General features: G+C 40.2%; 6 protein-coding genes across 19 annotated transcripts in view; 4 read left to right on the forward strand and 2 right to left on the reverse strand.

The window, feature by feature from the left end:
* Positions 1 to 24,997: 24,997 nt before the first annotated feature.
* Positions 24,998 to 28,739, reverse strand: kazald2 (Kazal-type serine peptidase inhibitor domain 2). Its single transcript, XM_030765487.1, has 4 exons — positions 28,256 to 28,739; positions 27,252 to 27,409; positions 26,618 to 26,765; positions 24,998 to 25,119 (listed from the first exon to the last, which is right to left on the reverse strand). Exons 1-4 carry the CDS (start codon positions 28,737 to 28,739, stop codon positions 24,998 to 25,000), a joined length of 912 nt encoding a protein of 303 aa, XP_030621347.1.
* Positions 28,740 to 34,991: 6,252 nt separating this feature from the next.
* Positions 34,992 to 41,935, forward strand: aup1 (AUP1 lipid droplet regulating VLDL assembly factor). Its single transcript, XM_030764985.1, has 12 exons — positions 34,992 to 35,165; positions 35,989 to 36,126; positions 36,461 to 36,611; positions 37,140 to 37,330; positions 38,696 to 38,768; positions 39,147 to 39,220; positions 39,550 to 39,616; positions 39,890 to 39,995; positions 40,304 to 40,447; positions 40,649 to 40,806; positions 41,124 to 41,212; positions 41,479 to 41,935. Exons 1-12 carry the CDS (start codon positions 35,125 to 35,127, stop codon positions 41,519 to 41,521), a joined length of 1,275 nt encoding a protein of 424 aa, XP_030620845.1. The 5' UTR covers positions 34,992 to 35,124; the 3' UTR covers positions 41,522 to 41,935.
* A 1,926-nt stretch (positions 41,936 to 43,861) lies between these two features.
* Positions 43,862 to 46,574, forward strand: tubb4b (tubulin, beta 4B class IVb). 10 transcript variants are annotated; one of them, XM_030792259.1, is made up of 5 exons: positions 43,862 to 43,973; positions 44,886 to 44,994; positions 45,141 to 45,251; positions 45,470 to 45,818; positions 46,293 to 46,574. In XM_030792259.1, the coding sequence occupies exons 1-5, from the start codon at positions 43,917 to 43,919 to the stop codon at positions 46,528 to 46,530; spliced, it is 864 nt and encodes a 287-aa protein (XP_030648119.1). In that variant the 5' UTR covers positions 43,862 to 43,916; the 3' UTR covers positions 46,531 to 46,574. The 10 variants fall into 10 exon arrangements, with proteins under 10 accessions (XP_030648119.1, XP_030648126.1, XP_030648142.1 ...); XM_030792266.1 differs by having other exon boundaries at positions 45,470 to 45,786; positions 46,288 to 46,574; XM_030792282.1 differs by having other exon boundaries at positions 45,470 to 45,610; positions 46,310 to 46,574.
* Positions 46,575 to 47,872: 1,298 nt separating this feature from the next.
* loxl3a (lysyl oxidase-like 3a) lies at positions 47,873 to 60,685 on the reverse strand. The gene is made up of 14 exons (XM_030765061.1): positions 60,394 to 60,685; positions 59,905 to 60,068; positions 57,335 to 57,552; positions 54,174 to 54,363; positions 53,636 to 53,816; positions 53,092 to 53,246; positions 52,220 to 52,390; positions 51,541 to 51,696; positions 51,206 to 51,365; positions 50,725 to 50,968; positions 49,271 to 49,386; positions 48,657 to 48,793; positions 48,035 to 48,146; positions 47,873 to 47,946 (listed from the first exon to the last, which is right to left on the reverse strand). The coding sequence occupies exons 1-14, from the start codon at positions 60,683 to 60,685 to the stop codon at positions 47,873 to 47,875; spliced, it is 2,370 nt and encodes a 789-aa protein (XP_030620921.1).
* A 7,174-nt stretch (positions 60,686 to 67,859) lies between these two features.
* On the forward strand, positions 67,860 to 79,836 carry kctd8 (potassium channel tetramerization domain containing 8). 4 transcript variants are annotated; one of them, XM_030766265.1, is made up of 4 exons: positions 67,860 to 68,680; positions 68,724 to 68,758; positions 71,190 to 71,197; positions 79,372 to 79,836. In XM_030766265.1, the coding sequence occupies exons 1-4, from the start codon at positions 67,860 to 67,862 to the stop codon at positions 79,834 to 79,836; spliced, it is 1,329 nt and encodes a 442-aa protein (XP_030622125.1). The 4 variants fall into 4 exon arrangements, with proteins under 4 accessions (XP_030622125.1, XP_030622127.1, XP_030622126.1 ...); XM_030766267.1 differs by lacking the exons at positions 68,724 to 68,758; positions 71,190 to 71,197 and having other exon boundaries at positions 67,860 to 68,679; positions 79,322 to 79,494; positions 79,534 to 79,836; XM_030766266.1 differs by lacking the exons at positions 68,724 to 68,758; positions 71,190 to 71,197 and having other exon boundaries at positions 67,860 to 68,679; positions 79,322 to 79,474; positions 79,514 to 79,836.
* A 27,350-nt stretch (positions 79,837 to 107,186) lies between these two features.
* The window catches only part of pigg (phosphatidylinositol glycan anchor biosynthesis class G (EMM blood group)), a 55,900-nt gene continuing 18,907 nt past the window's right edge, over positions 107,187 to 144,179 (forward strand). The window contains exons 1-9 of one of the 2 annotated variants that reach the window (XM_030766393.1): positions 107,187 to 107,340; positions 107,516 to 107,721; positions 115,203 to 115,412; positions 116,133 to 116,321; positions 125,700 to 125,838; positions 127,609 to 127,821; positions 135,112 to 135,329; positions 140,347 to 140,631; positions 144,168 to 144,179. The exon at positions 144,168 to 144,179 is cut by the window's right edge and continues 422 nt beyond it. In XM_030766393.1, the coding sequence (XP_030622253.1) occupies positions 107,187 to 107,340; positions 107,516 to 107,721; positions 115,203 to 115,412; positions 116,133 to 116,321; positions 125,700 to 125,838; positions 127,609 to 127,821; positions 135,112 to 135,329; positions 140,347 to 140,631; positions 144,168 to 144,179 (1,626 nt within the window). The remainder of the gene's footprint in view (positions 107,341 to 107,515; positions 107,722 to 115,202; positions 115,413 to 116,132; positions 116,322 to 125,699; positions 125,839 to 127,608; positions 127,822 to 135,111; positions 135,330 to 140,346; positions 140,632 to 144,167) is intronic. The other variant, XM_030766394.1, reaches the window with a different exon arrangement.

Consider the following 144,179-nt stretch of genomic DNA (forward strand, 5'->3'; position numbering starts at 1 on the left):
GGATGTGAGAAGCCCACATCCACCATGCTTGGGTAAATGATAGATGAGGTCGTCTCCTTTGGCTCAGTAAGGAACAACAGGCGGGCGATGCTGAGGGTGTGTGGAGTAACATAAAGAGTACCATCATGGGTTCCTTTTCACCGTGCTGGTTTTTTAAGTCATATGTGTGTAGGCTTATCTACGTGCCATCCTCAGCTGTTTGATAAGGTTGAGTTAGATTTCCTTTTTTGCTGTTTGATGTTATTAAAGATATCATGTTTAAACTGGCTCGTTCCACATGATCCATTATGATCCTCTTTCCTGTTCATTAATCCCCTGTAACATTCTGGATGAATAAGTGTGGATTCGCAGTTTTTCACATTTACGGATTCATTTTTCATAGTCGGCAAAGGGAAGGGTGCTGTGTCAAATAACAAGGGACTGTGAAGGATAACAAAAATATCTTAGTTTAACTTATCAGTTGAGAATGTGAACACAATGCACAGTAAATCAGAAGGCAGGAGAGACTATTTTAGATCTCTAATATAATGTTAAAAACGTGACCAAGAATGAAGAAAGATATGCTTTATATATATATTCTTCTCTCTATAGTATAGTGCTTATTCATATGTAAGAGCACAGTAAGGATATGTATTGTGTTATTCTGCCCTTTGATGTGGGGAAAGAAGAGACCAAATGAGGCAAAAATGACAATGATCCAGCACTGTAGTTATTGTGAGTAAATTTGCTCTGATTTGTCTGCAACCTGATATGCTTGCAGCTGCAGCACCATGTCCCTCCACCACCAACAGCAAATGAGCACACACACACACACACACACACACACACACTCAAGCACAAGCACACGCACACGCACATACACACACACATGCACACACACACACACATGTGCATGCACATTTGGCACGCGCACACACACATACACACACACCCAAACATACACACACTGAACTAAAGGTTTCACTAAGCGGAGAATGAGTTTCACAAAGCCTTTTTTGTCTGAAACATGAAAATACAGAAGGAGCAGAGACGCAGGGCAAAGAAAGCTTTCCCAGTCCTTTGTGATTACATGTGAATCGCTCCTCCTCTGTGAGCAGTGACAGTGTGCAGGCCTCATGTCTCCACAGAGCCTCAGGCAGCGCTGTGATCATGACCCAGTCTTGCATCAACCTTCAAGCCCCATTTAGACCAATTACTGTAAGTGTGTAATCCAGTGTCTTCTGTAATACTGCACTCAGTGAGGTTTGGTTCTTTACAGAGCGTCCTCTCCTCTTCTCCCCTTCTCCTCTTCTCTCCCCCTCTCTTTGCTCCTCTGCTGTTTTCATGTCTCCTCTGCCTCTGTTCATTAAAACCTGTCCATCTTGTTTCTCACGCTGGGCTTTTGATTGTGGTTTCGCAGTCAGAAATGAAATACTCTGGCCGAGGTATTAAATGGTTCATCTAATAGGATAGTGAAAGTGACAGTGCTGCCATAGCATCACATTGTTTTTCCAAGCACAGACCTACTTACAAAGGGAGGTTTAGTTGTTTTAGTTGTGTCGGTAATTGCAAAAGATGTTTTTTCTTTTCTTCTCGCTCACTTGATATTCGGTCACCGCATGCAGGCATACGAATTCAGCTTCTGAACGCATAAAAGAATGTTGTAATAGATGTTGCTGAAGACAAACAGATAACCTGAGCTGTTCTTTTCAAGTAGACCGATCGCTTTAATTAACTCTTCGAAACGTCACCAAGCACACTCAAAGGCATTCATAACGAGCTTGACTGTAAGTCAGCAGAAAATAAATGTTAGACAATAACTTATGGATCCTAATCGACTACAGGTATGGTGACGCCCTGCTGTTTCTCTGTGCATGCTCGCTGTAGGTTTAAATATAACAGTAATTTATGTATGCAGCCACAGGATTGAGATCTGACGGTAGCAGGAGGGGATGAGCTAATGAGGCAGCAGGTATGTGCTGCATGAGCTAACATGATTTGCCCTCCTCGTCCAACGGATCCTATGGCTCGTAAGTGGCTGTGATGGATGAGAGGGCCCTGCGCAAACCTCCCAGAACCCCGATCCAGGCCCGCCCGAGCGGTGCCGACTTCCGTGACATCATCCCAGCACCAAGTTGTGTTTCTGTTTCCTCTAAGTGATATCCGTGTCTTTCTTGCATCAATAATGCAACGGCCCAGTTGTCGGGGCCGGGGATCTCAGCAAGCAAGAGTGCAGCAATTAAAGCAGCAATGGCATCGAGTTGTCTGGAGCAGTCAGTCTCCACCCCAAGGCGATAAAGTCCGTCCTCTCAAGGGCAGAACAGTGTGGTTTTTTACCCACACCAGAGACCATCTGGCAGGGGGCCTGCTGTGGTAACTTGACTAAACATTGGTAAAGTGGAGATGTGCTTGTGCATACTGTTGTCCATTAAAAACAGGGATGTTTTCTGAAAGCAAGACAGCTTATCCCATTGAAGGATCTTACCCAGGGTTGTGACACTCTAGTGTAGCAAAATACCCGTTTGAACCTAGCCAGACAGCTACGCTTTATTTATTTATCTTTTTTTCTCTTTTATAAGCCATTGCTTTAAAAAAAAAAACACCTTAGGTCATGATTGCTTTTTATTTTTCAGGCTTTTTTTTTTTCCATTGCAGCATACTTCATTTAAAATAGAATGACCCGATCAGCCCGATCACTGTTAAAATGATCTTATCGCCAAATTTCAGACCGCAGACATCCACAGAAACCTTCAAGTCTTGTCAAACAAGTTGCTGCACACCCTTCTTATGTCATAAGGTTCGAAGACATTTTGTTTGAAACGTAACTGTCTTTCTTTTTTTTTCTTTGGAAAGTATCAGCAGTCTCACCTGGCACTGATATGTACCTTACAACTCTTTTTGACGTGGCCAATGTGTGGGACACATCAGTCACTATTTACATTAAAACAGGATGTTCAACCATTCCTTCAACAGAGCTGTCACACTCAAATGGCAGGTTTGTGTTTTAGTCACCAGAAAAGACCTGAGGCATCAACGGAGAATTTGACTGTAATTTTTTTTTTTTTTAAATCAATACTGATTTATGATTGTATTTCAAGTGTAGTAAAAGGTGCTCAAATGATTAAGAACCTTGCTGGAATCCCATTATATTTACTCATCGGGAAAGTAATAATAATAATAAAAAAAAGAGAGGAATCATTTGAGAAAGATATTTACTGGATGTTTGAAGAAATGGCCAGACATTCTAGAGAGGACTTTTTTGAAAAACATCAAAACAGCTTCCTCTTTAGATAATCACATTTATTCAGTGGATTTTTAAAGACCGATGACAAGAGACTCAGCGCAGAAAAACCTTATGGCTCACTCTCTCGCCGATTGAAATGTAGCTGAGAAGGAGAGTGTCACATCGATAATTCTTTCTGAGTGACAGGTGGAATTTGGTCACCATCTGTTAAAAGTCTACCTAAACTTGACCTCAGTTGGCTGAGGGCTTGACCTGCGGAACTGCACCGTGACCTGTGGAATATGGAGCTGCTCCGTCGAGGAAAAGTCAGTGTATGAATCACTTTGACATCTGTGGGACTTGTTTTGGACCTGGAGGATTGTTACAACGCTGTTATGGTTTCGGATTAGACCGTGTCTTGAAAACAACAACAAAAAAAGTCATCCACCTCCAAAAGAAACGAAGACTTGCAGCTGAATTAACTGCAAGTAAATTGGGATGGAGTCAGTATGGTTCTTGTCTTTGGCGGTGGTTAACTTGATGAGCACAAAGTTTAGTCTACACCCACTATGCATTCCAGAGCCACTTTCTTTGAGCCATGCCTTTGGTCTCACCAAAAAAGTTATTTCCACTCAGCCCCCTTCTCAGTGTTTCTCACTGCGTGAGATGGTGCTTAGTGAGACCCTCAGAGGTAGCACTCAGACATTTAATTACACAGAGAGGCAGAGTGAGGGGTTTTCATCAAAAGTCGTAATTGCATTTCAAATGGTCTTTTTCTTTTTGTTTTGGTTTCCTGTTATTGTGGGGGATGTGTACAATGTAGAAATATCAAGCACATTTGCTTTTATTTATAAACAAGCCTCTGGGACACCCCAAAGGTTCACCAAATTAATATGAATACGGAAATATTGCTGTTTTTCACCATGGAGTGGATGTGAATATTATTTGAATGCTTTTGTCTTGTATACCTCCAGATATGAATACATATTTCTAATGGAATGAACATCCATTTGCACTATGTCTCTGTGGGTTCATCATAACATTAGTGATATTCATAACCATAATGATACATAACCATACTCTGTGACACAGGAATATCTCTGTGCTGCAGTAATAGATAAATACTCTCTCCTACCAAGATTTATCCTATTGTGCATTAGGTATTATAAGTATAAGAGAAGGTGATTCAAATAAATACAGCAAATGGGAGAAGATATGTGCAATTCCGCATGTGATGTAAAATCTTTTTTTAAATTATGTCATTAGCATCCTTCTGGAGTAATAAACACCTTTTTCTTTACTGACAGTTCGTAATCGAATTTCTTCATTGACTAAAATGTCATTCATAACAATAATGAATGCGAATCAGTGATACACCTAATTTTTAAATGTCATGAGCAACATCATTATCTATCATTCAGTCAGGCGCCGGTAATTACATATGAAATTACAATATTGTCATGCCACTCCAATCAACTACAGTCTCTCACTGTTAATATGGGTAGTCCAGTGCATCACGTGCTGTTAGGCTCCAGGGACAATTTGTTTTTTGGTCTTCTTGGTCCGTACGAAGATTTAACTTTTCGTGTTCATTTTGTAGCTTGTTGCACAAATAACAAATCCTTGGAAGTCTTTAGTTGTCAGCTTAATGAAAAAAAAAAATTCTTGATTTTACTGTTTCTTAAATTTCTCTGTAGCGAGTGAACACTATCCAGCTTGTTTCCACTTTGCAGCACTAAGTCGCAAAACGTTCAAGAAGACACTGAAAGGCACCTAAGCGTCTATCAATGGTTTTGACCACTTGCCATTTCTTTTCAATCACACGCATTTATGATTAGCGTAATCGAACATTCTCATGTCTGTGAGACATAATTATGTTTAAACATTCATATCCTATTTGTTGGCTTTTGTGCTTGTAAATTAAATCTTTATGGAATACTTTAACAGTGGGCTATAGCACCATAATCTACCACAATGCTTATGTACTTCAAAGAAGATGAGAATTTAGATATTTAGTAAAGACTGATGAATATCACTCTTTATTTCAGTTAACAATATCAGAACAATATCAGAACTCATCCAATTTCATGGAAATTACAGCAATAACAACAGTCAAACATAAAAAAGTAGCTTTTGCTACCCCTACAGGCTTATTGTTCTGTAACAGAAAGAGATGATCCATGTCTCAATACTGTCCTGAAGAGTATAGAGGGGGTAAGCTCACTGTTGCACCAACTAATTACAACACCATAATAATAAGAGCTGCTGGAAGCAGTGCATCATGGGAAATGCATACTCTATTAACCTGTGGTTTGTCTTCATTTAGTGGCTCATTGGAGTCACTGGCTTGTTTGTGCAATCCTCTCACTGTGATCTGACTCCTTTGTTGATTCTTCATAATTTACAGGGAAAAGAATTCAAATCGTATATAACTGTTACATCACAACAGGGAAATAAAGCAGTGTGCTTCAAGGGGGTGCTCCAATTAAACCACTCATTAAAGGAATCAAATTGACATGATGTTCTTGTAATACTCACATATGAGTGCTGACAACAACCTGTGAAGATTTCAGAGTGTTAAGGACTTTTCAGACAGATGCGGTGAAACGAGGGTATACGCTTGGGAAATATTAGTTTGTAGCAAATAGCTCATCAAATTTATAATGTCTCTTTAAGCATTAAAATTTTTGGTCTCAGCGGCACATTTATCATAGCATTGTATTAATTGTAAAAGGTCTTCACTGAGGTGATGGCTCTATTATGATAGAGCTTTATTGCAACTGTGTGTATTATATTATTATTAAATGTCATTGGAAATATGAGCTGAACAAGTTAAAAACTTAGAACTTATTCTTTTAGTTTATTCATTTGTTGTTTTTTTTATTTGACCATATCTTTTGTCATATTTTCTGTGAGCTGTTGCTGTACTTGACAAATTCATTCAACATTCTTCCGTATATATTTCATCAGCAGAGATACATACACGTTTGCTTTATAAAGCTGTCAGTGCCCACTATTCCATTCAAAAGAAGCCTTTGATATGCTGCTGAAACAAATTCTTGCAGGAAAAGTAAATGACAAAAGGTTAGACACCCTCTATTTGTTTTGTGTCTTGTCTCCTCCTGGTGACGTGGCATGTCTATCTCTTCTAGCTCTGTCTGCTGCTGGTTTCAGCTTAATAAATCAATAGATCCACGCCTCTGCCTATTGATCCAGTCAGGTTATGTGAAGATTGGCCAGGGGTGCTCGTGTTTCCTCACGCAACTGTGGCCAATCTGCCATGCAGTCCAGTTTAAGGACCTTGGACATTAAAGTGAACAGTGAACAGGACTCTATGTGTGTGTGTATGTGTGTGTGTGTGTGTGTGTCTGTCTGTCTGTCTGTGTGGTGAGGTTGGGGGGATGATATTAGATATGAAGACAATCACACAGAGCAGCTTCTGAACAGTTTCTACCCTATATTTCACTGCCAGTCAACCCACACACACACACGCACACACAGACACACACACACACACACACACACACACAGACGCCCATTTCATTTCCTGTCTGTCAGTACTTTTAATTACATTAGATTAGGTGGTTATTGTTATACATAAGAAACAGTGATTTATGTTGGCACTGTTTACTGAATAATGGCACAATGTGCGGTGCACCCCAAAATTGATGTAAAATGTGTGCTTCAACATGCAACTGAGCAGCAAAGTCATAAAGAACTTACCTCTGGGTTGCAGCATCATTATTTACTTTTGGTGTAAATATACAAACACAACAGTTATGTGGTAATGACTCTTGTTTGCATTGTTCACTCAGAGGTACAAGAAAAATAAATCAAAAATTGACTGATATTTGAAAAACACATTAATTTTACTCCCAATGTGTACCCTGCAATTTAAGTGGGAACCACCAAAAGTCATTAAATGTGTGGGAAATAAGCTCCAGCCAACACTGACAGACATGCCTTAACTTGCTGCCTACATTACCCAGACTCCTCACATGCTGTGCAGTAGCAGAACGCTTAGATCCTTTAGGAAAAGGGTGCTCATTTGCAAGTCTGTCCATTGCTCCACCATAATAGTCAGCCAGATGTTAAAATCTGCCTCAATCATAATCAACCTCTCTCTGCTCACAATGAGCACATGTCTCTGTGTGAGTGTGTGTGTGTGTGTGTGTGCTGGAAGGAGAGAGAGAGACAGAGAGAGAAAGGGAGAGAGAGAGAGAGACAGAGAGAGGGAGAAAGAGAGAGGGAGAGGGAGAGAAAGAGATTAATTTGAAACTGGAGCCAGAGATTTGAAAAATGACCCTCCCTGTAGCAGCACGTCAGGCTGACAGGAAATATGTGAACAGTGAAATGTACTGACATTAACGAGACGTCCTACAGCTGTGTGCTCAGATGGCACTGGACATCTTTGAGCCTTGCTGAGTATTCTATCAAAGACCAACACACAAGACATGCCTCCATACAAGCCTCATCTGAAATATATATCAATAAACACATGCATGTACGCACATACCTTCTTGAACTCATGTCTCTCAGATTGAGACCAAAGATAAGATTAATAATGTCTGGCGGAGATTCTCAGTTCAGACATTTAAAGAGACAGCATTTTCAGCTGAACTGGCATCTGCTTAAACAGCTCACAGAATTCTGTCAGCTCTCAAGTTATTCTGTCTCCTACCAGAAGACAAACGTCCCGTATTTGAGAGTCGCTGGCCGTGAGTAGCTGCCATGTCCACCAGGAAAAAGAAATATAAATGACAACTGTTCTGATAGGCATATCATTATGCACTGTCTCATCTATTATTTTCGATGTGAAAAAAACAAAACAAAACAGGTAACGTAGATAAAAGCTTGGGATAAGCTTTGGTTAATATCACTTTTATTTATCTAAGGTCTGATCGTTAGATGAGATAACTTACAGACGGTAATGAACACAAACATGTTGAGACAAAAGTGATGAGTCTATGCCAGTATCAACCAAACAGATGTGAGAGCCTGCAAACAAGAAAGGGGAGCGGGAGGGTGGGTCAACAATTATGTCAGTGACTCATTTGAATTGGGGGGGAAAAAAACCCCCACCGGTAAGTAAATAACAATGAAAATGAGAACCTTTCCTGAGAAAAGAATGATTGATCATGTGGATGATTATTCCAAAACGGGGCATCGGGAGCGTCTGCTAAAGATGCCCCAGGAGAAACATCATCTCCACCTTTCTGCTTCGGCCCCTCTCAGTAACGCTATCCACATCAGAGACTCTGGCCCATTGATTTAGCACTTAGCTCTCACGTCCCATATGAGCGCTTATCATTTCTGGCCTTTCGCCAGGGTGGAGGCGTCAAAGTTACTAATCGATCCCCAGAACTTTGAAGATGTAGAAAGTGCCAGAAGGAGGGGTGGAGAGAGACTGGAGTAGGGGAGTGGGTCAGATTTGTTTGCTTAAGGGACAAGGAAAGGAAGACGGGGCGCACTTTTCTAGAGTTCGGTTTAACAGTTAACAGATGGTAACTTTCTTTATCTGAATCTACACCGGTCGGAGTAAACTTCCAGAGATGAAGTTTGGTGAGAACGTTAACACAAGTGCATTGACACAAAGTTATGCACAGTTTTAACGCAAAAAATTCCCTCATTAGCTGAACTCAGATGCATTTTTAACACATGCTGTGCGTTCAAATGCTATTGAACAATGAGTTCACTTAACACCAAGAAACCCACTCACTGTGAGATTTGCACACTTACACTGCTTTCATAGAGAGGAAGGAATATTACATATTTTCTTATACTATTTATCAAAACAGCATTCTGTACCAATTTATTAACTATGATTTTAAAACTATATTTATTACTTTAATCATTGTTATGTTTATCATTATGTTTATTATTGTATGTATTTGAGTGTGTGATTGGGCCGCTCAGATTCATTCTATAAACAGGCCAGCTGTTCTGAGTGACAGTGATCTAGTGTGCAGTGAAACACTGTACTGCTGTGTTCTGTGTTCTAATGTACTGTTGTGTTCTAAGGGTTCTAACGTACTGCTGCCTGTGTGCAGTTAAAGATTAGTTAAGAGGTATGAAAAACTGCTAATAAGCCATGAAAAACGCGACTGCTGTGCTGTGAAAGACTGTGCAGTGAAAAACTGTGGTAGTTTGCTATGACATTGCGTGCATTCAAAGACTATGCCAGCATGCTCTAAGTTTTCCTCCTCATATGTTCACTGAGTCCAGACAGACATAATTCAGATATGGTTACGCTGACTATTTATAACACTGCATTAACTTCCATCCATTATTCAGACCGATTTCTTCTAATAGCATTTTAGAACTAGACATTTGTAATAAAGTTTTATGTGGTATATCAGGTACACTGCATAATGGATTCATAGATCTGTTTGTCATATATTTTCACCTTCACATTTGGGGGGAGGGGGGCATTAAAAGCTTTTTGCCTATTATATGTCACCAACTTTGTCCTATATATTATTTCATAATATTCTACTAATTTTACTGTGTCAGTAAAACCTTTTTAACCTCAGCAAATTCTCTAAATTTCAGTCGAATGTACAGTGCTACAGAATATAATATTACTGAAGCTTACATTATTCATGCCTCAGAGATTTGATCACAGACGGTTACGGTTAAAAAGGACCAATGAAAGAGGCTCCTGAAATCACGTGACACTAACAACAGCGGAAATGAGCGACTCATTCGAATCTTGTCTTACACGAGTAACAAAGGACTACTCAGAAGATCCTTTATTTCGAAACTCCTCAAAAGATCTGAATCTAATCTGTAGCTACAATGAAGCTTTCCAGAACAGGTCATTGCTACGAATGTAAGGCAACTCCCAGCAAATGAGAGCCTGACCCCCCGTTCTCTTAGATGGCCCATGAATAAAAGTCAGTGGGAGAACATCTGATCCAGGCCTCCCATCCAGAACCACAGCCCTGTGTTCCCCTGTGTCAGCACAGGCCCATTAGTCTCTATAAAGGATGATGAATTAAGGGCAGAACCAGAGAGCTGCTTCTGCGGTGCTGTCTGAGTCAGGCTCATAAGAATGATAAAGTGTGCTATGTGAAAGCCCAAACCGTGCACGCCTATGGGGGAGGCAGTGGATGAAATCATGTTTTTTTTGCGGAAAAAGGGGGTTCCTGTGTTAGCTGGGTTTTTTTTTTTTTTTTTATCTCGGGATATGTTGAACAATTGCAGCCTGGAGTCACTTAGATTTACTTTTGGATAAGACTTAAATCTCCATGAAATATCTTGGCCCTGTTTCACATATTAGGTTTAAGATGTGCATACCTACTAAACAAAACAAAAAAAAAGACAAATTTCCCCAGAAAATTCATATTCTTACACGGTGCATGCCCAGTAATACAATGCAAATATGTCGACAATAAGTAAAACACTCTGCCTTTATATACGGGCGATACTTATACAGTTGTAACGAAATCACATTACCTGATTACGAAGTTACATTAACTGATCTAAAGCAGGACCCAGCATGCTCACATGTGATACTGCTTACCTGTTATCACAAAGATATCTGATTTTCTTTGTCGGTATGTTCGGTTTTGTGTCGTGTTTTCGCTAATATTAGCATTCTACAAGACACTTTTTGAACTGACTGTTCTGGCAGCCACCAGCAATTCATCAAGTGCCTTTTAGAACTCTGCCTCTGTCAAATGACTGTTTTGCTTTGTTATTTGTCACACAGGGGAGACAAATAGTCACTTAACTTGTTATTACCTTGCAAGCCACAGCAGCTCCTGTTGGCAAGCAGAACTGATGGGGGATCATGGCTGGGGGAAAACGCGGTTAGAAAGCAGAGACCGTTTCTTTAAGAATCCAGCTTCACATGTTGTAGGTTCAATTGTGTACGAGCCAGTAAATAGCATAGTTACGATGGTCCGACCGCAACGAAACTAAAACCTGCGTATGTCAGTGGACTCGCCTTCCCACACCATTAGCACGTCTTTGAAGCGACGCATCTGTCATAATCTAAGTCTTATTGCTCATTTGTCAGTGTCATGCGGCTTGATAGGTGTTTCGTAAGCCTCCGTCTGATCGCCTGAGTAGGTATTTTTTTGGAACTTGTTGCGCATTGGCTTTCATTGTCTGATCAAGCATGACAGAATAATTTATTCTGGAGATGTCCTGACAGGGACACGGAAGATGATGTTCTCAAGTGGAGACTGATGACCTTGCTGGGTTTAAGTCAACAGAAGGTAATCACGACTACCCTCATATTTATTTATTTTTCTTTGACTCAGGTTTGAGGCTTACGTGACGAGTTATAAATAGATGTGGTCATGAACCTCTCTTCTGCTGGCAGCTTCTGAAGTCAGAAAACACATTCCTTTCTCCTTCACTTAAAGTTAATAAGTTCCTTGTTCCAGCCATTGCAGCATTAATGGGGCAATGGATTGTGGCAATGGATAGACAGCCCTAGAGATGTAAGAGTGAGTGGAAGAGTACCCTAAATTAGGTTTCCTCTTTTCCACTGGCTTAAGTGAGGTTGGATAAGTTAACACTGCAAGAGGAAATCTGATCCCAATGGTAATAGTACATGTTTTCAGTTGGGTTCACTGCACTATATACACTTCAGAGGTTCAGAGGGGTAAAGAAAATTATACAACAGCAATGTCCATTATAGAAACATGTGTGTATTTTTGTGAATATGTATATGTGCGCATACACCCTGTTGTAACAACTGTAAAATCACAAATCACACACCCACACACACATATGCATACTGCAAAATCCACGTGTAGCTGTGCTTACATAGGAAAAGCATATATTAGGGGAAGTAGCTCATCTCTCAATAAACAGACTTCTTTCCTATGCAGAGGTTAACTGGCCAAGCACAATAAAACCCTCTAAAGTACAGAGTCTTCCGCCTCCCTGTCAGCACTTGCTGATAAAAAGCGGAGTGATGCGCTTCGGAACAGTACAAGAGGTAAGCGTGGAGTATTCTTGATGACATCATCATCCATCTCTCCGCTGCCCTTCCCTCTTTACTGTGACAAGTGACCCGGAGCATCACGGGAGAAAGCTGTCTGCGAAACGTTCCCTGCGACGAGTCTGGAGAGGAAGTTGTCCGGCTTATATCCAGCCCAGCAGCGGCGGCAGTGTCAGGATGTTCAGTGACAGGCCATCACACACACGGCTCTAATACCGGCAGTGAGCGCAATAACGACCCCATCACGTATGGATGAGACGCTGCATTCACTGTCAACAGGTCCAATGAGCTGACAGACGCTGCAGTCTGTATCAAGAGCAAGCCAGATGCAATAAAAAAAATAAGTGTAATTCTAAATCGAGGATACACGCGAGTCTGATTTGATATGGATAGCATCTTGGACATTTCATTTGCTATTTGGTGTGTATGAATGTATGTGTGTGTGTGTGTGTGTGTGTGTGTGTGTGTATGTGTGCGTGCGTGTGTGTGTGTGTGTGTGTGTGTGCGCGTGCGTGTGCATGCTTGTGAGTATGTGTTAGTGAGACTCTGCCACTGAAGGATGAGGTGTGATGCTTAGTGATTGGCTGTCTGTCTGTATCTGCGTTAGGGTTGCTGCTGTTTTCCTTCCTGTAGTCTTTCAGTGTCTGTGCTGTCACAACACAGCACATGTCTCTCCAATGAAGATGGATTACACTGCTTGTACTGAGGGGTGAGGGGAGAAAGAAACTGAGAGAAAGAGAGAGAGAGAGAGAGAGGCAGAGAGGGAGAGAGAGAGCGAGAGAGAGAGAGAGAGAGAGAGAGGAAATGATAGGACAGGAAGAGAGTGAGAGAGAAGTGAAGAGAAATCTCTTCCTTCACACATATTTCCAGTTTCTCCTGTTGTTTTTTGTAGAGAGAGCACAGGAACAGAAAGGTATTCTTATGTCCATTACCTGACTGTAGAGCAGTTGTTCTTAGCACAACGTTCATTACAGATGACCTTCAATCAAATCCCTCAGATCATGTGATAATGTTACAGCGATGTCACAGCACAGCTTGCAGCAACTGTGAAGGACTTGTGAGAGAGGAGACAGGATAGATCTTACCTTAACTATTACAGGAGATGGTATTATTGTCATATCCCGTCACCTGTCATTTTATTGTCATTCATGTTAGTAGATATGGGCATGAACACTGACATTAATATGGATAGTAAAATGCTTAGTATATGAAAGAAAGCTATTGTGTGCATGTTCAAAACACAAAAATATTAATGTACAAAAATCAGCTACCCCTGACATCTGTAGTGATACTTGTGAGTGTTACTTGTGATGGTATACGTACTGTATAATATTACTAAGAAAGACCAACGCTTTAAAAAAAGCCAATGCTGTAAAACCTTTTTATATCTTCATCTCTCTCTCTCTCTCTCTCTCTCTCTCTCTCTCTCTCTCTCTATATATATATATATATATATATATATATGTACATATGTTAAAGATATATCTTTATTTCTATCATTAATGACTTTACATGCCACATTATTTAATAACGTATGCAAATTGATTTTTTTTTAAATTTAATATGGGTGAAGTTAGTCATATTTACTTAATTCTGACAAAGCAATGTTTTGCATAATGATTTCAACTTAAGTTACCTTTTAAATTTCACTTTTCAGTACACAAAGGGGCCCATGCTTTTCCATGATTTTCAATATCTTTTTTATTATCTCCTCGAGTTCATTATTTGCTCTTTGTGCATTGCTCCAGATATCAATCTCTATAATTATCACACTTAATACTGAGAGAATAATGCCTGTAGTGATCCTGGAGGTCTAGCAAGAGTTTAATAATCGGCCGATCTGAGGTATCCCCCTGCTGAACAGCCCTCAGGGGTTGTTTGCTTTAACTGCATTATACTATGATTAAGCTGACATTTGCTCAGGTGTAGAGATTGAACCTGACTTCCAATGAACGCATTAAACAGATCACTGTCTCGACATGCCACCGCTCAGAGCAAAGGACTTAATCAGTGTTGTCACAGCAGTTTACAATTTAGTTACAAATGTTCCTTCCCGTGACAACATGGCAACACATTTTTATCTCACACAAACACTAAGAGCAAGACATGGATTTATTTCACGGTGACATTCTCTAATGTGATTCATTTCATTTCCTGACTCAGGTTTTGATGAAATGAAATGCATCTGCCCTGAAGGACATGATAGAGAAAAGTGAACTACGTTCTGTCTCTAGATTTGTCAAAAGGCTATTGAACTGCTGTAGCCATTTTGTTTTATGTTCCTGTGTTTTCGTAAAACATGTCACTTGAAGGAGGATAACTCAGAGATACGAACGATTTGGTGATGATCAGAAATACGAAACTGTGTGTTAAGCAGAGGGGTACTGTATTAAACAGAGTGCTGAGAGATTGAGACAGAACACTCTACGATGTGTGTCGTTTGCTCACATTTACTTGAAAAAAGTCCTATACTAGTGTAGCAGTGAATGTCAGTATTAAAACTCTGAGCAAAGCCAAAGTTACAATAGCTCATGTTGCACAACAGCAGAGTGCTTGAAAGAGTGGAATGTGTCAGCGGAAGAGAGATCTAAAGAAAGATGAAGAGTCAGAGAAGAGAGGATGGGAAAGAGAGAGAGAGAGAGAGAGAGAGAGAGAGAGAGAGAGAGTAGCTTTTAAAAGGATTTTGTCGGTTATTGACTGGTTGCACTCTTCTGCTAATAGCCATTTAAAGATTATAGGCCTGCTGGTGGAAATCAAGGCCTCCATTGTTCTCCTTATTGCATTCTGGCAGATGGGGGCTGACACAACAACACACACACTCCCTGCGGGCACACTAGCTCTGCGCCGGCCTCCATCAGCACAGCTCCTATTGAACTCACCCTAATAACTGCCCATGAATTATTAATTTGCATGCGATATTGAAGGCGAGGAGGACGCATGGGGGGGGGGGGGGGGGGGTTGAGTGAGATTGGCATGCAGGTGCCAGCCGGAGGAAGGTTCCGCCCAAAGACTCCCAGGGTGGCCCTTTCTCGGAACATGGCGGGCATTCCGATAACGTGCGTGCGGAGATAAAATATATATTCATTAAATGTCAGACTGCTGATGAAATGAGAGCGATCCATTAGTGGCTGGACGGACGGCTAGGCTAATGTTTCCCGGTTGTTCTGTGGATCGCGCAGCTTTTAGTGGGTCCGACGGTGCCAGAAGGAGCAAACCACTTGATCAGAAAAGTTTGCTTGGCAGTTAGTGTTGGTAAAAACACGGAGAAAGATCAAAAGGACCAGAGAAGAGTAGAGGATACTTTAATGCTGCTTCAGTCTATGAACAGAGTTATCGGTTTGTGAATGTTCTCAGAACGCGAGGCGTGAAAAGGTCTGTTTGACATTAGTCATCACATCGTTCCTGCTTTATTTCATCATTTGGTCTCTAGTCAATACTAATACTAGAGCTGTTTGGAAAGTTTACTCTTTTATCCGGTCGTTCTGTTTCCTCAGTACTTGCTTAACCACTGTTCCTGCCATGTTACGCTGTTATATTGCAAATTTGTTTTCGAATCCTACATTTATTCCCTGAAGGACATGTACACATTTTGCACAATCTCACAAAGTCAGTAGAGAATATTTGTCTGAATTACAAGGCCCGTGGCAAAATTATTTTCATATTACAGTGATTTAAAATTAAATATGTGCAGAGTTTGATAAATTTGATTTTCCTTCTATTCGCCGCTACAAATTTAGAGAAAATAATGAATAACGCCTGAAGAATATCCTTCAAATATTCATTATGAAAGAAAGGCTCTAATTACTGCAAAATTAAATTCACTTTTTATCCCTTTAATTCAGAATGTTTTTTGTACCTCTGCTACATTCACTGTTACTGTCACTGTCTTAGAGTCACTGTCTTATCTCTGTCTTTTTACTCAAATGAGAAATGAGATACTCAAATGAGGTTAATCATCTGAGTTTGTTTGGTGGAAAAGCTTGTTTTCACAAGCAGACACATTTGCGTGACATTGTTATTGAAATCAATGCATCCATAACCTGTAAAATATTTAAAATTCTCTCTCTGCACTCATACACTGCATTCCCTGTTAGGCTTGTTATCTTAATAGCTTGTTTTCAGCTGAATTTAAAATGGTTGCCAACCTTAGAGTTAGCAGGTCACAGATAGGTTCAGTCAGTCATCACTCTCTTGAATTCAGAGCCATGGTATGTACCTTGAAATGTCTCATCACTGGAAACCTCTGTTTGGGTAAATGCCCACATTTCAGCATGTCCAGAGTCAAGAGGGAAAGAGAAACTTTAATAACATACTGGAGACTTGCCAGAACGAAGACAAATCACTTTGGATCATATCCAGTGAAAACATGCCAACTGTTCACAACTGGCATCATTATTTCCTTTTTTATGCTCAAAAAAAAAAAAGAAAGATGATAAAATTTTACCATCATGCAAATAGCCAATGAGGAGGGGTGTTTTAGGATATGGAATTGATATGGCTGAGTGACAGAAAGCAGATCATTTAGACCGGGGGGGGGGCACATACAAGATCAGCCTGTTATGAGACAGAGTAGGAGAGAGAGTAGATCTAACTTCTTCATATCCTGATGCCTTTTCTAGTATTAACCCCATTGAATTAAAGAGAAAATGCACAGTTACAGCTCTGTTTCTCTGATGTCACGTTTCTCTCTTCACTGAAATCAGTCTTCAGAATGCCAGGAATCTGAATCATAATGCCTGATGCACTATAGTAACAGTTTAGATATATCATTTTAAGGTAAAGATGAACAAATTGCCACAACATTACAAAGTTTGCAATGCACACAGAAAAAAAAATCAGTGATATGCATGTATATTGACACAGTCATAAAGTGCATTAGATTCCTTGAAGGCCTTTAAGACTTCAGACTCCATTCAGTATTGAGGGGAGAGGGGAGAGGTAGAGAGAGAGGGGGGAGAGAGAGAAGGAGAGAGAGAGAGAGAGAGAGAGAGAGAAAGAGAGAGAGAAAGCCTGTCGGCAAAAGGGGAAAGAAAATAAAGGAACAAGGGAGGAGGACCCAGCAAGGTTCAAATGAACACCATCTGGGTACATGAAAGGGGGAGCAGAGACAACAAACAAAAGCAGGAGGGGTACCAGCGTGTGTCAGTCCCACCCCCTGGCCTCAGTCAGGTGGAGAGGGTCGAGCAGTCCCCCCTTAAGGGTCCCATCTTGCCCTGTGGGTACAGATCACTGCCAAAGGAGCCACAGGCCACTTGCTGGCTGACAGTCATCCAGGCTAATGGGTTAGGCTGTTTATTTTGTACTGCCTGGAACTGGATTAGCGGGGTAATTAAGGTTAATGATCTGCCTGCGTTGGTCGGGTGATCTGTAGTCAACTACCGCAGGCTAGCGGTGCCACTGACAGATTCGACACAATCTTATGCACGCAGGCCTTGAAAAAGGGAAAGTGCATTATGCAAAAAAAAAAAAAAAAAAGACAATTGAACATTTTATCTTATCTCCGGTTCTGCTCAGTGTCATAGCATTCTTTGTTATGGACAAAATTCACTGTAGAATATGTTTTCGCTCTAGTGAAGATATTTAATAATGGATATATATCTAACATACTTTGGCCATTACTGTATTGTGACTTTTCAAATTCATGGGAAAAGACAAATCCGAAATTCCATAGCCTAGCAATGGTGGTAGCAATAGCAATGCTTTGTTGTTCAAAAGGGAATATTAGTGATTGACCGTTTTACAAATATGTCAAAATAAATATGCGCTTTTTACAAATATCAAATGTAGGGAGACACAGGATCATGACAAATAATTAAATAATGAAGAGAAGATTTAAACACATTAGACAAAGCACAAGTAAATAAACTGTGTTTGCTGTTGTGGCATAGCTGCATAAACAACATTGTCACAACCATAATCTACCCTATCAATCCTCATTAAAAAGGCACAATGAGTAGCATCACCTCCAGCAATCCAGATATCACAAGAATCATCACTGGACAAAATTTCCAACAGAGCCTCATCATAATAATAAATATTAACCACTAATGGAAAATGAGAAACCCATGTGAAATACAACAAGGACATGGTATATATTTCATAGTGCGGTTTTTGTCTGAGTCACTGGGAATAAATTAGTTCAGTCTACGCTTGCTGACAGAAAATAAACATAGTTCTGATTAGATTAGTGCTAGGTCTAATGTATTTTCCCTGGACAGCTATTTTTTAATTTTTAAAGAAACGATTAAAGTATTTATAATGAAATTAACATTTGCCATATTTAGTTACAGCAGTTTTATTCAAAGTCTCTCCTTGTAAAACCTTTTATATTTCTGCAGACATGCAAAAAAGAGATGAAAATGAACCAGCTTCCTGAGTGTAATGTCTTACATAAATCATCTTTAATGTAGCCTCTTTTATCTAATTATGCTGTATTGCATATTGCATGTAACAAAAGGCCTGCTTCTTTGAACGAAACATGGTAGTTTTTCACCGTATAAACTGATCAATTGAAAGGGACCTAAAAAAATTACATTTTAAAACTTTTTTTTTTTTTTTTTTTTTTGCTTTTTTGCTTTTATCCTGCTTTTGAAAATCCACAGTAATAGCAACAAAGTGGTTTTTCCTCAAAAAAGTAGTTTTCGCTGATTGAATCAGGGGTCACGCCAGTGCATTTGAGTGTGTGAATGACAGGACACATCAGGGTTAAGTGAATTATTTGCTACTAAACAGGGTTTTAGTGCCCCTATCTCGCACACTTTTTCCTGCTTTTTTCCTGTAATTTTTGAAAGCCTTTTTGCTGTAATAAAATATCACTTTTTTGTGCATTTGTGCATTAAACGCTCATATTCTTCTCATGTTTTTCTTGCTTTTTTTTTTTTCCTAGTGATAATCGTATTGTCTCTCTCTCCCCCTTGTTTCCCCCATAAGATCACTTTTCTCTGTGTCTGTGAAGATGACACAGGGGCTTGTGAATGCTAGTAAATGGAGGGGGCCCTCTCTCCAGGCTCTCTTCCGGAGGCGCCGTGTCGTCATGTCATCGGGGCTGAGAGCGAGGAGTGGCTCTCTGGGACTCAGGCAAAGTGCTCTAATGCCTCTCCAGCAAGGTCGTTACCCACAATGCCCCGGGAACCCATTTCGAATCAAATAGGTGTTTCTCTCTGACTCGCTACTATGTTATGACTGGCTGCAAATCCACAGGACTCTCAAATTGTCCGTTAGTTCCCGCCAGCGTGTTGCCAGTAGCGATGTTTATGAGGAGCTGATGTCCCCGTAAGGCCCAGTTATTGTGGGCACAGAGCTCATTCACCTCCGTGTCTCATAAGCCAGAGAAGCCTATGAGGCCTTCTCTGATGGTACAAGAGGTTATTAAGATGTGGAAATATGACAGCCAGCATGATTGCGACGGGTGACTGAAACCCAACAGTGGATGGCAGCAATCAAGTCAGGCCTAATTGTTCGAAAATGATCATCTGGATCATAAAACAGGGTGGTGCAATCGTATTTTGATGTTGCTTGTTAGCCTCCATGTGCGCAACATCATCGGTTTGGTTTCCCTTTACTGATGCGTGCTTTGTTGTCTACATCAGCCTCCCTCTCAGACCGAGTGCAGACTCCACCAAACGCATCACAGGACTGAGACCTGAATCCAGGTGCTAGAGGCGGAATTGTTGTCTTTTTATAATCAGGAGCTTTTGTCTCCCGCAATAGCGTTGGGCTCTAATTCATCTTGTCAGTAAGGTGTAGCTTCCCCCAAACAAAATCCCAGCATGCCTTGCAAAACAGGCTTTAATTAGTTTGCATTTCCGATACAGGGTTGTGGAGGCCGAGCGACAGACAGGTGCGATGATAGTGAGCAATTAAAGGCGATAGGAGGTGGAAAATGGCTAATGGAGAGAGGGTTAGGTTTGTGAAGCTGGATGGTTATCTTGTAGTACCTATAGCTAAGGGAGTGACTGGTGTATGGCTGCCTCATTATGCATTTGACAGTAGCTAGAGAGAGAGAACAGAGAGTCAAGAGTGACAGGACCATATTGAGAAATGCACCACCACCTGACTCCAGTCACGACGACCTCCTACCTCCATCCTGCAGAGAGGACATGCCCGCCACTATTAAGAAGCGGAGGGACAATAAATGACAAAATGTCACGTCAACTTTATGAGGTCCCTCCCTTGGAATCAGTATCCCTGTCAATCAAGAATTGCTTCTCAAGCCTAAAACAAACACGTTATAAACACTGAAATAAGGATATGGAAATAACACAAAGTGTATGAAGATCAGAGACGCTGGATGGTCTCAACAGTCTTGATGGTCTCAGCATGTTTTAATATCGGTATATTTCACAAACAGTCTTCATATTCTCTAGAGTGAGGGATGAGATCAATAATACTCAAGATTTATATATTATACAAATGTACGGCCGGGCTTTGATTGTGAATTATAATTGTTTCATTTCATCTGTTATCTCATCAAAGCGCTGAATTCGTTTACCGTGACTGAATAAGTTTACAATGCAAATTCATTCAAATATCGACATTTTCTGAACAAATGTTGGAAAGTTTTATTCCATTTTACAGATATGTCACATCCACAGAGTAATTGCTTGATAACTACACATGTAATGTCTAATCCGTTCACTGTGCATAACTGTGTATCAGTTGGCAAGGAATTTAAAATATTATCACTCATCATTGTAGTCCTTCTGTGAGCACATAGGTACTTGTATAGAAAAAATTGATATGAATTACATAGACTTGTCTATTTGTTTGGATAAGGGAAAAGAAAACTATACATATTAGGTAGTATCCATATCCACTGCAGTGTGTGCTGTATAAATACTGGTGATATGTCTTAAAAAAAGAAGAAGAAAATTGCAGATAAAACCTTCAAGGCATGAGTTTGTTTCGGTGAAAGCTGACCTGTGTAGGCCAGCATCCCAAAGCAACGACCAAGAGTTTCAATCCTCCACCTCTGTGTGAAAGATTGGCTCAAAAGGGAGAAATACCAGCATGTTTACCACTCCCATTTGTAATCAAATACCACCTTTCTGAGGAAAAGCAAATTGAAAGATTAGCTCTCCAGAGAGGCCTACAGTAGTTTTCACGGTTAAATGATACTAGACCCAGAATGGAGATTAAGCATACCGCCTTTCCAATATGCTCGTTTTATTCTCCTCTTGCTAAAAATGCATGAATCTGTTTAATGAACGTGTAGTCTAGCGTCGATGTATTGGTCTGCGTTTAATATGATAGAAGTCTCTCCTAACAATCACTTCTGAATAGTTTTTAATTCCATAACGTCATTTGAGTCGTCTTTCCGTGATACCCTTTTATTCACGCTTATGATGAACAGTACTAACAACAGCGGTAGCGAAATTATGGATACTGATAATATGACAGATAATAATGATTAGTCCTATCATGGCCTATAACTCAAATAGCCTTCATACATTTCAACATTTGTAAATTTTTTGATAACGCGCAATTAAAGGAAATTAGTAATTCTTTATAGTAGCGGTTGTTAAACACATTATAAATAGACTAAGTAAAATCGTGTCACAAGGGTCCCCTGTCACATAAAAGGGAACATCACTTGACTAACACTATCAAGAATTTCTATAGATTCACCATCTCTTTAGCATTGGAAAGCCGCCCGTCATAGATAAAAATGCAAATGCTTGACGTTTAAAGGAAACTATCGGTCCGCTTTTACCCTTTCCCCCGATCAAACAACCAAGTTGGGCTTTAATGACATTTAATTTGTTGATGAGATAATTCGTCTGCGTGAATTTTAGGGCAACGTCTGTAGGCGGTTAAGTTGTGGGCTAATTTGTCTACAGTTGTACCCAGTTTCTCAAAAAAAAAAGTTTTCATTGAGCAGTTAGACATGCAAACTCGTGGTACAGTAATTCATCGGAACCACAGCTGTGCAGAACAGCATTAACCTCTCATCCTCTCTGTCGTCAATTAGAGCCAAAAATCGCCCAGCTGAGAGCGCGCAATAATATGCAGCTGTGTTGAAGAATTCGGGTTCTTTATTACTTTGTGACAGAGGGAGCCAGAAACATATCTCAGTCATTGGAACCTTAATGAGGAGCTTCTAAACCGATCATCTAAATGCCATCCAGCACAGGGCGTCTCGCCGGGTGCGCCTTCGAGGGAATTTTAGAGTAGCACACGCCACCTGATGGCGAACGAATACAGCTTCACCGTGAATTTAAGTTATTGCGGCAGTTATGTGTCCCATGCTTGCTGCCGTTCTGACAATTTAAAACTAAAATATTCTGGATTTTATACCTCATAAAATGTCAAAGTACATCAGACAGTTGCTTTGTAAACAAACCTACAGCTCCGTGAACTCATCCTTAACAAATCAAACCAGTAAATTGATGTCCTGATGTGAACCTGATTATGATATTGCTTATAAGCGCACATTGATCACAATTTTGCCACACACTGATTCATGGCCATTTAAGTGTCTTCCGAATGAATAAGTCACTCTAACTGTGGACTGTATGAAATACAACAAAAAAATTTTTTTTAGTAAATATCTGACTGTTTGAGAATGTACCTTCTCATGGTGTCCTTATCAAACATTAGCGCTCAATGTCTCGTCAGTCATATGTATATTCAATGAGTATACTCTTTTGCCTAGTGGATCTTAAAATGCTTTTTGCATGTGCTAAACTCTCCTTGAAGCAAATTTTAGTGACACTGTTATCCACCCAACTGAATCACATGACAGAACAGCAAATGCTGCGTCAAATAATAAAAAAAAGGTTAAAATTATAACTGAAAAATGGATAAGAGTTCAGATATGCTTGCAAAGGTTTTTCAGTGATGGCATTGTAATGTATTGCTTTATTATTAATGACTCCGTTGAGTTCATTCAGAGTTATAGACAATATTTTCCCATAAGATGAAGTCGTTCTTAAATTGTACTGAGTGAAGTGATGACAAATTTACTCTCTTTTCTCCCTCCTCCATCTCTTTGAATCCAATTAAACAGGAGAGAAGGACAGTTCAGCTCCTGTGCAATAACGGCACCGAGCCCACTCCTTGCTGGTAGCGGGTCAGGTTGGACAGCTGGTAATCTAAGCTTCCACTTTATTGAGACATCCATTAATCGTAGCCTTCTGCCCGTGACCTCTGACCCTGGCTGACCCATACACATCGTGTTACTGGCCAGGGGGACCCAGCGCTAGGACCGCTCCATATTGCGTCCCAAAACCAAAAGCACTCTCTCCTCAGATGGGCAATCATTAAGCAGGCTGTGGAAAAGAGGACCAGGGGAGAGTTTTATACAGTCAAACACAACCAATGAGAAGGGCTTTCCATTCTAATAGTCACAGATAGGATTACACTGGATTTAAGATGAATCTTTTCTCTGCTTCTACATTTGTTATCAAAAGTCTCCTGGAAAATGAAAGCACAAATCATTCTAAAGTGAAGTTAATTTTCAATGGAGCTTTTCCCAAGGTTGACTCACTCACTTATATAAAGATTTAAGATGTATCATTTACTGTCAGATAGCTATGAAAAAAAAAAACATACCTACTACCGCAGAGCTAAAAATAAAAGACGCTGAAACTTTATATAAGCTTTTGTGAGGTGCACAAGTGATGCTCTCTCTCTCTCTCTCTTTCTCTCTCTCTTCCTGCAGCACAGGCAGTGTTGAAAGAAAATACCTGATCCCATTAGTGTCTCTCCTTTAAGCTGTTGTCACCTATCTGACCGATTATGAACAATTACCTGCTCTGTCGGAATCCTAGCTGAATAGATTGAATTCTGATTGATTTCTGCCCAGGAAAGAAGAGAGAATTTAAAGGTCCTTTTTTTTTAATTGGGTATTTGGTGTGTGCTGATGTGAGGACCATGTCACTCCCAAGGGATCCTTTATGAGCCAATAATGGCGCTGGGCTACAGTCTCGTCTGCTGACTCCCTGGAAGGCCATAACCCCACATTTGCTCTGAGTGCTTTTCTATTATGCATTGATAGTTGAGCATCAATCAATATGGGGGGGAAACAGAAAACCCAGCGAAACCAACTTCTTAAGTGTAAAACGCCTCTTAATACCAGAGCTTTCAAACAACTTAACCTGGGGGCTTTTTTTTTCCTTCTCCTCCTCCACTTCTTTGAGAGAACCTGCACAGAGCTTAGAAATGTTTTATTTAGCAGGACAGGATAAGTGCACGACAATGCTGGGTTGTGTGCTCATAAATTTCATGTTTTAAAAGACATCTCTCTCTCTTCATCTCTCTCTCTCTCTCTCTCTGTCTCTGTCTCCTGCTTGTTCAATCACTCATTCATACAAACACACACACACATACACACACACACACACGCACGCACAATCCATACACACACAAACACAATACAGCCTAAACTCCTTATTGGGCATGACTCATCCTAGAGTAAGCTCAATTAGCCTGAAGTAAATCATTTTCAGTTAAACAGACTAACAACAGGTGTAATTACAGTGCCATAAGTGCTGTCATTATCTTGTCAAAACATCTGTGTCATACAGTCATTTAAGTGCAGTAGACATCTGATGATAAAAACTTGTTTTGAAAGTGGTATTCTGTAAAATGTAAGTTATGAAGTGCATGTATTTGTAATTTAAACAAACTAGAAGCAGTTATATTGCACATGTGAAAGAAAATACATCTAGAATTTTAGAAAGAAATAATTTTATTTATGCACAGTCCAAAACCATAAACCATTAAAATTGAAGAAAGAGAATCTTTGAATAATCCGTAAATTTATGTTTCAGATGTACTTGCCAATATAAGTTCTCAATCTAATTTTTCTTAATTTTTTACATTATTACAGTATCTTATAAATACATGTATCCACTTGGTTGTCCCTCGTAATCTTCATCATCCTCATCCACCTCATCAGTTGAGACATCGTAACCTGCATCTGTTGTCCGCTGTTGCTCACGGGTAAGCTGAGGATCTAGAAGTTACAAAAATAAACCAAACAAACAAAAAACCCACAAAAACAAAAACAAGAAGAGACAAACAAGAAAAGAATTGTTGCTACTGCTCAGGAAAGGCTGTCTAAAGTGAAAATGCGATCATTAAAAATTGCTAATCCAAAGTAGTCATCAGGGAAAGGTTACACAAACTTAAAGTTAATGTTTTCTCTTGGCTTTTAAGTGTTAAATCACAGTGGATCATGCAGAGAATACACACTGTACATTGCAGATGTAGACATTTCTCATGTTTGAAAAATCTAATTTGCTCTGTTTCTCAGTCTCAACAGAAAACTGTTGGACACGTTGCAGGCATTGCAAATATAATTATATCTATATCTATATCTATCTATCTATCTATCTATCTATCTATCTATCTATCTATCTATCTATCTATCTATCTATCTATCTATCTATCTGTGTGTGTGTGTGTGTGTGTGTGTAAAACATTTTCTTTAGTAAGGGGGGGGGGGCACTTAGAAGCATTCTGGCCTGACTCTATCAATTTAGATACACACATATCCTGAAATGCAAACCAGGATGTGATTATTTCCAGATTGAAGGAATTCATTTTATCTTATTTTTTCCCAGAAATAGGTCTCAAGACTCTTTCATTCAGCCAATAGGAATCAAGAGGTATTCCCTCTTTCTAGAGTCACCTTTCACTGCCACCAACCCTGGAGTTCACTAAGCAGGGAAAATTCTGGGAAGAGACAGTGCAGTGAAGCCAGTGGTGGTACAGATAAGGGAAAAAAGAGGAGCTGACCCCCCAGAGAAAGAGATAACAGGGAGACAGTCACAGCAATGGGATGCTACATAATACACAATCCCCCCGCCCCCTTCACCCAAATCTCCCCCCCCATCTCAAACCACCTCAACCTCCTGTCACCACTAATGTACTTTTTCCGTCAGGAGAATGCCCATGACTTGTAAGGTTATCTGCCGCTTTGTGAAATTTCTCGGAATGGCAGGTTCACCTTTACTTGCATTCAGATGAGAGGTACTGATAGTTGAGGGTAAAATCGATTGGCTTACATTGTTGATATGTATGTCTTTTTCTACCACAGCACAGACCACAGAGAGTGGGTGAATTGATTTAAAATTCCTATGTCAGTATTGTCAAAGAACATTCCGCTATTTCTACCAAAATATAAAGAAATCCAAAAAAAAAAAAAAAAAAATTCAGTTGCATTTATTTTGTGTAAGACACATTTTTATTTGTCATACTTACGATAATAACAATAACATTCCTGGATACTGTTTTTTTTTTTTTTTCTGAAGTACGCCAGTGTTTACATACCTCATGTTAGACTGAATCAAATACAGTATATGAACATCCATTTTAAAATACATTTCACACTGGAGGTAACTCTAGGAAGTGGATTTGTGTGTGCATGATGTGTATGTTCAGCCTGTTGACCTCTGACCTCACAGTGAATAAGTGGGTGTGAGGTCATGTTTGGCCTTGTCCAGACATACCTTTCAGCAGAACCTGTAATCTGGCGGAGGCAGACACTCCTCCGAGAGCGTTCCTGGCGGCACATGTATACACACCCTCGTCGTCAGGTCGAACTGCTTGGATCTGGAGCCAGCCGGTCAGTTCAAAACGCTGTGGGCTCTCGTGAGCCTGGTAATTATACAGACATACAAACTGTTCACACACACACACACACACACTCAGCCCTCAACACCTTCACACACACTGTGTACGCCTGTCTGTGTACATTTGTCTTTGAGCTAAATTTGGAAGGAATGTTACTGCTCACCTCACACAGACAACAGGTTTGACTATGAGCAGTGTGGTCTGAAAAAACTGTCACCCTCGGGACTTAAACTGCATGGACAGTACGCTGTACACATGTGTGTCATTTATAAACATCACTACTCCTTCCTAAATGGCTGGATTTAGAGCTTAAATCCATATTTTTATATTAATGAGAGAAACACATTCCAATCAATACTAAATGTATGCAGCACAGTTCTATGTTTGGACAGACTGCCCCTTGTGTGTGCGTGAGTATGTTTTTTTTTTTTTTCCTCCAGGAGAAATGATGTAATCTCAATTTGTTGATATATCGCGTGCCCAGTCTCCGGAGCTCCTGTATTTTTGTACCTGCACTGCCGTGTTGGATTCATCCGTGGGGAGCAGGTCTCTTCCCTCTTTCCTCCAGTGAATGGAAGCCAAGGGGTATGAAGACACTTCACATGAGAAAATTACATCACTTCCCTCTGCTGCAATGATGTCACGAGGGGCATGGGTAATAACTGGCTCTGAGGAGTCAAAAAAAGAAAATCCATAATATTGATAAATACGGCAATAAGAAAAGCTTCACTGGAGCTTTCGTTCTACACCTGGCAATGTGATAGAATGTTCAGAGTAATCAGAAAAACACACTGACTACAGCGGCTCCAAACAGAGCAAGCATGGGGAAGTATCCCCCTTTTTATGATAATATGAGGATGTTTGCTTCGTTTGCATAGTTCGAGGCAAAATTAAGGCACCTATTTGTCCTCACCCCTCCCTTTCCATAGACAATCAGCATTTCTATGTTTTGGCCTGAGATGCTCATAAAACTCATGCTGAGAATGGGAATACAAGTCTTTTGTTTGACCTAATGCTCCATTAGGATGCGGAGCCAAAGTAAACAGAAATAAACATATTCAAATAATGATTATCCCTCATTGTAGAGCTGGTGTTCATGGTCTCACCATAGAAAGACCGGTATGATACTTTTCTCACAAATTGTAGGGTCTGAACTTAAAACCAGAGGTGTAGATGATGATGTAGTTATAATCCATTATAAACCTTACCACATACAAATATAAGAACATACTGTATTAACCATATAGAGCCATTCTGTAGTAGTCATTTCATGAACCAATGTAGTGTATTACAAAGTAAATACGACATTACTAACAATGATGGGAGGTTGTGCATGTTTTCAAACATAATAATGTGTGGAGACTTCTGGATTTATGCAAAGCACCATTTCGATTGGGTTAGAAAGCCATAACAGAGCTTGACACAAGTGAGAAAAAAAAACATCTGTTTCCAGGTGTGGAACCCATCCCTCCTTATCCCACATATACTCACGGATGTAGTACAGACACACTCACTAGCTTTGCAGGATCCATGATGGGCTACGGTTGGCCTGCCAGCATCACCCAGCTTAAACTGAGCAGCACGAAGCTGGCAGACGTTCTCATACGTCTTCCCATCTGAACCGCACAGAACCTCCTGCCTGGCGCATACACACACTCGTTTAGGGTCATCATCGGGGTGGTGCCTATGGGAGACTCTACAACGGAGACCCTCAGCACAGCGGCCATAGAAACTGGATCCAACCTGATGATCCGGGTCGCAAAGCTGCCCTTCACCGTTTCCGCACTCCCAACAGCACCCGCAAGCATCCCGCACCCGTCCCGCCGGACACTGCAGCAGACGTCTCAGGTCGGGGCACTGCTCAGGATGGCACCTCTCTGGGCATCTGACCCCTGCGCTCATACTCCTCTGCCAGTCCAGGTATCTGAGATGCTTAACGGGCAATGAGTGAGTGAGTAAGGTCAGCTGCAGCACTAGCAGACCAGTGGCGCCAGACATCGTCTGTGGGTTGTAATTACACTTGTTGAAAGATGGTACTAAAAATATTCACTATCAAAACTTAATTTTTGAAGGTCCTGTTGCCCTAAACCAAAGTGAAAACTTTCATTTCAGCTGAGTGCAGTCTCACGGATGAGCTCTTGACACAGATGATCGATTTTCCCCCGGGCCTGAAAGTCCGTACAATACATGAAATGCCTGCTTCTCAGTCAATTGTCCTTTCTGAAGCAGTGTAGCACTGGCTTATCTTCCTTTACTCCTCAGTCTCTCTTAACAGACAGACCAAACTGCTGTCTGCCTCTTCCAGGAGTGCACTCAAACATAACAGTCCCAGACAGAGAAAGAGAAGACAGAGTTAGCAAAACACTATTTTGGAGACCCCTGCTCTGGTGACCTCACATTTAAATTGAAGGGTGGTCACCTGGACGGGGAAAAGGAGGTAAGTAAGGGGTCTACAACAACCAATCAGAACGTTCATCTTCTGAAAGGGAGGTAGCTATGAGCGGGGACCAGAGTCAGCTGGACTGATAAGCAGACAAGGTCATAAATTCAGTCTCACACACCTGGTCTGTGGCATTACCTTGAAAGCACACAGACCTGGGGGGGATTTGAAATCTTCTAAAGGTTTGGAAAACCATGTCTCCAACAAGAACAGGTAGAGCAGAGCTGTATTTTAGCATAGTCTTGCCATAACCTGTGTCTCATTTGCCTCTGACATGCTTTCATCTGAAACTTGTGAGGAAGAGAGTAATGTTCATGCAAGGATAAACATACATCAGCGGGAAAAAATTATTCATTCTAACTGAAAAGCAGGTGTCTTTTTACTCTACTGCTATCACAATCATGACATATTTATAAATGAGGGCCAACTGTAAGTCTAAAATGATAATTATGCTCTCCTCTCATTTCTGGGTTTATTTATTCATTTATTTCTGTGTGGAATGTGCTGGAGCTGTGAAAGTTCGCACACGCAAACATCCTCGCATTAATTTCTGTGGCTTATCTGAATTTCTCACCTCAATATGTTAAGCCAAAGCAAACAATTAGGGGAGGCATTATGGGCTCATTGTTAAATGTAAATAATCCATCATTAATATTGATTAACTGTAGTGAGCTGGCTGCATTCAATGTGCACCACCTAATGAGTGACTCTTACTGGAACTAATTGCTTCAGACAACCTCAATGGACTATGGAAATGAATGGGCAATTTCCATGCAGTGGAGCGAAAGCTGCATGTAGCGTTCAAATGTGCTTTGTTGTTGTATTACTTAATCTTGTTGGAAGACATTCTATTGTTTCTTGTCATATTAAAAAAAAAAAGAAAAAGAAGAAGAAGAAGAAGGCATCCTGTTGTTTCCAGATCTGCTACACAAATGTTCCCCTACCTTCATATCAGCATAAAACCTAAACATACATACACACACATATACATACATACAAACAAAAGAACCAAATAACGTGCAACTGTGACTACAGACTACAGTGTATTTTCCCATTTGCAGTAATAGTCGACTCAAGACAAGAGCATATATGCTCACCTTTGGCAAGCAATCAGATGTTTTAACTTGGCTCTACACATTGTGACCACTGTGGTCACTTGAAGAGTGTAAGTGGTAAAAATTGGTGAGGGGTATTTCTGGACCAGGCTATAATATCCTCACCATTTATTCTAGCTAATAGCTCTGTTAACAAGACAACTATTACTGTTGGATTGGATAGAGTCTCATTCAGCACACTAGCTGTACTGTCTTAAATCACTACGTTGCTCCAAAACATACCAGATGTCCACTATGTAAAGACTGGTGTTTAAAGCAGTGTAACAAAATATGTCTCGTTCTTTTGTCTCAGGAACAAATTTATTGGACATGGCACTTACTCTGCCTCTGGTGAGAGTGGTTCTTTTATTTTATAGACTTTGCCATATAATTTTATGATATTCATCAAAATGGGAAAAGCCTAAAACCATTGCTATTTCTAAAACAAAAAAAAACTTTTACTGTGATTTGTGAATACATTTCAGGTCATTTTTTATATGTTCAAGAACAAAGACATAACCATTAATTTTCAAAAAAGGGTATGAAAGTGATAGTATAACTGCACAAAAAAAAGAACACTGCGGCTTACCTCTGTGCAATATGAAAGTATTTACTGTTCTAAAATCATGAAATGCTGTCTTTTTACTTCCACTCATGTTAAGTTATCATATAAGTACACATTACACCATTTTCTGATGAAAAGTTGTGTTATGTGGAATGCTTAGAGTCCAGATTCCAAAGCAGTCCTCAGAGTAATAATTCATTTTTTATGTGCTTAAGGAATGGCTAGGAGTGGGTGGGGGGCTGGGCATAGAGGACTTTTCAGATAGCAGATATGTCAGACTCTCACAGTAGGCCCATTAAGAACAAACACATTAATCTTGCTGTCCCCAGAAACCTCCACCATACCAATCAGAGACACAAAGACAAACATATCTATAGCATTGTCTCAATATGAACCTCACCCCCCCCCTCTTTTTTTCTTTTGTATTTTTCTCTTTTTTTGCACAGTGTATCAGTAACATGGCTTGAAATGCCCCAACCAGTATAATGGACACTGTTTCCGTCAGTGATTCATTTTCAGATGGATAAACCACGTCAGTAACAGGAGGATCAATGGCTTCATCTCTTTTCCCCTCTCCCTCTTTCCCTTGCTCTGACATGTCTTTCTCTCATGCGTCCTCTGAAAGCAATATACATGGAGGTAAATGGGGAAAAACAGCCATGTAGGCATCATGGAGCCTCGACAAATTCAATTCTTCTATAACCATGTCACAGTGGGGAAGTCGTATTTGGAGTGCAGGGCGGTAAAAGCATGAGGGCTCATAGTGTATGCCATTTAAATGGCAATTGTGTTGTGGTAAGTACTAACAGGGGAGGAGTACACCTTACCTTGGGGATCATTTATAATGGCCTATGATAACTTTAAGGCACTATGGTTTTGTATTGTGTACAGGGCAAAGTGTTTTGCTAGTCTGTGTTGGTGTTAAGTGTATGGTCATTCTTAAAGGCTAGCGTTCAGTTGGTTTGCACATTTTAATGATTCTGTGGAAGATATGATATTAATAAACAAAATGAGAACAAAATGGCCTTTAAAAGCTTTTGTCAACTCAGAAGAGACTGGTAAAGGCTTGCCAGTAATTAAATCTAAATGTAAACCACTAGCAATTACATGGAATTATACTTGAGATTTATATAAAAAGATTGTTCAATCCTCTGCCAGTTAACAATGCCTCTGAAGCATGTCACAAAATAACACTTTGCTCTTTAGCACATTAAGCACAATTAAATAAATAAAAATATTCATTTGGCATAATTAGAAAATCTCATGACATTGTTGCTTGCCATCCTCTACAGACAAAATAGCCATCATAGGATCTTGTGTATCACAGATATTGAATATGTAATTGTCTGAGATTTAAATTGTTTTAAATGGCAAAAATCTCCCTTGGCTAAAGTTTAGAGGATCCTAGAAAAGAACGACGGCTAATGAGAAACTATAACACTGAAAACAGAGCATGCTGGTTTGCATAGGTTCCCTTGCAATTTGTCTGCACAGTATGACACTTCTGTTAATCTGCCAATAATTGTCGACACTGACTGTTTAAAGTGCATCATTTGTCATCCTAACATTTTAATTGTATGCACCGAATAGGTATATAGCACTAGGCACAAAGCAATATATTTCCCAAAAGTCACAGCTCATGCATAGCAGGAGCTGAATAATTAAACCTGCTGCATGTACTGTAATTCATTTGAAGTATTCTCTCATTAGACATCCTCCAGGGATTGAGGAGCAGGAAACCGCACTACAAAAAACCTCCATACATAAATAACATAAGCGTTTCACTACATCCTAACAAGGATTCTTTAAAAATATGCAGCCAAGCATTAGTGCATGTTTCCTCACCCATTCTCGTAAATCATGCAGAATCTTTTGCCTGTCTTGTTTCCATGACAAAAAGTGTTTTTATTAATGCAGCCTGAAGGCCCTCTTACCATCAATAGTATGTAACCTAGTATAAAATGGACCATGAGCTGGTGCTGATGTTCAAAGAGCTTTTGTGGATTGATGTTGTTGATATTAACTGAGGCTAACAGATAGATGTTTCTCATAGAACTATGTTCCCTCATCACTCTCCAGTGACTTTTTGTGATACCTTTCCCTATCCATCCATCCATCCATGTATCATGTATAGCAAAGACAAATTCATTTACTATTGCACTTTTGCTATACTTCTAAATCTCTTCTGCTAAAATTCTGCTTAAAGGCTAATAAAACTTGTAATGAAATGAAATGTGATGTAACCAATTAAAATGGACATAGAATAGGACATCATGCTCGACTGCAAACCAGAGAGGGGGAGCAGAGCCACTATGGCACCAAACTTCTACTGTTACATAAACTTTGCTTTTGCGTTCTCTAAATCAGGCCCCTCTCCTTGCATGTACCATCTGTTCTAGAAGAATCTGTTTCACTCCCTGAGCCAAGCCCAGCCTTTATTGGTCCTAATGGCGCTATCAGCTGAGCCGCCAAACCCAATTACTGCTTAAAAAGGGAGGCCACCCCAGCTAATCATGGCCGTCTAACCTGATTTTGCTGTGATGAAGAGACGGGATAAAGAGCAGTTAATGGAGGGAGAATGATCTCACAAATACAAAAAACTCAATTCATTTCTTTGGGAAGGCAATCTGTCCGATTCAGCGGTAATGGAGTGGAGTTTCATTAGGCTCTAGGCCTAAGCAGCAATGCCATCCCTGTTATCATTCCAGTGACAAATAATATCAAATATGCGTCCTTGTTTTGGTAATGCCTCTCACAACCTTCTTTTTCTTGATAATAGTTACATGAAAGGGGTTGTTACCCAAACAATATGGAGACCCATTGACCATAAAGCGTTCTTGACTGCAAGGACTAAAATTACTTCTAGTTTCTCCTGTGATATTCTCTGGATGGATCTCCTCTGTCTCCTCAGTTATTTTCCACTTTGATGAATTTTGTATTATGTGTGCCTCACTAACTGCATATGTAATTAAAAATAGTAAAAAAACTGCATATGTAAGTATGTCTGTGTCCGTACACATTGTGAAACGATATGCTTATTTTACATGTAAGAATAAATTGATGAAAAAAATTGTTTCTTAAATATTCATGGTGACCATTAGATCTTAAGAGACACCATAAACAAACTAATGTTTTGACTTTCAAACTCACTGAACTGCGTGTTCTATGTGCATATAGTCTCAACAACTGATCAAGGGAGTATGTGCACATTCACCTGAGGGTAAAAATTCATTCAGTATGTTGCTGTCAGCTGTGACCAGCCAATGAGAGCTACTTAGATATGAGCCAGAAGGCTGAGGGGATGGAAAGGGCTGCCAGGGCTGGGTCCAGGGTTTGCAGACGGACATTAGGCCAAGCCGGAGTTAAAATCCTATTAGTTTGAGTTGGGAATCAGATTATCGTCGTCGAGAATCACTCGTCTGGCAACTAGGGTCTAATTTACGCCAATCAGCGGCAATTATTGAGGGGAAGGGGAGCTCCTATTAGGCAGCCTCATCCACTTAGTCTAATGAATGGGGCAGATTCAATCTCTTGCTGAGGAGACGTATTGGGGAGCTGCAGCTGGGGGAGACTGCATTGTTCCGAAGTAGCATTGCTATTATTTATCAGTACATGGGTGTAAGGGTTAGTAGGAGACACAAACTTTATTTTGAGACATTAAATCAGATTAGCTCAGTTTCCTTTATTTGGAAAGAAATGTTGTTTCAAGGCTGAGCACCACTTTATGTGTAGGTACTCAAGCCTGTGATAGACCTTGGATGGAGGGTACCTCTGATAATTTAACGCAATATAGTGAAAAAAAAAGAACAAAAAAAAAACGTCAGAGCAGTTGAAATAGCTCCATGCCTAGTACAACTAAATAGGTCAGTGAATTAACGGATATCAAATCTTCTGACGCAGTAATCTATGCTCCTTGTAAACACAAAACAAAACAAAATAAAACAAAACAAAACAAAACGTGCAAGGAGATATTAACATGAGCTGATATTGCCCTCTAACGTGAAGATTTCAAATCTTTAGAACATCATATTTGTAATGTGTTCTCCGAAACGCTAGATGTCAGTCATTCTTTTCAGAGATGTCCAACAAAGGCGAGCTGTCCTTTCAACCATGAGGACTTTCGAGGTAGCCATTAAGTTTTTAACATGGCGTCGGTGGTACGACAATTGAACAACACGAGCTAACAGGCTACTGTCAACTCGTAGTCACTTGTTATACCTTTAAGAGTATTATGCAGGAAAACAGTCTTGCAGCATTAGGAATATCTAATTGGAAACGTGAATAATGGAAACACGGGGGATAGAGCAGATGTTTGACTTCCAACGGTAGGTAAAGTTTAGATGTTTAAAGTGCTAGCTAGGGTTAACAAACTTACTTTAGCATTCCGTTATGTTGCGCTAGTCAGCGGAGCTTAGCAGTAGCTTGACAGGTAGTTACTGGTCTGTTAGCATGACTCATTAGCATCCCGTGCAACTATAGCGAGGATAGCTACCCGAGCAGACAAACTAAATTCTTTTAACAGCTATGGTAGGTACAAAGAGGTCAAGCGATAGTTGCTTGATTTGTTTATTTTTTATCCTTATGTTGTTGCATTGTCGGTGCAGGTGTCCAGTAACAAAGAGGAAGTATGTCAGTCGCCCAGTTCTATGGCTATCCCTAACTTAGCTTGGTGCTATGACAAACATTTCTCGGGTAACATAACGGCATTCCGACCAGCGAACATTTTTGAACTATTATTTTCTGTTCATTATTTCTACTTGCCGACTGTGTTGTTTTCCACTTTCATCAGCAAGTCAGTAACCTTATTTTGGTTTAATGCTAAGGGGCCTGACGGCTGTCAGAAGCAAAGCTTGTTTGTTTTCGACAACGTCAGGTGCTGGTTCATAGCTGTTATTTGGTCTGGTTCAAACACAGTGATGCCGTAATATAAAAGGTCAGTAATAACGAAAATGGCAGCAACCTCATTATGCTTTCAGTTGGCGTGGATACTTGAAAACTATGACTAAACTAAGTTAGCAACACTAAGAAGGTATGTGGGTGCAAAGTAATACAAAGAGCTATAGCTAACAGTCAGTACTGTTGGAATGTATGGTATCTTGCAGATTGTGTTGCAATTTAAGTTAAATATTTAACTTAATCTCTTGACAGGTTGCCAAACGATGCATTGATTTTAGTATTGCTGCTGCTGTATTCCCCAATTGGCCTTTGTCTGATGCTACTACGAATATTTATTGGCGTCCATGTGTTCCTCGTGAGCTGTGCTCTCCCAGACAGTCTACTTAGAAGGTAAATAATAATTTTCTCAAAGGTTTCCTAAGAAATCCACAACTCTGGCTAATGAACCAGAAAGCTGAATTGCTTAAATTAAAATGTGATTAGCCAACTAGATTGTGGTAAGAGATGGGGCTAGTAGAAAACCATACCTGAGCTAATCACACCAAACAAATTTGAGTGACTGCATGTAAAGCTTACATTTTTAACAAAATTTATCATCATGTCTGTTATTTAATAACAGAGAAGTAATCCTAGAGTGAATGATGGTAAGCTCTGGATTTGTATGCTGGGATTGCAATAGGAATAGCCAGCGAGCCTACTCAAACTTGTGCCTCTCTCTTTGCAGATTCATAGTAAGGGTAATGTGCTCCGTGCTTGGCATGCATGTAAGACAGAACAATCCTCGTCTAAGAGACAGAAATGCAAAACTGTACGTGTGCAATCACGTGACCCAGTTTGACCACAACATTATCAACCTCCTGACCTCCTGCAACACAGTGAGTTTGTTTTCATGTTGTGTGAATCTGACGTAATTTCTCGTGTCATTTTATTGGCTGTCTTTTTTTCTTTGTTTCTGCTTGACCTAACATGGTTATGTCGTTTGTTGCCATTACAAAGGAGCCTGTTACAGACACTGCAGCTGCGTTGACTTAATGTTAGGACAGCAGCCAGCAATTGTTCAGAGCAGTTGCTCTCTTTGCATACATGAAAGGAATGAGCACTTGTATGGGGTGCACTCTCATTTTGGATACTAAATTTATCCTCTGTGAACTTATAACCTTCCCTGAGAACTTAATTTTTTTCTCATTTTTTTTCCAAAGTTATGACCTAATATCTGGCCAGTTAGGTGTAAATGGGTCTTTGTATGTCTGATACTTAATCTGATTTATAGCTTTACATCCACAATTCTAAAATTTTGGGATGGTTATTAATAAAAAGTAATGACAAGCTTTCAGTTTGGTATAGTTGAATTGGACGTCATTGCAATTGAAATTATCTTCATGGTTTTTGTGTTTCTTTCGTAGCCTTTATTGGAGGGCTCAGCTGGGTTTGTGTGCTGGGCCCGGGGCTTTATGGAGCTGGGTACTGTGGTGTCAAGTCGAGCAGAGCTTGCAGAAACTCTGCGGAGGTACTGCTCAGCTTCCGAAGCCCTTCCTCTCTTACTCTTCCCTGAGGAAGACACAACTAATGGTCGAGCGGGTCTCCTTAAGTTCAGGTGTGTATAATTCTAATGCATACAGGTCACATCGATCACAAGATTTTGACTCTGTTACAGAAGTCAACTGATAATTAGCTTCACTGATATTTTCAACACACATTTGCCTTTTTCTTGTATATAAATGATTGGCTGTTCAGTATCTGTTCCATGGATAGTCCCTCTAACTGCAAATCTAAGCCAAGTGCAAGTTGTGCATTCTAAAAACTGCTTGCCTGCTAAGTGTCACATCTAAAGTTATTACCTGCAAATGATAGTGTTGCTTCCCTGTGCATGACAACAGTTCCAGTCGTCAGTCAAAGTTAGCTAGGTAGGGGCATAATAGCATGTGGCTAGAGTCCCCACCGCAGACTTAACATTTAAAAAGCAGCTATTTAAATTAGGAAGATATACCCTATGCCTCTGTAAAGCACTTTGAATTGCCTTGTGTCTGAATGGTGTTATAAATAAACTTGACTTGACTTGAAGATAGATGAAACGACAGAGTGACAATAATATTCTGATCAGTAATATGAAATAGTGGTTGGATGGTGCTGCAAAGACACATTGGCCTGGACTGTTTATGTATTATTAATTATGAGCTGTTGGTAGATAGCAAGGTAACACAATAGTCAATACAGAGAACAAGGTGTATGCCACTAATTCAGTTTTAGCTAATTTGGAAATTTTGATTGACCTACATCACAGGCATTTTTTGTTGACCCTAACATCACATCTTCATTGATGATTGTAAATATGTTAAACAGTTAATCATGTAAATATTGTCACACTCTCAGTGGTAAAAGCTTCACTTTTAAGGTCATTTCATCTTTAAGACGAGTGAAAAATCTCCTACAGGATATGAGTCGGCCTAAAAACATGTTGCCTGGTAGTTAACACCTTGGCTGTAGTGAAAATAAAGCTTCCAGTGGCAGACTGGTGGATAATATCCCTGGCTCCAGTATTAATACTGGCCGTGACATGCTGAGGCAAGGTCTTGTGTGTAATGGCTTAGGTTATTAGAGACAGAAGCTGTCCCGGGATGGATGCCAGGTCCTCACTAAGCTATTCCGCGGCTGCCCCTGTCCAATGACTCATAAATCAGGGAGTGTGAAGCTCTTATCAAACAGCGATACACTTCTTCAGTTTATCCTTTATATGCTCACTGTTGACTTGGTTCCCCCCTAAACTGTCCTCCTAATCTTGTGTCAAGGTCATATAACCTTTTAAAGATCTTCTCATGAAAAGACATACTCAGACACTAGAAGCTAGAAAAAACTACACAACAAGCGAGTTCAGATTAGATGGGCTACATGTTGTGACACAGTAGGACAGGTGGGTTTTGTATGCATTCAACATTGTGTTGATTTTTCTTCCCTTCCACAGCTCCTGGCCTTTCTCAATAGTAGACTCAGTTCAGCCAGTAGCCTTGTGGGTGAAGAGGCCTTTCCTGGCAGTGGTAATCTTTAATTCATTCCCTTTCAGAATATATGGATAATCATGGACCAATAGCCTTAGTCTTAAAGTTGCCAGCTCCTTTGCTTGTAGACTTTTTGTTCACTCTACACAGTAGACTCTTTGTGTAAATGCCTGAATCATTACAAAGGTATTCATGCCACTGGTTAACACTATTGATAATAAGCGACACACAAAGGAAATGGCGTTAGCTTTGGGGAGGTGTTGAGTTACAGATGGTGAATGCTAATTCTGCCACATCCTGTTTTATACTTTTTGGCAGCAGTGTTTTCTTAAAAGAAGTCATTTGTGCAGATTGTTTGTCATTGCAACAGTTCCTTTCTGCTGCAGAATAATCATTTATTTTGTGTCTCTCCTTTAGAACACACCAGATTCTTCATGGTTGACAGAATTGCTGTGGACGTTTTTTGTCCCATTCACAGTGTACCAAGTAAGGTACTACATGTTACTGTCTCTTTCTTTTCTCTCTCAGTTCAGTCTGCACAAGATGTCGATGCTGCTATTACTGCCTTTTTTTACGATAACGTCATTTACATTTGAATGAATGTGTACACCTCTGGCATGTAGGCAAGCCGTAATACCATTTGCATGGCTTATAAAAATCAAGAGAACAGTTTACTTTGGCCATAAGTTGTCTTGTAGAAACAGCTGCACTCTAAGATGTCTTCAGAAATGCCACGCAATTCGAAAAAATTCCTAGAGAGAGAGACTTGATTGCTTAGGGCAAATTTATAAGCTCAGTCTCTCTTTCCTGTCTCTCCCAGATGGCTTCCCACTGTGTCCAGACAAGAAGGAGACTCGCATCAGGATTTTGCTAACAAAGTACAAGAGGTATGGTCTTTTCTTCTCCACACCCTTCTTTCTTTTTTCATATCCTCACGTCCTTACAGGACGCTTAAAACCTAACCAGTCTAAACTAGTCTTCTGTTTCAACACACAAAAGAACATGCGGTATGAAATTCATATTATAAACTGTGATTTAACTGTTTTTTTTGGCATGGTTTAAAACTGTTTAGGCCATTTATTATGTCATCCTGCAGAAGGTATTGACATAAAAGGGAGAGACTCCAGTGCTTTACTTTTTGATCTTGTTCTTCCATTTAGCTTCTGGCTACTGAGCTTGGTGTAGTGTCAACTCAGATCACCAAAGCAGACAAAGCAGAGCACATCAAAAGGAAAAGACACACAGTCACACAAACAGCAAACTCAAGTAAGGAGAGTCAGGGATGGGGAAATATAATCATATGTCTTGTTTGTCTTTCATATTAACTGTTCCAGTTCCTTAGACTGAGAGATTCTTTAATAGCTGTGTCAAAGCCTAATCTGATCCAAAGCTTACCGGTTTTAGTAGAATTACCAAGTATTTTGTGTATGTAACACAACCTTTGTTATCCAATAGTTGTTTTCATTCGTAATAAAACATACAGAGACTGAGAATCTGCTTGAGAACACCTCCTCATGTACTGCTCTTCAGAGACCTAGACAGGAACCTGTAATCATTTTTTTTTTTATGTGTAGATCTAGGTGCAAGACACCGCACAGTTACTTTGGGTTTCATGGCTCCCAGCTCGAGTGCGGAGGATCCCAGAGTGAGCAGGATGGCTCAGCAGGTGAAAGAAGTGCTTCCCGACATCCCAATCAGCGTCATTACCAGAGATATACGTACGTCACGTCCCCTCATGCTCTCCCCTAGCGTGCTGCCTTACACCTGCAGAACTGCCTCAAAAAAAAAATCTAGTAAATTTTCTTTTGTGTGCTCATACGTGACATGGTTTGAGCAAGCATAAAGAATGAAATGACACTATACTTTGTGGTTTGTTCATACTCAGATGAGTCATATATTTTCTTTTTCCATTTCTATAGTGAGAACAAATTGTGTGGACACAACCATCACCAATCTGCTAGAGAGCACTGAGGAATTCCACACAGAGGTATCGGGGGGAGCAGCTTCAGGGCCAGCTAGATCACACTCTTCCTCCTCTTCCTCAGCCTCTGCTTCTGCTCCAGCCCCTGCCATTAAGGTGTGGTTCTTCATCATGTGACCAGCTGAACTCTCAGTTAAACCATAATATGACTTTGTCATTTGACCCATTATTCACAGGTTATGGTTAATTATGTGTAATCACGTTAAATGTCACAGAAAAAAGGTGGTCCAACCTGTTACTTCACTTAAAATGACAAGGAAGGAATTAAAATGTCTGTCTGGCTTTTGGTCTGTTGCTAAGACTTGTGACATTTAGAACGAATTCCTTCTATTTAATTTTGCCCTAATGTGAATGCAGTAATTCAGAAAGTGTGAGATCATGTTTAGCTTCTTTTTTGTTTGTTTAATCAACAGCCGACTGCCAAATCTTTTGGAAAATCGCCAATAGAAAGACACATGTCCCTACAAGAAAGAAAAGAGGCCTTGTATGAGTATGCAAGAAGGTGAGATCTGAATGTTTATGAAATAAACAACCGAACTATGGTTACAAAAGACGTTTGTACGTTTCATTTACTTTTTTCCCCCAAAAACGTACTGTTATTGCTGAAAAAGAAAAGTCATTTTGTTGCGCCAGAAACTGGAAAATGCTGAACTGGTCGGATCATAATCACTATGTGTTCACCCAGTGTTTTAAAGTACTCAGATATTTAATGTGGCTTCATTAGGTATTTATTTTTACATGTGTCTCTTCTCCTGATCCTTTCCTCAGACGCTACATTGAGAAACATGGACTGAGTCAAGAGGACCTCTGAGTGTAGAAGACGGACATTTTGAAAATTCTTTTGGAAACATAGATATTGATATCAAATTGTGTGGCGATGAAACAAATATATTGACTTAACAGCAACATTCTTGTTCACCACATACGGAAAGAGGATCGACTTATGGGATTTCAATGGGTTTTGTTTTGTTTTTTTTTATCTTCTTGCATGGCAATCATGCATGTCTTTTAATTTTTTCTCTCTTCCAAAAAAGAAAGATTATTTTGGTAACAGTTTATATTCAGACCCAGTGACAGTGAAACATCTCATATTTTTATAAAGTCCGAAAGCAAAAAGCAGGGTTCAGCTTTGTTCAGTTTCAGCTAATATACATCCTGAGGTTCATTGTTGTAAGGATACATGTTGATGCAGAATCTGCTTTTAAGTACATTAAAGATTATGTAAACATGCAAAAAATGTATTGTACTCATTTTTTATAAGCATCACTTTGTTATTCCAGTTGTTATATTATAGAAGTGAGGAAAAGGCAAAAAATCTAACCAGAGTTTAATTAGCCAGAAACATGACCACAGAATCTAATAATAACAGTAATCCCAAAACACATGCGCACACACGCACACAGAGCTGTGATGTCTGAGTGAAATGAATAGTTAGCGTCTTGCCGTTCTTAGGGCAATACGTAAAAATGTTGAAAAGGTATCCAGTATTTTGGCTACCATCAGATCCCACTGATTTTGAAAAAGGGTTGATTATTGAGGCAATTTATCAGGGCCTTCAGTAACAAAGACTAACAGCTAAGGTTATGATGCCATGGAGCAGTGTGGGAAAGACAACCTCTGCTAGAGACATCTGTGTTTGAGTGCTCACAGCTTGACCATGGTATCCATGCATGGATTCAAGATACAGTTTAAAAGCAGTTGAGCAACTTTCAGTCAGTTGACTGTAAATACAAATCCAGGGTGTCAACAGGCCCTTTCAATGACGTGCTGTTCAGAGCCTCACAGAAAGAGACATTGTTGCTGGTTTGCAGTGCATGACACCTTTACTATAACATGGAAAATCATCAGCTTAAGTGATTAAAAAAAAAAGAACACAGACCCATCAAGAAATGGAAAAAGTACGTGATTGGTTTATCTCTTCCCAACTAGCGGAAAAGAGCATGTACGGCATACGGCAAAAGTCTACAGGCCCAAATACATACACATTATGTACAGTGAAGGGAGGGCTCTGGCAGCTCTGTTTTGGTGTGGCATGGTTTTAGTTCACATGGCTGTGGTCTTTAGAGGGCAGAGAAGATACAGTTAAATACAAAGCAATTCCCATCACTCTCATCATACTTACAGAACCTTTAGGAAGGCAACACTATCCACCTGGCACGAGTGCTCGCTGAATGGTTTGGTGAGCTTGAAAACAGTGTGAAACATGTGCCATGATTGTCTTAGATACCTAAGCAGTATTCCAAAAGGCTGATTTTTTTTTTCTCATTAGTCAGTGAACTTCATCTGAAAATTCAACAGTGTCTAATTGAAATTTTCCATTGTTGTGCTGCTACGCGATAGCTTTCACCTTTGGTTCAAATGAACAGAAACCTTCTTCCATTGGACATATATAGGTATGGAATTGATGTTAATGGTTAGATGGGCTTTTCTAATACTGTGAATGTGCTGGACTTCATTTTGTCCCAGTCAAGGGCAAGATCCCATAGGTGTAACCAAGATGATGCCAAGCTCATGCCCATAATGCTTGAGCTGGGGTATCGCGGATGGCGATGTGAATAAGTAAATCATACCAGTACTACGGTTAGTTCACCGTACCTTGTGCTAACAGAGCCCTGAATGTTACTCGCTTTGAACATCGAGGAGCGTAAATTTGTCTAATGTAATTTAACACGCTCCAGAGTTGCTAAAAATGTAGCCTACTCATGAGTTCAGGACAATGTCCATACACTGTACATGTCAACTCCTCTTTAATAATTGCAATAATTATTTGCACTGCAACCTAAAGTTACAAAAGTGTTAAAGCGGCAGATGGTAATTCGAGAATAATGGGCAAAGCTAATCTAAATTCTCTGAGTCACCCGAAGTGACCCTTACGATGAATTGAGACGAATCATAAACAGATCAAATTAAACGTGTTTTTTATACGAGGGTAATTTGAAACTTTGTTTCATTCACAGTCTACCAATCACAACTTAAATCCCGCCTCTTTTACCAATAGCCTCGCAGACTCGTTTTAAGAGCTACCAATAATAAATTGTAATAGGCGGGCTTTGCAAAGAAATAGACCAATAGCAGGCGTTAAAATGTAGGCAAATTCCGCAGACTGGATAAGTAGTCGCATATCTCGAATTACAGCCTCATTGTTGAGAATCCCTTTTGGACGGAGTTTCGTTACAGTGTTACTTATTTGTTAAACAGCCAGCAAAATGAGGGAGATCGTTCATTTGCAAGCAGGGCAGTGTGGAAATCAGATTGGTGCTAAGGTAGGTTATGAATGATCTATTTTTATATCATCCACGCTGGCAGCTGTTGCATTGCCAAGGAGGCTATCTGAAGTAGCCGGCCTGCGCGTTTATCCAGGCCTGAATTCGCTGTAGGAATGAAAGCCCTAAAATTGAAAATGAAATGGCCATCCTTTCTTTTAGTGGTATGATGAGTGACGAATGATTGACGATTGAGTATGCCAGGCAAGCCAGAAGTAAAAAAAAACCCAACAAACCCCCCCACCATTTATAAGTTTGAAAATTCATCCAGTTAAAACGCAACAAGTTTATTTTTCAACCTCTGTCGCTGTTTATGCTTTTTGTGAAATGTAATTGTAAAAAACCGATATCTCTTGTTTGACCCGGTTTTCTTTATTTCTGCGTGGAATGAAATAATGGCGAAACAATGTCGCACCCAAAGGGTGTTGGCCTGGGCAGCGCGCGCAGTGTCGTAATATGGCCGGTTGTATCTGGTTCAGATCATGGAAAGTGCGCTTACAGGGCCTGACCAGAAGCCCATCCCAAGTCTTTTCCTCTCGCTAATCGTTTCCGTTAGTCGGGAAACATAAAGTGGTGCGTCGGTTAAGTCTTTCTGTTCAAAATCTGTTGGTATGAGAGAATAAAATGGATTGGATTTACTTGTTCATGAAACAGCCACAGTGATTGCAAACTCAGTTTGGGAAGGGTTTTTTTTCCGTCCCGAGCTATCTAACCTAGATTTTATACACCCCGCATAGAGACTGGCTGAAACATGGCCATTCCCGGACTCATTGCTGTGATTTGCTCATGAGCTTGTTTGAGCTTGCATGTTACGAGTAACCGATCCAAGATGTTATGATGGTGCTTCAGTGATAACAGCACACTTGTAGTGAATATGATTTTTTTTTTTCTTTCTTTTTTAAATTCCATTAGTTCTGGGAAGTGATCAGTGACGAGCATGGAATTGACCCAACGGGTAGTTACCATGGGGACAGTGACCTTCAGCTGGACAGGATTAACGTTTACTACAATGAGGCTACTGGTAAGGGTGGTTTTTTTTTTTTTTTTTTTTTTCTCCCCCCTTTTAAGTTGAATATTTCTACAGGTTTGTAACTTGTTGCTTCCCATAAAAACAGGACTCATACATGTCCCTGCCACTGCAAACTAACCTATATTGTCCTTTTGTAGGTGGGAAGTATGTTCCCCGTGCTGTGCTTGTGGATTTGGAGCCTGGCACCATGGATTCTGTGAGGTCTGGACCATTTGGGCAGATCTTCAGGCCAGACAACTTTGTATTTGGTAAGCTTTTCTTCCCCGGCAGACAAAGGGAGACTGGTCTGATGAATGCAAATAAGGTCAACTAGTTTGGAAATATCGATTTGAATCAGCATCAGCTCGAAGCAGAATTTGAATCAATTTGAATGTCCGGGTACCTGCCTTTTCCCTGTTTGAACTTGTTTTTTTTTTCAGTCATGCTATAGATTTGGTCTCTTACCTGAATGGCTTTGTTTCCACAGGTCAGAGTGGAGCTGGTAATAACTGGGCCAAGGGCCATTACACAGAAGGAGCAGAGCTCGTGGACTCTGTTCTGGATGTGGTGAGAAAAGAGGCAGAGAGCTGTGATTGTCTTCAAGGCTTCCAGCTGACACACTCCCTGGGTGGTGGTACTGGTTCCGGCATGGGTACCCTCCTCATCAGCAAGATCCGTGAGGAGTACCCTGACCGCATCATGAACACCTTCAGCGTTGTGCCGTCACCCAAAGTATCCGACACAGTGGTGGAGCCTTACAACGCCACGTTGTCTGTCCACCAGTTGGTTGAAAACACTGACGAAACTTACTGCATCGATAACGAAGCCCTGTATGACATCTGCTTCCGCACGCTCAAACTCACCACGCCCACCTATGGTGACCTCAACCATCTCGTCTCCGCCACCATGAGCGGAGTTACGACTTGCCTGCGATTTCCTGGTCAGCTCAACGCTGACCTCCGCAAGCTGGCTGTGAATATGGTGCCCTTCCCTCGTCTGCACTTTTTCATGCCTGGCTTTGCTCCTCTCACCAGCAGGGGGAGCCAGCAGTACCGTGCCCTCACAGTACCAGAGCTCACACAGCAGATGTTCGATGCCAAGAACATGATGGCTGCGTGCGACCCCCGTCACGGCCGTTACCTCACGGTTGCCGCGGTCTTCCGCGGCCGCATGTCCATGAAGGAGGTGGATGAGCAGATGCTGAATGTGCAGAACAAGAACAGCAGCTACTTCGTTGAATGGATCCCCAACAACGTTAAAACAGCCGTCTGCGACATCCCACCCAGGGGACTCAAGATGGCTGCCACCTTCATTGGCAACAGCACAGCCATCCAGGAGCTGTTCAAGCGCATCTCTGAGCAGTTCACTGCTATGTTCAGGCGTAAGGCTTTCTTGCACTGGTATACCGGAGAGGGCATGGATGAGATGGAGTTCACTGAGGCAGAAAGTAACATGAATGATCTGGTGTCTGAGTACCAGCAGTACCAGGATGCCACCGCAGAGGAGGAGGGCGAATTTGAAGAGGAAGGAGAGGAGGAGCTGGCTTAAGCTGTCCTTGTTTAGTTTTCTTTTGTCGTCCCCATATTTTTCAATCTTTTTTTTTTTTTTTTTTTTCCCCCCACCTTTTTTCACTTCATCTTGTTTCCTGTTACATCCTGAGTTGTACTTTGTGTTAAATATCAAATAAAATATGCATAAATTACTAGATTGGTGTCTGTTTAATTGATCTTATTGTCCAACATTTTTACTACTTAACGTGGTACTAGACTAATTGTCTCCCAGTTGCCTTAAGTTGATTGGTCACTTCATTCTGAGGTTTTTTTTTTTTTTTTTTTTTTCCAAAAAACAGATTAGTAATTTTGCTGGCCTCAATTTCAGCATCAGACAGTAGGTTCTTGGAGCTCAAGATTCAGCCAGTAGCTTTTATACCAAAGCGTGCACACATGTAAAACTTGTGCTCATTGTTAACTGAAAATGGATGTTCTCTGCATGTTTCGGTGTTGGTACGTTTTAACCCAAGAAAAAAGTTTCTTACAATTGTTCCGTGTTATGAGAAGTCCATTTGAAGTAGAATTCTGAACTGAGAATTTCCTAGAAATGAGGCAAAGTCTATAACTGAATAGTATCTAGGTAAGGATCACCATATGAACTGGAGCTCTGGTGGGCAGATAAGTATGTCTTTATGCTATATATAAATGATGCATTACAGCTTAGGAAACAAATCGGCTTACTTTGATTTTAAAGTCAGCATTCCTGATAATCATGTAATGTCTCTTGGTAAAATTTACAGAGACAATTGAAAATTCTTAACTGTCACAACATTCCTTTCAATTTGTATTAATCCTTTCCATCACAAAATGTTTAGTACAAAAAGGACAGCGTGGGAGTTATGTTCAATGTGTTCAATGCCTAGGGTTTTTTACCATCTTTAAGAAATGATACTGAGCCACTTTAGAAATCAATAATACAGTCCTGTTTGTACATAAATGTCTGTAGCTAGATCTCCATCACTGACCCACACAAGCACCACTGATAACTGGATAAAAATGCTAATACAACTTCAGTAACACATATTTCATGTTAAATTATACAATTGCAAATATTTGGAACAAGCGATCGTTGTAATCAAGTGAAAGTTACTTTACGAGACATCTTAGAGAAGATGATATCTCAACAAGAGATAGAATGCTTGACCTGATGATGATTCCTCAAGTAGGGATTCTGATATTCACCTTAGTCTCTTTGAGACGAAAGCACCTTAACACCCAAGAGCTTATGTAAAGACACAAACACTGTCTGAGAATGTCCCTCCATAACAATAAAATAGATCACAAGGCTTTGCCCGTCTCAGGGCGGACTGAAGCAGCATCTGGGCTCCATTTTGTGGACGTTAAGAGATCTGGTTGTTCAGCTGTCCAGGATAGAGTTCAAACTCCTTCTCTGCTTCTTCACTGAAGGAATCACCTGAGAGGGAACAGAGAAAAATACTTTGTAATGGCTTTTCACTGATTTACGCCAAGAAGAGCATGTCATTTATGGGAATATGGCTTACCTAGATGGCATTTATGAAGCCAGACGCGATTGCCATCATATTTGCAATTGCATTTCATGGCATTGTTGGTGAAGTCACTCTCAGACACTTCAAAGTTAGGGTTAATAACAACCTAAGTTTGACAAAAATAAACTAATCAAAGCCAAATGTGCTTCAGACAGACATATAAAAAAAAGATTACCTTGCATCAAATGGCACGAAACAATAAAAATGTGGATCACCTTTGGAAGAAAAACTCAGAAAAACAAGCATGAGGTAATTAAATAATCTGTCTTCATTCAACATTTTAATCAAAAAAAAAAAAAATTCTCTATCCAACAGAAAGAATTATTTGTTGTCCACTCTAAGTTAAACACTGATATTAAACCAGATGGGTCATTCTTAAACAGTTTAAGACATTTGGGGCTAAACATGCAGAAATAACACATCAGCCAGAAGAGGGCAGCCCATGTATACAATTTACAAAATGGAAACCGTTACAGTGAAAAACAAGACAATGTGGTCCTCTGGGACCACCATTAGGTGTTTTATCAGGGCTTAACGTTCAACTAATTACAATAATTGATCTGTTTGTACATAGTGGATTTTGAAAACTCATTCAGAGCCTTAATCTTGCATGTACCTGGAGTATGTAATTTCCTGGCGTCACATCAGTGATGTCAATCCACTGACAGTCAATGTCATGTCGATATACGTCCCAGCAGCCGACAGTAATGCCCTGCTCTCCAAAATTGGCGCACTCATACCGCTTTGATATACCTGAGATACGTAGGATGACAGCTCACTACCAGGTTTAAAATGACAGTTTAAAATTTGTTCAAAAAGAGACCTAGGTGTTGTGTGATATACACATCCCTCCCTATATTCACATGCTAAAACTGGCTGTAATTCTACTTTAATCTATGCAAACTGAACTTTTTACAACATTTCCCTCAGTGGTGAAGTCAACTGATTCTTTGACGTTTTGCATTATGAAAACTCTTACATTTTTTTTCAGAGAAGTTCAACATTCTTGGCAAACTGTGTGGAACTGCACGGTATGCGTTTTAAAATTTCAATATTTTCTAGCCGACGGCCTCCGTACCCCTTGCCCAGATTTTGCTCCCCACTGAATGTGACACACTACAGTATGCCACTAAGTGTAACTGAGCCTAATGAACAGCGTGGAGGACAAGTCTGATCACAGGTGAGATGTGTGAGCAAAAACATATATAATTAAATGTTTGGCTATATTACCTTCCTGGCAATCAGTGTCCTCCAGACAGAAGCTGGCCTTGTGTCCATCTGCCACTTTAGTGCCATTTATGGTAAGAAGGTCATAGTGAGTAAAGATGTCCATACTGTGATAGTGCCTAAAGAGGTTAACCAGACACACATAATAAAGCCTGGAAAAGAAATGGCTTTAAAATGCTCTGACATGACTCCCCATATGGAACAAATGAAATTGGACCTTACCGTTTCCATACTTCGTGGAAGAGGTCACATAATAAAAAACTGAATGAAATGCAAATACTCTCCAGTAATGAAGCAAACCTCTGCAGCTGTTAAGCCAACAAAAGTCTACTGGCTACTCTCCCTACAGTTAATTTTCTTTGAATAACCAAAGAAAAATCTAGAATGCTTAGGTGGGAACTGAACCCATGGAATAAACACTGGCCTCACTTTGGCGCTGGTGGAAACCAGCTAGAGAAAGTCCTGTCAATACCAGCGCACAGCAGGTTTTCTCATCACTGCATTAACATACCATAACACAATGATGAGAAAACCTGGATAACCTTATGGTTGCTGGAAGGCTTGCAGTATAATATGAAGTCATATCAAATTCTTTAAAGAGCCAGAACAGAAATCAATGGCACAAAGTTATATTCATTAGGACCGCTTTGTGTAATGATTTCCATGGCGCTCTTTCAAAAAAAAAAAAAAAAAATAGGAACTCATTAAAGACTACTGAGCGAGGAAAGTTTTCCTTAACCACCAACTTAGAAGTAAGGAACATAAAATACTTAAAACACAATTCTGTTACATGAAAACCAGGTTTTCTGGATTATTTGTTGGCTAATTCAATGTAAACTAACACATCTGTGTCCTGTATGTGATTCATCATTATTTACATAGTTAAACATAAGTACAATTATATTTAAAGGGAGAAACCCCACAATACAGATAAGAGCCAGGTATTTTGACCATGCACTTCTAGCTTAGATTTAGATAAGCCAGTTTCAAATCTGGGATCAATAAATTAATTAGCTATGTAATCACATTCATGCATTTTCTCCATGCACTTCTTTGTACTGCAGCTGAAAAGAATAAAAGATGCATCGAACTCACGCAAGCATCGCCACAGCAACAAAGCTCAACAAAAACTGATATTTCCATCTCAAAACAAAGCCATGCCACATGAAGCAATGTAGAGAAATTGTTCTCAGTGTGGAGCCTGCTCTTTCCACTCCATTTCCATTCTAGCAGTTTTATATGTGTAGAGGAACAATGCATGCCGGGGTATGAACACTGCGTAAATCTCCTGCTCCTGAAACCTGAATGCAAATGGCCCATCCACACTGAAAAATGAAACTGCATAATGCCCAGACCCGTGCCTTCCATGCGATCATGCCAAGAGAAACAAGCGTGACGGCAGAGACAGAACTTTCCCGAACCAGCCAAAGCCAAAATGTTAGAGCCCCAGTGTTTACCTATGGCATTCGTGCCACACCCAGGAGTGGCGGCCGAGGCGTGGGCGGAAGTCGGCGCGGCCAATGTTGTGGATCTCCGAAGAGAACCGGAGCAGACGTCGATGCCCGTAGGGCCAGTTGGCCTTGGCGGCAGATTTCGACAGACAGTTCTCTTCAGCGGCACAGTAGAGCATGTGCAGCGGGCGATCCTCGATGTAGGCCGAACGCTCAACCAGCGGGGCGTTCAAGATGAGGTCAGAGGTCGCTGACGTTAGTGGGAGAGAATGACAACAAGTGGGGATAACAGAGAGGGTAAGTTCAGACTCAGTATGGACATGCTTTCTGATGTTGTTTATTGTGTTGTCCTGAATTATTACAATTTGATAAATACATTTTCATCTACCGCTGTACATCTGTAAATGCAAGGTGCTCTGATGTGCAAGCTAAGCACTGGTAAGAAATAATTATAATCTATTAAAAGTGTGAATTTGCCATGACTCACTGTCACTGCAGATGACCCCTGCAGAGAACTGTGATCCTGCCTTCTTACAGCTGACTGCACGATGATGCTGGCAGTGTGCTAGAGTCATCTCGTCTCCCTTACACTTCACGCCACTCATCACCATCTCCGTGATATTACTGCTATCCCAGTACCACGTTTCCTTAGCAACACATATCGCAGAACGTGTGAGAGAAGGAAAAGGTCCACTCTGTGGCCACATACTACACTGACTCTAGTACAAATGATAACCACTATTTATAGATGGAATCAATTCTGTGACTGTGGGATCAGGTGCTTGTTATAATACCCTTCCTTCTATACTACTGAATACTCACAGTGATGGGATGCAAGGAGTAGCCCAGCCCTAGCTGTCGACAGGCTACCATGGCCTCCCTGGTTGTCCATCCCTCACTGCACACAACGCCCCACCTCGATCCCACCTTTACTTCCACACGACCCTCATGGGTCGTCCTGCCTCCGACGATTCGAATCTGCAGAAAGACCCCTGCATGGGGTCAGCATGCAACCTACGCACTGATCTTGCTGACCTTCTACCCTGACTTTCATCTCTGACTTTCATTGGCCCTGCTCTATCAGTGTAGTCCACATAAAAGCTGATAAAAGTTCTTTTCGGTTGATTTCAAGGTGGTTTCTCCAGCAATAACAGGCGCAGACGATGCGTTAGAAACCACATGACTTGAAGCTGTGTGAGACTCTGTTTGGGGATGAATCCCAAGCTAATTATGCAAAGCTTGATCGACTCTTTGGGTGCGCTTGAATGAGCGGGATACGGGCAGCATTGCTTAGCTGAGGATAGGAGTTGAGCTGGTTATACATAGAGGAGAGAACTATGCACTAAAGCAACTCGAGGATCCTCTATAGTCTGAATGGGATGCGAGTCTTACTCTCTTTATAAGGGGAGAGGAAGTCCAACAGCATTTAAAGCCTTATTTTTAAAGAAGCATGTTTGTTGGGTGAGATCCTGTGCGGCTTTGAGTAGTGCAGTTGTCTTACTCGCAGGCCACTGCTGGCATAGCCGAGCCCCAGCTGCCGGCATGCCACCATAGCCTCGCGGGACGTCCAGCCCTCTCCACAGATGAGCCCCCATGCCTTCTGTCCGCTGCTATTCGGGGTCATGATCTCAACACGTCCCTCAAAACGTGAGCGTCCACCTGTGAGGCGGATCTGTGCCAGATGAAAAGGTCAGAGGGAAAGCAGAATAGAGCAGAAAGCAGCAGCAGAGGAAAAAGTTCTGGCATGGACTGAATGCACATGTTTTAACAGACTTTATGTAGCCTGCTATAGCATACACAGCCAGTGGTGTCCATGCTAGAACAAGCCAGTTGTTTAGCACACAATGTGTGGTATGCACACATTAAAAATGGGGATGAAACATGAGCGCAATGAGTGCTTATGAGACAATCTTTCGATACTCATCAAAACGTGTATTAATTTTCTGCAAAATTTTGAGATTTGGCCGAAATAACAACTGTGATCTAAATGATCAGAATCATGGTAGAAAAACAATGGATGTCTCATGGCACTGGTTCAATTCAAGGAAATTTAAATGCTTTGATAAATGAATAGAATGAGAAAAAAAAAGCAAGCTAAAAGTTGCCACATTAGCTTTTACCTTAACCTTCTGTCAAGTTCCTGTATCTACTGTCATAACAACAATGAACAACGTTTACAAATCCATTTTGTATCAGTCAATAACACAAAAGGTTTTTTTTTTTTTTTTAATTTGATTCCACACCACGCCTGCAGTCAGTGTAGCTTTCTGCATTTTGAAAACATATATATGTTGGAAACACATTTCAGTTAACATAACCTCTTTACTACAGTGCGCTAAATTTTCAAAACTTTTAGCATGGAGGATCTCTGACCATTTTCTCGTAGCCCATGTAGGGAACGTTGCATTTGACTGAGGCATCCTCTGCATGCTTGCAGTTCTCTGAAGTGATGCTCTTGTGAGGGCAATCCCATAGGCTTTTCTCTTCTCCCCGACACTGCACTTCATTCATGTGGATAGGGCCTATACCTGTGGATGTGATATAATAGCTAACACGTAAGAACACTATCAATTGCACTTCTTTTACCGCAACCAAAATGCTTTGTGACATTATATTCATTTCAACACACCACAAGATTTTACACTGATGATGACAGCCTTATCATTTTACCAAAGATGTGCCAGTTTAAATCGTTGGACCATGGAGATGGATTAAATGACAAACTTCATTATATGATGGTGTAACACAGTGTGACTGCAGGGCCAATGGAATGAACTTATAATACATCTCACTTGACTGTTTTAAACTTTAAAACACTGCGAAAACCTGGTCTAGGAACACCAAAAAGAATGAACATACTTATCAATATGGCCTGCGACAATTGATCAATTTTATGTTTTAATGCTTGGCGACCTACCTTGTCCCATCCGTCCTCCAGTAAGAGCCTCTTTGGCGGTACCAAACCCCAGCTCTCTACACACTACACTAGCGGACTGTAGATTCCAGCGGTCATCACAAACTGTGCCCCATTCATTGTCCTTCAGCACCTCGACACGCCCCTCTCCTGCTTTCGCTCCACCCTTTAGCCTGACTTTAGACTGCGAAAGACAGAGTGGAGCATTAGTTTACCAAGGAATAGCAAAACACTTTCCAGAGTAGACCATGATAAATTTTGCTTATATTGATGCAGTGTTTGGCATAAATGAACAGAACATTTAACTTTCGCTGAAATGATTTTCCAGAGCGAGGTCGGGTTGTTACTGTATTAAAAGTTGCTTGTGGTTAGGTTTCTTGTTCAAGGAGCTACTGACCCAAATTCTTCACAGACTTTTTAGTTACTGGGCCATTTCCTTTGGCACTCATATAGTCATTACATATTTGAACAGTTACTGTTTCACTTCACTAGTCTGAGGTTATTAAGTCTGTGTTAGAGAGACTATATTATGTTAGATTACCATAGGGTTGGGCCTCCTTGCACTATGACGGTGGGAAAACTGGGGTCCTGGCACACAGCTAACGACAACAGGTCCTCCATTTGTACAAGGGACACTGGAGTTTGGTTTGCTATACTCCATCGTACAGACTGAGAGATGAACCTCATTCCCAGTGCAAGCAACTGAGTGGATTCTGTACACGCTGCCACGACTATATGGAAAAAAGAAACACGCCATACATTATAATGCAACGTACACTCACAAATAGAGTACATTCCAACAAACAAATGATCACAGTTCCGTTAAAGCATAGCAAAAATGATGGTTTACTGACTCTGCATGACACTCAAGCTGCTATGAAACACAGGACATGACACGCAAACGCTGAAATCTCAACAAATTTACAAACTACCACCAAGCATTTGGAGTATTTCAGTTAACTTCAGTTAGCTATTTCTCTTATCCTTTTTTTTCTTTTTAAAATCATGGACTGTTTCTATTGTGCTGCATTGCCTAATTAAGTTCGGCTGGACTTTGTTTCTATATAAAGTGCTCTTGCATTGTATGAATAGCTGTGATTACAACAGGTCCCAACATTAATGACAACCAAAATGTTTTCCAAGACACGTGAAGGTCATTCAGATGGTGCATAGGATTAGCCAAATACTGAGTCATTCTGACTCACATTTTTAACCAGTGTTTTGCACTGTTTATCTTTAAAATATCAAGACGTCAAGAGCGGCTTGCTGCTGGAACATCACCCTTGCTGAGGCGATTACATTAGAGTGAGAAGTCTGGTATTCAGTCAAATAACACCACAGGATGTTGAACTGAGGTTGAGTCACCCTGGTTTTCACAGGATCTTGAGAGAGAGACTTTCCTATCCTCTCACGTGTGTGTTCATGTGGCACTAACCTTATGAAACCCATTTATAACGCAAGCCGGTTCCATCTGCTAATCTGATGGTTATCCAATTCATGGTTTTGAATATATTCTAACAAACACTTTTTTTTTTTTAAGGGAACACAAAAGAAACACATGGCATGGATTTAATGCTAATGAGAAATGGAAATGCAACAGACAAAACAATGTGAGACACGGGATGAAACATTATTTTTGTTCCTGTCTGGTTGATTCAGTCGTCACGTTTTATTGCACGGTATGACATATTGCGCGTACGTCAAATTTCCTGTTAAATGGTAAATTGGATTGGGAGCTGGAAGGAATCTGTTGCAAAGCAAGAGGTGGGTTATACATCATCGTCTGATTGTCTTTAAACAGAATATTCCTGTACATTTAATTAAGTTAATTATCTCTTGCCAAATTCTGTTTTGATAATTGCATAAGATGAAGATGAACGTCAGGCATTTCATGTACTAAAGATTCCATTTGTTTAATCTACATGTTGATGTCTCTGAACAGTACAAGGGAAAACAAACCTTACTTTTGGCATTTTGCCCTCTTACTTGGTTATGTTATCAAACAGCATGCAAGCCTGTGGTCCTGCCCCAATGTTTCAAAAACAATTCTGAAATCTTACTCATGGGGAGAGAACTGGTCAGATGGAACACACTCCATTCATCTCTCTTTCTCTTTCTCCCCACAGATTCTGTCAGCTCTCTACAGGACTGTATCACACCATCCAGTGCTTGCATTTCACCATCTGGTGTGAATCTACCAATGGTTCTGCTTTCAGATGTGGTTGGAAGCTCAGAGACAGGCAGCGTGAGTGGCTTTGGAGGGGAGATGAGAGGTAGAGGAGCATGGAAATTGGTCAATACTTTCACGCATAAATTGAAGGGTGTCAAGAATGATCCTTTTCTTGACATCAGTTTGAGTCTCTGATATTACCTTAACATTTAAAACATGTCCGTATTCTGCATCTCATATGCCTACAACATTAATAAATGTGTAAATGTAAATGCAAAAATTTAAACTATACATAAAGTTAAATCCATACTAAGCAAAGCAAAAATGTTTTGGAGCTGCTGAAAATAAAGAAAAAAAAACCAGACTAGTCTGAAAGAACTGAAAACGGTGTGACAGTTTCACTGAGACATCAGTTTTGGCCTGTGAACCGAGTCATACATATGGAAGTAATCAAGAATCAATGATTGCGTGTCCATTCTTCCAAACGCACATCAGACGTACAGCTAGAACTGCTCTGTCTAAGGACATCTATGGACCAACCTTTCTTTTATGAAATGGATAAGATCAGCTATTAAAAATGATGACTTTGAGGTAAAAATAAAGCTGCCCTCTAACAGATCAGAATATCTGTCGAGATTCATGACTATGTTTACACAATGCCATATTTCATAACCAAACACACTGGCTTGCATAAGTTTGCTCTTTTATTTTCTCTGGCAGGATCAGTAGGTTCAGCGTCATGATATGTAATGATTCATTGGCAAGCACTTCTGAAACAGAAGGTTTCCATCATACAGCTATGAATATCTACACTTGCATTGTGACAAGTAAAGAGATTTGACATTTTTGCATAACTCCTCTGTAGTTTTGTAACCATCCAGGTGTTTTACAACAAACGTCCCAGGAAAATTTCCACAGATTTTTTGCTAACTGAATAAGCATTATATATAGTACTCTTATCCTATTTATAAAGTCAAGGAAACGGCTTAGCTCAAGCATATTTGTGATTACCACACAGAAAAACAAACAATATATTGCAACAGAGAGACATGGCCAGCAGCAAATTATACTTTTCAGTTTCGAAGAATTTTCACCCTGGGATGGAAAGTTGTTTTGACGTTCTAAAATGTGCAGAATTTGCAAGATTTTAAAATTACTGCTTCTGTAACACGTTTTAGAAGAACCATCAGGGTTTTGGGTTTTTTTTTTTTTGTTTTTTTTTCAAACTTGTTTGACCTCGGCTGACTATGTAAAGTCTCTCAGGGAGACGTGACTCACAGCCTATTTGCATTTTGCACTTGACGGATCAGCTGCCATGGTAAACATTATTTTCACCATCACCATTTCTGGCTAATGTGGACAAGCAACGCAAACCGCGTCTTAATCCCAAATGTAATCACGCAATGAAAAAGAGCCAGTCAACTGAACCTTATCCACCTAACATTCAAGGAGGATTATGAGATGAAAGTTTTTTCGTTGGACGTTCAGCGCTTGATGTTACACACGAGCTGTTGGCCCAGACTGTGCCTTACCTGGGGACGCTCCTGCTAACGCTCTTCTGCGAGGGAAATCCCATCATCCCACAGACCACACGCGAGTTCTTGGTGGTCCATCCCACATTGCAGATCTGAGCCCAGCCCTCTTTGTACTTCACCTCCACCACCCCCTCCGTGACGGGCATCCTCGCGCCAGCGCTGTTCGACAGCGGGCGCAGTCGTATCTCCTCCATACGATTCTCATCCACCTGCATCTGAGACATGGAGTTTTTGAGACAGATTTTTACGTCCGGCTCTATCACCACTTTGTAGCAAAGAGACTTTGAAATGATACACAATTATTGTAAGGGGTGTTTGTAGCAACATTTCACGCGTTCTCTGTATGCATTTCATATAGTTCAGTCACAGTCTTTGTGGCTATGCAGGGGAAAAGTTATAAAGGGGGAAAAGTTATAAAGGATATTTTTTAGAAGGAGACCACCCTACACTCACATTTTGAATCAATAAGCATTTCAAATCTGAACTATGAATGAATTCTTGTCAACTTGCCTACCCTGACTCATACCAGGAACAACTCTTAAAATGCAACACTGTAATGTTTACTTTACTTTTTGATATCCAGTTAGTATATCAGGGAATGACTTATACAGGCTGGCTAAGTTAGAACAGCCATACATCCTGTCCTAAAGACAGACAGTAAAAATTCTTTCTATCCCATCTCCTCGGAAAACTAAAAAGGGTAGTGTCAGTCAGATTACACATGATGTGACCTTGTGCTGGCTAAAAATACGTGCTTTTAAAATCCTTTGACATTAAAAATTCATTTGGGAATTCAATGCTGAGATATTAATCACTGTTATTGGCACAACAGTTTTGGAGAGTGTATTGCAAAGTAATTCCAGAAAATGATTTATAATGACAAATACCAAAAAAATGAAAATATTGATTTTTATTTGAACAATGATCTGAGGCACTAACAAATACCCCAGGACCCATATGTGAAAAAGAGTGAGCTTCCCTGTCAATGCTCAAAGCACACTTTATCTTACGACCTTACCACAATCCTTTAAACTTGGTTAAATAAATAACTTGTCCACATGTCAGATAACTCATCTGATCTGCTATTCTACATCTCATCCATATTAGTTACAACTGCTCACTGGCTGAATTAAGTCTGGTGTGAGAATATTTCAGTTTTTTGAACAAACAAATTTATGGACGGAAAAAAACAAAAAACAACCAAAGAACCCCCCCCCCCCCCCCCAAAAAACAACAAAAAAAAACAAACGCAGATGTAGACTCATGCATAATCACACACAGACATTCAGCCTGCTGAAGGAGAGACTAACTGAGGGAACATTCATCCTGCCAGAAGACTGCTGTTATTCTAACAAGGCCTTAGATGACCGCCCTCCCCAAACCCACTCCCCCATTGTTACTTTCTGTCCGTGCGCGCGCGCATGTGTGTGTGTGCGTGCGCGCGTGTGTGTATGTGTGTGTGCATGTGTGCATGTGCATGCGTATGTGTGCGCGTGCACATGTATGTGTGTTTTACTAGTAATGGATGTTAAATGTATACAAATCAATTAAAGTTTTTATATTACTTATATTTATGAGTAGACTTGCATGTAATGTTACAATGATGAAATTATTATTAAGTTATTAGGAGACTTAGGAGACAGCCACATTTTAAACTCTCCACATTCTGAATTTAAGTCTGATCCCATATTTCTTGATGGAAAAATACTGATATGGCCTAGGTTTGAGCCTGTGACAGCCCAAGTGCTCTATGTTCTCTTGGTTTTCCGTTGGACACAGAGAGTACAGCACACAGACTAACACGTTGTGTGGAGAAAATACGTTTCCCCAGTCATCTGTGGGAACAGCGTTCCAGAATAACTGTCTGGTCATGTGATTCCAGCAAAACGAGACACAGAGAGAGTAAAAGAGAGGGGGGGGGGCAGACAGACAGACAGACAGACAGACAGAGAGAGAGAGTAAGAGAGAGTAAGAGAGAGAGAGAGAGAGAGAAAGTATGAGAGAGACTAATTTACTGCAGATGCCACAGCTAAGTATTTGGACTGAGTACAGAGTGCTTGCCGACACCATGTTTTTTTCACTCTCTGTATCACCAGCCAAAAATATGTGCAACAGACAAGAAGAGACACAGAGGTAAAGAGAGAGAGAGAGAGAGAGAGAGAGAGAGAGAGATGATGATGATGATGATGATGATGATGATGGTAATGATCATGGCTATGACCAATAGAGGATACAGTATAAATGGTCTATTAGGGGAAAAGTCTTTTACAATTACACAAATGCTGTTGGAGACATTGGTTCAAAATCAAGTGTGACAGAGCACTTTCCAGAACTGGATAACATAATTAACATAATAACTGAATACATGTTAATGCTTGTTATATAATGTGTAAATCAGAATGACAGTGCGTGCAAACTTCTAACCATTTATATTTAGACCAAGGGATCAATTCCAAACAAGAGCTGAGAGCTGACCTTAAACAGATCAACTGCTGTAGTGCAAAATTCATATATCTTTAAGGTAAAGGATGACAGCGCCAAAATCTAACAGACCCTGGCCTTCTTACCTCTATTACATTGGAGTCCACAAATCCAGGCAGTCTCTCATCCTTGCAGACTACCCCGGCATCCTCATCGTGGGTGCAGTCACTGTTACCCCATCCCCGGGACACACATTTCTCAATGCTGCTCTCAGAGCCTCCACACATCACGTTGTCCAGCCAGATCTTCCCTGTAAATATAGAGAAAAGATACAAGGCAAGAACACAATCTTCCTTTCCATCTGTCCTTGTAACTTAGTGTACATTGCCAATACCTGCTGTCTGTGAGTCGTTAAAGAAAATGACTTTGACATGACTGCAGGTTACATTATAAGTTCCTTTTTGGCTTTTAAATACATTTTCCTCTACACAGTCTGGACTCTAATCTGGCCACACAAGTTGTTTGGTCCAACTTCTGGAGAAGAAAAAAAAAAGTGGTTACTCATTCAGTGTTTTTCAAAATCTGTGCTTAGTGTAACTACCCAAATTCTCCTATTTCAACATGAGTACTCTCACCTGTGCCAGCGCCATACTTGGCACTGTGTGACCAGCCTGTTGCCTCCACAAAACCCAGGTGTCGGCACAGCACGTGGGCATTGGACAGGGTAAAGTCGTCGTCGCAGATGGTGCCCCACTCGCCGTTGTAGAAGACCTCGATACGACCCTCATTGTGCTTGCGCGGGTACCCTGCCAGGCGGAATTTGATCTTGCCATCTTGAGAAGATGGCATGGTCTGGCACAGAGAGAAGGGCAGCCATATGGCCCAAAGCAGAACAGCTGCCATATCCCAAAGCCCCTTTCTCACCATCCTCTAAATCGCTGTAGATTAGAGAGAGGGCCATGGAGTCAGTCAAAACTACACAACAGCAGAGGGCATTAGGATTAGACGCACAGACTACTTTCTGAATGTCATTCTTTACACATATTGCCTTGTGGCAAAAGCATTTTAAAATGTGGCAGGAACACATTGCGTCTGTTGGATTTTATTGCCAATGTCTGACCTGAGTGTCCTTTAGAGAATTATACCAATGATGTGTGTCCGTTTACAAATATGCTTTTGTTTGTATGTTTGTTACATAAAAAAATATTTTCTCTGAGAGAAACCTCTGAGGGAAAAACTGGGGAAATGTCTTGCAAAGCATGTGAAAATGAGCAAAGAATCTAAATCAGCAGATAACAGGTGGCATCAGTGTTCTGAGAAACTCCTTTCAAAAGGCTGTTGTGCTCATCTCCTTATTACAGTTCATACCCTCGTTTGATGTAACATACAAAAAAAAAAGAAAGAAAAAAAAGAAAAAGAAAAAATCCACCAAGACCACAGAACAGTAACCAGTAGCGTTTACAATGTATTTACGGTTTTAAAGTAAAGGCACGAGCGTTCTTTTGTTTGCATTATGAAAGTTGTATAATCACGAACGTTGTGAGCATTCATCCACGACTGAATTTGTTTCATCAGATCCTCAGATCCAAGAAAATGGATTAGTGCCTGGCAAAAGTTAGACAAATGTACGACAAGCAGTTGCCTAGAACAATATTTTTCTGTGAAACACCCATATCAAGCTTTCAAACGGTGTGAAAATCCTTCAAAGACAGCTTACAAAAGTCTGGCGCATCACATGCAAGAGCAAAGTAGATAAAACAAAACCGTGAGGTGAAAAAGGTGATATGTTATTGCTCTGAATATGAATTTGCACTCGTCCTGGAAACAGAATATTTTAAAATAAAACTTACCTGATTTTGAGGTGGAGCTTAAAACGTGTTGTGGAAACCCGAAAAACTTAATAAATGTCACACTGACGAGACGTGAAACTGCGCGCTTCAGTCGTGCGTTCACAAGTTTTAGGGTTATGACTACGTGCTGTTAAGCAACAGCGTTACCGTCTCGTCCAGATAGGTTGTCAGTGGTGCAGAGAGCTGGAGGGAGACAGGGGTTGCGCTGGAACTGTGGTATACAGCGGACTATCTGGCGATGTCAGTAGGATTTATGATTGTGAGTCAGGCCTGCAATGTAACATTTTCTGTTGCACAACCGTCAACAGGATCAACGACTTATACACATGTGCATCTGTGTGGAATGGGGAAAGATCCAATGTGACTTTCAAAGTCTGTTGGACATATTTTTGAAGTGGTTTGATCCCTACAAGTAAGACCGGGGAAAGCCTCAGACATTACTATACTAAAAAAAAAATCCCAAAGCAAACTAAGAGGCCGTCTAGATTACAACAGTGTAGGAATGCTAAGTAAAATACGATATGAAATAAAGACTGAGAATTATGGATGCTAGGCAGTCAGTCAAGTTCGAGGGGACAGCACCATCCGATGGGCATGAAAAGCCCCTACCTCGGACAAATTCATTTTATGCTTGCGATGCCCAACGCAAATGAAGCCTTAAGCACAGGTACACGGGTACACAGGTACTCTGTGTAGAACTCAAATTCCATGTAAATTGCTGAACCCAAACTCTTAAGACTATTTATGGTGCTCAGAATGGATCCACAGAATGTATCAGTGAAATGTTCATCACAAAATGCAAAAGCAAATCAAAGACTGGAGGCAGTGAATGAACCGAATGCTGTTTTGTCAAACGAACAAATAATCAAACAACCATCTACAATTTATTACTTTTCGTAGCGGCTGTTAATTGAACCCTGGCTGAATTGAGAAAAATGGATTTCATGAGCTAAAGGACAGTGGTAGTGCCTGAAGGCACAGTCAACCTCTTTTTTCACACAGCATTAACTATCTGAAAGAAGTACCATCTGGATTTTCACATACATTGATTAAACACATGAAGTGATGTATAATGTTTGAATGCTTTTTTGTTTTGTTTAATGAGCTGAGTTAAGTCATTTTCTCCCATGAGGTTTTCCACAGTGTCATGTGTTATACGAAGCTTATCTGGCTCCTAAGCCACTAATGCTTTTTTCTGTCTCATGTCATTATGATCTTACACTGTGGTTATTGTGATTCTTATCAAAACATATGCATATGCCTGCCGCTGTGACACCTCTGTTCCTATGCAACAGTGACACTCACAGTCCTTATTTGTCATTATAGCACTTAGCTGTTACCGATGTAATTGTAACATGTCATACTGGTATGACACCAAAACACTTATGAGTGGAATGTCATTATGGTAGTCATTGCTTACGGCACTAAAGAAACGGTTATGTCACTCGTTTCAATCACATTATTCCCAAACAAAAGTGGTAGGACAGGGATTACAAATACACACACACACACACACATGTATATATATGACACAGCTTGAAAATATCAGTGCCATAAGACTAGCATAACAGTGCCATAAGACTAGCATAAGAGAATCACTATTTGATTGAGTGCCCCATGATTTGTAGTTGGGTAGTACACTGTTTCGATATATATATATATATATATATATATATATATATATATAAATTAGTATTCTGATCTCCTTAAATTTCTATTTTGATTTTGAAGATTTAGGAATACCTTTCCACTAGTATTAATCTACAAAACCGAGCAAGATTTCTTTTACTTTGAATTTCTTTAAACTCTTTTTTTTTTGTCTCTAAGACTTTTTGTACTTTTTTGTACTTTGCAAGACCCTCAAAAAGAGGGCAAAGTCATGACTGAGGGAAAGACGAGGAGGATTATGGTTGATGGGAAAGCTGAAGTTTTGTGATGTTTTGGATGAGATCCTGACTTGACACTCCTGATCTGGGACTGACAAAAAATTGCTTTTCAGAGGTTTGGCTCCAAGAACTCGGTTGAGCTTCAGAATATTAAAACAGTGAATAATGAATAATTTTCCATAGTTCAACTGAGCTTTTTTTTTTAATTTCACTTTTTAGTGATTGCCCTTGTGGAAAAGGGCATTCCTTGGGTGCGCAGTTGAGCCAAGAGCATCACAGTTCTCTCCCTCCGGCACGCTGGCTCCAGTAGCTCTGAATGAATAAGTGGGATCACCCATGGTAACCTGAGACCCCGCCCTCCCAACCCACGACCCCAACGGTACGTGCTGCAGGTGACCTGATTGGTCATGCAGCCAGCGGGGTCGCGTTCTGAGAACAGTAGTCACTGTCCAGTGCCAAAGTTGCATTGGGAGCTAGAGAAGGTGACGCACTGTTTGGAGTATACACCCCAAAAAGGGGCTTGTTTTCTTTTCATGGCTTTTATGTCTGCCACATAAAAGCCGTGCAGGGGCACTGTGGAGAGAAATGAGCGCGTGTGTCTCTATTGCGGCAATAATTTCATGCTCCGGATGTTTTCGTCAAATCTGTGTCTTTCCAGACACCCGCAGTGCTACGCCCGTTACAGAGGACCCTAGGGAGAGTTCAGTATGATAAATCTGTATCTCTTTTTCAGGCCTCACTACTTTCCTCATGCGTAAGAGTGTTATATATGGATCATTTTCTCTATTAAAAAATCATAAAAATAACAATAAACGAGAATAAAAAATTCCCGCATCCCTTGTAAAAACAACACAGAGTTCCACGTAAATAAAAGTTTTACTCAGGTAATCAACCATCGATCCATGTCGTACTATAGCGGCTATGGCAGCCGACGTAGCCCCTATCACTTTCGTAGCATGTTACCAGTTCATGTTGTCATCTGAACAACAACAGAACTCAGTCATGTCTCCTTCATGCTCTGAAAAAAAGCATTATAGATAGGTTATCATTCTGTGAAGATTAGTTTGGCAGCAACAAATTATGGATCATGCAGCGGAATGAAAGCTTCCCTGTTTGGGGTCGTAGCTGAGTTAGAGGGAGGTTATATAATAGCTTAACGAGCCGTGGTGACTGGTTGGCTCCGCTGTGCTTCCCAACGTGATATATCGACTGCTGATTGGCCGACTACATGCCAGGTTCCTTGGGAGCCACTTCAGCCCTCACACATCATTCCCTGCAAATGGGACTGCTATCAGTGGTACATGGTAGGTAGTCTCTCGTCTGATCAAACACTCCGCATTCACATTCACATCACATTTCAGCTCAAAATCAGCCTTCCTGGTAAACATTACGTATCTGTTCTGCTTTTTTTTTTTTTTTTGCTTTGCATCCTTTATCTGGTGCTTTTTGAACTGCCTTGGGCTTTGCGGTGTTCTCTGAAACAATGCATTGCTCCACAAAATGAGACTGTTTGTACGACTGTGCCTAGGGTAAAGAGGCATGGGGAGTGACAGATTTATAGCGCAATGTGTGTGTTGCACTTGTGTGTAAAGTAAGGATTAGTAAATCAAACTGTTCGCACAATCCGTCCATTCCAAAGTTCACACCTCCTTAATGTCTTTGTTTTGTTCCCCTCTAACACTAGTTCCAAAGCTAACACTGATGTGAAATATTGCCGCTTGTCTGCTTTCCTTAGAGCTCTTTTGGATCATTTTGCATTTTAAGTGTCATGTATATGAATCTCTTCACTTCTCTCATGGGAGAATTCACATTGGACAAGCCAATTTTCAGAGGGCAGGCCAAAGTCAGTTAAACTGTATTACTGCCATAAAAGCAATGATGTATGCACACTTGACTACTTAGAAAGCAATAAGGAGGTCACCCTTTTCTCTATATCAGTCCAAATGCAATCAGGGAGCACAGAGTCACATCAAGTACACAATCCATGATTGACTTGAAATTGGTTCTTCTGAGAGAAAATAATGACCTCACTGAGTGAGAAGCCAGCTGAGACTATGAGGTAAAATTCGTTCTTCCTATGACATTGAGCTGGAAAAATTTCCAACCCCTCCAGCCAATATTATTATGATATATATTCTATAATATTCAATTTACAGTGTCCTGTGAAGGAGAATATGAAGGAGACGGAGGAGAGGAAGATGAAAAAAAAAAGAAGCAGATTTAGCATTGTGGTCCGTAGCTCACAGTTACTTCCCCCAGCGAAAGCGATGCAGGCACTAACGGTCAACCATGTAATTAAAAAAAAGTGGCCAGTGTGTCACTCCGTGGTATACACTGGACTATTAGCATGTACAGCTTGTCTCTGGGTGAAAATGACTAAACTGAGGCTGCAGTCAGAGGGTATGAGGTCAGAGAGATAGTCAGAGGTTTCCTGCAGAAGCAGCACGTTGGCCTTTGCCCAGGACTGCGCGGGAAGCTATTAGAGACAATCAATTAATACGTTCTCACATACTAAGCATATTCTGGACACCTACTGTCACTGAAGACAGGAGGGAAACGTCACAAGACTGAGGACGCATATTGACAAGGATTAATTATCTGACACTTCATTTAGCCAGGGGAGAGGATCAGTATGGAGGAACGATGTGTTTATTGTTTAGCCGATCAAAGTAGAGTGATGTGCAGGGTAAAACAAAGCCATCAAAGGAACATTAATTCCCAGCTGAATGCTGCAGTAGTCCTCTTTTTAGTCTGTTTTATCATTTGATGGACAATTTTTCCCGTGGTCCAGGTTATGTTATTTGAAATATCTTCCCCCCCCCCTTGATTTCTAGTATTCCCAAATGCTGAGTAATCATGCAGGGTTGGTTTAACTGTTTTATCAGGGGAATTTAAATGTGTTTCTATAATGCGGCAAGGCAGCTTGAACTCTCCAGAGAATAATTACAAGGTGGTAGAGAAGACATCACTGAGAATGGTTACCAGGCTGCAGTCCACAGATGAGAAACTGTTTTTGTTTAACTGAAACTAGATTTAAAACTGCCGAGTCATACTCTAGGTCCTTTTTATGTTCTGGTGGTAAATGGAAGATTTGTAAGTGGATGGTGATGATACTCATTCTGTGCTATGCCATGCAACGGATTTCATGAATTATCATGGTTTTTCTTATGAGTGCACTCGAAATTACTTTTAGATTTTTATCAGACATTTTGTGTGATATTAACTCATGAGATATGAAATGCTATTTTGTGTTTTGATTGCAGCCATTGATATGACTTCCATCAAATTTGTCCATATTTGCAATGATATCTTCCAATTTAAAAACTCTTATCCTCCTCATATTGTCCCTTGACCTTATCTATTCCAGCTGATTTTATGGATATATATACATAGATAGATAATATATAGTGAAGTTTGTAACTTGTCTTTTTTTGCTTTGGTCTATAACTCTGTATGTTTTTAATAGTGTGTGTCCATTAGATGGAGCTGTGGTCTATCATATGCAACAAACATCACTTTTATTACGACTTGACAAAAGATAATGTGACACTGACGTTAATTTGTGACTATTTTGAACATAGGACACAGTGTTAGGGATTTCATACCTTGGTATCCTTCTTCAGAACTTGAAAATGCTGAAGGCAATCCTCTTCATTCTTAATTAGTTGGTAAAAGGTCCAACTCACTGACTTCAGCTCTCATGCTACTTGCACATATGCACCTTCAGTGGCAGAGCACCTAATTTTGATATTCACCAGGATAATCTTTTGATGTTTTATGAGAAAAAGTTCCTGTTTAGATTTCAAATTACGTTACTTTACTGAGGGCAGGTTTATATGCTCTCTTTTTGGGTTGGTCACCTGAATATTTGTATTGCGCTGCTTTCTCTTTAAAAGGCGGATATATCAAGCCACTCTACCAGCCCCCCCCCTTTCACTGTGCAGATGATGTCATCGTGGCTTCCCCCAGACCCTGGACAAATGATGCTGAGACTCACAACGAGGGTTTTTTTTCCTCTCCTCTCCTCTCTGTCTCTGACTCCCCTGCTCCGTATACTACCAGTGTGGCTTTGCTTGAGAGAAATTGATAGTCTTCTGGGTCTCCTCTTTATCCTCCCTATCCTTCTGGCTCACTTTCTCTAACTCATCATCCAGCAGAAATGTAGTCCTCTCTCTTTTTCAAACTCCAGCATCTTTCTGACAGTGACAGAAGTGACCTCTATCAATCCCCTCGAAGAGTGGCATCATCCTTTGTCGCCGCAATCTATGGATTGTTTCTCTCGCTCTTTTTGAAGTCTTTTTGCTCTTTGGGTTTGGACAGTTCTCTCTTTTTCTCTTTTTTTTTTTTTGTTGGACTTTTAGGACCATGGCCATGAAGGAGACCATCCTGCCCATCAGCGAAGTGTCCAGCCCATACCCAGAGGTGGTGGAACTCAACGTGGGTGGCCAGGTGTATGTGACCAAACGCTCCACCCTGGTTAGTGTTCCTGACACAACTCTGCATACCATGTTCACTCGCTGCGCTCCACGAGAACTCCCGCGTGACAGCCGCGGACGGTTCTTCATTGATCGCGACGGCTTCCTTTTCCGGTACGTTCTGGACTTCCTGAGGGACCGTCAGCTCGTGTTGCCCGAACACTTCCCTGAAAGAGAGCGCTTGCAGAGGGAGGCTGAGCACTTCCAACTGGGGGAGCTACTGAGACTACTTGGCCCAAGGGTGGCAAAACAGGGCTCCATGAACGATGAGGGCTGCCAAAGTGACATCGAGGAGAGTTCCCAGAGCAGCGAGCAACTGGGTCACACCAACGCCACCACTCGCGGATCCGTCTCTGACAAGCGGTCGGGGTTCATCACCATTGGATACCGGGGCTCCTACACCATGGTGAGGGACAACCAGGCCGATGCTAAGTTTCGGCGTGTGGCCAGGATCATGGTGTGTGGTCGCATCGCCCTGGCCAAAGAGGTGTTCGGGGAGACGTTGAATGAGAGCAGAGACCCTGACAGACCACCAGAGAAGTATACTTCACGATTCTACCTGAAATTCACATACTTAGAGCAGGCCTTTGACAGGCTGTCTGAAGCTGGGTTTCAGATGGTGGCATGTAACTCTACAGGCACCGCTGCTTTTGTCAACCAGTACAGGGATGATAAGATCTGGAGCAGCTACACTGAGTATATCTTCTTTAGTAAGTGCAAGTTAAGTTCCTTCTCTCACCACAACCACCTCCACAACCACCTCCACAACCACCTCTTCACATTGTCCCTGTGGATGTCTCTGCGTCTATGAAAATTTTATATATGTATATATATGTATATGTATATGTGTTTGTATATGTACCTGTATATGTATATGTATGTTATTGATCAGCACAGGTAAACTCCTCCCTACATTACATCTATTGAGAGAATGCAGTGTTATTGGCTGCACTCTCCCATTTTCTGATTTTTAGTTCAAATCCAGTTTCCCCAGTTGAGTGCACACTGGGTTGATATTTGATTGACTGGGAACCAGATCTACGTCAGTCATTTATTACCATTGTTTGCACTCTTAAATAGAGCTTTTTACATTTCAGTACGACAGTGCTGTAGGCGACAGTAGATAAGGTAAAGCTATTTAGACAAGCACAGAATTTGGAAGGCTTGCTGATAGAGTACTGAGTGACTAAAAGAGAATATAAGAAGTAAGACCGCTGTCTTAAGCAAGGTAATAAAACTTCAAGGGCTAATCCAACAACTGCATGCCGTAGATAATGAAGAGCGCTCACTCGCTTTAACTTGGTGTGCGTGTATGTGCGTGCGTGTGTTTGTGTATGCACTTGCTTGCTTGTCTGTGTTAATGTCTGTCCAATGCTGTGTGGGTGGTGTCAGGGCTTAACAGATAGCTAATTAAGATAATATGTCAACTCAGTAAAAATCGCTGTGTGTTTCTCTCCTTTCTTTGTCACACCTTCACACACACACACAAGCACTTCCAGACACACATATACTCAATTACACTGATGTGCACACACACTCATACAGATACACACGCACACGCATGCGCACCCACACACACCCACACACACACACACACACACACGCAATAGCATGCACACTCACAGACATAGGCCGGATCAGAGCTTGTGTTTGTCTCCTTTACACACGCTTCAACTCTGTCTGACTGGATAGTGCTGTTTTGTCCCCTGGATGTTAAGGCAATGACAGGGGGAGAGGGCGAACTGTGACGAGGGAAGCGTGGACACTTGGGGCCCGGAAAGCCAACGCTGTTGACAGGCTTGTCGGCTGGTTTTAGTGTGATATGCGGCTGCCTTGTGGGAGGCCTCTGCCTCGTTATCTAATCTCCTGTCAAGTTGATGAAGGCAGCTAAGGGGGCTTGTAGAGAGGGCACAGGCATGTTTTAACATGTCAGGAGAAACTCCGGCTAAACAACTGTCCTACAGTATGAGACACCACCGTTTCAGACTCATAATGATTTCAACAATAATTAACAAGAAAGATCTAACAAGACGATTTAAAGAAGGATTTGCATTGTCTCATTGTCCATAACAAATACATATAAACATATCTCAGGCTTTATCAAAAAAAAAAGAAAAAAGATTTTACTCAAGGCAATCTGAGTGGATTTTGCCTTAAAGCCCAATTTCAGACACTTAATTTCAATTTGCCTGCAATATTGATATTTAGATTTGTTGAATAATAATTTCACTGTGTGCTCAGCTGAAGCAGGCTAATGCTCTGACCAGAATTGGCTGTAGGCTGAATTAGTGTGTTCATGCATGTACTTGTCAGAATATTTTTATGTGAGTGTGTAAGTTATGTATGGATGTGAATGGACCTTTACTGCAATGGCACTTTATCTAAGCTCATTCTTATTCCTCTCTTACTCTCTCATTTGTGTGGGTCAGACTGCTTTGACTTAGGACATGTCAAAGAAAAAAGAGAGAAAAAAAAAAAACGATAAATTGGAAAGACGGTTGTAAATGGAAACTGACAAATAATTCTCTGTTATCGTTCAAAAAGGGTGACGTCTCAACTAGTGCCAAGCCGCCTGATGAAAGAGTTGGCTTTCTGTCAATCAGCAAGGCACAGGTGAAGTCGACCATCATAAAAGTAAATATATTTAGTAGTGTTCATCTCTCTCTGGGACAGCTGTTCCTGCTAAGCACTACTTTCTGGCAAAGAAAATTGAAATGTAACATTTGTCGTGATTGCAGTTTTTTTTCACCTTAGTTTTAAAACGGAGGAAAATGACAAATTCTTACCACTTGGTTCTGTAAACATTTGGATTTTTTGTTCTTTTTTTTTCTTTTCTTTTGTTTTGTCTGAGCATAGTTGTCCACCTCAGATAGCTATGTGGACTTAAGCTTGGAGACAATCTATTCTGTCAGACTGATAGTGATCAGTAAATCTATTAATGTCTCTTGAATTAATGCCAAAGAGACGTTTTGCAGGAGAGAGCAAGCCTTTAGGGTCTGGGTCAGATTTAAGACACCGATACAGATGAATATTCATGAGGATCAACAGCCATATTAACTCTTCATTGACTGTGGTAAACAATTGTCACTGTGACCAACTTGATATGCAAACACAAGGTAACTCTAGATGAGGAAAAAACAAACAAACTGGGATTATACTCATAACATCGTTTGTCTTATGTCTTCGCTACAGCCAATAGATATTGGCAGTGTGCTGATAGGCTGTTGTGTACAGACATATAGTTAATAGATTAAAGTTCTGGAACAATGCTGATACAACAGAAAGTGCTCCACACCTAGAGTTGTTAGACAATACTTCCTCTGTTTCAGAGCTGGCAGGTATTGACAGCTGGAAAAATGTGTAAAGAGAACTATCGGGCTCCTCAGTCTCATTTATCCTCCGCTGAGGTAATGAAGACGAGGTGGCTGAGCACCAGCCGTCGGGCTGTGAATATTCAGCCAATAACACACCAGATGACATTGCAAAAAAGGGCCACTTTGACATTGGGACTCCTGGAGCAGAACTCTTGGTGCTCTAGAGCGGGATATTGCCTCCTGGAAAAGCAGAAGCCATGGTCTAGCTGCGCGCACACGCGCACACACACACACACACACACACACACACAAACATACGCAGACACACACAAACACGCACGCACGCACACACACACACACACACACACACACACACACACACAATGATAGACAAAAACACACACGCACACTTAGCTTTTCCTTGCCGCCGCTTATCCGTGTATGTCAGCCAACTGGACAGCTGCATTATTCATATGCCACCCAATAATGTGGTATTATATTAATATTTATGAGCTGCTTAAGTTTTTATCCAGAAGTACATGAATGTATCACTGGCTTTTAATGCCAGCATTCCTCTTTTGAAGAGTATGTTATGTCATGTTTGACATTACCGTTATAAGTTCGCCAAAGTGGAACAAGAGGGTGTTGTTGGCCCACTTGTATATTAATGAAGGGATAAGTGTGACTAGGGATTTGTCTTTATTTACACACACACACACACACACACACACACACACACACACAGAGAGAGAGAGAGAGAGAGTGAGAGTGAGAGAGAGAGGGAGGGAGGGAGAGAGGGAGAGACAGAAAGAAACATAGAGAGAGAGAGAGAGAGAGAGAGAGAGAGAGAGAGTAACACTAGTTAGCTAAATATTTTATGTGTTCTCCTTGTACATTTCTGCTTTACACCTTTTTTTTTTTTAAATTGTGGTTGAATATGTTTTCGCTCCATCAAGGCAAAGAAGAATCAGAAATGGCCTGAAGAGATGATTGCTGATGAATCCCTCTTCTCCGCATCATTAACGAAGTAGAGCTAAAAGGAAACCATGTAATACAGCACTGAGAGCTCATCAGCTCCTGTCTGGTGGTTAGATAGAAAAACATCACAAGACAACCATAAATTTGGTCAATTGAAGTAATTTTGGATGGAAAGGAAAAGAGCCAGATATCCCCAAAATTAATGGGTTGCACCTGTTATTTAGCACACTTTTTACATGCACCCTACAATGTATTTGCTTCAGATACATAAAACTTTGCCAAGGACAATAAAAATGTATCCTCAAAGCCTAGATAAGCCTGAACATAGGCTTTGCAGAAGGACACTTTCTCTTAAAGGAATTGGTCTAGTGTCATTATTCCATTATCTACCTATTCCAGACCTGAGTCTATATCTCTTCAGTGAAGCAGAATTAGTCTGCCGACAAAATGTATTGCACTTTAAAACCTCAACTGCAGCAATATATCTGCAGGATCAGGTTATGTTTTTTGTGCTTCAGGTGCGGAACAGATCAACAGATATCACACACGGAGTTTCTATCTGGTTTCGGTAAACCTCTCATCTCATTAGATTGGAGAAAATGTCATGGCAATTCTATACCAGAGTAATACTGTGCAAATCATCACTGCATAGACAGAGCACACATCAATCAAACAAAAACCGTAATGGACGCCTAATGAAGCACCGAAAAAACACCCGATGTGTTTTTTTGTGTTACTTCAGAAAAATCATAAATTGCAACGGACAGCCAGGTGTACACCCTGCTGGTGAATCACCAGCCCCAAACTAATCCTCTTTGGGTCTGTCTGATAGAACGGCATCACCAGGAGGTTGTACAGATCAAAAGTCTGATTGCGAGAAGGCTCTCCAAATCCTGTCATTTTAAAGCTCTAAGTCTCTGAAAAGACAGGAGATGAAGCTCAGCCCGAAAATGGAGCATCGAGTGCGCAGAGGATGATCCTAAACTGAAATGGCTGTAGATGGTTGGAATTTTCTTTTCAGCTTTTTGATATCCGAGATAAAGATGATTCGGAAAAAGCGGCCTTGTTGATTCGAAGCTATGTGAGATCATTTAGCATTTTGGAGCAAGAGTGAATATGTTCTTTAAGCACAAGAAACGTCTGTTAGTTCAAGAATACTGAGAAGCATTGATGGACACTTTTATTTAATTATATTTCAAAATTGCATTTAAGAGTGTATTCGTTGCATTTAGAGTATGTCGAAAATATTCAAAGCTCACCCGAAAAAGGAAAGATTGCGAATACTCAAACGCGATTGAATCTGTAATCATTTGAATCTTTGAAGCTCTCAGTTTGGGATGATTTTGTCTGCCGCTTTTTTTTTTTTTTCCTTCCTCTTCTTCTTCTTCTTCTCTCTTTTTTTTTTTTTTTTAACCGTGTCTCTATTCAGACATTTCAATTCAGGCCTCATTTCTGATCTCATGAGATTCAAAAAGGGAGGGTGAGGAGGAGAGAGAAGAGAGTGAGGGGTGGGCGGGGCTGTCTGACATATAGCTCCCTCAGGCACTCTTTAGTATGAGTGAGTGAGGCTGACAGATTCTGTCAGGTCACAGTGGTCCTGCTCATTTGTTCATACCGGAGAGAGTCATTGCCGTTTAGTGTTACGGACATGACGGTGGTCCATTTTCTGACCTCTGGTCAGTGAAGTTCAGTATTCGCAGCTGTCAAGATGCGCGACACGGGTTAAATGTGTTTACTCATAGACGTGTTTTGAAACGTCATCTTCCTGTGTCATTATTATTGCTATTCATTCTTATTTTTACATATCTGCGGTAATTATCGGACCACTCAGATTGGGATCTGTGCCCAAAGACGGCGCGTTCCTTGAAACCCTACGTATCTGTCAGTTTAACGTGCTTTGCGCAGTGTCCGATCTCCCCCAAAGTTTGCTTTGTCAAGCTCTGAGTAAACTTCTGTGCTCATCAATATTCAAGCAGTGACTGATGTGTTTTCCCAACCGTTGAATGAGATGATATGCTGCCGTCATGTAGATAACAAGCCTACAGGGTCCTCCTCATTGTATGCCATGTGGCTTGTCAATTAAATAAGGCTTGCAAGCTTTCATTAATTTAGATAAGCATTTGCAGGTTAGGCTTAGAGACAGGTAGTGAATTGGCCATGCAAAACAAATATTCCCAGCTCTCGATTACTCGCCTCACATTGTATTGTACTTTCAAATCCACTTCCACACAAAGGAATATGTTCTGTTTCAGCATGGTGAAGAGATAACGACACAATGGCATGTGGATTTGTTCTTAATTTACAAACGGCATGTGGCAAATATCCTTTAGACTCAGTAATAAGTTGTGCTTATGATACAAAAAGAAGTAAAAAGAATGCATAATTGATTTATCCAACTCCTGCCACACTTGGTGAGAGTTAATATTGGAAATAGAATAGGTCCGCAATAAACATTAGTCTCCACACGACTCTGAAGTCGTAAATGATACTTTGTTCATTGGTTGAGGGAGAAAATAAGGCTCCTATGTTTTTGATTCTACTGGACCATGAAGGTGGACACAGATGGGGATTTCTGTGAGGATGATTATGGGTAAAGTGTGAATGAATACAATATGTTTTACACAGTTTCTGTGCACATTACTTCTAGGACGTAGTTTTGCCCCCAGAGAAAATGATGCTTGTGTAGCCATCTGCTTCTCCACTTCTCCACGGCACAGGTTGTGGGCCTGTGTCTCATCATTTGCCATTGCTGTTTCAAAGCACTTTCATCACGAGTTGTGCTTAAGCATGAAAATGCTCGATAATTCACTAAACAAACAACCTAATCAAGTGGACATGCAACATTTTGAATGCGTGGGACTGGTGTCTTGTGTGTGTGTGTGTGTGTGTGTGTGTGTGTGTGTGGGTGTGTGCAAGTGTGTGTGTGTGTGTGTCTGTGTTTGTGTATGTGTGTTTGTGTTATTGAGAGGCTCTTGTCTTGTTAAGGTTGTCTGTGAAATTTTAGTAGAGAGGGAAAAAAGAACATATTCTCATTTTCTGGTATTTTTTTCATAGAGCAGCTGTTAGTCAACAAAGATTCAAGATTTCAAGCTTTATTGAACAGTTGCCATAATTTTTTTTTTATAAAATGTCAAAGAGTCAGTCTTACCCATGAGCCAGATCAGCAGTTTGTTTGATGAAAGCTTAGCATCCAAAACACATTTGAGCTAACTTAATCCGATGTCACGGTGTCACGCATTCATACACTGAAAATATTTCTTTTTCTCTCTGTGTACGTTTCTCTCTCAGGTTAAGTCCGACTCTTCTAATGCTCCAAGAGATGGGCTTGAGTTTGTCCTGTGGACACACTAGAGCCTATATTTTACCTGGTGGGATTACAGCTATATTGAAAATCCATATCAGATTTTTCCCATTGAATCCGATACTGTCCTTTATCGCTGCAGAAATGCTCTCTGCATTTCAATTATATGCTGGCATTGTACTCAAATCTTTTTTTTTTTTTTTTTTGGTTGGCTGATAATCTGTTTTCCCTCAGTAAAGGTCAGAAATGCTTCAGTTGTGGCAACCTGGCAATGGTGTGAAATGCTAAACAGATTTTTTTTTTTTTTTTTTTGGTAAAGTGAAATCTTGAATCCCATACTGCAATCTGATATTTCATACACAAGCAGTGGAAACTTCTCAGCCGTTATTGATGTGCTAAACTGTCTTTTGAAATACAGAAAAGCTGATCATTCATACAAAACAATGGGCATAATTATAATTATCATTTGGAGTTGAGGAGGTAAGAATGGGTTGGTCAGTGAGAGAGTTTCTAATATGAATTATGAATAGCACTGATAACCATTGTCATCTCTGTTTTACAGTATTTAGAATAGTCTTGTGTTGTATGAAATGCCAGTGCTTTTGCTTTCAACGTCCTTTGTGGGTAATATTTTGCTGCTTTGTTTTCTTCACTGGATTGTGAACAGTTTAATTGTACCTTTCACCCTTTGCCCTGTGCCAGATATAATTTGCTTCTATTCCATGGACCTTGATGAGGTCTCATTTTGAACTCCTCTGCAAACAAATGGCTGACAGCTGATTAGATAATTACATTTTCTTTCTCTTTTTTTAATAATTATCATTCTGTTAATGTGTTTTGCTTTCCATGCTTCAGTCGCGTATGCGTTATTAATGGAGACAAATGGAAAGGTTTAGTATTCTTTTCACGTTGCTAACAACTCAGGGATACCTTACCGACAAATGCTGTAGACAGACCGCGGTGGTAATGCACAGCTATTTATAATGACTCCACAGATTTTACGTAGTGTGTTATAACAGGCTTATTTTCAAGTCCATGTTTATTCAAGTCCATGTGAAATCTTGAATCCCATACTGCAATCTGATCATGCAAGTTATTGTCATAGCAACAAATGGCAAAACTCATGAGAAGAGAGTACACTGAGAGTTTACAATAGATATATGATACATAAAACTTGTAGAATAGAGTTTTTAACCCACTGTCCTCTGATTTATCTCTGTGACCCCTGAATGCCTGAAAAGGTAGCTGTGCGTGTTTGTTGATGGGATATTTTTCTGGCCATATGGAGAAGCTCCGCTGAGGCCATCATTTATTCTTGTTTGACATCCCTTTCCCTCTGTCCTTATCTATTTGGCCTCTAGAACAGGAAATTATATGTGTTGAATTTCAATCAGCATGTATTTTGAATATCAACCACTTATCCACTTATGTGTTTTTTCCCCATCCAAATGTGTGAGTGGTTTTTTTGTTGTTGTTGTTGTTTTTTTTTTTGAATTCCTGGCATTTCTACCATTGTTTTGACCTATGTGGAAAAGACTATCATTCATATTCTGATCCTCACTCTGTGTATTGGGTATAGGGAAAGCACAAATAAATCAAACCTGAATTAAGAGATCTCTAATGATAAAAATAAAAAAAAGAAAGAATGATCACGTCCCATGTGCATGACTGGGTTTGCTTCCACTATTGATTAAACTAAGAATCCTGAGGGTAAGAATATCCTGCCAAACAAATGCACACTCTGGCTCAGTATGGGGCTAATCTATGGATCTACATGTGTAATTGCTTTTGTAACAGGGCCACTCTGTGTGAACAGGGCTCATTCAGCTGTCTGGACCACTTATTCCCATGGGGCTTTGACAGTTATTGCTATTGGACTGATAGTAAACCTAAAAGGAACTCTGTGTTATGTTGCCTTTGAGGTTTACAGCAGAAATGAACCCTTGTGTTCGCTAATGACCATATGGCACTTGATAGCAGAATGTTCACTTCAGAGTTATCCTATCAAATGGAATGGTATCACAAAAGGCATTTTTATTTCAAACAGATTGAAAGAGTTCAAAGTTCAAAATGCTCCGTGCACTGAAAGAACATGAAATATAATTCAGAGTGACAGAATAGATTGCAGTTAATTTATCTCATCATTGTTATTGTCGTTGTTTGCGTCCGCAGGTACATGGATGTCTGATGGAAATTGACGTCACAATAACTTCTGATTACTTATACATTTTTGTTCCTCATGGTATTTTATGTGTTTTTATACATTTGCTGCACAAAATCATAACAAATATCTAACAAAGAAAAAATGTGTATTTGCACAAACACAGAATATTGTAGTAGGATCTACATATAACTATACCAATGAAAGGATTTTAGCTCTTTCTCTTGCATCATATCCACAGAGCCAAAGACAGTTATTGGGAAATGCAGCTAAATTCTGTCCTTCACTCAATCGGCTTGTGATCAGCGATAGTTAATGAATGATATATTTCAAATTTGCTGAGGTTCTTCACTCAGGGTAGAGTAGTTCAGCTGTAGCGTGTTGATTTGTCTCTTCCGGGCCCCCCTGAAATGATCTCCAGCCAAGAGTCAGCCTAATACACTCCCTGCTTATTAGGGTTTTGGGTATTGACATTTAATCACCAATCAGTGCACACATTGCATCCATTAGACTGTTTCAATTTTCTCACTTCCCTCTTTCGAAGTATACAGTGTATTTATATTCATATCTGACTTCATGTAAAATGTTCATTTAAAATTCCAAAATGTAGCGGGTGCATTATGATGTAAATGAGGTGCTCAGTTTCAAGGTTTGTGACTCTGCTTGTTGGAGTAGTCATGTGAATGTGCAGTAGTGTGAAACACCTCTAATAGGTTTATATGTTTTAATCAGTATTCCTTTGAAGTTTTCCATTAAACTGAATTCAGATATGTTCTTATTACAGTAACATTAATATTACAGTAACATTTGCTATGCTAACTTCACCATTTTTCTTTTTCATTCCTGCTGTGTGTCTTTCTTCATGACATGCAAAACCAAAGAAACAAGTATCTGAATAGACACTTATCATGTAAATTGTGATAGTGAATGTTCAGTACAGCCATAATGATATTACTCTAATCTCTCTTCAGGGCTGGGGATGATTCTTGAACTGATGTTCCTTAGAAAATTTCTGTTCTTTCTGGCCCATATTCATGTGGAAATTTCCACTCTTTCTAGCATATTTTGTACATGGTGACGCTATACTGTCAATACATCTACCAAATAAATAAAAAATCATAGAATAATGTTTAGATACTGTTCCACACTTTCAGCATATTAACAGAAATACCTGATATCTTCATGTATTGAAGCTAACTGTCAGCTTCTCAAATTTTGGTATTTCAGTAATCAGTGGCAGTGGTCCATGTGTTCTGTCCTTATGTTATTTTTACAGCTCATTGTGTGACTATCCAATGCATTGCTGTGATTTCAGCGTAATCAATACTATTTAATTGTGTCTAAGACCGAAAAGACCTTTTGTGGGACCTGCTTTTCAAGCCTGTCATTGCCTGAGAGAATGACGACAGAAAAACACTAGGTGAAATGATCACAGTAGATTGTTTTGTGATGTTAAAGACATATAGCCAGGCCACACTTTTGCATGAGAGAAACGTGCAAAATTCGGGCCTGTAACTATATTTTTGACACGATAGGTTTCTGATGGTTTGATTGAATTAAGTCTCTAAATTTGCTCCGTCATGTTGGGTTTCTTCCAGGGCCAGCTCTGAGGACTGTATCACCCAAACAGGAGCAAGAAGAGCCAAAGCAAGACAAGATGGCAGACAAAGGCAGCGAGAGCGGGGCCTCTTTGAACGAGCTCTCTACTTCCAGCTCAGAGACGCACTCTGAGGCCACCTCACCCCAAGACAGCTCTGCCCCACATGGGGAGGTGGTCGGCGGGTCGCTAGCGCCCTGTGGAGCCTTACAGTCAGTCTCCCGCCCTCCAAGCACCCTCACGCTGGGTCGGCCGCCCAAAAAAGGTTCGTCGGTGCAGTGGATGGAGCTACCGGATAAGAGGCGTAACAGCGAGCTCTTCCAATCCCTCACCAGCGGCGTGGGACCGCGGGATGGAGGGGGTGGCCTAAGCAGGCGTAAGACCTTGGAGAGGCCCAGCGCAGAGGAAGAGATGAAACAGTGCATCCGGGATTTTCGCAAAATCAAGATTCCGCAAGCATTTCCAGAGCGCAAACGCCAGTGGCAGTCTGAACTCCTCCAAAAATACGGTCTTTAAAAGGATGATCCTTGTAACCCTCTGAGGACTGTCAGACTACTCTCTGAATTTCAACAGAAAAGGAGTTAGTTTTAGACTTACATGTTCAACAAAACTTTTAATGACAAGACTACTTATAAAATAACATCAGGTTTCTACTGTAAGAACAATGGATTTGCAGCTATTCAGTTCGATTTGAATTAGCTCTTTAACAGCATGCCTGGGGTGATGAGGAAGAACTTTTGCACAAGAAGAACAAGTCTTTAAAGGAAACTGAGTCATGGTTTGGTTGAGGTCTCTTTCTCCCCTCAAGCTATTTAACAAGAGCACAAGGCCTCTGGAGGCACTCTACTAAGAATGAAAATTGGAGACAGAATTCAACATATGCCATGAGTTTGGATCAGCATGGGACCCATCGTGGTTTTGTGTCTATTTCATGTAATATAGCTCAGTCAGCTAAAAAGAAAACTTTACACATTGACTTTAAGTGACTTTTTACAGAGACAACTTAACTATGAGAACGGGAAAGGATGTGCAGTGAATAAAGAACAAGATAATCAATGTTTCTCAATGTTTAGCAGATTCTACTATTACAAAACCCAGATGAAACTAACAGTTCTGGAGAGTTGTCTCAGGCAGATTGAATGGCGTTTATTGACATTAAAAATGTTAGTCATACACGAATTGATCTCCACCCACTGAGTAAGAGAAATGGTTTAAATGACTCAAGTCTCCAGGAAAAAGGGTTGCTATGTATTTTAATATCTTATTGATTTTTGATGTGTTACTTTCTGGATGATATAAAGTTGTTGTCCAGTATGTTTGATATGTGGATTTAGTACAAAGATCTGTGTGTGGAAGATGCTATTTTGTGTAAGTAACTGTAGAGATTACATGAAGCATTACAACCACTAAAAAATGGCCAGATGTTATAAACAATAGAAATGAAAAAAAAAAAAGAATTAAAAGATGACTAGATTTAATGTATTAAACTCAGATCCAGCTTGAATGGAGTTGGGCACCAGTATTTGGGAAATCAGAGTCATGGATTTTTGGTGTGATCTTTTCATCAGCAATGGACTTAGATCTGTGATCATTGTAAAATCGTACTGCATTTCTATTTATATATGAAGACTATAACTTAAGTCCAGGTAGCTTGTAGTGCCCTGGACTTGACGTAAATTTGGAGATAGCACCTAATGAATGATTGAAGCACAAATTAAAGCTGGTTTGAGATAAGTAGTCGCAATCCAGAACACAGGTTTGAAAGCACAAGGACTAGTCCAACTCAGACATCACTATGATAGTGTTTTGATGAGCTTCTCTCCATCTAGACCTAGCCTTGGTTTAATGTAAAATGCGAAATTCTGAAAAATGAAAAATACATTTTTTTAAACAGTTGTTCTTGTTGATTTGCCTCGATGGACCATAATAAAGGTGCCAAGTAAATACAAAAAAAAAAAAAAAAAAAAAAGTAAGGAAAAAAAGCTGAGATTTGGTTTGAATGACAATATTTACAATCAGTGTAAGACTGAATATTTTTCACTCTGCATGGAAAAATTGTAGCCAACAAATACAAAGCCAGTTTAGGTAACCAGATTCATCTCGGGTTGCAAACATTTTCCACTCCCATGCTCCAGGATAACATATACACTGCTAAACAAATACAAGAGTGGCTTTACAGACATCTAAACACATTCTACAGCCTCCTAAATCACAGACGTAAACACCATCTAATGTGAATTAGAAGGCCTGGAATGCAGTGTACATTTCCTTCTTCATCTGTAAATCCTAAAGTTAGAGAAATGGGCTTTCCCTTGTGATGAGTGAACCAGTGACCTGCTAGAAATGGTTAAAAAACGTATAACAGTATCCCAGAGCAGTCACTGCACTGAAGGTAAAGGTGGGACCAAACTCACTGCTTCAACTGAATACAGTAAATGGTATTCAAGTAAATGATATTAACCGAAGTTTAGGATGAGTTTACACCTCAGAAAGCTAAGTAGCTATATTTTTGTCTGTATATGTATACTCACACATGCAGGCATGCACACATGCATGTACACACACATACGCACACACACACACACACGCACATAGACACATGCAGACTACATACAGTAAGGAAATAATGATGTACATTAATTGTTGAACATGATATTACAGCATACAACATAAGGTTTAAATAATGCACATTCATCTCCTTGACTGATGCAAGTGCTTATTGCTTGTGCAAACGCAAAATTAACTTGAGGTAAAATTTGCTTGATTCAGTCAAGGTAATTAATGAGATTAAAGAGTGTTTTGAAATAAGGTTAAGTTGAATGTTTTAATAAATAAAATATTAAAATAAATAAATAAAATGTATCACATCAGACAATAGACAGAGGAGAAAATGTCTTACTCTTTAAAGTCACGCGTTCCAATAAACTACACTCCTCTGTTCTGAACATTTTGCATTTGAGTTACTATATATTTCATCAAACAGTACAATATTCAAAGTGCTCCATCAGAAAGGCTGCCTTGTTGAGAGTGTTCATCTGTTTGAATTCATAAACAAATCATAAAAAAAAAAGAGGAAATCTAATGTTTCCAAATAGACTGTTGTCTTACCAGAGAAAAATGCTTATCCTGTTTGTCTCAGATGGAAATTAAAAAGAAAAACTGGAGAACACACACTTCTGCTGAATGTAGCATTTACATGAATTATGGACAAGGTGCTGGAAACGATGGAGCTTGCCAATGTGGAAAACATTCGGTGCATCCATTAAACACAGACACGTTCTAGAAGTATGTCAGCTGTCTAGGTCAATGAAATATGAGGTTGTCGTAAAACAGAAGACTCCGGCAATATCACCCCTCAAACAAGAGGAACATCCATCTAAATGCTAACAAACTACATTTAAAATGCTGTCAGCCATGTCTCTCAATGAGATTGAATAAGCTGATGTGTTTGCTTCCGCTCTGTGAGCAGACTGCGGAGGAAAAAGTCTGATCGTTGTGGCAGCTTTTAAGTTAGCACCTCTCCACATGCAGTGACTGCTGCTTACGTCCAGATAGCCAGTGAGATATGAGGGTGGCATATTCAGGAATTTGAAATGAGAAACCTCACATCAACACGTCTGACCACCTTCTTTCGCACAGAAGAGTATGACAGCCGTAATTATGAGGCACTTACAAATCCATCCATCATAATGTGAATACGGACGAGAAGACAGAGCGTCATGGAAATATCTAGAAATATGTCATTATGCATAATTCTAAAAAAGAAAAAAAAAAAAACAAAAAAGGAGGAAAAGTAGCCCTATATATCTTGTACCTGATACTGCAAATATCATAGTCAGAGAAGCATGACATTTACCATGTGAATAATGTGTCTATCAAAGCATAGGTCATGCGTGGATATGAGAAATTGAAAGACCAGCTGCCACAAGTGCATATGAATGTATTGTTAAACGTGTACATAACCTCCATATAACAACTTTCCATATGTTGCTCAAAAGAGAGAAATTTGCATAAATAAACAATCAGCGAAAACAATGAATATTTCATGCGTTTTGCTGAAGAAGATTTAAGGCCCCTTTTTTACCCATTTAGATTAATATACAAACATTATGCAAATAGTAGGTATCCCACTGAGAAACTGCTATTTGTTCATGTATTTTAATTATGGTATTTAACGGGCTCAAGGACAGACATGTTACCATTATACTCTTCAACAACAAACCCCTGAATGGTGTATTGATGTGAACCGCTCAGTCAAGCTTTAATTGGAAAGCTGTGCGCTAAAACCGATCTCACTAATTCTGCTCCTTTTCCTCACCAGAGATTCCTACATGATTCAACAGCTTATAGCTTATAGCAAAAAGCAAAATGAACTCAGAAGAAAGGATGTCATTGATATGAATAGTACATGAATAGAAATGCAAATTGCGACATGGTACCGTTACATTTTTTTTTTTTCCCCGGTTGTCTAGTTAACCATTCCGAGTCCATCTTTAGAGCCGACTTGTTACTATAACTGCAGAGATCAAAAATAAAAGGGAAGGGATGTCTTAAGCCGAAAGTAACAGAGCAGTATTACTGTTCCTTTGATTGCAGAGCTAGACCTTCACATCCAAGATGAAGCAGGGACATGTCGGAATAATATGCTAAAATTACAGTCACTGATTGGTACATGTTCACACTATTCATCTGCACACAGAGATACAAATGGAAGAATAAAACTTTTGGTGCATGATAACTTCATCAATGGAATAACACTAAATCTCTTTTCATGCTTGACCCCAACCAAAAAAAGAAAAGAAAAAAAAAAACAAAAAATGGAGCAATACCCGATTATTAATTTATAATACATCATTGCAACATGTTTGAAACAAAACAGGAGAATCGTAATGAGTGGTGAATTTGAATCACAGTAACCACTGTCCTTTGAACACTTGCCAGGGGTAATCTGAGTCTTAGATGAAAGAGTCTTTTTTTTTTTTTTTTCTTAAGACATGCCATTTTATGCAAATGAAATCTTGAGGATTACAGACTTGAGAGAGATTTATCAAATGCAAAAAAAAAAAAAAAAAAAAAACCTAAACTGAATAGTTAACCGTTGAGGGCAAGAAAATTTTGCAGGTGTGTGGAGTCATAATGATGAATGGTTGTGTGACATTTAAACTCAAAAGGGAAATATGGCACCATCATATTGAAGTAAACCATAAATCTTTGGCATTATGAAGTAACAGTCTCTCATCACTTTGAAGCTTTCAGCACTAGTAAGCAATAAACATAAGGCACAAACTAAGTGCATTCTTTTGAAATGACATCGCCCGTGAACAACGAATTTCATCACTTACCTTTTGTGAGGGGCACAGCAGAGCCATTATTCAGGATTTTTGTCAGCAATTTCCCATATTGAGCTGTTTTGGACTGCTGAATAAACATGTGTATAATGACAAGTAGGTTTTCTTAGAATCCTCAAATAACTGAAGCAAAAGAACACCAAGTACAATTGTATAACTTGGCAGAAAATCGCTATGCTAATTCACACAACATTTTTCAGACTGACTTCTTAGACGGCATGGATGTTTTGGTAATTTCATGGTTGCTCCGAAACGGAAACTATAGACGATAGAGATAAAAATGGTACAAGCAAAAAATAATATGCTTCAAAATGCAGTTTGTTAACTTCACTTTAAACCATTGAGCAAACTCACCCCCTGAACTGAGTCAATTAAGCTTTACTTGGTTAACTCATATTATGTTTTAATTAAACTTAACATGACCGAAAGTTATTATCAGTTGTTTGGTTCAGTGAGGGTTTGCATAACGTTTGCATAATGGTTGCATAATGTTTTATTTTTTTGTGGAGTATGTGAAAATATTGATTGTTGTCCTTCTCTAACATCGGTGGAATATTTTAAAAAAATTTTTTTTAAAAATGATGGACATGTTACTTTATGATATTCAAAGAAAAAAAAATGAAATGAAATGAAAAAGACTGAAAAAAGAAATGATAAAAAAAATGTTGTTAAGAGTTGTTATGACAACTGTTTGTGAATGTGTACAAACTGCCCCTAAGATTACATCTTTGGGAATATGTAAGAGATAGTCTGATAGTGTGTGATTCTGGGAGTTTGTATAAAAGACCTGCACATCAGTGTGTGTGAATTTCAAACTGAGTGCGAGAAGTCAGCTCTCAGCGCATTTGATATTAGGCTGTCTGTGCTATAGTTTTTTTTTTTCTGTGACTGTTTGTGTGTGTATGTCTTGTGTGTTTATGTGAGAAGTGAGTTGACACAACACCTCGGTGGTAAAGTGTGTGCAGAGCATTGGCTATGGCAGGACCAGGACGAGTGGGAGGTGTTGTATCAGCATTGCCTTGGTGGTTTGGCTGCTGCTCTAATTGAGTTGGGTGCAGCCGAGTGCTCTCTCTCCAACTGATTAACACTACTGAAGGGAGAGAGAGAGAGAGAGGGAGGGAGAGAGTGAAAGAGAGAACACTCCAGCATAATGGAGCTGCTCCTCACTTCCAACACAGAATCCAAATTCAGCTCCATGTGATTCCACGTAATTATGTTCTAAAGCGTGTCCACTGCTCACTTCAGACAGACAGTGTGGCCCTTTTAGCATTTCAACGCTCAAAGATGTTCACTCAAACCATTCACTGAACCGTACTATAATAGTTCTTATGTAACTAATCATTGTCGAGATGGAGTGTGAAGTTGTCCTCTCAAGCAATTCTTGGTGTTGATTGTTCACGGAGGGAGACAGAACCTGCTGCTTGAAGCATTTCTGAGCTGTGCGTTTAAAGATATACAACCCTACATTTTTTCCAGATCTGGAAGTTGCTGTCCTGTTCATTTTTGCATTCTATGATTTTTTTTTTTTTTTTGGAACATTCTTCCTCTTCAAACCACATGACACCTATTTTGTGGAAATGTATCCCGAGCTGCAGCCTCTGGTCCTGAGGCTGCAGGCTTTTCTCGCTGTGTGCTTCCGCCTTACCTTGGGAAAGAGCCATACTGCGTTCTGTCACAGCGCACTGCATGAAGTCAGAGTGTCTGACTGCTCGCGGCACAACCTTTCAAAAACACAGCCTGCCATCCTGACTAATCTACAGCGGATAGATAAATATTTTCCCTTGTCATATCCTGTCTTCTGCTCTGCAGCCATTTCCTATAAAGCTCGCTATTTGCCGTGCGTCACCGTTCCACTTGAGCGAAGCATCCACAACATTACAGCCTCCATCCATCTGTGGCCAGCATAATTACTATTTCGCATTGCCCCCCCCCCCCACCCACACACACACACACACACCCACCCCAGACACACACCCACCCGCCTAATACCTGTTTACCTTAATTATTGCCATTTATCATCGCAGATAAAGAAATGCTTTCAAGACCATTTGTGCAATTTTCTAAATCTATTGCATGGTGTGTTAGGAAGACAGCTGAACCCCAGTCCATTCCATGCCCCACAGGAACAGCACACAGTAATCTAACTGGAAACTCCTAGATTTGAATGATTAGCTATCAAGCCGTTGTCCAGGAAAGCACATTTCAGAGGATTGCATTTATGGCGTACGATTGAAATTTGTCAGCGTAAACTTTGCGACACTATCACTCATTGAAAGGGCTACAGTATGTTTTGTAAACTGAACCATCTAGCTGTACAGACAATCCATTGAATTATATCATGAATATATTTCATGCATGCTTTTTGGGTGCAATGTTTGAAAATGAGGCTCTTTGACAAAGCAGAGCTCGGCCAAAACGTATCTGTTTTGCTTTTCAAATGTATTCAAAACATGCGATTTCCAAGGCGGTAGTGGAGATTACATATAAATATTACCATAAAAGTAAAAATAAAAGTTCACTTCAAATTCAGCTATGAGGTTATAAATGACAAATCTGAAGCTACTAGTTTACATTTATAACTGCTGAACATTGGGTAAACCTTATCTCCCAAAAATAAGCTGATTACTTGTATGTCAGCCAAGTGTCCTGAAGGGACAAAATCCAAAGATTAGGGTATGATTTGTTGCTATTGATTACAGAATAGAACTGTACACCACCTATACCCTGCTCTCTCCTCTTGGCTGTAGTCCTGCTGAGAAAGGTTCTTTGAATTACAATCACTGAACACCAATATATTTTTTAAACATAATCCTTTAAAAATGCCACCAGTTTTTGAAGTCCTGTTCCCAATATTTCTGGCCAGTCTCAACCTCTGCTCCTGCAGTGTTTATCCCAGGCTTGAAGTATCTCACATGGGCAGACTCTGATGAATGAGTAAATAATTCGAGATGAATAAGAGTTTGGGTGGAGATAGTGAGAAGTGGCTTTTAGTTTTGCAAGTACTGCAAAATATAAGTGGTAGGTTCAGCATTCATTGTTTCTGCAGCCTGTGCCATGCATACTGTTGTTTCAGCATGATCAGGGTGGGTCAAAGACAATAGAGACTCTATTATCCTCAAGTGTCATTGACCAGTCATATTAATATTGGCTGAGACCCAGCTCATGAGGGGGAGCTGTAGTGTGCATTTTGAGAAGGTTCTGGATGACTGGTTTGACTCTGCAGTGCCACAGTAATCCTTATGAGCAAAGTGACTGAAGTGGCAGAAAGAGGTAGAGATTTTAAAAACTAGAAATAGCCTTTTAATTTCATAGAACAATAATGTATTAATGAGAGTATAAGTGGGATGCATATAAACACTACAGACAGAATCTCCCTCTCTCTCTGTATATATGTGTTCGCGTGTGTGTGTGTGTGTGTGTGTGTGTGTGCATGTGTGTGTGCATGTGTGTGTCTAATCTCTATTTCTGTATATATGAAATAAGTATGTGTCTGTGCATACATATTGTGCTTGTTTATCCTATTATCAACACATCTGTTCATTTTGATTTATCTATTTCTCTTTTTCTTTTCTTTTTGACTGGTTTGTTAAATTACTTATTGATCTATAATCAAACATTGCCGGTAGCCCTCATCAAACAGTACCAGATGGCTACTTTTTAAGAAGTTCTGGCAGGGTTGTGGATGAGAGAGAGAGAGAAAGAGAGAGAGAGAGAGAGAGAGAGGCCTAAAAATGGAAATAAATAGATGGAGTAAATATTATAATTCTTTACTAACTGTAAACTTAAACTATAACTCCTTAAAAGAGGCCAGTCTGGAATCTTTCAGTGTGAACTGCCTAGTAAACAGCCCTGGTTTAAGCCAGAGGGAGACCAATGGAAATCTTTACCAACAACAACATTATTTTCTAAGTCAGTGTCCAATGGTTTGACTCACTATGTTTGGGCCAAATTAATGAACCTCACAGCCTCTCTGGGCCATGAAGTAACCACTTATGTATGAAAACGTTCAGGTGCTACAAAATCAATACAAAGTAACTAATGAATTCCCTTTACATTGAGCCTTAAACGAAACCATACAGACTCCTTAATTGTATTAACGTACAATTAGTAGAACCTGTTTATTTTGTTGGAAATCAAAGAGAATACTATTATGTGCTACCTGGGTAGCATGTGGAGCTCTGCCGCCTGGCTGCCTCCTGCATCTTCCTGGTCACGTCGTCTACTCAGTATTCACTGTGCACCTTTTTAAACTGTGCCTATGTGAACCACCTCCCCAAGAGACCTGCACAATCACAGGACAAAGCACTAAAGCAACTCTGCTTCAAATGGGAGATCAAAACAACGACAACAACGACTCCACTCGCGCTAAATCCGCCCTTCTTTGAACTCGCAGCAAAGACATACAACCACTTCAGAGCTTGTTAATTTGACGGACAGGGTCACTCAACGCTAGCAAAGACGTGGCTCAGTGGAGCACTGTTTGCTCCCCCCCCCCCCCTTTTCCATTATTTATGTTTGAAAGTGTATGATGTATTGCAATGCATGTTTATACTATTCTTGCTGTGTCTCAGTATATACATATGGGCAAACGTCTCATTTGTCGCTAATCAAACAAAACAAACATGCACAAATCCTTATGATTTTCTCTCGAAAATCACTAGTTTACTAGTCTCGTGCAACGCTAAGACAATAGAGCTAGTCAGAACAGTAAAAAGCATTTACTGGCAGGGAATTGGGTTAAGATTCATGGCACGCAATGCATTTGATGACTAAGCCAGGAGCCTGAAGTACTATTGACAAATTAGCTAGCCAACGTGTTAGCAGGAATTTTGGATTTGGTCGTGTCTCTTAAGGGAACACGCTGACCTATAATGCAGATCACTTTTTCCTGTTTACTTCTGACTCTTTTACAATTCATTACTTGCTTAGTCTCAGGTGAGAAAACAAAGCCAGCGGACCTTGGTGATTGGCAAGCGATTGACTTGCTGAAGTTAGCTATTAGAGGTAAGAATGAACAGTTTGCAGAAGATGGGTATGTGTTTATCTCTTTGATTATGAAGAATGACAGAAGGATTGATGGTAATAACTCACTCTGAGTGTGAGACCAAGGGGTTGCAGATTTCTCTAGATTTCATTCAGCAGGTTGCATCTGTCACAGTGTAAAGATTGATTTCTCGCTGAGTCACTCATTCATTAGCTCTCTGATGGAGGAAGATGCAGATTAATTCCGGATGGAAAATTGAATTTGCCAAGGAGGTGCCGATAACGGGATGGGAATTTGACGAAGAAAATACTCCATTCTATTCATTTTTCGGCATTTTTCAACTGGTTGGAAGGTATTAACATGAGTCACAAGCTATTTCAGTAAGCCTTGATTATTTGGCTGACAAACGTGATGCCTGTCTTTTATTTTTTCCTATCCGTTATCAAAACAGTTCTTGCTATAGGACCATGAGGCTTTCTTTTTATATGCCGATTTTCAATAATAGCTTCCTCATCAGTCAGAACTACGATTGCTAAATCTTGCCTAATGTCCCTTTCCTGAACAAAAACAATTCTCTTCTCTTAAGATTTTCTCCAGAAAGCTTCAGTCTTTACATAGCACCTTTTCTCTGTACAAAAGTTTGACTTTCAGGGGCTATGCTTTCATCTGTGAGTGATAATTGGCAGAAAATTGCATATGGTGTGTGCAGTATAATTTTTTTTTTTCTTCATCAAAAGAAAAAAAAAAGAAAAGGGGGGGCAGCAATTATGCTCGCCTTATCGTACTCCTCCCCAGCTGAGGACTGGTTCGCTGCAGAGCTCCTGTTAGACGAATGTTCATTTCCTCACCTCGTTCCATGAAATTTACCATGCCGCTGCAAGAGTGAGCAAGGTTCTCCATACTGTTAGAGCGCATGTTTCCTTTGTCATGCGTACATCAGCTTTTCTTCTGCTGCATTCACTGTGGGTGTACACAGCTGCTGACATCATCACATTCTCTTTTGATATTTCTTCTTTACTTAAACATATTTTTTCATTCATGGTGATTCTGTTGATGCAATGAGGTCCAAGAAACCAGCCTGTGCAAGAGAGATAGAGAGATGAACGAAAGAGAGAGACAGAGTGAGACAGACAGAAAGAGAAAGAGAGAGAGAGAGAGAAAGAGAGAGAGAGCGAGAGAAGGAGTGAAGGAGAAATGTAAAGAGTGACCACTGTGCTTGTGAAACAGAGGGACGCTTGATGTTCACCCTGGTTCAATGAACCAGGTCCTTTTTTATGGGCTTTCATTCAGAGGAAACAAAGGCACTTGTGCGTTACCATGGTAACGGCTGTAGTTTTACACTGACAAATCACAATGGCAATTCATATTCATCATTGTCTCAAATACTTAATGCCTGATTTGTAATTAAGAAGGTTTTAAAATCATTTAATGCATTCGCCGAGAATAATGTGCGCTACAACCTCAGGAGAAATGTGAAATTCTCTACTCTACATGTCTTACGATTCTTAAATCCAAAAGTTTGTGTGAGTAGAGCAGGCAGGAGTGAATAAATAAAGGGTTGTTGTGTGTGGCATGTTGGATCAGGAGCTGGGATTAAAAGCTTTTTCATGGCTAAAGGAGATGGCTAATCTCCCGACGGCAGACTGAGAAAATCTGCTTCAGAATGACAAGGAAGCTCATGATTTCCCTTCCAGCAAATTAAAATTCTCCTCCGTCTTAGCCAGCCACTCAGCGAGGAAACATTCTTACTTCCTCAGGAGAGTGCAATGTGCTATACTGTCATTTGTCTTGCTGTACAAATCCATATCCAGGAAACTGATTTGAATTGATTGACGTGATATTTATAATGCTTGCCTAAAACAAATTTTCATCTTTGGAACATTGATATAAACAGATGGATGAACAAGACTGAACAAGAGGAGACGGGCACTTCAGTGGAATATCACCACCAGTAGCTATAACCCCTTATGTGTTTCATATGTACTGTCCTACAGTTAACTGCATAGGTCCATTATGAACACTAAACTTATTCATTCATCTACTGCTCCTTAAAGATAATAATAATAATAATAATAATGATAATAATACTAATACTAATAATAATAAATTGCTAATTATTCTATTTAATTACTCTGTACACAGGACGCTTTCATTGTGGATAGACTGTAGACTGAAAATAAGTGACTTTGCACCTGTTGTACAGGGATCTAAAATAATGTAAAATCTGCTGGAGTAATTACTATATAATTACAGAAGACGTTGTCATGATAGGATGACATTCATTCCTCTGTCACATTAATACTGAAACTGATTTTCACCTCTGAAGGGGCAGCAGTAATGGGCTTTTCCATGGTTTATGTACCGAGAGATTGTGATTAAATATTTGATATGGCTGCTATGCTAACATGCATGTCCCCATTATCTCAGCAGGGAAAGAAAATTGCTTTTGGAATCAATTCATCTGAAGGTTATGGATAAGAATTAGTCACAAAGCACCTGCACTTAACTGATAACACAAGTTCATCAGCCTGTCAGTGATGGCCTGTGTCTTTTAAAGACTTCAACACCTGCAGTGTGTTAACAGATTGAAAAACACTGTTTTTTTCCCCCTCCTCCTCTTCCTCTCTGAAACCTCAACACTGTGGAAATGAAAATAAATACACAACCACAGGGGTGATTTCACAGGCCTGTGGAGTAAGCTTAGTCATTGCCATGTCCAGCACCATAAAAGTCTGACTGAGAGGTGTCTCTGTGGATGGACCACGGGTTTGGCAGGGAATCTCTCACTCCTTCCTCCTCTCCCCCCCCCCCCCCCCCCCCCCCCCACCCCTATTTCTCCCTCCCACTCTTTCCTACCCCCACTTTCTTTAATCCCTTAACCCTGGTGATGGGCAATAGTACAGTGCTGTAGATAAATTGTTCACTCAGTGTGTGCCTGGGGCACAGGGGAAAAGCTGGAACTCTGCATTGTCAGTGCAGCACATAGTTTTTTTTTGTCTCCAAGAAAGAAAAAAAAAAGCTTTTGTTTCAATCCTGTCTTGTGGAGCTCTATACCAATACCTTTCCTTCATTGCAGAGGTAAATGAGCCTGATAGCTAACTTTGGTATAGCTAAAGAGTTGTGCAATGTTTGTGTTCAATACATTTACAAACAGAACAAAAAACATACTACAATATATCCATTAAGTGAAACATTAGAAAATAGAGAGAAATAGAGATTGACACTCTGAAAGAGTATTTTGGGGGACGTGGCTGACTCCCGCGCTGTGAAATCTCAAGTCTTAAGTCTTCTGCATGATTAAGATTAACCACAGTGTATTAAGTGACTCAAAGAAATGTGTAAAAAGTTGCTCGCTGTCTGGCTCTAATATAAGGTAGACAGTACAAAGACCAAGAAAGTGCTTCAGTCCAGAGTGACTTTATCGGCTGATGTTTCAGCACTTTAACAAACCTAAACTTAAAGGATTCCACTTTGATTGCAAAAAAAGCTGACAGAATAAGCACCTTTGTTCATCTACCCTATAGATTTGCTTTTCCCTCTACACTCTCTCTCAAGCTCTTTCTTGGTGCTGATGCATTCTTACAGAGAGTTCATTCTCATTATCTATCAATTGAAGGTCAGCATCAGCCTTAATTCACTAAAATAGAAGACGGTACCAATAATTGATGATCGTTGCTTACGGCTGTAGACATGACTCAGCCTAAAATCTTAAGAATGAGTCAATCCCCATTATAACTATGGTTATAAATTTGGAGCTCTTGCATGACACCAATCCATTATAATCAAACCAACTAAAGAGGTCAATTTGTTTAAAAACAATAATCTGTGAAAAGAAAGCTCCTGAAAATATTTTTGTGGAATTATTAATTATCCCAAACAATCCTTCACAGTTACTCTGCAATATAAGTAGTCCGATGAATGATGTCTCATGTCTGGTGCTATGAAGGATAGCAAAAAATTTCAGAACGTTTACCCTGAGTCATTTATTTCGGTTGGTGTAAAATGAAACGAACACATTAATCCAAAGGTATGGAGCTATGTCGTCCTTGCTCAGCCTGTGATAAATTATTCTCTAGATATGTCTTAGCCTGCAGTGGTTCATCAATGCACACGCTGCTGCAGACTCTTCTGTTGTCCTGATGGGCTCTTCGCCTCTGCGGCTGGCTGCAGTCCAGCTGAAAGGGGGATTGTGGAGAGATGCAGAGAGCCTGCGAGGATGGTTTTAGGGGTATTATTTGTTATGTGTTGCAATACATTTTTTGACCTTTAAACAAACTCATACCTGCCTTGACTCAGCAAAAAAACGATGCAGTACCAGACAGTAATGTTCACCTCATAATTTAAGTTTGTTATCAGATAAACATGAAAGTTTAAACTAATATGATGTGTTTTTTTTTTTGCAACTTGCAGTTGGCAAACACCACTGAAAATAAAATCTCAGAATGACAAACATGCCTTTAATAAAGAAAAAAAAATCAAGGGAAACAGTGCATCACTTTTGATTCAGAAACTCTAAATGCAGTTTTTTTTTGTGCCTTCATGTGAAGAATTACAAATAAAACACTTAAATCAGTTTCAAGACAAATCAGGAATGAATGCTCAAATTCAAGTCGTTGTGATCCAGCTGCTCTACCTGATTAGCTCCAGGTCTGAGCTTCTCCACAACGCTGCTCTTTTTTCATTTCTGCAGTGGGGGTCAGAGTGGGAACATGCAGAGAATTAAGATGGTAAATATTGATTGGTAGGTGACTACAAAGAGCGAGACAGCTGTGTTTGCAGGGTGCTTCAAAAACCCTTCCTAATGAACTTGGCATTTCCATCTTTCAGCAGGATACATGAGCTCTCTGAGCTCTTATTTGTCATCCCCCCCCTTTTTTTTTTCAGGTCACGGGAGTTCATCCTTCATGCTCTTTTACACCGAAAAACGCTTGACCACCTTTCAGAGTAATCATTTGGCTTTAACCTCAGATGAATGCCTCAAATTTGAATGAATGAATGAAAGCTTCATTTTTTTTTCACAGGGCCTCATCAACAGGAAGGAGTGGCATTTTCTGCACTTTTTCCCAGCATCTATTCACACAGATCGCCCCGGTTACTCATAACAGCAGTGATTTCTCCCACTTACATAAATGGGAGAAGAGCAGGAGTAACTATTCTGCAACTATTTTCTGCATAAAAGTATATTGTAGATTTACTTAAATGTATATACTATCTGTAAGGACTAAAAATTGGATTTGGAGATTTTTGAACAGGTTAATGGCATATTTTGATGGATACATGTGTTCTGAGTGTAGTGGTTTCCCTGCATAACATCTGTATACTCATATCATAAAGACACATATCACCAATTTCACTTTGTTCAAATAGGTAGCTGGGGAATAGACTTCAAGAGGCCATTGACTGCTTCCAGGTCTTTAGGAGCATATTAAGTAAACTTACTTGACAATGTCTTTTCTTCTTTTTTTTTTTTTGTTTACACATATTATGTCTGCACCACCCAATTTACCTTGTACTTTGTAGTATTGCCATTAGCAATGGTGAGGAAAACAATTTGCCCCTGTAAAAAAAAAAAAAAGAAAAAAAAAGAAGGTGGATTTGGTTTGAAATTGTTTGCTTATTGGTCACTTCACCCTTGACAGGAACAGTAACCAATTGTAGGGAATAACAAAAGGTGCATTTGAATATGTTTTTGAATATGCTTTTATAATGGCTCAACAAACAGCCTTTCCATCAGTATGAGTAAGAATGTGAATTTGATGAGAATTCATTATTATAGAAAATCCTGTTTTAGTACACGCCAGTCTTTGAACCAAGTGAAAAAAGCAAACAAATTTCCACATATGCAAATGGAATGCCCTCACAGTCTATGTGTACATACTAAGAGATCCCCATAAACATGCTCCTATATTCTGATTGTGACCTTTGATTACAAGAACAGTGCTAGTGCCGCCTTGAGTGATTTAGAAGTCATTTTGTAGTCATTAAGCTGTTATGTGTTGATTAGCAGGGTTTGTCTGTACTTGTCACACGCACAGAAATCCATGGGAGTGTGATTGACTCTAATCCAGACCTCCCCCTACGCAATTCTGAGGCAAATTAATCACAGGTTATATTTAGGGACATCATTGTGCCATACTCAAAGGTACCAGATCTCATTTGACTCTTTTAGAACTAATGTCACTTGGAATTACTTTTTTATCTTTTTTTTTTAATTCAAATGAGTATAATCCACCTTGTAAAATTACAAATGGAAATTTCAATTAACAGAATGGTACATTCTCAATGCTCTCTGAGTTTTTGCAATTCACGTAAACAGAATTTCTATCTGGAAGATTTGGATAAAAAAAAAAAAAAAGCAAAAAGAAATAATAATAAAAAAAGAAACTAAATAGCTAAAGAACATGATTAACATTTATTTATGTATTTTGTAGGAGGTATTCCTCCTGTTTGGTCAAAAAGAACATAATGTTTAGTGACTTTAATGAAACATATTAAGCATGACAGACACAATCATACAGTAATTAAACATTTCATGTCTGGGGAATAGAATATGCTTCCAATTAGCCATGTGGGTTTGATTGGACAAAAGTGAACAATCAGTTTGGATTATTGCTCAATGATCACAAAACCACTGAATAAGAAAATGAAGGATATTACATCCAAATCAATGAAATAAAAACATCTTTGCCTGTCATGATCACCAAAGCAGAATAATCTGTAATGCTCATTTTCTGATTCGTGAACATTGTGATTGATGAATCTTGTTGGTCTGTTCTTCTTAGCAACTTCCGATGTTGTGTCGTGTTGAATGGTAAGCGGATTACTCAAGCTTCTAATTGACCTCTTTGACAAACCGCTTTATACTAGATATGTAGCGATGACCAACTGAATCATGTTCCCAAAAGTTTTCGGTCTCCTCTCTCCAGTCACCCAATATTGCAATCACGGCAATCAGCTAAGTGCAGACGTTGACTCTGGTTGGTTTTCCACCGAACTTGATCTATTTATAAAGTCAGCTGGAGGAGTGTGTCTGGACTCATTAGGATTATTCACACCCCAGCGGTGCTTGCCCAGGCAGGACAGCAAGAGCTGCGTGGCTGAAGGGGTAGACGTTGTCTGGAGTTAAGCGTCATCGGTGAGTGACAGGGCGAAGAAGAGTGGGTGGCAAAGGCGCACTCACTTTTTGACTCTTATCAGCCTCCGTACAGACGCCCTCATGTGCAGTCTCTCTTACGTGGGCTCCAGTGGCTCAGGATTAGCAGTTTTGGGTTCTTTCATTTGACCGCAACTCCTCAGCTGAAGCCGGCGTGTGTTTCTTTTTCCAGTGTGTCGTGTTACTTTGCATTTCTGATTGTAAACTATAAAAACGATAAGCTATAGAAACCATACATAGGCAAAAATGATAAAGAAACTTTATGTACAGTGCTGGCACTGCTGTCTCATGGACAGATATTTTTGGTACAGAATTGTACACAGAGGTTGGCGTAACCTACCTCGTCATCAAAATATGAACAATGGAGACTGTCAGATGAAAAAAAAAAAAACTCTCAACATTTGGTTTGAAGTTTTAATGATTTTTCTTTGGTTATCTTTCCTGTTCATCTTCCCTATTCCTTTCTTTTTTTCACTTCAGATCTTTCTATTTAAAAAGATAAATGGAAAGATGGTGTTTCACTTTTGTCCATGGTTCTTAAGGAAAGAAGATGTTGTTACTGAGTCAGGCACAGCCATATCATGGGGAATGTACAGCCCTCCACTGACAAAAGATGAGCGATCACTAAAACGACAGTTTTAAGTTAGTAAACTTAGTTCACTGTTAACAGTCACTCCTGCACTATTCAAATGAAATGTTTCTTTTTGTTGACCACAATTAAAGCTGTGGTGCTTGCAAATTAACAACAGCACAGCAAAAATTCGTAAGGATCATTGCTTACTATCCGAACTTCATCGCTTGCTAACTGGACTTCATGAACAAATGATGATAGCATACAAGAAAGGAACTGGTTAGCTTTTGTAAACAAACTGTCCTTGTCTCACAGAATTTACATAGACAACAAAAACCGTGACTACCTGGAGGTTTTTATCGACGTTTTATCCTGTAATTATAGTAAACTCATCTGTGTATAAGTGGGCTAGCTATTTTCTGCCTGAAAAGCCTATGACAGGACCTTATTCTTTGATTGAGATTTCGGGTGTGAAAAGGAACAGGTCTGCACCCTATTGTGTTTGCTCATGAATAATGGAGGTGGGTTTTGATTGGCCACCTTATAAAGGTTTCCATTTTTTTGGTCTATTTCTTTTGATTTGCATCTCATAGCTCACAGCAAGAGCCATCACTCTGGTGTAAATGGGGAAAATGTTTAAATGTCCATCAGATGATAGAGAGGCCTCTGGCAGCTCACCTCAGCGACAACGTCCTTGGTCCAAACTCTACTCTGGCAGGGCCGAAGGCATGGCTTAACTCCACTGTTTGATGCATCTTCATTCATCACGCCTCATTATGGTCCTAGCAGCTGGTAAAGCGAGAATGCAGCATCATGGCAACAGATCTCTTCATCCTGGTCCATCTGTTTCGGCCCATTAACCCTGGAGATGGGCCCGTGTCTGCCATAAATGCCTTCCAGAAACTCCTTAATCCCGCTCATCTCAATCCACACCCAGCAAGCGTACACTTTTGCATCACTCCAATTCCCATGACAACAGATGCAACATGATGGCATCCAGATTCAGCACCGCTCACATGGAGAGGGCGGGAAAAAAGAGGAATGAAAGAAAAAAAAAAAACAAGAGCCAGGTGGAAACGCTTGTTGTTCATTGTGGTAAATCTGCGCTTTTTCAAACCGGCAAAATGGCCATAATGGAGTATTGTGTAGCTTTTTTTTATTCATTTGTTGAAAACTGGTGCATCTGTGATAAAGTGAAAGTCCCTGGACCTTCCTCACAAAAAAGGAACAAAAAAATGAAACCCTCTCCTGACACATTTGAGAACATCTATCTGATTACAGCGAGGGTAGGTTTGCATTTTTGAACAGCCTGTATGCGTTTAATGGCTCCATTAACTTGGCATAGCTGGTTGTCCATCTCTAATTTATTTATGAGCACACAGGATGACATTCTTTGTAATGTCTGGTTGACCTTTAAATTCCCTCTCTTTAATGAGGTGTTTAAAAGAAACATGCTTGACAAGAGCATAGCTGTATTACTTTGCATAAATGAATTACGTGTTTGAATCTATCCGGCAATTTTAACATTGTTAATATGTAGCGGTTTAAATGTTTCGGACAACTGTGCAGTAAAGATTTCAATCTTCAATCCTACAGAAAGTTAGTTTTACAAGCATTGACTTTTAAACATCTCAATAGGCTGATGTGTTAAACGTGTCACAAGGTTCATAATCAACCTTTGTTTTGATTTGTCATCAACCCTCAAAAATCACACATATTCCTCTTTTTATATTTTATATTAAAGCTCATATTAGTGTCCATATGGAGGTAACAAAAGCACTGGAAGCAAGATTTAGCATGTGGCATTGGGGCAAACACTACTGACTCACGTTATGATCACATATTAGACTGTAAGAAATGGTGTGATCCTCTATCCTTACAACCAGTACAGTACAGTATGAACTGTAAGAGATTTCACAAACTTAAAATGTCTTACAGAACTCTTCTGGTTCGTACTTCCAGACTTCCTCATGCCCATTACAGACAAAGGCAGCACAAACAAAAAGGCTATAACTGTATGATACATATCACCTTTATCCAGAGCATTTTCACTCTGAAGTACTTGTTATATTTATTTGTCTGTTTATTTGTTTTTGATGTATTAAACACAATGAGTGTCATCTCATTTCAGAAAGCCTCTTGGTTTCCATTTGACAAGTGTGAAGAGTGCTCTTGGCTTAAGCATGGTTGATTACTAGCAGTTTGGGAGAGTGGAGACTAAATTATGTGTGTGTATGTGTGTGTGTGAGTGTATGTGTGTGTCTGTGTGTGTGTGTGTGTGTGTCTGTCTGCCTGTCTGTCTCTGTGTGAGGATGTGTCAGGATCTGATCACATCAACCATATAATGCAATAATAACACACTTATAGTGTGGTCCACTTAAATCTATACAGAAAAAAAGACTCATTAAGCACATGTAAAGCTTCCAAAATGTGTCCCTATAAATTCTGTATTTATATATTCACCCATCATGATGTGGATTTTTCCATCATGGGTGTAAATTGTTGTGTCACATAAGAAAATACAATAAAACAGAACACACCTGAGTACAATTTGCTACCCTGCAGTTATATAGTTATTGTGTAAAGATACATAATGACTGCGTGGAATGAACAACTGGAGACACTTTACATAAAGTAGTTTCAGAAGTAAGTCTGACACTCTACAACATGATGATGAAATTGTGCTGCTGCATGCATCATCATTTGCTGATGATGATGATGATGATGATGATGATGAGGAGGAGGAGGAGGAGAGGGGGAAGAGGAAGCGGAGGATGATGATGATGATGGCGATGATGATGATGATGACGATACCCTTGTCCTTTAAAGCAAGCGCATGGGTCACAGGGGACAACTTTTGGTAGGCTTACAATATCCGACAGGACAGGCTGTCTAATTGCTTTGTTGTCAGTTAACTGCCATATCTTGACAGCAGCATTCCTTACCCATCTGGTGTATTCACACAGAAAAAAAAAAAAAGTAGCCTTTAGCTTGCATGCTATAAATATATAATTGATGTTCCACCAAAGACGAAATTTGAAAGACCCCACCATGAAAATGGCCTACTGACAAAGGCATTCGCAGCATCTGCCTCATTTTCTGTGTTCCCTGCAGGCAGCAATCAACAGATCCAGAGCAAAAAAATAATACCAAATGGGAACAGTCCTTCAGTAACATGCTGTCTTACACATACATGATAATGAGAGCTGTTTCTTTCTATTAATGGTCCTTGTTACCGAAAAGTAACAGGCAGCGATGAGTGGATACAACGTGTTATCCTTATTTGATCCTGTGTTCAGTTATGCTTAAAGCAAAACCAGGGCTTATAAAAACTGCTTTTTTTTTTAATGTGATTTTGCCGACTCTTGCGGTATTCTGGACAGGTCAGACATTACCAGTGAAACAGAGCTGAGTGACCATATGCTGACTTCTCACAGTAACCCCAAGAGCCTTTTCACACTAGGCAGTGTAACATTGATTAATGCAAGCGCTGCTTCAGGTGTGAGGTAGTGAGAGAATGTTATTGACCAGTTTTTCCGCATGGTTAATTCTACAAAGAGCAACGAAGGGGTCAGTGAACTAACGGATTGATCTTCCAAAATCATATGTGCGTGTATTGGTATTTAAACAAACAGATGAACAACAATTAATCAGTTAGTCTAAAAGGATATTTTGTAACAATGCCCCCCCCCCCTCCCCAAACAAAACTATCTCAAATAATATGAATTTGGTCTCAAAAGGGATTTAGTTTGCTACTCAGAATTAATTACCTTTCGGTCAGATTGTGTCTTAATGACTCGAAAAATGCTGAGATTTAGAAATGTGCATCATTTAAGCAGACTTTCTACAATGCTATTAACGTTGTTTTAAATGTCTCAGTGTTCAGGAAATGAATGCAATGGCTAAAATAGCAACTTTTTAATTTAAGGCACAGTTTAGATCCAAAAATCTTGTTTGACTAAGGAAGAATTCTACAATAGAGTCACTGTGCTCACCAGATGTACCTTAGGCATGATAGACAGCTATGGCGAAGACCTCAGCTCATCATTTACATTCATCTACACACATTATGCATGCCTGTCAGTCTGCATTAAGTAACAATCAATGAATTTATGATGTCCACGGGTGTGTGTGTGTGTGTGCGCGCGTGTGTGTGTGTGTGTGTGTGTGTGTGTGCATGCTCGTGTGTGTCTTCTGCACTGCTCAATCAGTCAACACTCTGGCATCTTAGCACTTCATCATACGATGAGAAATAGAGCAGTCCCATAATCCCTGAGTCAATCAGGGATTTTTTTTCTCACAAATAAAACCAGAAACAATGCATTTCCAAATAAATCCATTCTTCTGCATCCTGACATTAGTCCAGTGCGGTACACCGGGCCAAGGCTGGAGAAACAGAAAGAATATTTTTGTCCACAGGGCGTGTGCAGTACAGTGGGTCTGACTGGTCCTTAGCCTTGCTGGCTGCTCTTTGAGTGGCATGGTTTTTCCACCTTATTTGTCTGCTGAACCTCCATAAAAGCAGTCCATATAACTGACCTTATAACTGAATATAGTTTTGTTCTCATATAGGGTTTGCTTTAATATAAGCTGAACTGTATAGCCACTATAAATATCCAGGTTTAGGAAAATTGCCATACTGGAAAAGTGTAACATAGCCTAAAAACAACCACACAGAAATAACATTTTCACTCTTTCAGTCACTAGAGGTTGAGCCATCTAACTTGCTTTTAAAACTGGTGTACATGGCTAATGGCTTCATGGACGCCTGGGAGACCTTGCTGGTCTACAGGAGCACTACAGAACAGAAGGCACTTTCATGCAGGTGTAGACTCAGCAAACACATCAGCAGCTTTCCATCACTTTCAGAGAGCTGCAGAACACAGGTACAAAATATCGTTGCTGCACAATCGTTTTTTCCCCCCTTTCAGCTACGTACTTAAAAATGACAAGTGCAAGTAATCACTGTCTTTAATTGGACCCATTTACCTACTAATGTCAGTCTTTAAATAGATGGGCAGTTACAGCAGTCTGAACAATATCCAAGTCAGTACTCTTCCACATCCAGATCTGGACAATGGGATGCCAAATCCCTTTGCAGTTGGCCTAAATTCTGGCAAATTCTTTGATTATTCATCACTGTCCAAAATGAATTTAAAGGGGAAATGTACTCTTATTTGTTTGCTTACACAACTGCTCACACCGTTAGGCTGCAAAATATGCCATTCATAGCGGTAAGAACAGATCAACCATTTTCAAATGTCTCTCTGTATTGTCTTCAAACTTCAGTAACTGTTAGTATGCACAAGGTGGATTTTATAAATGTCACATTCTCGTGCAGTGCAGGTGTGCAAGCAAACGCTAAAAACACTCTGGAGAGTGAAGAAGAGCCAAGGCAATATCAAATGAAGAGCGATTATAATCATACAAATACCAGTAATTTTAAGAGTTTATTTTTGCAGACCCATATATTTTTAAGCGTATAAGTTATCAGCTTACGCTTTCATTTGAAGATATGTAAAGATCACTGGTTGATAACTGAAGCTCATTAAACACAGCTATACTGAAGAACTTTGTGTTGACCCTGTGGGAGTGTTGCCGTATGCATCTGTTGCATCATACGGTGGTTCTGTTTTCGAGAGCGAGCGGATGGCGTGATAAAACACACATAATAACTCCACAATGGAATGACATTGGCCCTGCGGTAACATAGTAATTTGAGAACATAGAGTTTTCTGCAGCATTTTTCTCATAGTATTGCTTTTAAGGTCTGAAGCATTATTAACAAATCAGGTTGAGTGCAAGGGCAAGCAGAGATGAGAGACAGAAAAGGCGAGAGAGAGAGATAGATAGAGAGAGAGAGAGAGAGAGAGAGGGAGAGAGAGAGATCATGAGGCATGGTAAAAGGGCACTGGGGCCACTGATGAGTTATTAGTCTGGTATAATGGGGAAGCATCCAGACGAGGCTAGGACACCTGCCACACGACCACGTAACACGTTACATCCAGCCCATAATAAGCAATGAGGGACATATAGCACTGGGATAACCTTACAACCCATCTGTGTTCTCACACTTGGAGAGGGAGCAGTTTGCTCCCCTTGGACCATTATGTGGTAGCAAAGAGTTTCCTTCTCCCATATGAAAAAGAATTTATTTATTTATTTTTTTATTTTAAATCCTACACTTAAAAGAATGTATTTATGGTTCCCTATTTCCTCTCTTTCCCCTCCCTTTTCATGAGATTCCTTTCATTTCTGACCTGTGGCCTCTTTTGAAAATAATGCTGAATTTTCGCTAAGATGTTTCACTAAAATCATGTGCATTTCTGACATGAAGTGTGATAAGTATATATCTAAAAACTCATTTTAGAGGGGGGGAGGGGAGCATGTGAAGTGTCTTTTGAAGGTGCCCTCTGTTTGGTGTGTAAAAAACAAGGTACACATCCATCAGTCTCTTTCAACTCCACCCACTCCACAGTAAATAATGATGTTGCAGGCACCAGTCAGTCCTCCTGCTTCTGACACACTGGAAGACTGCCAGTTCTCTATGCAGCATAGCTGTCCACTGAAATCTTTGACTGAAAGAAAAAAAAAACAAAAAATAGATGAAAAAAGAAAAAAAAAATCTCAAGGAACGGAGGGGTGAACTGAACAGAGTTCAGTTTTCTTAAGAAGAAAAAAAAAAACACTGCATATAAATTTTTTCCTCTTTGTGTCGAGAGTAAGAGAGAGTTTGACATTTTGTTGTTGCTTGACATTTCAGACACCTATGCCACACATATCTCTGTTGACCACATATGACCTTTTGTCTGTGTCGACGTTGATTGACATGAAAATTTAAAACACGCCCACACCCCCTGGGTTTACACATGACCTGCGTGCGCGCCTCGTTGCCTTGTAGCTGCCGACTGATCTGTCTGCCTTGTGGGCTTAGATTCTGCTCAGCAAGGTGTGAAGAAATGGGAAATAGAGCCTGGAAAGAGAGTGAGAGGGCTTTCCTGCCGACACAAGCCTCTTCACTGCGGTGACTATTTCCTGCGGTGACAATACCCTTACGTGTCAATAAATTAGCACAGTTTATTTTGCCTTGTACAAATCATAATTAGTGGTGAAGAGAACTAATTATTGTATGAGTTTGTCAGTGTAGTATCATGTTTTTGATATAGAGTTTTTTTTTCTTCTTTTTTTTCTTTTTCTTTTTCTTTTTTTTTTTATTTTTTGCTGGTTTTGAGGTAGTTTGTTTTTGGGGAAATAGACTGATGGAAAATTGTGCAGTTGATGTTTGGATGTAGCGTTTTCTCCGCTCCCTCCCCTTCCTTCATCTGAAACATCAAATATGCCTCCCATACTGAGAATTGCAGCCCTGAGAATTCATGTTTTTAAATTCGCCTCTTATTCAAAAGGTCACACACTTCAACAATTCACCTCCCATCTGGACTTAACTGAAAGGCATTTTATGGAACAGATCAATTTGCCCATCAATCCACCACAATTTCTGTACAAAAAGGATGAAATTATTGTTTGGTATTTTGCACAAAATTCTCTGCAACCTCTCCCCCACATATTATTCTATTTAGCATGTAAATCAGTGTAGTTAATTAGTCATGGTAGCAGTTTCACACCAGGCTTGCTTATTTTGTCTTTTTTTTTTTTTTTGGTCTTGTTTTGTTTTTGAGACACAGCTCATGTTGGTGATAGTGACTGACTCAAAGAGAGCGTTGTCTGTCTCTCAAGGGATTTGACATTACAGTTTAGATGAAAACATGTAAAAATAAAAGCTACAGCCATCACAAAAAAGCTAAAATACTCAGTGAAATTACTTAATGGGTTTGGAACATCTGTGTTAAACATACGAAAAAGCATATAAGAATGACAGTGAGAGAGATTAGGCATAGCTCAACATGTAAGAGAAAACAACGGTGTTTTTCATAACCCTATTATTGGATTACCCCAAACAACTGAATATAAACATCTCCTAAGAAGAGGAGAATTTGTATGTACTGTACAGCACCATGAAATCTGAACATCCCTTTTGGTAACTGAGAAGCGAATTTGCTCCATCTAGTGTACAAAAGAGTGAGAAACATTTGCATTTCTATGAATGATGAAGTTTTTCCCCACTATCCGTTAATGTGTATTTCTGTTCTCATCTTAATGCAAATGAAGATTTCCTCACAAACTGCAGGTTTACATGGACAGACAGTCAAAGCGCGATGAAGTACTCAGTCATAACAGATCAAAATGCCTGTTCATTCCTGCATAAACAGAGTCAGTCATCAGCGCTAATCCACACAAAATAAAAGAGGAAATGAGCCCATGACCGTTTTGATGAAGATGGAAATAGAGTGAGCTGCCAAATGTATTTTCCAATTTGTTTCCCCTGAATCCTCTTTGATTTCTAATTTAGAGCAGTGGGAGTTGTCTTTCAGACACTGATGGATTTGAAATGTGAAAATAGTAGCCTACTGTTAAACACTGGCAGCTTGATGTTTACTTCAGTAATCTGAAAAATGTACGTGGGGATTCAAGCCCTTAAAAAGAAAAAGAAAAATCTTCTTTTTCTTCTTCTCCCTCTATCCTGATAAAAGAAGTTCCCACCTGATATGTGTTATTTGTGCAATGGAAGCACCATAAAATATGTCTCTTCATTTTTTTTTTTTTTTGTATTTATGTTCCATTTTACCAATAGTCTGAATTCTAAATTAGAGGTACTCAATCTGTCTGGTTTGTTGAAAAAAAAAAAGAAAAAAGAAAAAAAAGCCAATAGTAGATAGATAGCAATAGATAGGTCGCAGATTTCACTATCTTTATAGTTTCCTGTATTACATTTTTCCATCTGACAGAATTCATTCAACTCTCAAAGAGATTGTCTTATATATATAATACATATACATATATGTGTGTGTGTGTGTGTGTGTGTGTGTGTGTGTGTGTGTGTATGTATGTATGTATGCACACACGCACACACACACATACATACAAGCACTAGACAGATATGAAATAGCTTGATGCAATGCCCTTTGTCTGTAAATTTATGAATAGTCACATTCGTGTCCTGACAAGCAAATTTATGTGAGAAGTCACATGAAAAATTGTCAAAGGCCAACCTATGAATTAAACTCTGGGCAGTTTTGCTCAAAATCAGTTTTCATTGGAACAGTATCTGGTGAGGATACAAACTGTGGAGTTTAGGTGGAGAATTACCACACTATAGACATGTAGCGATATCAGAAGGGGCATCTAGTATTTATCTTTGAATCTGGGAGAAGATTTCAGCAGTTCTTTGCCTCACGAAAGCTCATCCACTGCAGTAGGGGGCGTAAACATCATAAAATGACTAAAAGAAAAAGCAAAGCGTAATTTATTGAACCTCTCGACTCACCGTAGTGCACAATAACACGGAAAACCTAAATTCAAAAGTGTGTCATTCATTCTATCAGTTTTATACATATTTTAGACATTCCTAGCACTCACATTTACATGAAGCGAGAAGGCAGCTGTACGTGTTGTGGAAGTCAGAGCAGTCTATACATCTGCATTAGCCGACACATCGAATAATGACTTCAAGGTAGCTAGGTTAGCTAAGCTGTCAAACTGGTCTGAGAAGAGATTAAAGTTAGTGTTATCTAACAAGGTATCCAGGACCTCAACGCTTTATACTACTTTTTTTTTTAATTCATCACCAACACCCAAAAATCATGAAGCATCAGTTGACATTTGACTAATATTAGACACATATTCGATAGGTTTCACGTTTTTTTTCGTGTACATATTCTGTCTTTTTTTCCCGTTTGGGAGCGTAATACCACAATGAGAGTGAGTTCGTCCGTTTTTGCTTCACTTTGTCTCGTATTTGAAATATGTGGCATCGCTCTTTTCTTAAGAGGGTTTTTCCCAGTCCCCATCAAATCATCCTTCTCAACCAAGAACAGACTGTCTGATTTTCCGGCTGAACCACTAACAGGTAAGAGAGCCTCATTTGAAATATTGTAAGGTTCAGTTAAGGGCAGGTACACAAATAATGTAGCAATTCAGTGAATATTATTGGGCCCTGTTTATTACAGGCGTTCACAACGGTCTCGTTTAATTTATCAGAACATACATTCATCCTTAAACTAAATTCTATCATCTGATTACAGGAAGTGCACCCAACTCCACCAAAATCCCATCACCTTTATTCAAGAAAGTGGTGATTGTTCTAATAGACGCCCTCAGGGAGGACTTTGTGTTTGGGCCCAGTGGAAACAGATTCATGACGTATACTCGACACGTCATTGAACGTGGATCTTCGCATAGCTTTGTAGCCAAGGCCAGAGCACCTACTGTGACCATGCCCAGAATAAAGGTGAGAGAGAGCATCATTCAGCAACAAACTGAGGTGGTTTTGGAGCACAGTACAAAACACTTACATCTCTTTGCATTTATGTTTGGTGGAAAAACAGTAGCATGATATTTCTTTATACAATAATGTGGATGTCACTGTTATTCCAATAACTCTGTGGCATCTGTTATATGATCATATTCATTCTGATGTGGATTTGATATGTGAAACAGGGTGACGTCTTTGAATACTAGGCCTATGTGCTGTAGTTTGTGTTACGTAGCATCTGTAAGTAGAGGTCTTGCAAATCCATGCTATTTAAGTGCTCCATGCAAATAAGTTTGAAAGCCTCTCATTCCATTGTGTGTCATGTTACACTCTTAGAGGCTTGTTTTACATCAGACAATCTGAAAATGTCTGCACAGATAATGTCTGCACAGATAATACCTAATGATATCCTTGTAAATCGTGGTCTTAATTTTTTCAGCATGTTGTATGGCTATATAAAAGCAGGGCTGTATTGCTCCAGTTCTGTGCAATGACTGAAACAGGCTGCTGGATTATTGGATTGTTTATTTCTGTATTTTGAGAATGTCTGGGTTGTTTGTGCGTGGGTGTTTGTAGTCTCAAAAAATATAGAACTCCCCAAAGCTGGCTGCAGAGGAACCATAGTGAGATGAATGCTGAATTACATTTCCCCTAATTCTCCAGCAGAGGGAAGTACAGCCTTAAAAGTCGATACCCCTCTGTCACTGTGGTGCATCCCTTTAACTTACAAGACATGGCCAATTAACCCATATCATAATCTTATTTAAACACAGCCAGTTGACAACCAGAGATTCTGACAGCTGCTCAAATTTTATAACATAGAAAGAGCACTTTTTCAGTGCTAAGAGAGAAGAACTATTCAAAGGGATGAATACTCAAAGGACACTTCAATCAAGTTTAGCATTAAGTATTGCTGCCGTTGTGATTTCTTTTTTTTTTTTTTTTTGACTCAGAGGGAGAAAGATGACTCAGTGCAGCCTCTGGTGTATTTCAGTCAGCCAAGTATCCCGAGTCAGAGGTCACAATTATCTAATGGCAGAACAGCTAAGGAATCTCCCAGTTGGACTGTGTATTATTTATTTATTTATTTTTTTGCCTGTAGTTTTCCAGCTTAGAAATCCTGCTTAGTGGAATACCCCCCTCTTCAGTGTTGTTTACTAATATACAAACACACACACACACACACACACACACGCACACACATATAGCCTGGAATTTTGAATCTTTCATGGTTCTCTCCCCGGGTTGCGTTATCCAATACCCTTGCATCTCTTAAAGGGAAATTTGATAGATATTGTGTGCTGTCCTGAATTAAAACCTTTTTTTTTTTTTTTTAAACATTCAAAACCATTCACCCAAAGTTCCGTCCACATTTTTCTCATGGTCTGCTCAGTGATTTTCTCAGATGCTCATTCATAGAAGTAGACGACAAATTACGCTTCAGTCTTGGGGAATTGCAGTAGTTTCTGAGCAGATTCCGAAATGTCTCAAGGGGTACAATTTAGATGAACTCACGTCATAAACCATCTGTACATAGACCTACTATTTTCAGGTTTCCTGAGTTGTATGATGGCTTTTTGTCTTGTGTATTCCCTTATCCAGCCGTTCTTTGTGTGTGTGTGTGTGTGTGTGTGTGTGTGTGTGTGCGCGCGCGCTTGCGTGAATTTGATTGTGTTTGGATTATTTCATTGTAAGAGGAGAAATTGAGGAGTGACTGAAATGTCTGGGTCATAGAGCAGTCTTCTATTTTACTCTGTTTGCAGCTGTACCTTGTTTTCAGGGTCATTGCCCATTAGTTTTCTATGCTGTCTCTAATACAGAAAACTGAGGACAACATTATGTAAGGGAATCTGGTGATGAACTAAAGAACCTCAGCTTTACTCTCAGTCGTACACAGTAACGTTGTTCTTCTTCTTTTTTTGTAAAGTTTATTTTTCAGTTTCTAAACTATTTCTAAATCTCACTTGTATTTAATATTCCTGAAATGGAAGATTTTTTTTATTTCTGTTCAGAAACACTAAGGGTGTAATGGTATATGAATCTGCATCAAAGCTTTTGGCCTGAGACTTATGGGTTAGTATGTATTGCAGACCAAACACTTCTCTAATGGGCAATTTCTATTAAAGCAGTGCATAAAATGAACACAGGGCATACTGTAATCATCATTTGGACTGTCACCTTTAATGAAATATAGGATGAAAGCCTTAAAAAAAAAAGTGCGTATTTATGCTTATTTAATAAGCTAAAGCAACACAGGCTGCTGTCAGAACACTGTTTCAAAATCCTCATGCTTTTTTGTTTGTTTGTTTTGGGGTTTTTTTTTTCCTCGACAAAGTACGGGCAGCTGTTGCCTGTCAGCCAGCAAATCTGCATCTGACATTTATTTATTTATTTATTTATTTAATTTTATTTTTTCAGCCAAACAAAATCGTGTCTAACTACGACACCAAAGCCCCAATTCGTACCATGAGTTTTGTGTTCTGTTGTGTTCATACAAAAAAACCCCCAAAAAAACACCTAAGAGCTGAACTATGACATGGGAGGAATTGTATTCAATTAGAGTCTGGGTGGAAGAAAAAAATATACAGATATAGTTTCTTTCTCTAACACAGAGAACACTCTAAAAGTTAGTGACATGATATGCTCTCGTTCTGTCTGTAGCCTCCAGCATAGTCTATTGAAAAATAAACATTCATAGGCTAGAAACTGCCATTTTACACTGATCTAAGAGAGGTTCCCCATAGCCACATTCTTACCTTTAACATTACAGGATAAATAGTACAACTGATGTCAGATCAGCATAAAAATTCAACTTCTACCCAAAGCTCCATTCTGTGCGGCATGTACCAGATATCATTCTGTCAGAACAAAGGTTCAGTAACAACAATGCTTGAAAAAGTTCCATTTCTTTTTATGTCAGCAGATGGCTGATAGAAAGCACATCAGGTGAAGATGCAGCGATAGCTGCAGCCCTCCATCTGCGGGTAGATTTTATTTATTTATTTATTTATTTTTTGAGTCTCTTTACGAGTCTTTTGCTGACGTAGTTCAGTAAATCATAAATTCGGAGGATGACAGGAAATGGGCAAATCATGGAAGCCTGCAGCGGTAAAGCTGACCTCTTTGGCCTTGTCTCTATGAGTAACCGAGAGGCTATGAGTCATGGTTCGCAGGAACCTGTTGTATTATCGCCTCTACCATTGCTGATTTTTTTTTTTTTTCATTGTAAGTGCATTCCTGATGGTAATAGAGACCTACATTCATGCTGACCACAATAAGTAGCCTGTGTGGCGTTATTTCAAATGGGGTTTCTAAGATTGCTCATTACAGGTGGTTGTTTGAAATCACTTTCATCTTTATGAACAAATCAATATGTCATAAAAGTTTACAAGGAACAGCAATGATCTTTTTAAAGTTTCTCTGCGCTTTATAGTCTTGACCTGCTGGACTGCTCTGAGGACTACTAGAATGGATTAGCCATGAGGATTGTGGTTGGACGTTATAACTTTACAAGAGGGCTGAATGTAATGTTTCTTGAACAAATCAATCAAAAACATTTTCAGCGACACAACATCTCAAATGTCCTCTTAGAACAAGTGAAAAAAAAAAAATTCTTGATTCTTGCAACAGTAAGATTTTGGCAGGTTGGCTATGAAAACATCTGGTGTTCTCTGCTGGCCAGACATCTTAAATTTTCAGCCTTTGCTTCAAGTTTAATTGATGGAAATTGGTGTTTCTAAGGACGGTAAGTTGTTCTTCTTTCTTTTGCCCAGACGTGGTATTTTCTCTAATCCACTGCTTTATGTTTAGATTGCCAGGTTCATTAGTATTCTTCAAACATGCCCATGGCCAATGGAAATTTTTAGCTTCTGAAGCATTTTTCTTACTCGTCTTGTCTCAAATCACTCCATTTGACACATGAAAAGGAGCGTTGTGGTTGCTAATATATCTCTGAAATGCAGGTCTATCTTTACGTAGGAAGTAAAAAAAAAAGTGTCGGTGGAATAATTTGATACATTTGAAGCTAATCTGTTAGGATATGATTGGAATGATTGAAATATAGAGTGGGAGGGCTGAGACAAGATTTATGTCCACTCGAAACTTGTAGACATGTACTCCTGCATGTCTGTACTATTCTTAAACTCAGTAAGTACCTCAGGCAATGTGCTGGCCATGCAGATGAGATCAGCAGTAGTTTTTTTTTTTTTTTTTTTTGTATTAAAAGTCTTTGAAATGATTGAAAACAGCAAGTTCTACAAATGGATATACATGTAGCCTCGTGTAACTTTATTTGCCTCACTAAGTTTAAGGTAATCAGTTGGTTGTCACAGTTACTTTGAAGACGTTTTAAAACCCTCAGTAAAAGTCAGTGGAAGGCTCAAATCTGTCCTAAAATAGCCCCATCTGCAAACTGATAGACATCTTGTCATTTTATAACAGCCACTGCCGTCACTTGCTCCTCAACCCCTGTCCCTGCTAGCGACAGGTTTCTGATTTGTTGCTCCGGCGTGTGACTCCCTCGAAAACATCTACGGCTTGGATACTGGACGTATCCAGAAAAAAAAAAAAAAAACGGGAGTTATGGGTGGGATAAATTAAGAGATTGGTTAAACTCACACCATCTATGTGACTTTGGTGTGAACTTTGAGATGAGATGATTGGTGAGATCTTTGACAGCTGAGGAAAATGAGGACATGAGTCTCACTTGGTTCTAACACACCTATTACAATTTCAGATATGTCCTCCACGAGCTGTTTTCGTCCTAACCTAAAGGTGATATATTTGATAGAGGACTGGGGGGGGGGTGCTTAAATGTCTGTCATATAGATTCAAGAAGGAAGTTTCACTTTTTTTTTTTTTTTTAGAAAAAGAAAAAAACAAAGGAAAACATTATAAATTGAGGTTTTAGAATGCGTTGCACGTGTCCTCCCGCCCCAAACAATCGGTTTGCCGATCCGTCTCACAAATATTTCCGGGAGTCTAAACTTTTCAGAATGTGAATGATTTGATTTGCTTGTTGGCGTTAGTAAGCACTGTTTTCAGTGATTTTACAGACTCAAAATGTAGAGCGTGCTGTTTATCGCAGGGAGTACATCTGTCCTGAGGCATTCTCCATTACGTGCTGGGTTTGTCTGTTTTAAAGACACCGTATATCTTAGCAGGTAGCACTTTTTGTGGGGGTTTTTTTTTCCCCCTTAGGTAACTCTGCGCTTCAATCTACATGTTTGTTTGCCTGCCAATCACATGCCATCTTTTTTGCGGTGCATGTGCATGTCTATGTATGCATGTGAGAGAATGTGTGCTTAAGATTCTCTTTTGCACAATGATGAAACAGTTGGAAAGAGGCTACTGTACGGTGTTGAGAAATTGCGTTTTCCCACACGTATGTAAACATCATCCATAAATGAGAAGGACATGCACCTTATGTTTATGAGCTCCACAAACACACCTCACGCTTGACTGATTTGGGGTTTATTGGTCCTTGACATCCTGCTAAAGGTCTCAGGAGTCACCAGCATAGCAAAGATCTGGGCCGAGACCTTGTTTGGTGACCATGTGAATTTTAAAATAGGATAAATATGAAATATTCATTGTTTAGCCTTGTTAGATGTTTCTTGCACATTGTTGACTGTGATTGATTCTTCATTTGTTTGACAAATCATTAGATCATTGTTCCTGGCACATCAAACTCCTGATTCTGATAAGTACATTATGGGATCAGCAAACTCATGACAGCAGCACTATGGTAAGAGGTAATGTCAAAGACATTATATTGATTGAAGAATATTGCTCCCACTTGCCCTGGTCTGAAAGCAAGGAAAATTCAACTGCTATTGATTTCTTCTTTTTGAAGTCTTCTACGGAGATTCTCTTATGACAGCAGCAGAATGTCCAGGGAAAGGTCTCCTCCCCCAGTACAACCTTGAAGTGTCCGTTTAACTCTGACTTTGGTGTTTTACATAGCCGACATATCCCAGGAATCCTCCCAATGTACTAAGCTCCCACACTGTATTTACTGTATTCAAGGAGAGTGAAGTTAAACAAACAGTTTGACAACCCCTCTCCAATTGTAACAGAAAATGTAATGACTTTTCTTTAAGAAAAACGCCAGCAGACTATAGGCCTTGAATTATTTTCACAGAGATTAGGTTTGAATGACTCTTGTAACCATACCATAGTTTGAGGGAATTGCTAAGGCAATTCATTGAAAAGCTGTTTTCCATGTGGCTAAGTGTTTTTGCTTCTAGCCAAGCAGCTGGCATTCTAGCAGGTTGTTTGGATCAGTACGGGTAGAATTTAGTCAACAGGCTATTTCAAGTACTTTGCCCTGCCAAATTCCAGTATGGTGCACAGGACAATACCCAGAACAGAAGCCAGAATGTGTATCGCTCATGTGTCACGGAAAGTGTGGCTGCAGCAGCGTCATTAACAAATGTTATTAAACGTTTGGGTTCAAGTGTTGAAATAAGACACACTGAAATGCTAAACTGGGATTTTAGTTTTTTTTTACATCATTATTTGAGAGTTTTGGAATGAGGCTTTGAGTTGGTACATCTGTTGAATTGCATGTGAGTTATACTGCCCACCACAACTTATATGCAGAGTCACATGGATTAGGCTGGAGAGAGAGAGAGAGAGAAGAAGGAAAGAGAGAAAGAGAGCTTGATTGTGAAGGATGGCACCTGTTTTGCACATTAACACGCCGGCCACGGGTTCCTCTCCATGAGACTTGCTCTGGGTTAATTGTGTCTGAACAACCTGTTATGAAAAATCACTGTAATTACGCCAAGGCTGCTTTGTATACTTGTTGTTAGAATCAATATGACGGTGTCGCAGCATGTGACAGTGGAGAGGATGATTATGACTGGCTCTTTGTTTGGGGACGTGTTTACTCCTTTTGATTTGCACACGCTGAATAACAGCTATAGAGAACACTCATCGTTTCATGTAGAGCATTCATCTACCAACATCTCAACGTAAACGACTCAATAAGAGCCATACGGCCTTATGTAATATACTGTTCCTAGGGGGAGAAAAACATAGTGTAGGCTGTTTGTGTACTGGTGATGAATGTTCTGTCTTTGGACTTGGTGTTCTTCCCGCTGTATCTGTTTTGTAGTTGCAGCTTCATGGTGTGAAAATCGCTTACAAATTTTACCTGTGGTTGGCATCAATGGAAGGGGGTTATTGGTAAACACTCCATTATGCGGTTCTGGTTTATTCGTCAAAGCAGTCACACATTAGGGGAGAATGTGAGATGGGCGTTTAAAACGAGGTTTTCGTTGCTATTGCTCCTTTTATGAACATTTCACACAACCCGTAAAAACGGCTTTGTTTTTTTTTTAACTCCTATTTCAGGAAAATGAACTGTACGGTGTGAGTACCTGTTCTGATTGTTCTTATTTGAGCTGTGCTTTCCCTCCACATCCACATCTTCTCTGTGTTCTCCCCTCCAGGCCCTCACCACGGGCAGCATCCCTGGTTTTATCGACGTGGTGATGAACCTGAACTCCCCTGCCTTACTGGAGGATAATTTCATCTGGCAGGCCAAGACAGCCGGCAAGAAGATCATTTTCTACGGGGATGACACCTGGGTACGCCTCTTCCCCAAACACTTCATGGAATTCGACGGCACTACCTCGTTCTTCGTGTCCGACTACACGGAGGTTAGTGATCGTTCCTCATTTCCGAGCGGAAGAGAGAAGATGTGCATGGTCATAAATGGGCAGATTTTTTTTCTTTTCTTTTTCTTTTTTGCAAATGTTGATTTGCTCTCAGTCCCAGCTTCACTCTCCAATCATCATATGTTGAGTTTTTATTCCAAAGGAGGAGTGTGACTTAGGGGGAAAGATATATATATATATATATATATATATATATATATATATATATATAAAAGATCATTTTCTATATTCATTTCACACACACATATATATGTATGTATATACATATATATATATATATATACATATATATATATATATATATATATATATACAGATATATGTATATTCTTTTTTTTTCTGCTATATTTAGAATTTGAAATTGAAAATGGTAAATTGGTTTCTGGGGCTTTTGTTGTGTCCTGACTTTCTGCTTACAGAACCACCAGCAAGTTGCTGTTACTTCATGCCATCTGTTTATGGTAATGGAAGCTCCATGGTGCCAACGCTGCTACTCTACCCTCGTTCAGACTTTGTTGCATGACATTTATGAGAGGCATACGACCTCCTCCTGTTTTATCCCGTAATGAAAACAGAAGGAGGTCATAGTTTTTATCCTGTCAAGATGTTTTATGGCAGCATGTGTTATAAACTGCACTATAGAAAGAAAATTGAATTGAACCGAGGTGAATCGCTGAGTGCGTGTGTGTCTGCGTCTCTCAGGTGGACAATAACGTCACTCGGCACCTGGACAGCACGCTGAAGAGAGACGACTGGGACATTCTCATCCTGCACTATCTGGGTCTCGACCACATCGGTCACATCAGTGGTCCTCACAGCTCCCTTGTCGGACCCAAGCTGCTGGAGATGGACGACATTCTGAAGAAGATCCACGCCTCTCTCATTGCCAGAGTATGTCTGCTCTCTTGCCCTTTCACTCTCGTCTTCGGTTTGTTTTGCGGGGAGCTCTATAAGCTGTCAGGGCGGTGGGGTGGCATGGATTCTGTTATATGGTAAAAAAAAAAAGAAAAGAAGGATCATATTTAATTCTGTTTTTTTTTTTTTGAAATATAGTCTAGAATGTAATTTAAAGAGAAATCAAACTCCATGATCAGAAGATCTTGAGAAAGAACGCTCGACTTAAGAGTAAAGAACAATCATTCCAAAGCGAAGAAGACATGGTATAGACGCTTGGTCGTGACTCTTTTGGGCGACACACTGAGAACGTCTATTACTGCGCTGATGCTAACGAGGAGCAAATATTTTAATTTGTCTCCTGTTCACGTATCTCATTAATCCTCCAGGTGTACCCTGCTTTCTGCTTTCATAAGTACCACCATACTTGACACTATGGTCATTATTTTGAATGAATTATTAAGGGCTTTTACCTATTTTTCTAAGCAAATAACACAGAGAATGGTATCATTAGCCTCATGAATCTTTACTTTACTCCGTCTAACAGTTTTGCCACTCTAGTATTCATTTGATGCTTTGATACATATCAGCCTCTACTCATGGCAAGATGAATCTGAGCTGATGAGTTTGTTTGAACCCCCTGACACCCGCTTCCTTGTTCTTTTTTTAATGAAATCATGCCTGAGACTCTGTTCTCTTAAATTTTTAACAGATGCCAGTCTTCATGCTTTTACTCCCTTTCAGAGTCAATTAGGGGCTTCCTTTCTTTGTTTTCCCCTCCCACCTCTCTCCAGCTCTTTTTCTTTCTTTCTTCCTTTCCTTTCTTTTTTTTTTAATCAATGTTCTAGATAGCTGTAGCCCCCCGGTTAGAGGTCTATCCTAATGCTTTTCCGCTGTTCAGCAAAGAGCTATGTTGTGACCCATATGTAGGGAATGATGGAGTCCCATTGGACCTCTATGCTGTGCTCCGTTCCATAAAACCACTGTGCTTTTTCGGATGATTCTAATACATTACCGACCAAAATATCAACAAATGACAGACAGACAGAATCTCTGATATTTTATTTTGCTTCTTTTTTTTTTTTACCTGCCTCACAATTATAATCTTGTAATGACTGTTGAGATTTTGAAAGGCAGTTGTGAAATGCATAATTACAATGGGTTCAGACATCCCTTTTGCTGCTTAGTAACACGTATCCTGTTCTGCCATACTTTGCTGAGTCTTGACTCTCACTGAGTAATCCATTCTGATGCAGTAGCTTCACTGCAGGTCAAAGTGCAAGGCACAGTGTGTGAAAGAATCTCCCATACCAATGTGTGCATATGCCTGTTAATCATCCTAGATTTCTTTTCAGGTCTGATATCCTCTTCGGTAGATATTTATGACGGGGTTGATAGTGTATGTAAACAGTTATAAAAATTCTGTAAAATGATGTAAAAAAAAAAAAAAAACAAAAGAAGAAGAAGAAGACAGAAGCTGGTTTGGTGGGTATTTGCTCTCCTCTTGTCTGTTTCGTGGCGTGGTCTTTGTCAAATCTCTCTGTGTAAACCCGGGCGTATCATGTTTATTCATGTGCCAGCGAACACCTCACGCACGTGCAGACGGACTCTATCTTTGAATCGCTTGCAGATTGTCCCAGGGAATTCTGTTTTTTTTTTTTCCCAGACATAACATTTTGCAGAAGACAGCTGTTGAATTCAGCTGAGCCTTTTATCACCTCTCCTGAGAATCCGCTAACGGGGCTGGCGCGGAATATTGATTTTTCATTTGCGACTCAGATTAATGATGGAGCTTTGGATTGTGGGAGAAGTGAATGTGAATATGGTGGGACCAGAGATCCCGTCTGTTTCGGCTTTACTCTCAGCGCTTTGGGGAAATCCAGTTCGGAAATGGAGGAGATATGATTAACGTGGATGTCGTCTGTCGCACGTCTTCTGGGATGCAGCGAACGTCCTTTGAGCAAGTTGTTCTCTGGACATTTACAGACTTAATGGAGACGCTATGCACGCCGGCTTCCTGAATAATTGTTCACTCCCCCTCTTCATAAAAGATTTGCAGGAGCTCATCCCTTTTACAGCACATCTCTTTTACAGCACACTCTCTTCAGATCAATTCAATTGATTTTAAATCTAAAATTAATGCAGGACTTTCACAACAATAAATACCACAGAATACTTCACATTTCTGGACTCTCTGTGAACAGCGTGTCTGTCACAATTGCAGTAATTCTGTTGCTTCAAGCCATTAAGAGCAGTTCAGCTGAATGGTGGAAGACTTGAGAACAGGGCTCTGGTGAGGATACAGGAGTCTGGTGAAGCATAGGACAAAGATATCCTGAGAGTACTTTGATGTGACATGATCTGAAACAGTTGCTGTCACATTTTTACTTCTGGTCTTCAGGGGTTCACCTGTGCAAAAGAAAGATATACAGAAAGAGATGTCTACGTTCACCATTATTTATTCTCTTCAGAGATTTTTGAAAAAGAAAACGTAGTCTCCATCTTCACTCAGTAATTTTCTTCACCTACTCTTTTTTAACTCTGTACACTCAGTTGCACGCGCTCTCTCTCTCTCTCTCTCTCTCTCTCTCTCCCCTGCCTCCCAAACCCACTGGTGGCATGAAAGCATTAGTTCTGAAACAAGATCATAAAGACTCCCTGTTGCACTGCGGATAGTTTTTACCACTACTCCCAGGTTTTTAGTCAGGAATAATTGCCTGTATTCTTCAGTGCCTTTCAAAGGTTGACAAAAATGCTTTGTTGACACATTTAGCTACCGAGCCCAGGGCACAAAGGAAGCTGGATGGCAGTATCCCCTAAAGGGAGTCATTTAACATTTGAGCTGGAGAAAGGATGGTGTTGATGGCTCTTTAAACACTAGGCATCAGAAATTTATGCAGTACTACAGATGCCATAGGCGGCTGATATTTTACTTATCAGTCTCTTGGACTTCTAATTCATCCTGTCTTTCGATTACAAATTTACTCTCGCTGTCTGTTATTGTTGCCCCTGTGAGAGGAGACTTAATATTTTTTTTCTTGGCATTTTCACTCATTGCAACATTCTATGAAAAGGATAAAGTATTAGATAGGTCAAATTGAAAATTAATTTTTAAATAGCTTCTGAGCTGCTCAGTCTTGATGGCGTGGTATTTTGTGCTTACGATCATTTCAGCATTTTTTTTCTTTCCCTCCACCCAGCGGTGCCTTAACGTGGTAGCATTCAGATTCGATCAGCAATTAGCACATTATTTGTTTTCATCTGAGCATTCTGTTTGTTCTCAGTTGGGGAAAACAATGCCTAATGGATTTCTGTCTTTATGAATTAGCATTTTAATTTGTTAAGCAGTATGAGTTTTTTGGTTATCTCTGTTAATTAAGAGCTGTGGTTAATTTTATTTCTCATGTTCACCATAGCTACTGAATACTTTGGATACCATTAGAAGGGATGATTGAAAATAACTTAAAAGCTATTCAGTGTGTTTAGGCTTAAAGTCACTAACCCGGGCACTCTGTTCAGTCAGTCTCGCTCTGATCTCAAAGTATCACATGTAAACATGTCACTTTAAAAGCATGGCTATCGAAATGATGCTGTTTGCAGCTGTTATTGACTCTCATCTCATCCTGAGTAGATCACCTGCGAATGGGAAACTTTATTTGTGTGTTTTATGCATTTAATTTTCAGCACGAGCAAATGAATTGTTGCCACTGGCATTCTTAGTCATTGCTGTCCATGGCGTAAATTTTTTTCAGGCTCATGTGTAAGTTTGGTAGAAAGTATATTTCTTGTAAAGTTTAAAAAAAAAAAAAAAAAGTTTAATCTATATTTCCAGTGGAAAAGCAAGTTACAGAAATTTTGACCTTTAGTTTTGACCACATAGGAAATTGAAAAGAGTTCTTTTGATGAATGTGAGTCATAAGGTAATTTTATTAGCAAGTAAAAAGGGATAAATGTTCCCCTCTTTGGCGTGTCGTAAAAGCCTACCGACAGTCCGTATCAGTGTTTTTACAGCATTCTAAGTCCTGGTTTCTTATTTTGCCAGCACCACTGATAGATTTGAGCAGTGTAACTCACTTTCATTAAGTGTATTTCTGCACCAGCTGCTTGAAATTTCCTAACATTCCCTCTCTCTGCCTCTGTGTCTTGTCTTGTCCTCTCTCTCTCTCTCTCTCTCACGCTCTCTCTCTCTCTCTGTCTCGCTCTCGCTCTCACTCTCTCTCTCTCTCTCTCTCTGTCTGTCTTTCTGTCTCTCTCTGTCTGTCTGTCTGTCTGTCTCTCTCTCTCTCTATCTCGTGCTTTGTCTTTCCCTCCCCTGTGCATTTCTTGAGATTTAATGGTACAAAAGTCAGAAATCATTGACTGAAAGTCAAAATCATTTAACAGCATTTTTAAGCCTTCAGCCATGTACGGTCAACAGCACTTGAACTAAGTGCTATTTCCAGAGTGTCTGACTTTAAAAAAAAAAAAAAATTGATATCTATTGTCAAAATGCAGTCTCTTGCTGCAGCCTCTTCTTGAGTTGTGTGTCCCACTTCTGACAAGTCCCACTTCTGACAAGGCTTTCCCTCCAGTGCGGTGGGTGAATTATCACTCATTGCATCTTGTGCTGCCTCACTGGAGCACTCCAGTACTGCAAGACAGTAGCCCTGGGTATTGGTGTTTTTTGTTGTGTGGTTGTAGCTGAGTGGTTCAGGTGATGGGCTAGAAATCCACTGGGCTCTCCCTAAATGGAGGTGCCTCAAACCTGCCAGCTACATGCTTCTGCTTTTCTCTAGACCTTAATCGAGCCCTGCCGGTTTCAACTGAGAAGATGCATTGTGTTGGCCTTGGATTTATATGGATTTAGATAGGGGATTTTGCATAACGCTTGGCAGCACCAGGATGCCTGCTAACAAGGTCCTGCATTCATGCCCCTGATGGTGTGGGTTTGAATTCCCTCTTCTGACAAGGGTTTACCCTCTGCTACAGTGGCTTAATTTCATATTGGCCAACAGCAATGTTGGCTGTGTTCTTGGCCATGTCATCTGCTGGTTGTGGTGGAGTAGTTAATATAATGAACTACAAAACTGTATCAGATAAACTAGTTTGCTTTGTCAGAGTTCTGCTCTACCGGAAGTCTGGGTTCAAATCCCACCACTAACAAGGTTCCCCCCGAGAGCCCAGTAAGGGTCACATTTCTCATGTCAGCTTGTACTGTCCAGACTGCTCTGTGCTACCTCACAACAGAGCTTTTAACAGCTGATGTGGCATAACTTGTTCGTGGAAGCAGTAGTTGCATTGCATTTGAGAACTTGAAACCCATTGCTCACCTGTCTGGGGTCCTCGAGTGATTTTATGAGGAGGATAGGATTCGCTCACAAACTGAAGTCACCAGTACCAGCATTTCCACGAGTTTTCAGGTACACGTCACGGGCCGACAAGGGCTTTGCCTCCACTTTTGCATCTGAAACAATTTTCTGCAGATTCATGCAATAGCTGCAGCTGAGAAGTTAAGGTGACAAGACTTGAAATCCCTTGGGGTCTCAGTGGAGGTTTTTTTTTTCTTTCTTTTCCTTTGCAGTTAAGTGTAAGTAAAACTGCCACAAAACTCTTCTTCACTGTCTCAAGTGAATTTATGGAACGCTGTCCCATCTGTGCAGGAATGCAGATGTCTAGTTTTGTCAGTGTTTTCCCCCAGCATCCACAAACTTTGTTCTGTGTGCTTGAGAAAACTGACACAACACTGTGTTCAGTACTATGATTCACTCACACACACACACACACACACTCTCAAACACTCACTCACACACACACACACACACACACACACACACACACACACACACACACACACACTATCTTTCTCCTCCAACCTAACCACCTGTCCTTTTTGATTCTCTTTCTCTGTATCTCTCCTCTTCGTATGCACCAAACAATAGCTGGATTTACATCACCTTATACCTTTTTTATTCTTGTGCAGATTATCCATTCTTTCTGTTCCGGTCTCCGTCACTGATGCTCTCTCTGCTTCTTCTCATCCACTATGAGCTCTGATGCCCATCGACCTGCCACACAAATGAGGACATTGATTTCTTTGTTGTTATCAGTCAGAAAAGGCGGATATTCTTCCGACCCTCAAATAGAGGCTCTCATTTGAGGTTGTACACAATGGAAATAGCAGGGCCAAAGGGATTCATTCCGTCAAACGCAATTGCTTTCCCTTCTTCCTTTTTTCACTCCGACTCAGTATCAGGCTCGGGGAGCTCCACATGAAATTGAATCCTCGCAAAAGGATTCGCAAGCTTTGGAAACCAAAATCCTCAACATTGCGTGAGCAAATTGCAAGAGCTTAAGAAATCCGGTTATGCCCACCCAGACAAACAGCATACAGTATAAATTGCGATACTTAGCAAATAAGCAGGAAATTCATGGTTGAATTTCAATGCATGTCCTCTTTTTTTTTTTTTTTTTAGTGCTTAATGGCTCTCTGCCTCATTGTGTAAGATGTAGGCTGCTCTACAGCGGCGGACCTAATTTATGTCTTAGTTATGTAGATCCCATTTTAAGCGTAAAACCCAAATAACATTCATGTACTAGACAAAGTACAGAAAGTTACCATCCACTGAGATTTTGTTATTCTTTTTTTTCTTTTTTCATATTCTTTTTTCACATATAAAAATGTTTTTCTGGATGAGGTGTGTTTTGTTTTCTATTGGGAGTTTGTTATATTGACAAAAAAAAAAAAAAAAAACCCCACTGTAAAGACCTGCTTATTGTGCATTTCCAAAGCCTGGAGGAAGACTCAAAGTGTGTTTGTGAAAATGATATGATTGATCCCGTCCTTACGCCCCCTCCCCAAAAAAAAAAAAAAAAAAAAAAAAAGCTCAACAGGAAAATCCTGACAGACTCTCTGAATATTTTAACATCACTACCTGAATATTTCCAAATCGTCTTTCATTTTGTGCAGAACGCAGAACTTTGAATGTGTTTTGAAGCTGTGGAACAATTGAACTGCTGCTGTGCCCTCAGAGTTTTGTTGATCTATTGAGAGTCGCTGAACTGTGAGATCAAAACATTTCGATTCTGAATCTTTTATTCCACCTCTCTGTGCAATATCTCATTTCCTTTCCCTGTTTTTTTCTTTTTCTCTCTCTTCTTTTTTTTTTTTTTCCTTTCCAGCCTTCCTGTCTGGTGCTCATAACCTTTTCATGCAGATGTCAGGATTTGCATGACTAATGGGATCTGTAAATAGAACATTTTTAGTGTTGTTATTCGTCAGAGCTTTTGTTTCATCATACACACACACACACACACACACACACACACACACGCACGCAGCCACACATGCGCGCACACGTGGTGGCGTATCTCTGTGAGTTGAGCACACCGATTCTTTTTTTTTCCTCTGAAGTCTTCTTTGAGAAATGCCCTCAGTAATATTAAGGTGAGAGGGAGGACAATGCCATCTTCCATCCCTATAGTATTCCCTAGTTTTCTCTCTCAGAGACAGTTTGACACAGGGTCAACCTTTTTCTTAAAGCGTCCTGTTCTTCTAAACCCAGAGGTAATGTCAGCAATTTACATTGATGGCCAAATCCTGGCCCTTACATCTGTATCTTCTTCAGTAAAAAGATGACTACATAAGGAAACGGATACAGAAAATATAGTCGGAGAAACATCCAAATCTCGTCACTCTTGGAGCAGAACTGGGATAGACTTTGTACTTTAAAGATACTGCTATCTCTTGAGTTGTTAGAATATAGACAGTTTCATGTTGCTCTGAGCTATCTGTGGCTAAAAGAGTGAGGACAAGGATTCAAGTGTACGTACGTTTCTGTGGTAACAGATGACAGCTCCTGGAATGCTGCATCTTAAGCCACTGCAGAAGCTATAGTTAGAAGCTGAAAGAACATACTGATTTTTATGTATTTATTTATTTATTTAGTCCACTTCTTATCCCCTCCCTATTATAGACTGCAGTAAAGGGATAGCCCAGTAGTGGATGATAAGGCTCCTTTTTTTTTTTTTTTTTTGCCGCCTGGTACTCGTCAGTCTTCCTCACTGACAGGCTCTAATGGTGTCCCTACCTTGCGCCGGCACCGTCAGGTCACATGTCAAACAAATGGCTCCCGCCCTCACGCCCTCGCTGCAGCCAACAGCTGGCTTCTGGAGCGCTGTTTAATCAGACATACAAATTACCTGGCCTTCAGGAGCTTTCCAAACATCCAAGGCCATGTTCCAGGCTTAGGCTATGCCACTTAAACATTGATCAAAGTCAACATTGGTGTTGGTAATGCTGAGGGCTTCCAGTCAGTAAATTCATTAGATTTGATCAGGTAGAGCTTTCACTTCTGCCAGCCACGCAAGCAGGTAAACTGAATGCCATGCAACCGTTTTAACACCTTGGAACTGATTCTCAATGCCTACTTAACATGGTTGTTTTTGGGGGGTTTTCGGGGTATTTTTTTTAGCTTATGCAAAACCAAATACAAAACCTAAACATGTGAGCAGTTTTAAATCTGCACAAATGATATTAGTAAATCTGGCCGTTTTAATGGTACTTCTCCAATCCTGCTAAACATGCTGGATAAGAACTGTGATGATGGCCAAACCCTCAATATGTAAAAATATCTATAGAACCCATTCTTTCATTATGTTTCACAAATATTTCTGTTTTATGTTCACCACGTATAGTTCTAGCCAGCTTAGTTTTCAGTACCAGCTTGTGGTTACCAGTTCACTCTCTACTAATATCCCCTTTTGGGTGTACTAGTTAGCTACCTAACTCTGTTAGCAAGACTAGCTATTAGCCATCAGCTCTCCAACTCAGCGAGGGCTCCCTTTGGAATAGGTATCGCAGCTCAGTTCTCGTTAGCTGCGCTGGCCTCGTGGCGCGGGAGCGCTGTGTGTGGCACGGAGACATGACGATGAGTGGGCCTTTGAAGTGAAACGGAGCTGATCATCATGCTGTCCCTCAGGAGGAAGCGAGAGGGGGAAAAAGTGAGCTTGGCCATCATGGCTCTTAGAGGAAGTCTGTTTCGCTCCATTAGAAGAGAATGCCTGCCTGACTGCTCGACTCTGAAGCCACTGTTTCCATTATCCGGGCCTATACGGGCCAATCTCACAAAAATGCTTCTCTTCATTCCCAAGTAACACATGGTGTACTCGGTAATGCGTGGGATGGAAAGAAGGATTTGGTATGTAGAACACAGTCGAGAGTGAAATGAATCTCCGTGGATAGAGTTGAAGGATTGTGCCGTTTTGAATGTTATCCTGAATCCTCCTTTGGTTGGTCCGTTCCTCTGATATCGAGAAGTAATTGCTTGTGTGCTGTCCGTTGATGTGAAATGATTGTTGACCGGCCACTGTTTCTATTTATTTCCCTCTGTGCTGTAGGAGACAGAGGGGAGTTTGCCTAACCTGCTGGTCCTGTGTGGGGATCACGGCATGTCAGAAACTGGCAGTCACGGCGGATCCTCAGAACCTGAGATCAACACTCCACTGGTCCTCATCAGCCCTGCCTTTAAGAGGAAAGGTCAGTGAGTATCACTCTCATTGACAAATATCCATTCATTCCACTCTCTTCCTATAAATAATGAATGGACTGGTAATGAGTCACAAATTCTCAGCTGTGCACAGAGTTAACAAGTAAGTTTAAGACTGGTAAAAAAGACAAGCCAGTGTTTTTTTTTTTTTTTTTTTTTTAATTCTAATCTTTCAAACATTTCTGTCGGGCTGATGTATGAGCCAATATAGTAATTTGCTTGGCCTCTTTGAGAACTGGAAATTAAAGCCCGGCCCCTTTCACACACACATCTTCTGGTTCTAATGCATGCCTCGAATCAAAGGACTGTTTTTTTTTGTTGTTGTTGTTGTGGTGGTTGTTGTTGTTGTTTTTTTTAGTTTTTTGGAGTTTTTTTTGCAGATGAAAAGCAAACTAAAAGCTTGTTCTCTCTCTCTCTAAAGATGACTTGCTCTGTCAGACTCAAAGCTATCCCAAAACAAAAATAGTCCTGAAACCGGAGGCGTAAGACTGCTGGAAGATTACGCCATGCATCTAAACTTCCTTCAATTTAGGAAAGATTCTTTAGGAAAGCACTAGAAAGGCCGCACTCATTCAAACAAGCAGAAATGACCCCGCTACAGTTACCATACATCTAACCTGGCCCAAAAAGCACACTCATCCATGGAACAGAATCTACAACACTCGCGCAGTCTATCTGAGCGCCTTTCTCACAGGGGAAATGGTGTCAGTATTACTATCTGAATGGAGATGTGCCTGCCGTAATTTTCACCTCCGGCTTAATTTCGTATACGGTGACTCGCGGGGTTATTTTATGCTCCGCGTTCTTTTTCATCACACACGAGTTAACACACGTCCGGTAATTTCAGGCAGTAACTTGCCCCTGTTACCCAGCATGAAAATGGATTAATGCGCGTTGAATCTGGTGCATAATTGATTATGAATTGTGAATTAGTGATGAAACGCACGCGCAAAGCATCGGGCTGTATCTGGCTGACAGTGTACGTATCTTCTCATGCTAACGTGTTGTATTAGAAGACCGTTGAGTGTAGAAATCGGATGTCTTGGCACAGCACGAGAAACACTCATTAGCGTCTCCTTGCTCCTTGACGAATGTGTGGAACAGAAGTGCATGTGTCTGCTCTATTCTGGGCTGTTAGAGGAAGGTGATAATTGTTTCTTTTTCGGTCCCCCACTATTTTTGAGATTTATCTCGCATGCACACACACACACACACACACACACACACACACACGCACGCACGTACAAAAGCATAGCCTACTTTAGTCAGAGATAAACTGCTCTTTCATTTCACACTCTCTGGAAGATGATGTTTTAGTTCTTTTATGTGTTGAGGTTTGTGCTGGGAATTTAACTATACTGAACTGCTGAGACCTTTTTATGCTCGCTGTTTTGACTAAAACTGATGAAATGTAATTATGTAAATGATTTTAGCAGAGAGCTTGTGGGTCATACATATTTTTAGCAATATTATAATCATTCTGACCTGACCCTTGCGTCTCTGTTTGTATTTATCTATGTCTGTGTGTAGATCTGTTTGTCTTTATCTGCTTTCTGTGTATTTGTTTGCTTGGTGTGTGTGTGTGTGTGTGTATGTGTGTGTGTGCGTGCAACTGCCTTTGTACATTTTATCTTTGTGTTTGTCTGTGTCTGTGTTTGCCTTTGTCTGTGTATCTTTGTGTTTGTGTGTATCTGCTGGTCTTATCTGCGTGTCCATTTGAAATGTGTGTCTCTCTCTCTCTCTCTCTCTGTGTCTCGTAGCGGGTTGGGAGAAACCAGGCACTCTGGAGCAGGTTGACCTGGCCCCTACGCTGGCCCTGGCTCTGGGTTTGCCCATATCTCAGAACAGCGTTGGTCGGCTCATCCCTGCCGTTTTTGAAGAGACATCACTGAGAGATCAGCTTCGTTACTTCCATCTGAATGGCTTTCAGCTCAGTGCCCTGCTCAGAGACAGCACGCCCGACTATCACAAAGGTCAGTTTCACCTCGAGTCTCACAGCCCACATCAAAGCACAACACGCACCCAAACTATTATTTGTCTTGTCATGAAAAATCAAACAGACAGAAAAGAATGCTGCCGATATTTTCAGAAGCACAGAGTGGAACTTTGTACATCTGACATTTAACTTTTTTTTTTTTTTTTTTAATAAATTCAGTTTATGTAAATCATTTTTTAACTGAGATTTGTTCTTTTTTTTTTTTTACTATTATTCCTAAAATGAGCAGTTGATTTTTAGATTGAAGCATTGCAGAGATTCGTGACAAATATGATGAAATGCCTGTCATTTATTTTGTGAAATGCAGTCAGATGTCAACCCTGTGTTCTGATGGCAAGAAAAGCTTTGCATCTAAAATTCGTTTTTTTTTTTTTTTTGTTCCATTCGATTCAATTTCTTTCCCACTGCGTGTTTTACAGTCTTTGTGATATAGCATTCACAGTATCCCAAGCTTGAAATCGGGAGTCATGGATTCTGCCTTTGGAATCCTGCAGATCCATATAAATAGAGGGTTGGTATCCAAAAACTCAATTCAAAACGCTGTCTGTTGGGGAAGCAGAGAACTTGCCCCCCGTTCCCTCCTCAGAAACACAATCACATCCCTCCTCAGTGGGGATCCTGTCTCCTGTCGCCGAGCCTCCTATCTCTCTGAGTCATTCCTCTCACAGGCTGAGAGAGAGAACGAGAGAGAGGGATTATCCCTCGTTCACAAATAAACCTTCCAGCTTGACACTAGACTTCCCCAAGCACATGAGTGGTGTCTGTATGTATGTGAGTGTGTGTTCTTGTGTGGGCGGAATGTTTACACTGGGTCGCATTAGGTGATTGTGTGTGTGTGTGTGTGTGTGTGTGAAGGAGAGATGAGAAGAACATAAAGGAGAATGGTGGCACGAAAGCATTTTATAGCAGCTTATTGATTAAATGATCTCATTTAGGCCACGTGTATCTATCCTTCCCACGCATATGTTTGCTTTAAATCCCAGTTCCTCCAGCAGATGCTGCAACAGTGCATAGTTAGAGCGTTATTCATGGAATTACCGTGGGGACGTAACGATACACGTATTTATATCATACCACACGGTACACAGACTCTCAGTCTGTTCACACTGTGAGACCAAAACTATTTCACAAAATGTTAATAAGATGTATTAAATATGTAGCGGCTCACAAAGATTGTACTTTATGCATTTCCAAAATGCTAATGAAACCATCGGCTAGCTGAACCCACACGCGCCTAAATTACGGCGACAGAATGACGGGTTATAGATGACATTTTTAAAAAATGCACTTTCAGAATAAAGGAGTTTTTGAATGGTTAAAAAAAAAATGCGGCATTTTCCACCCTGCAGTTTGCTGTAATAAAGAACAGGACCAGACTTAAGGCTAATTAAAGTTGTCAAAATAGCTTTTTATGGGTTAGGGGGTGGGGGGGGGGGGGGGGGGGGGGTGCGGGGGGTGTTGTTGTTGATTGTAAGCCACAGTAGGTTTGCAGTTAATTGACAGTGGATTTGCTTTCTGAGAAATGGGCATCATTTAGTTTTGTTGAAGATAATTGGTAAGAGCTTTCACTTTATTAGCAGATATTGCAATAGAGTGTTATTCATGGAGGCACTGTCTGCTAGTCTTTTTCTCAGTGTGTACAGAACATTCATTAGAAAACTGGACTTTAATTCAGACAACTTCTGCAGTACACAAAGAGGAAAGATCACCGGATACACATCAGACCTGTTTTTTTTTTCTTCAAAGATTCGGTCACTGCATCCTGTCACAAACATGCCTTAGGGAAGCTGTGACGTGTTAATTTACCTGTTATCAGTTATTTCCATAAAATAGTTTATGTAAAAAAGCATGTTTCTCTATGCTGTGGGGAAAAAACAGTAATTATGGATGAGACCACTCAGGTAAAGGCCTAGAAAAGCATTATGAGAGCTAATGAATGCTAATGCTGCATATATTATTAATGGGCTGAACATTCAGAGATTTGGCAGTGACAAGTACTTTTAGAAATTCTTTTCAGGAGTCAGCAAAGATATTGTCATGAATCATTTATTCTCTGTTTGGCACATTTATACTCTTTAATAAGTAATGCTACAGATTGTCTATAATGATTTGTAGCTTCTAATGTTCCCAAACAAATACAAAAAAAACCCCAACCTAAAACAATTTTTCCCTGATCTTTTTAAAGTATAATTTTCCCGCAAATTGACAGAGCATTGTATTTTGAGTGTGTGTGTTTTGTGTTTGTGTTTGTGCCATGCATGCTTGTCAGTGTACGTAATCTGTGCTATGTGGTGCGTGTAGGCTTTCTCTTCTTAGCGTGTATATCGTGCTATCAGGGGAGGAGAGATGAGCTGTGATCAAAGCAGTTGATTCAAACCTTGTGAATGTAAAACAAGCCCTCAGGCTCTCATACATGCAATCACTCTACTCTCTCTCTCTCTCTCTCTCTCTCTCTGCCTCTGCATCTGTGTGCTTCAGACCAGCTTCAGTGACACTCAGAATTCCCATGCCCTTGCGTGTTTAAATTTGTCAGAAGGGACAGACCCTCTCTCAGTGTCAGGCAATGGAATATAGGATGTGCCTGTCAGCCTACTTCCTACTGATGAGTCGTGAAGGTTAGAATCAGTCAATCTTTGTGACTAACCTGAAATTATGATGATAAATCAGATGTAATTTCAAGAGCTGGGAGTGCTGCTATACTAGTTTGTTGATTTCTAATCCTCAGTTATTTTTGGATAGAGTGTTTTAGAAGGGTTTTTTTTATTTTTTTATTAAAGGGTGAATAACGGGCAAAAATGGTTAGGGTTACACTTTAATTGGACAGTCCGCCCACAGAGGGTTTATAGAGTACATTTGACGATTCAAGAACATACCTACATATTTTCAGAGCAATTTAGTTGAACTTCAGCTACGGTTAGGATTAAGGTTAGGGTCAGTCTATACTATACAAATGTTCAATGGACTAAAATACATACACATATTCAACAAACAATTGGTAAACCATATTGTTAATCTTGTTGAACATTCTAATGTTCAACAATGTATATACAAATGGTTGAATCTCAACTAAGCTGCAGCTTATTCATGTTGAATTGTTACAAATACCCTGGAAACCCTTTGTGGGTGTTAGGTGCTATATCATATTATTCCCTTTTTCACTTCATTGTGAAAGGGTATAGAGGATAAATTGGAGGAATTTTTTTTTCATTTAGATTAAAATATACCATGATCACAAATATACAATATATAAAATATATTGTATAAAATATACATGGCCTGCAGCAAGAGGTCTGTTAGAATAGATTATTCATCAATAATGTGTTATCATCCATATTGTTTCTCTATAGATTCCTCAACTCTCTTGATTACCGCTCCAGGAGCTGGAAAAATTTGATTAATATCATAACAGCTTTCACACCCCCCCTCTCTATCACCTGCGCTCTCTTTTTCACTTGCTCATTTTTCTGATGGACTCAGCTGTTCTGTGGTCAGCCCACAGTGCTCCCAACGCATTGTGATTAATGTTCGTCGTGCTGGAGAAAACACTGCTTTACCAAACAGTCGGTTATATGACTATTAGATTGCAGAAATTCACATAGGTTTCACTTTACTTTCTCTGACCCCAATATGTCTTCAGTAGACTCTGTCACCTCACTGCCTCTGCGTGTTTCTCTTCACTGACACTATACAGAGACTCTCCGAGAACCGCACGCTGTTTCTGCACGTGTCTGCCTCAGGGAAGTTTTCCTGCTTTGAGCTGCTTTTGTTGAATTAAAGGTGTTACGCAAATATAGATATACATCTATAAAGACATATTTTATTTATGAAAGCATATTACTTTTCCCTTTATTAGTTTCACTGGTTATATTCCGTTCCACACTCTGCGCCTCTCTATGGCTCAAATATTTTGCTCTCCTTGAGGAAGCAGTTGTCTCAAAGGATTGTTGAGCACTTGTTGTTTTCAGGAGCTTCTCGAGATGTGTTGGAGGTAAACAGTCATTTGCATCGAACACACTGCATTGCCTATGTGCATATTGTGAGTAATGAGTCCAGCCTTCACTGAAATGATGCTTGAATACGATGACAAGTCGACAGTACAATACCACAAGGCCGACTCCCTTTTGACTCTCAGCCAGTGTTTTCCTATCTCTGACGTCATGTGATTAATGAGGAGGGCCCGCCCCCAGGGTCACAACTGTAGAACCCACACTCTCTTTTACACAGAGACATCACGCGGTGTACCAGGACTGTATGATAAATGATCTTTGTGTTATTATTTGATTTGATTTTTTTTTCTTTTTCTTTTTCACCTTAAAGAATGTTCTGTGTCTTGGTTGTTTTATCAGTGTTAGCAGTTTCATTTTTTTTCTCTTCAACTTTGAACATAGTCAAGTTTTATTCATTTTACTGTGCTGAACACAATCTTACAATTACAATTTACAATTTGGTATTTGGCAGACGCTTTTAGCCAAAGCGACTTACAATAAGTGCATCAGTCAGACTCCTATTACCTCATAAGCAGAAATCACAATAAGACTGAGCGTTAATTTACCCCTTCGTATTGCACCCCTGGAATACTATATACTAATCATTTCAGAACTCTGTCTATGTAGCTCATGTCAAGTGTTCTGGGTTAAGACGTTGAAATGCTATTGAGTTACGGTGGAGTGCTGAGTGTACATTAGCTGATTGGCAGTGAGGATGGACAAGCTTGTCCTCTGTGTGGAGGAGAGAAAGACAGAACTTGTCTGGCCTCTTTTTCTGCATCGATAGCAACATTACGCTGTGTGTTCTGTCCCTCTGTTTATTTGTCAATGAGTTGATGGATTGAAGTGATTTGTTTTCTCTACAGTATGTGCTGGGTTGAGTGAACAGATGATTCCACAGCTTCTCTGGAAACTCATGTTCGCTGACCATTAGAAGTACACTGCCTCGCTATTCAATTCCATTGAGTTCATGTAGGGCAGAAAAAAGAGTTTAGGTAGTTCACTTGATTTACCGGTGCTTGGCATTTTCGGACACTATTTTACTTATTAAAGCAAATGATGATACTAAATCCCCCATGTAACTTCATTAATCTGCCATACTGACTTAAACAGACCCATCACATCCACACCCACCTTTGTTAAATTTTATATCTGCTTTTCTTCTACCTTTTCCAACACATTATTCAAAATGATGATGTCCTTTATTACCCCTTTTTTGAAGGGGCAAATAAAATATAAATATTGTTCCACGGATTCAAGTAAAAATGTTGTCATCAAAGTTATAGGACGAGTGAGAAACAAAATAAGAATTTTTCATGTCATTTCAGGTTTAGATTGCTTTTGGATAGTTACCTACAGACATGAAAAGGCCCCTACAAATGCAGTGGTACTCGGGCCTCTGTACAGCGCGGTGCTGGTTATAGCCTGTCTCTGAGCCGCTGCACCTGAATTCTCTGTTAAACGCTGTGATGTGATGTATTGAGCTTCACCCCTTTTGGTGGAGACTGTGGTAGAGATGTGTGTGTGCTAGGCTGTGAGAAAACCGTGACTGTCAAATGAACTCAGCAGAGAAACTGTATTGATTTCTGTGCTTTTAATTGGTCCATCCCAACCTTCATTTTACATAAAGAAGTCCGTTACATGAGTTCATCATTCTCTCTCTCTCTCTCTCTCTCTCTCTCTCTCTCTCTCTCTCTCTCTCTCTCTCTCTCTCTCTCTCTCTCTCTCACTCATTTGATCTCTCTGTCTTTCTCTTTTTGTTTGTCCCTCTCTCTTTTTCTCTCTTTCCCTCTCACTGTCACCCCGTGTAAGACCTGTAACTATCCATTCTGAATGAAGCTTTCCAGTGATTGTAATTAGCTAGCAGTATGAGAGAGGCTTGGGTGTAACGATCTCATTAGAACTGCAAAAAAAACCCAAAAAACGCATCCCTGGCAATCTATTCATCTCCAATCCAAAGCAGTGATCAATGAAAGAAATTAAACTTTCATTATGAACACTGATGGCTCTGCATTTGAAATCCTTCGTTAGTGGATTCATGTGTAGGGAAGCTTTGATAGCACTGTAGTTATATTACATATTATTATTCCCGGATAATCATTTCTGTCACGGGCTGCCATTTTAATAATAGCTGTGGTGGGCCTGTCACCGTCAGTCATGCCAGTAAGAAGTTAGCCTGAGTTAGCAGGACTGGTTGTATCTCGTGATAACAGTTGTGGAGGTTGATGAGTTGTGATGTAATGCTGGCGTTAGTATCCTCCCACTGCCTCGATTAGGCCAACCCCACACAGTCAAATTATCTTCTTATCGTCACGCTGAAGCAAAAGACTTTAGGTATCAACAAGACTTTCGCTGAAATCCTCTTTTAATCTCATCAGTTAAAATACTGGTATAGTCTTTTCAAACAGCCTGGCAGGAAGTCATAAAAAAAAGCAGTTTGCCTGGTAATTTCTCCCTGTGCTTTTTATTCCCAAGGGTACTGACCATTTGTATAGATTGATTTATAATCTTGACTAGGGGCAGTTATATTTCCACCCAGAATCTTGTGCCTAATGTAATTGAAATAGCTATATATCATTGTAATGGTCGTATTATTCAAATATGAGAGGACCAAGGAGAGATGGAAATCAGTAATGCTTCACAGATTTGGGGAATTTGAAATTCAGAAATGAAGCACATAAACGTACTGTTACATTCGCCTACGTGATCCGGTAGAATAAAGAAACATGAACATGAGTTTATGCACAGTCTATCTCACGCTGAATCTTAGTGATTCATTGGCTGCTTGTAAAGGAGATGTTTGGATTAGGGTGTCACTCGGCTTTTGTGGGTCTGTTTATGTGCTAATGGAGATAGAGGCAGGGTGTTTCACGTACAGGAATTTCACAGGTCATTATTAAACCAAATACCAATGCTAATCCTGCAACACAACTGTACTGATGTGTCACTGTGAATTAATTAGGGTATTTCTCATGCGCTGTTTGTCTCTATATATATTTTTTTTCCCCTTTACTTCCCACACCTTCTTGTTCATAAGCCTTTGTTTAGAGGCTGACTGTGGAGGTGTGTGATGTAAAACTGACATGCTGCTTAGTTCTCTCAGACCTGCCTGCTGTGATCGCCCTGGGCTTTGCTCAACGGCTTTTCAAATGGACCTACGTCTCGCCCCAGGGGGCCTGTGTGTCACACAACTTTCTTTCCTTTTTTCCCCCGTGGGATACGTGTTATTTACTTCCTCTTCTTTCTCTCTCTCTCTCTCTCTCTCTCTCTCTCCCTCTCAGAGGATGGATATGAGCAGTTCCGGGTAGCAGAGAAATCCCATGGGAACTGGATGAAGCTGTATATGGAGGGCAATACGTCTGAAGTGCTGCTGAACATGGGGAAGAAGGTTCTGAAGCAGTACCTGGAGGCTCTGAAGGCCATGAGCTCAGCCCTCAGCAGGCAGCTGGGCAAGTACGACATGTACTCCATGATTGTTGGAATGATCTTCATCATCCAGGTGAGTACATGCAGCCTGATGGCTGAAGCTTTCGGGCCAATAGTTGAGGTAACTCCTGTCAAGCATTGAGCATTAAACCCACAGCATTTTAGGTTGCACAAGTGTTCCCCAAATGGTCTTAAGGATTTCAAGGAGGAGTTTTAAAGTTAAGAAAGCTAACATTTATGGACCTTTGTGGTGCATAGTATCCTTCTGTGGCTGATGCAGCCGGAAACCTATTGAGGTGGTGATGTATTGTCCAGGAACTGAGGGGCACCTCTACGCTGTGTTCACGCTGTGGTGATGTAGGTAAATGCCTCATATAATTTTTTGTACCATCCAGTCGAAAGCATGAGGTGAGTTCTTCTCTCCAGCGAGCTGCATGCTTAAGAGCCAACTGAACCAACAGACTGACCAGTTCCAGCCTTGAGTTGGCTGTAGATAAGACTTAGTTATTTTACACTCACTGTTGATCCTAGGGTTGCCACCTTTGATTTGTGAAGAATCAAAAGTGGGGGGGGGGGGGGGGGGGGGGGTTGAGCCATAGTTACAAATATACTATGTTAACAGTTGTAGGACTCCCTATTGCCTCTCTTATCTATATTTGTCCTGATACAGATGCACTCCCTGACGCAGTTGCACTCACTCCGGACTCCATTGTCTGCTGCTGTCCCTTTCTATATTAAATACTGATTTTTTTTACTTTAATGTGTAAACATATACTGCCTATTTATAATCTACTATAAAATCTAATCAGATGTCCACAGGTATACTCCCTTTAGCAATGAAAAGAGGATTAGATGTATTATAATAGATTATAAACAACTTTTTAACTTAATGAATTAGGGCAACCTAACACTGATATTTCTCACCTCTTTTTCCATGTGTATTTCTCAACCCTTTTTGCTGCCTGCAGAAGTCCCTTCTGTCCCTCAATGAATGCTTTAAACTCCAAACATGATCATTTAAAGTTTAATCTCACTTGAAGTTCTAATCTGACCAACCCCACTGACATCCTGTTCCTTTTGTCTGACCAGACATCCTCTACGTGGCTAAATACACACTCGGCATAGGCATTGCTGACGGGAGCAGACAAAACAAAGGATACCATTTTGAGCAATTTAGTCGTTGCTCTCTCCTCCTTGAAAAAAAATGCCAATTTCTTGTCTGGTGCTTGTTCCTCTGGGATGCTTCCAGATACGTTGTTCAGTACAGTGTAGTCCTGATACAGTTTGTCTTTGTCAGTGCCCAGAGCTAATTTGTTGACCAATCACATGAGTGTATCCCATTACATGGGATACGGCCGAGTTGCAGACAGCTAGCATTAGATATAACTGGATCATCAAAATCAAAGTTAGCCTCTAGGTACAGAACAGCCTTTTCAAAGAAGCTGTCGATCAATGTTGCAAACACCGTTTGTTCTCTTGCACTCCGTTTTCGTAATCCTTGCCTCTTTTGCTTCCATAAATCATTTTCCTACCTGTCTGCATGACGCGAGATTAATTGGCTGCGCAGTCGGCTAATCGCTCAGTGAAAATCCAGTAGAGCAGCACTCTCATTTTCCAACTTCCGAATGGCGCTGTCAAATTCCCGCGTGATGTTGTGCACGAGCAACACGAAATATTCAAACACGGTCGCATTATCCTCATCGCTGCTGTCGGCAGCATCAGCACCACTTCTGCATATAACCTTCCACATGATGTCAGGACAATCCTTCTTTCCCAATGACAAAAAAAACAAAACAAAAAGCACTTGAGGGCAGGTCAACACTTCAAGATCCGCTGAATTACAGGCGATAGAGATAACCAATGGGTCGGTATGTGCCTCAGTATCTCTCTGTACTGTATTGAAGTAAACTTGCAAAACTCTTTCACGGTTTCTGCTTTTTAGGCTAAGCATGAGAATTTGCTGTAGATTTTTAGGACAATGGATTCACCATCATAACCTGTGCAGCGCTGAGAGTTCTGTTTACGTTTTTCAGGGTGTTGTGGATCGAGTACTATTTGAAGTTGCCCTTTATGTTGTGTCGACTGACTTCTTTAAGTTTTTGAAAAACAGAATTATGCTTGCCAAAATGTATAGATGCATTGTCAGCACCATATGCACTAATCTAGCTGACACACAGGCCACTTGTTTCTGTGATATCTACAACCGGTTCGAAGATAGCTCTGCTGGATTCATGGTGGTCCTCATAAAATTCCAATAGCCCATATTTAACGCACTTGTATTTGTAGAAATCGTGGAATGTGTATGGATATAGTTTGGCGTTGCCTGAGTTTGATGCGTCAGAACAGACAGAAAAATATGAGGTATGTTTCAGTTCTGTAGCTAAACCCTCCTGGCTGTAAGGCACTAGGACATTTTTGAACTAAAGCTTGGCTTTTTGTTCTTCTACATGACATTTTTGTGGCAATACTCGAATCATGAAAGATTTCCGCGCTTACTTTAGATAAGTAGCTGTGGCCGTGAAGCGCTCTGTGGCGTACGCTGCTAAGCTCCGCTGTCTTCCTTCGGTGAACCTTTTTTTGTCATAAAAAAAAATGCAGTGGCTAGATTTTTGCATTTCCTTAATACAAAACTCTGGTGTTTCTTTGTTTTTGCATGATTTTCCAGTGCTGTTTTTCTTCACATTTAACTGAAATTTGGCTGGACACAAAACACATGTGATGGAGAACGGGTCTCTTTGGATGGGTCTTACCCATTCAGAAAAGTTTTCTCTTTTCGCCCAGTCTGAGTTGTACGTTGTGAATATTTTTATTTTTTTTTTGACGCTGGGGGCTCGTCCGATTTTGTTTTGTTGTCCTCCTTGTCCTTCTCTCCCCACATTTCGCAAAACTATGAAATTCTAAACTAGCAGTACATTTTCATGAAAAAGCAGGACAATTTGTGTCCTGGGAAAGAATATTAATTTCTCGGGACAGTCGCTCAAAAAGGACAGCAATCCTGGGGAAAATTAGAATGGGTGGCAACCCTAGTCGATCCCTGTACTGGCTGAGCATCTTATTGCAATTTTGAGTTGTATGAAAAAAGTATGAACCACAAAAAAAAAACACCCTTTAGACATGTACATGCATGCAAGTACAGCACAATATTTTGGTGCAGTAAGCAACTAGAAAACTGCCTTGTCAAAGTTAGCAACTAGCTGAAACTTGTATTCACTGCAGTCCTCCAAGTGCCCAGCCAGGGGAGGATACAAGAGGTGTAACAACATCAGTCTTACTTAAGGTCAAGAAATTCCCATCCAGACTTGCATCCAGTCTATTAACAACTGATATATTTGATAGAATATTCTCAAGTTTCGTAGAGTTATTGACGCCTGGTCTCCCAGTTTGTGTTAACTGACTGTGGTCTCCTCTCATTATGAATAATTGATTCACTGTGAGATTAGTCAGTGAGGCAACAGACAGACTTTTCTTCAGACTTTAAGCCACAGGCAACAGGAAAGAGTCTGTATTGTTTGCCACACAGCTAAAACCTCTGCTATGTTTCTGTCACTAACTGTTGTCGCTTTAAAACTTCTGATGAGTTGTACAGAATGGGTGGATGCTGCTGTGGTCTTTTTTCCCTTCATACTTTAATTATCAAATGAGATGTTTTGAGGATATGTTAAAGGTCAGTGTATTAATCAACAGACATTGAGACATTGATTTATTTTTTGCTTTTAGCTGAAGATCTTTTTTTTTTTTTTTTATTTCCTCCAAAGGAACTTCTTTTCTTGTGATGCAACCAATTCCTGTTCTTGTTCTTTTTCTTCTTCTTCTTTTTCTTCTTCTTCTTCTTCTTCTTCTTCTTCTTTTAGAACAAGGCGGCATCATTAAGTAGAGCAAGTCCCAGTGGTTTCTTCTAAACAAAACAATGATGCATATTTTACATGGCTCTTCTTCTGTATTCAACAGTCATAACAAATTCTCTTTTGATCATGTTTTGTCACTGTGATATTGAGCTTTGATTGCTTGATTAATGAGTTGGATCTCCTGATGTGGTAGGAAAAAAGTAAATAAAAATTTAGTTTTAGCTACAGGTAAAATTCCAGATTTAGCAACTGCTCAAATGATCAAGTTTCATTTCAGGTCTCTGTCTTTTATATGCTACACCACTCTTTGAGGAGTTCCTATTGTTTTTTTTATGATAGAGATGCCTCACGTAGTGCCCTTCCCCAAGATAGATGGTGAATGGGGACAAAATCACCTGTGTGAGAGAAATGACGTGAATAATCTGACTCTCATCGGCTCCTTTACCAGAGAACCACTTATCATTTCTCTTTAACACAAGTTTAAGCCGAGGACTTTGGAGTAGTCTCCACAAACATCTCAAAGTCTCCAACCTCCCATTCTGGGTTATTGTCCCCTTCTGGCAAGCAGAGACTGACAGACGAAAGGAGGCGTCGGAATTCTTTTCAAAGTACGCTTTTGATTGTGACTGCTTTGTCGTAGTTCAAAACCAAGGACACTGCGGCGTGTCTCCTATAAGGCTCAGTTCCTGATAGATTTGCTCCACTGAGAGATGAGACTGAGTTTGTGACACGGGCACACGGAGGGAACAAAACGCTCATTTGTATACCTTTCCTCCAGCTTCTCTCTCAGCCTGCAGCCTTCATCCACAGATAAATCAGCACAACGTGGGGGGATTTTTTTCTCATAGCTCCATGAGACTGATAAGTAACGTTTGTAGGTCATGTCCATAAATTCAGATTCACAAATTAGAGTCTGAGAGACGGTGGGTGGCCAGTCGGATGGTGGCAAGTCCTGTGTATAGCTTTGCATGCAGAGAGCAAGTGGCCAAACGTGATGTAATAGAGCGAGAAGGAAATTGCTTTCAGTTTGTGCTGGGATGAGACTCTGCATTCTCTTTATGCACTCTGTATCTGTTTATGAGTGCTCATACAGGTCTGTTGATTAACACGTGCTTTGTTTTTTTTTTGTTTTTTTTGCTGTGCGTGCAGGTGTGTGTGTGTATGACGGACTAGGTACGCAGGTATGCATTTACATGTACAGTACGTCTGAAATGTGTTGGACTTTATTTCTGGATCACTCTGCAGGTGCTGCTACTACTGCTGCTGGCCATGCCGGAGGCTCTGAGCGGGCAGGCGCGCGTGGACCTTCCTGTGGCCTCAGCTCTGCTGTCTCTGCCCTTCTACCTCCTCTGCCTCCTCTTCTCCTCGGTGCACGTGCTCGTGTGCACCTCCGCCGGTGGCTCCTGCTACTTCTGCAGCCTGCCCTGGGCTCTGGTGTTTTCCGCCATTGTCTTCTCCTCGGCGCTGCTGTGCACCCTCGTCGTCATGGCAACCAGGAGGTTGCCCACGGCCAGCAAGTCGCCCGTTAAGGTAAGCGGAGCAAAAGCAGGGCTGGGTAAAGTGAACAGATTGCACACAGGCATTCAGATGTCTCTCAGTGTCACTCGTTTCTGTCATTACCTTGTTCTATTCCAGTTTCTCCATTTGGATAACATGTCATATCCTCTTTCCTCGAAACGACCTACCTTTTTTTTTTTTTTTTTCTGACCCCAAGTGTTAAGCATTAAATTGTATGGTAATCTCGTGAAACTACCCCCCTCACACAGAGGAATTTGTAAAAGGATGCTAATTAGTCATCAGAGATTAAAGCAATGTTAAATCTGTTCCTTCATGACTAGACGGGGAGTGATCTTTGGTCAGTCCTTATAACACCTACAACAGCAGAGTGACAGATAGGCCTATAATTGGCTGACCTTTTAGTCTGGGAATCAAGTGTAGTACCTCACCATCTCGCAGCGGTGTCACGTCCATAAAACAAGATTGTTTCACCCAAGTTACAAATGAAGACATAAGCTTCGCAACCAAGCTGCTCTACCGAACGCGAAAATGTCCTCAGCATTAAAGAGATCTCTCACATCTACGGTTCTAATAAAACTGACATTTTCCCTTTGTGCGCTATGTAGAAAAAGACCAGGGAAATGACTTGAACCTTTTCAAACCATAGAAACAAAGGGAGAATTTTAAAGGGGTGGGAGAGGGACTTTGTCTCTTTGGTGAGCTAATGAGGGGAGAAGTGGCTAGCTCCCTAATTACGGCTCCTGAGTGGAAGGGTGACCTCTCTCTTTTTCTCTCTGCGGTGAAACAGACTAAAAGTGCTGACACTAAAAAGTGAGAACAAACAGGAGTGAGAATCATGAGGCAAGATAAGTGAAAGTGCTGCGGGGGGTGTGTGTGTGGTTGTGGGTGTGTGTGTGTGTGTGTGTGTGTGTGTGGGGTGGGGGGGGGGGGGGGGGGGGGGCAGGGGGTGGGTGGGGGTGGGTGGGGGAGCAGTCTGTCTAAATGGCGCAACACAACTCTGGAGCATAGTATTAGCATTCTTACATTATGCAGGATCATAACATACAAACTACCGTCTTATGTACACCCAGCACCCGAAAATTATTTGAAGGCTGGGTATTACGGCCCTGTCCTATATTGTTCTATATGTTCTGTATTTCGTATTATTCCAGCGAGTCAGATTTATGTTTTTCTTCGCTTCCTTTTGATTGGAAGACTAACACAAGGATTAAACAAACAAAATATTTGTTCAATTTAAAGTTAATAACCCCTCCCTCTGTGATCTTTCAGTTGTGTGTTAATCATGAGTGAACTTATAATGAGCAGTGACTCTGTGTTAAATGCCACCTGATGTATTTGTGCCGTTGTGTACATCATTAATTAGCATGCTCATTAATTTGTGCACTCAATCATATTCTCATAATGGTGTTGTGATTATTATGTTAATTCAGCTATGACATAATCTGCATCATACAATAATCCAGGCTGCCTTTAAAAGAGTGCACATACACACTCACACACACACACACACACACACACACATACACATGCAGAGCCCACAAAAAAAAAAAAAACGTTGCCACTTAATCCACGGTGTCCGCTAAAGAATTAATGAGCATGATTTACATTTTCTCATTTTTTGTTCATGCTCTGTCGATTGTAGGTGACTTTTGTCACTATTTAAACAAAGCCCTAATGGGTTAAAGCACTGACTCCAATTACCACATGCCAGGACCGGTAATGTAGCAGAGGTTGATTTTCCAGATGAGCTTTGACAGGTCTGCCCCGTCTGTTTTTGTCTGGTCGCGTACTGAAAACTGAAACATAGCACACGGTTGTTTGCTTGACTTATGGTGTCTCTTGGCCTTGGTTTTGCTGAAACACATCCAGCCAGTTGAAGAGTGGTAAGATAAGACGAGGAAGAAGAACAGTGAGTCATCTACTCCTCACAGTAGTAAACACAAGATATCTCCAGCAGGGTATCTCTCATTGAATTAGCATATAAATGGCAAGTGTGTTCCCTTTTACTTCGTCCTGCCACAGACTTATTCCTACAACAGGGAATCAACAAAAACAAACTCCTTTGAATCCGAATGAGGGAAAAAGAAAAAAAAAAAGAGTTGATGCATTCCAAGCAATTCCAACCAAATACTTCAGGGATCCAAATATTCCCAAAGCGAGGGCTTTAGAGGAGTTTCTCTCACAGACTGTGTTTACACAAACATCAGTGTTGGTTACACAATTCATTTTCCCCTCGGCTGAGTTCTGCCGTGCATCTCTCCAGTTGATGGATGGCAATCGCCCACCACACACACACACACACACACACACACACACACACAGAGGCCTTGTCACCCAAGAGAAGTGACTGGACGGCATAGGCCCTGTTTACACCTTGTAGTAAGATCCGATTTTGGTGATCCGATCAGAAGTGGACAGCTCAAACGTACAGGTATAAACGCATCCAATGCGCATTGAGGTTGCACTGAGATCCGATCACCCAGACCACATTCGGAGGTGGGACAAGTGTCATGGTTGCATACGGTCACATTCATCACCTGAAGGAACGGGTATTCTGCAATGACCACCAAGGGACTAATTAGCGAATCAGCATGTATGACTACGTAGATGTGTACCGTTTTGTTGCTTCTCAGGAAGAAGTAGAAAAGTGAAAAAGAGAATAGTGATGTCAGCATTCTGTACGGATGAAATCGAGGAAACTTTTCTCTCTTTCCCTTTCTCTCTCTCTCTTTGTCTGTCTGTCTGTCTCTCTGTCTCTCTCTTTTAGCATGTTTCCTACCTGAGAGTTTACATCAGAGTGCTCGTGGACATGGCCATGTCATGTGGACATGACCCTGGGTCAGCCCTGATGGCTGTAGAGGCTTAGAGAGATCAGAGCGTGTCTCTGTCTGCCTGCCTGTTAGCGCTCACCTTGAGCCCCGAGTCAATACAGACTCTGACTCACTGTGCCTAGGCAATTACACACAACAAGCTTCTGAGTCCACACGAAGACTGCATTCCATCTCAGTACTGCAAACATGTCTACTGTTTGTTACCGTGATAGCTCCTGGCTGCAGGAAGAGCTTCCCACAAACAAATCAAAAAGCTCCTTTTTGCAGCCATTTCTGGCTTGTCTCTGTATTTATTAATATGCAGAACCGGTTTGTACGCTGTAAGTGGTACATTTCGTGTTTTAGGTCATAAACTTTGTGATTTTTTTTTTGTTGTTGTTTTTGCCCTCTCCAGAAGCTTTTTTGCTTCCTCTGTTTTTTTTGTTTTTTTTTACACCTTTTTCATCTGTCACTCTTTTCTTCCTCTCACCTGTCGCAGCAGTGTCTCCATGCTCCATGTCTCTTTCTTTGTTGGAGGAGTCTGATTGATTTCTTTTTTTGAATAGTGCAAAATCAAATATGTATCAGAGACTTCTTTCAGTGTAGAATAAAGATGATCAAATTACCTGCCGTTTTTCTTCTGATGACAGCCTCTCTCTCTCTCTCTCTCTCTCTCTCTCTCTCTCTCTGTCTCTGTCTCTGTCTCTGTCTCTCTCTCTCTCTCTCTCTATTCGGCAGACTTCAGGCTCT

The sequence above is a fragment of the Chanos chanos genome, chromosome 2 (assembly GCF_902362185.1).
Source record: "Chanos chanos chromosome 2, fChaCha1.1, whole genome shotgun sequence".
Taxonomy (NCBI): Eukaryota; Metazoa; Chordata; class Actinopteri; order Gonorynchiformes; family Chanidae; genus Chanos; species Chanos chanos.

What these genes read in the sequence shown, in the direction of transcription:
- kazald2 (XM_030765487.1), bottom strand. Translation starts at nt 28,739, where the DNA reads ATGTCTGGCGCCACTGGTCTGCTAGTGCTGCAGCTGACCTTACTCACT. An exon ending in AATCCAACACGGCAGTGCAG is followed by an intron (nt 26,766 to 27,251) that starts GTACAAAAATAC and finishes TATAATTACCAG; the next exon opens with GCTCACGAGAGCCCACAGCG. An exon ending in ATTACAGGTTCTGCTGAAAG is followed by an intron (nt 25,120 to 26,617) that starts GTATGTCTGGAC and finishes TGTAACTTCTAG; the next exon opens with ATCCTCAGCTTACCCGTGAG.
- aup1 (XM_030764985.1), top strand. Translation starts at nt 35,125, where the DNA reads ATGGAAACACGGGGGATAGAGCAGATGTTTGACTTCCAACG. An exon ending in TTCACAGTGTACCAAGTAAG is followed by an intron (nt 39,221 to 39,549) that starts GTACTACATGTT and finishes TGTCTCTCCCAG; the next exon opens with ATGGCTTCCCACTGTGTCCA. An exon ending in CACACAAACAGCAAACTCAA is followed by an intron (nt 39,996 to 40,303) that starts GTAAGGAGAGTC and finishes TTTTATGTGTAG; the next exon opens with ATCTAGGTGCAAGACACCGC.
- tubb4b (XM_030792229.1), top strand. Translation starts at nt 43,917, where the DNA reads ATGAGGGAGATCGTTCATTTGCAAGCAGGGCAGTGTGGAAATCAGATT. An exon ending in GAAATCAGATTGGTGCTAAG is followed by an intron (nt 43,974 to 44,885) that starts GTAGGTTATGAA and finishes AAATTCCATTAG; the next exon opens with TTCTGGGAAGTGATCAGTGA. An exon ending in GCCAGACAACTTTGTATTTG is followed by an intron (nt 45,252 to 45,469) that starts GTAAGCTTTTCT and finishes TTGTTTCCACAG; the next exon opens with GTCAGAGTGGAGCTGGTAAT.
- loxl3a (XM_030765061.1), bottom strand. Translation starts at nt 60,685, where the DNA reads ATGGTGAGAAAGGGGCTTTGGGATATGGCAGCTGTTCTGCTTTGGGCC. An exon ending in CAAGGAGGCCCAACCCTATG is followed by an intron (nt 53,817 to 54,173) that starts GTAATCTAACAT and finishes TGTCTTTCGCAG; the next exon opens with TCTAAAGTCAGGCTAAAGGG. An exon ending in GCTTCATAAATGCCATCTAG is followed by an intron (nt 47,947 to 48,034) that starts GTAAGCCATATT and finishes GTTCCCTCTCAG; the next exon opens with GTGATTCCTTCAGTGAAGAA.
- kctd8 (XM_030766264.1), top strand. Translation starts at nt 67,860, where the DNA reads ATGGCCATGAAGGAGACCATCCTGCCCATCAGCGAAGTGTCCAGCCCA. An exon ending in CACTGAGTATATCTTCTTTA is followed by an intron (nt 68,680 to 79,321) that starts GTAAGTGCAAGT and finishes GGTTTCTTCCAG; the next exon opens with GGCCAGCTCTGAGGACTGTA.